At 64.3% G+C, this 137,339-nt stretch overlaps 2 protein-coding genes across 8 annotated transcripts; one reads left to right on the top strand and one right to left on the bottom strand.

The window, feature by feature from the left end:
• Nucleotides 1-21,575: 21,575 nt before the first annotated feature.
• On the bottom strand, nucleotides 21,576-89,417 carry CDHR2 (cadherin related family member 2). Its single transcript, XM_075009543.1, has 32 exons — nucleotides 89,148-89,417; nucleotides 88,437-88,499; nucleotides 87,944-88,009; nucleotides 82,777-82,916; nucleotides 81,926-81,979; nucleotides 79,843-79,932; nucleotides 74,385-74,474; nucleotides 72,112-72,237; nucleotides 70,754-70,897; nucleotides 70,220-70,295; nucleotides 69,407-69,513; nucleotides 63,572-63,802; nucleotides 62,323-62,478; nucleotides 54,633-54,800; nucleotides 54,420-54,481; nucleotides 54,030-54,270; nucleotides 53,502-53,741; nucleotides 48,267-48,336; nucleotides 46,983-47,594; nucleotides 46,057-46,128; nucleotides 45,321-45,370; nucleotides 45,093-45,244; nucleotides 44,578-44,680; nucleotides 44,406-44,494; nucleotides 44,085-44,168; nucleotides 43,560-43,637; nucleotides 41,172-41,232; nucleotides 38,891-39,015; nucleotides 38,623-38,736; nucleotides 22,603-22,683; nucleotides 22,372-22,441; nucleotides 21,576-21,867 (listed from the first exon to the last, which is right to left on the bottom strand). Exons 1-32 carry the CDS (start codon nucleotides 89,227-89,229, stop codon nucleotides 21,727-21,729), a joined length of 4,038 nt encoding a protein of 1,345 aa, XP_074865644.1. The 5' UTR covers nucleotides 89,230-89,417; the 3' UTR covers nucleotides 21,576-21,726.
• A 141-nt stretch (nucleotides 89,418-89,558) lies between these two features.
• RNF44 (ring finger protein 44) lies at nucleotides 89,559-124,077 on the top strand. 7 transcript variants are annotated; one of them, XM_075009509.1, is made up of 11 exons: nucleotides 89,559-89,777; nucleotides 117,380-117,545; nucleotides 118,375-118,594; nucleotides 119,787-119,954; nucleotides 120,127-120,300; nucleotides 120,620-120,781; nucleotides 120,925-121,040; nucleotides 121,190-121,277; nucleotides 121,441-121,562; nucleotides 121,688-121,787; nucleotides 123,290-124,077. In XM_075009509.1, exons 2-11 carry the CDS (start codon nucleotides 117,439-117,441, stop codon nucleotides 123,350-123,352), a joined length of 1,320 nt encoding a protein of 439 aa, XP_074865610.1. In that variant the 5' UTR covers nucleotides 89,559-89,777; nucleotides 117,380-117,438; the 3' UTR covers nucleotides 123,353-124,077. The 7 variants fall into 7 exon arrangements, with proteins under 7 accessions (XP_074865610.1, XP_074865608.1, XP_074865612.1 ...); XM_075009507.1 differs by lacking the exon at nucleotides 89,559-89,777 and adding an exon at nucleotides 94,223-94,278; XM_075009511.1 differs by lacking the exon at nucleotides 89,559-89,777 and adding an exon at nucleotides 102,692-102,794.
• Nucleotides 124,078-137,339: the final 13,262 nt, after the last annotated feature.

The following is a 137,339-nucleotide window of genomic DNA, read 5'->3' as shown; positions in this document are numbered from 1 at the left end:
GAAGCCACCAGAGCCAGCACGCCAGCAGCTGGAGCCGGGGGGGTGAGCCCCGGGGGCGAGGGGCTCTAGTGAGGTGCAGGGAGGAGATGGGCAAACCGCACCAGCCAGGGAAGGCACCTGCCTGCGGTCACACAGCAAGTGACGGGCGTGGGAACCCAGAGTTCTGCTGCTAGCTCAGTGTGTGGGAATCAGCAGGGCGAGGCCCCGGTCCCTGGCCCGTCATGTGGGGTGCGGACTCAGCACAGTGGCGGCCAGGGCAGGGGACCAGCCCAGGGGGTGCTGGGGGGAAGATGGGCGAGATCAGCTGGGAGTGGGTCACGTGACTGGACTTTTCTCTCAGATACGGAAGCCTTTTCACGTGGCCAGGGGATCTCTCGGCCCCAAGCCATGGGCTGGGGGCTGGAGGGGCTAACGAAGCCGAGGACGCCCTGAACCTGTGTGTGCTACTCACCTGTGCCAGGGGTGTACCTAGATTTAGCTCTAGCTGCAGTAGGGATGTTTCGGTGCTACGTCTACCCTGGGAGGGGATCTGCACCCCGCCAGGGCACTTGACCGGGACAAAGGAACATGCACGTTTCAGGGAGATGGGACTGTCTCCTGGGGTTCATCCACTGGCAGCTTGCTGGGGCAGGTGATGCAGGCTCTCCAGGGCCTCGCGGGAAGGAGAAAGGGCTTGGGCCCGACACAAGAAAAAGCCACAGGGTGGACCTAGCAGCGTCCCTCTTAGGGGACAGTCTGTCTTTTGTTCCTGTTCTAGGAATCCATCCAAGAACTGCAGCTGGCCAGATCTCCAATTCTCCAGTAACTCAGACTATGTAACCTGGGATCCTACTCCTCATGGGATGGACTTTCAAGAACTAGTGCAGAACATGGCTGGCTGCATCAGTAGCTGTCAGTGATGCGTGGAAAGTGTCGCTTCAACCATTTTCCTCTCGCACCCCCTTCTTTTGGGCTTTGTAAACAAGTCTTTAGATGCTTAGATGTGAAGGATTTGGGCAAGTGTGTTGTTTTGGGCACGTTGGCTGGGGAACTGCGGCTGGACCCTTTGGGGCTCAGAAGAATCTGTGTGGATTTGGTGAAACAGGCCTAAGAGCCTCCCACCTGAATTTGGAGGTGGTTGGTCTGGGCTGGTGCAGCAGCTGGGCAGTCTGTGGGTTTGCTGGCGTGGCTTCTGGCTGGCCAGTGGGGCTGGCAGAGATGCTGTGGTGGCTGGCTGGATTTGCCATAGGGAGAAGGAAATTCCAGCCTGGGGCTGTAAGTGGCCGGGTTTTAAGCAAAGGTACCTGGACTGACTTCTCTGGCTGTGCCCAGAAAAACCCCATTCCTATTACAACCAGCCCAGGCTTGCTGGGGGAGGGGCGGGGGTCAACCCAGGAGTGTGATGGGGGATCAGCCCAGGACAATCTTTCCAGAAGGGGTGGGGGGGGTGACCCCGTGTGCTGTGCAATTCTGCAGGCCATGCCCCCCCCCCCCCGCAGGCTTTCCCATTCCTTCCCGCTCTGTGCAGGGCTGGTGCCCCCCGTGCTGCCCAGAGGCCCCACTCCGAGCCCTGCAGAGGCACGGCTGCAGCAGGGCTGGGGACGCCCGGGGGCGTGAAGCAATCTGCTGACGGGACTCCTGCGCCCCGGGGCAGGGCGGGAAGGGAGGGAGACGCAGGTGTGGCTCCGCCTGCCTCCCGCTGTGCTGAACGCACGGGCAGGACCAGACAAGGCGGCGCACCTGCTCCCGGGCCTCGGGGATCTCAGCTGGGGCAGCAGCGGCCCATGGCACAGCCTCGCAGGGCGGCATTGGCAGAGCCAGGCGTGGGGCCCCCAGGCTGGGCTCCGAGTTTGCTGCAGCGCCCCACCCCCCCACCTGCAACCCTCTTGCCTGAGCCCGGCCCTGGGCCGCAAGGGGCTCCACTCCAGCTGCTCAGGCCTCCTGCGCCCCTCCTCGCACAGCCGCCTAGCCAGGCGGGTCAGCTGCGGAGAGCGTTGAGTCCAGCCAGCCCAGCTTTGATCTTTGCAGGTTACTGAGTGCTGAACGCCCGCACTGGTGCCAGGGAGAAAGGGGGGCAGGGCGGGAGGCCCAGAGAACATCATCGGGGTCGGCCCTGCGAAGCACGGAGAACCCAGCCTGTCCCTGGCACCAGGCAAGCCTGGCTGTGGGGACAGACAGGCTGCATCGGGTGTCTGCTCCCTACAGAGGGACAGCACGTGCCTAGCCCTGCTCCCTGCCGGAGGGGCCTGGAGTTCTGCCTGGGGGCCCGATTGGTGCCCCACAGCTCCCCAGGAAGCCTGGGGTCTTGGCGCTGCTGAAGCCCCGCAGTGGGAGCCCTGCTGCTGAGCCACCGGCTTCAGAGCAGGGCAGAGGCTTATTGCAAGAAGCCGGGGGACCAGCCCGCCCTGCATTAGGAAGAGCAGTGCAGTCTGCCAAGGACAGAGTGGCCGTGCCGGGCTAGCGGAGACCCCTGCCGCTCACTGCTGTGGGATTCACTCCCATGGCCAGAGCTGGCCCGGCCGGTGAATGGGGCCAGCTGGTGGAAGTGGGGCGCAGACAGTGGATGCTACAATCGATGGGAGCGTGGGGCCCCAGGCAGCCCCCTTGCTTGCCTTGCCCTAAGGCCGAGCCTGCCCATGGCTACCGGAAGCTCCCAGCACGCCCAGGAGCAGGGCTGCGCTCCAGCCGCCATAGTGGAAAACTTGGCTGGGGGGGGGAGGGGGTGCATGTCGAAGGCAGCACGTCCCAGTGCCACGGCTGTGCCAGGCCGCAGGCGAGATGCACAGGGCCCTGGGTGCCTGGTGCCCAGGCCAGAGGCAGGGCAGGGTCACTGTGATGGGCCCTGGCAGCTGCGATCCCTCAGGGGAGCTGCCCACGGCCCCCCAGCAGCACGCAGAGCTAGCCAGAGCTCCTTGTTTTGAGGAGTAAAAGATGGTGCGAATTAGCAACGGGCGGGTGATTCATGCATGACTCAGCCACAGAGCAGAGGTGGCAAGAAGGAAATTACAGGGCACCCAAGCCAGCACCCCCCTCCCCCCATGCCAGCTCTGCTGCAGCTTTCTGTGCCGTACAGAGCCGGGGGCACCCCCCTCCCCCCACCAGGCAGCTGCCAGCCTGGACTGGGCCCAAGGCTGCTGGCGGAGCCACTGGCCCCAGCAGGGAGCTGGCCGGCTGGGCTCCAGGGGTGAGCTGCACCCGCTGGCTGCTTCTCCGTGTGCTTGGTGTTTGCATCCCAGGAGCCTCCCGGGGCCTGGCCGAGGTCACAGCCGTGCGGCGGGCTGGCACCCGGAGCTTGGCGTTACCTGCCGGGGCAGAGCCTGTGGCCAGGCGGCGCACAGGGTGCCCGAGCTCACACCTGTCGAGTCGCTGCAGCCGGGACACAGGGCGGGTCTCTGCCCTGGCCCACAAGGGAGTCCCGGCTGCCAGTGCCGGGGCGTGACAAAGGCATCACCCCCCAGCACCCGCAGCCCTTGGCCTGGCCCTGCAGACGCCCCACTCCAACCCAGTCGGCCTAGGCTGGCTCAGCCTGCCCTGCTGGAGCCACCGCAGGGCGGGGGGGTGTGTGTGTGTCCTGGAGGGCTGAATGAGCCAGTCAAGAGAGAGTGGAGCTGGGCAGGGGGGGAAGGGCCCCCGGGAATGGGGCGGGGGGACAGATGCGGGACAGGCCCCGAGAATGGGGGGGCAGATGAGGGGAAGGGCCCCGGGAATGGCAGGGGGGACAGATGGGGGGAAGGGCCCCGGGAATGGCGGGGGGGGCAGATGGGGGGAAGGTCCCTGGGAAAGGCGGGGGGGGGGAAGGGCCCCAGGAATGGCAGGGGGGAGATGGGGGGAAGGGACCCGGGAATGGCGGGGGGAACGGAAGGGGGGGAAGGGCCCCACCAATGGAAGGGGGTCAGATGCGGGGGAAGGGCCCCGGGAATAGCCGGGGGGGCAGATGGAGGGAAGATGGGGGAAGGGCCCCAGGAATGGTGGGGGGGGCAGGTGGGGGGAAGAGCCCTGGGAAAGGCGCGGGGGCAGAAGGGGGAAGGGACCCGGGAATGGCGGGGGGGGCAGATGGGGGAAGGGCCCCGGGAACGGCGGGGGGGCAAGCAGGGCTCACCCCGCGCTTCCGACCCCGGCCCCGGCCCCGGCGCGTGGCTGCCTTGGGGGCCGGCGCCGCCTCCCGGGTGAGCCCGGCCGGGACCGGCCCTGCAGAGCCCCCGCGATCGGGCTCCGGGCTCCGGGCTCCGGGCCCGGCCCGTGCCAGGCGCTGCCCGCGCCCGCCCCCGCCGCCCCCCCGCACGCATGCTCGCTCCTCGCTGCTCGCTCCAGCCGCCAGCCCGGAGCCGCGGTGCGGGGCGCGTCTCGGCCGGGCTGCCGCAGGTCAGTGCCGCCGGGCCGGGCCGGGCCGGGCCGGGCGGGGCGGGGCGGGGCGGGGCGCCCGCGGGCCGCGCTGGGGCTGGAGTCTGGTCGCTGCGCCTCGCCGCGCCGGCCAGGGGCTCTGCCCACGGGCGCTGCGGGACCGGCCGCTCTGATTGCGGCGCCGGGGGGGGGCTCTGGGAGGAGGCTCGCTCGGTGCGTGTGCACACTTGTGCACGTGTGTGTGCAAGGACCCCGCCGAACGCAGATTCCTAAGGGGGGGGCTCTGGGAGGAAAGCTCGCTCGGTGCGTGTGCACGCCTGTGTGCCAGACCCCACAGAACGCAGATTTCTACGTGCGGGGGCTCTGGGAGGAGGCTCGCTCGGTGCGTGTGCACACTTGTGCACGTGTGTGTGCAAGGACCCTGCCGAACGCAGGCTCCTATGTTGGGGGGTCTGGGAGGAAAGCTCCCTCGATGCGTGTGCAAGGACCCCACTGAACACAGATTGCTATGTGGGAGGCTCTGGGAGGCGGACTCGCTCGGTGTGTGTGCACACTTGTGCACGTGCGTGTGCAAGGACCCCACTGAGTGCAAATTCCTACATTGGGGACCACGGGAGGAGGGCTCGCTTGGTAACCATGCACACTTGTGCACATGTGTATGCAAGGACCCGGCTAAATGCAGATTCCTGTGAGGGGGCTCTGGGAGGAAGGTGTCAGTGTGTGCAGACTTGTGCATGTGTGTGCAAGGACCCCGCTGAATGCAGATTCCTGTGAAGGGGTTCTGGGAGGAGGGTGTCAGTGTGTGCACACTTGTTCATGTGTGTGTGCGAGGACCCCGCTGAATGCAGATTCCTGTGAGGGGGCTCTGGGAGGAGGGTATCAGTGTGTCAGACTTGTGCACGTGTATGTGTGCGAGGACCCCGCTGAATGCAGACTCCTGTGAGGGGGCTCTGGGAGGAGGGTGTCAGTGTGTGCACACTTGTGCACATGTGTGCAAGGATCCCGCTGAACGCAGATTCCTACGCAGGTGGTCGGAGGACTTCCAATGCCCCCAGAATTTTGTGCCCAGCAGCCGGAGCTCTGGAGCCGTGCTTGGCCAGCGATGCCAGGCCAGCCGTGGGCTCCCAGACACAGCTCAGCTCAGCTCAGCCCCTTCCTGTCCCATTCCCCTGCCTGCACCAGCCTGCTTCAGCAGCTGGGAGAGGTGTGCTGAGTGCTCGGCCGTGGCTTGCCCTGGGCCCCAAGGGGTGGAGGTTAGGGACGCGGGCGCTGGGTCAGGGTGGGGGGACAGTTGGAGAGTGCGGGCGCTGAGCACCATTCAAACCCTGCCTGTGCCGGACGCGGTAGCACCCCTCTCCAGCAGCTCTGCCCGGGGTCTTGGGGACATGGCCTTTCCAGCACGAGTGCTGCCTCCCAGCCCGCCATCGCCAAACCCCTCGGGCCTGGGGCAAGCTGAGGCCTGTGCTGGGGCTCCCGGGGGGCTGGGGGCACTTGACAGCCCCAGGGAAGGAGGGAGCCTGGTGCTGAACCCTGGCCGAGGTCGGGAGGGCGAGCACCTGTCTCGCCTGGTGTTCCAGGCCTGGCGGTGGCCCTGCTGGGCTGGGTGTGCGTTAGAGCAGCCTCGGGTCTGCTCCGATGGACACTCAGGAGGCCCCGGGCGATGGAGCGCCGGAGGCGCTGTGCCTGGGCTGGGGGATGCTGCAGTCTGCTGCCTTTGGCTCCTTGGCCCCAGTGGTGTGGCCCTCCGTGAACGGTGGCAGCTGGTCCCTGCAAGGACGGGAGAACTCCTGGACCCGGAGGGGAGGGCCGGGCCCTGCTCGCTTGCCTGGCTGGAGTGAGGCAGCGGAAGGCAGCAGTGGTCTGGGCGGCTGAGCTCCAGCGTGCACGCACGGGGCCTTGTGCTGCTGCTTCAGTGTAGTCAGTGGCCTGTACTGGGACACATCCCTCCCCCCACAGCCTCCACCCCACGGCTCCCTGCATGATCAGCCTCCTCCCTGCGGAGCAGCCCCTGTGCCTGCTCCCCTACCTCCCTGCCGGAGCATGGGAGACAATCCCAGCCTGCCACAGCAACCCAGGTTCTTGCTCTGACAGGACGGGGTTTCTGGGCACAGCCAGAGAAGTCAGTCCAGGCAGCTTGGCTTAAACCCGGCCACTTACAGCCCCAGGCTGGGGTTTCCTTCTCCCTACGGCAAATCCAATCAGCCACCACAGCACCTCTGCCAGCCCCACTGGCCAGCCAGGAGCCACACGAGCAAACCCACAGACTGCCCAGCTGCGGCACCAGCCCAGACCAACAACCCCCAGCTTAAGGTGAGAGGCTTTTACGCCTGTTTCAACAACACTGCACAGATTCTTCCAGACCCCACAGGGCCCAGCCCCAGCCCCAGCCCTGGTCAGTACAGACTTGGATCAGACCCAAAGCACCGCACAAAAGCCAGATCCTTAGATCTCATATCTAGAGATTTATTAACACAGCAGAAAGACCAGGGCTAGAGAGGATCCGTCCTTCACCTCCCCCAGCCAGCGGTGTTACCTAGATTCAGCCATTGGAGCATTGTAGATCTGGCCGCAGGGGCCCACGTGCTGAGACATGGCCCCTGGGAGACCATGAGACAAAAGATCCAAGACAGACACTGCTGTGTCCACAGCATCGTTCTCTCTTCAGTCCTTGAGTTCTGGGCCAAAGCCCCCTCTTCCTCCCACGGTCCCGAGCGGCCACCCCTACCTGGCTCCGGTGGGCTGTTGTGGCAAATGGCCTGTGATGGGGTTCAGGGGTCCCCCTGCACTGCACCCTGTCCACTGGCAGGAGTGACTCTCACTCAGCAGGTACAACAGGAAGTTTATTAGGCAACAGATGCCCAGTTTCTCACAGAAGTGACAGCACAGCAGCCAGAGACAGTCCTTCCAACCCGTCCTGGGGAGAAGACCCCGAGGGAGGCCCCTCTGGGGTGTAGCTTTCCCCCTCCTCAGGCTGGCTGCCTTCCGGCTCTCTCTTCCCCTAGCCTCTAACTGCCGCCCCCGATTCAAAAAAACCAGCTCGGCTCCTCCCTCCTCTTTGTTCAGGGCAGAGGTGTTACCTGCCAGTTGTAGCCCCAGGGTCATCCTTAGCCACTGGGAGCTGCTCTGCTTGTCTCTTACAACCAGCCTGACTCACACATGCACTCCCCCCACTCCGTCACATCTCTACCCGCTTCCAGACCGCACTGAGCGGGGTCACTTAGCCAGTGACCTGGGGAAGTTCGGGGCCCTCCCTGCGTGACAGGGCATCAGCTCTGGTATTCTTGTTCCCCTTCACATGGACCACCTCCATGTCGTAGTCCTGCAGGAGCAGACTCCACCGCAGGAGCTTGGCGTTGGCCCCCTTCATGTGATGCAGCCAGGTCAGGGGTGAGTGATCGGTGTACACGGTGAAACGCCGTCCAAACAGGTACGGCTGCAGCTTCCCCAGCGCCCACACCATGGCCAGACATTCCTTCTCTATGGCCGCGTAGTTCTGCTCCCGGGGCAGCAGCTTCTTACTCAGGTACACGATGGGGTGTTTCTCCCCTTTGTCATTCACTTGCATTAGAACCGCCCCCAGCCCCACGTCTGAGGCATCAGTGAACACCAGGAAGGGTTTGTGGAAGTCTGGATTTGCCAGCACTGGGGCCCTGACCAGAGCCTCCTTCAGCGCGCAGAGGGCCTCTTGGCACTGCTCGGTCCAGACCACCTTGTCAGGCTTTCCCTTTTTACGTAGCTCCGTGAGGGGGGCTGCGATGGAGCTAAAGTGGGGCACAAACCTCCGGTAGTACCCCGCCATCCCAATGAAGGCCTGGACCTGCTTCTTAGTTTGGGGTGTTGGCCAGTCCCTGACAGCCTCCACTTTAGCTGGCTCTGGCTTTAAGCAGCCGCTGCCCACCTTGTGGCCCAGGTGGGTCACCTCAGCCATTCCCACCTTGCACTTCCCTGCCTTGATAGTTAGACCAGCCTTCTGGAGTCGGTCCAGCACCCGCTTGACCTGGGACACATGGTCCTTCCACATCTGGCTGAAGATGCAAACGTCGTCCATGTAAGCCAGGGCAAAGCTCTCCATCCCTTTCAGTAGCTGGTCCACCAGACGCTGGAAGGTAGCGGGTGCCCCCTTGAGGCCGAAGGGCAGGACCAGGAACTCGTAGAGCCCCACAGGGGTGATGAAAGCCGACTTGAGCCGGGCATCTTCGTCTAATGGCACTTGCCAGTACCCCTTGGTGAAGTCTATGGTGGTGAGGTAACGGGCTCCCCCCAGCTAGTCTAAAAGGTCATCAGGCCTGGGCATGGGGTAGGCGTCCGATACAGTGATGGTGTTAAGCTTGTGATAGTCCACACAGAACTGAACAGACCCATCTTTTTTAGGGACTAACACCACGGGAGAGGCCCAGGGGCTGGACGAGGGTTGGATCACCCCCAGAGCCAGCATGTCTTCAACCTCCCGCTCTATGTCCTGAGCCATCCTCCCTGTGGCTCTGAATGGCACACACTTGATAGGGGCGTGGGTGCCTGTCTCTATTCGGTGGACAGCCAGGTCAGTGCGTCCGGGTCTGTCCGAGAACAGCTGTTGGTGTGAATGCAGCACCTCCTTGATCTCCGTCTGCTGGGCAGCGGTCAGCTGGTCTGAGAGGGGAATAGACTCCAGCAAGGAGCTGGCTCCAGCCCTTGTGAGCAAATCCACCAAGGGATCATCCCCCTGCCCCTCCCAGTCTCTGCACACGGCCAGCACCAAGTTCTCTCTGTCCTAGTATGATTTCATCATGTTCACATGATAGACCCGGTGGCTGTGGGCCCGGTTCGACAGTTCCACCACATAGTTCACCTCATTCAGCTGTTTGACGACCTTGAAGGGCCCATCCCAGGCCGCTTGCAGCTTGTTCCGCCGCACAGGTACAAGGACCATCACTTGGTCCCCAGTGGCATAGGCTCGGGCCCGGGCGTTACGGTCATACCAGACCTTTTGTTTCCTTTGGGCCATGTAGAGGTTCTCCCTGGTCAGGCCCATGAGCTCGGTGAGTTTTTCCCGGAAGGACAGTACATACTGTACCACTGACTCCCCTTCAGGAGAGGCCGTCCCCTCCCACTCTTCTCTGAGCAAGTCCAAGGGTCCCCGTACCCTCCTTCTGTACAGCAGCTCAAACGGGGAGAACCCCGTGGATTCCTGCGGCACCTCCCTGTATGCAAACAGCAGGTGGGGTAAGTACTTGTCCCAGTCATGGGGGTATTGATTCATGAAGGTTCTCAGCATCTGCTTGAGAGTCCCATTGAACCTCTCCACCAGCCCATTGGTCTGCGGGTGGTAGGCTGTGGCCCAGGTGTGCCGGACCCCACACTTGTCCCACAAGCTTTGCAGCAGGGCCGACATAAAGTTGGACCCCTGATCCGTGAGGACCTCCTTGGGGAACCCCACTCTGCTGAAAATGGACAGCAGCGCATCCGCCACGGTGTCAGCTTCGATAGAGGTCAAGGCCACTGCTTCTGGGTATCGCGTGGCAAAATCTACCACCACCAAGATATATTTCTTCCCCGAATGCGTTGCCTTGCTGAAGGGTCCCACTATGTCCATAGCCACTTTCTGGAAAGGCTCCTCTATGATGGGCAGTGGCCTCAAGGCAGCTTTCCCCTTGTCCCAGCTCTTCCCCACCCTCTGGCAGGGATCGCAGGACAGGCAATACAGACGGACAGCTGCAAAGATCCCAGGCCAAAAAAAGTTCTGTAACAACCTTCTCCTGGTGCGGTGGATCCCCTGGTGTCCGGCGAGCGGGACATCATGGGCTAGGTACAGCAGCCTGCGCCGGTACTTTTGGGGAACCACCACTTGCCTCTGGACCTTCCATGGCTCCGCTTTGCGTCTGGGAGCCCATTCCCGGTACAGGAATCCCTTTTCCCACAGGAATCTCTCCCTGCAGCCCTCCCCCAGCTGTGGAGCTGGGCTGAGACTGGCCATTTCCCTCAGCTTCTGCAAGGAGGGGTCTCTCTGCTGCTCTGCCTGAAATTTTTCGGCTGGGGCAGGGGCGGATGCTACTTCCCCATCCCTGTCTGGCTCCAGCACCCCTGGCCTGTGAGATCTGGTTTTTGGGGGCCCCCTTTCTCTCAGGGTTGGCCCCTGTGGCTCCTGTGGCTTTGGCTGGGCCTGTACCCCTGAATCTGGGGAGCGCACCCCTCGTTTTCTTTGGCTACGGGTCAGGACCAGGGCACGAGGGCGTTCACCTTGCCAGTTCTCCAGGTCAGCCCCCATCAGTACATCTGCCGGCAAATGGCTGTGCACGCCCACTTCCTTGGGGCCTTCCTTCTTCCCCCATTTCAGGTGCACCCTCGCCATGGGCACCTTGAAAGGGGTCCCATCAATTCCTGTTATCGTCAGGTGGGAATTGGGTATCATGCAGCCCGGTGCCACCACCCCGGGTCGGGAGCGTCACGTCAGCGCCTGTGTCCCAGAACCCCGTGACCTTTTTCCCGTCTACCTCGAGGTGTTTGAGACACTTGCTCCACAGAGGCAGTGCCGCCCCCACTCTGTAAACTGGCCTCTGAGCATTTGGTCCCCCTGAGGAGCTGGTCTGTGGGGCGCACTCGGCCCAATCCGAGTGCCCATTGTCAGCACCACCCGCCTTGGCCGCCAGCCCCTCTGACTTCTGGGACCCCACCCAGTTGACTCCATGACCCCCCGGCCTGCTCAACCTGTCTGGGAGCCTGGGGCACTGGGCTGCTCTATGCCCCTTTCGCCCACAGCGATAAACAGACTGGGTCTTGTTGTGTCCCTCGGGCCGGCTGCTCTGTCCGGGCTCTGCTTGGCTCTCTGGGGGGTAGGTGGCCGGCCCCTCTTTCCTGGGCTTGCCCAAGAGGTGGTCCCCTCTGTCGTACAGTCAGGGACCGGTCTCTCTGAGATTCTCGGTCTCTCCAAGACTCCCTCTCCCTCCGGGACTCCCTCTCTCTCCGGGACTCCCTCTCTTTGTGGGGCTCACTTTCAAACCTGGCCCGGCTGTTTGTGAAGTCATCCGCCAGTTTCCCTGCATTGTGTGAATCCTCTGGCTTCCGGTCCACGAGCCACACCCTCAGGTCAGGTGAGCACATCTCACAGAATCGCTCCACGACCGCCAGCTCGATCAGGTCCTCTACGGACTGAACTCCCATCCCGAACACCCACTTCCGGTAGTATTGCTTCAGGCGGGCGGTTGTATCTACATGGGTTTCCTCTGGCCTCTCCTGCGCCTCCTGGAACTTCTTCTTGTACATCTCCGGAGTCAGCCCGAACTTATGCAGCAGGGCCTGTTTGAACCGTTCATAGTCCCCAGGCTGCAGCCCCTCCAGCTGGCTGAGCACCGCTGCGGCCTTCTGGTCCAGCAAGGGGGTGAGGTGCCGGAGCCACTCGGCTGGGGGAACCTCATGCAACTCACAGGCTCGCTCCAAGGCGGTAAGGAACTCGTCCATGTCCCCTGGGTCCTGACACTGGGCCAGCACACGCGTCTCCAAGTGACTGGCCACCCCGAGCCGTCTGGCCCTCTCCCCGCTTACCGCAGCTGGGGCCTCTTGGTGTCTCACCTCTGCCATGGTTCGCTCATGCTCCTGCTCTCGCTCTCGCTCTCTCTCCTCCCGCTCTCGCTCTCTCTCCTCCCGCTGTGTCTCTTGTAGCTGGCGCTCGTGCTCACGCTCTCTTTCCCGTTCCTGGCACTCATGTTCCCTCTGCCGTTCCTGGGCTTCCAGTTCCTTTAATCTCACCTCGAGCTCCAGCCGTCGCAGCTCTGCGGCAGGGGACTCTGCCCGCGATGGACCACCGCTAGCTGAGCACGACCTGGCAGGCACCGCGTGTGTCTGACGGCGTCGAGCCCCTGCTCCTGTCGGAGAATCCGAAACGCTTCCCGAGGCTGACCAGCCACTTTCTGCCAGGACAGGCTCTGCCCCGCCAGATCGGTCATTCTCTTCCAGCTGGGCAATCAGCTGGGCCTTGGTCGCCTTCCCCACGGTCAGGCCCCTCTCTGGCTACGTCTACACGTGCACCCAACTTCGAAATAGCTTATTTCGATGTTGCGACATCGAAATAGGCTATTTCGATGAATAACGTCTACACGTCCTCCAGGGCTGGCAACGTCGATGTTCAACTTCGACGTTGCTCAGCCCAACATCGAAATAGGCACAGCGAGGGAACGTCTACACACCAAAGTAGCACACATCGAAATAAGGGAGCCAGGCACAGCTGCAGACAGGGTCACGGGGCGGACTCAACAGCAAGTCGCTCCCTTAAAGGGCCCCTCCCAGACACACTTTCATTAAACAGTGCAAGATACACAGAGCCAACAACTAGTTGCAGACCCTGAATATGCAGCACGGACCCCCAGCTGCAGCAGCAGCAGCCAGAAGCCCTGGGCTAAGGGCTGCTGCCCACGGTGACCACAGAGCCCCGCAAGGGCTGGAGAGAGAGTATCTCTCAACCCCCCAGCTGATGGCCGCCATGGAGGACCCCGCTATTTCGATGTTGCGGGACGCGGATCGTCTACACGTCCCTACTTCGATGTTGAACGTCGAAGTAGGGCGCTATTCCCATCCCCTCATGGGGTTAGCGACTTCGACGTCTCGCCGCCTAACGTCGATTTCAACTTCGAAATAGCGCCCAACACGTGTAGACGTGACGGGCGCTATTTCGAAGTTACTGCCGCTACTTCGAAGTAGCGTGCACGTGTAGACGCAGCTTCTCTGCACAGCCCCGCTAGCTCTGCCTTCAGGAGTCGGGTATAATCCATCTCCCCGCTGTCTCCCGGGGTATCCACTCACCAGCAGCAGCTGCAGGAATTGCTCTGTTCCCCCTCCGGCTCTTGTGAGGCTCCTTCCTTCTCTTGTGCTCAGTCAGCCACTGCTGGGAGCTCATCCGTGGGTGCAGCGCATCCCACTCCTGACACCAGTGTGATGGGGTTCAGGAGTCCCCCTGCACTGCACCCCGTTTGCTGGCAGGAGTGACTCTCACTCAGCAGGTACAACAGGAGGTTTATTAGGCAACAGATGCCCAGTTTCTCACAGAAGCGACAGTACAGCAGCCAGAGACAGTCCTTCCAACCCGTCCTGGGGAGAGGACACCGAGGGGTGCCCCTCTGGGGTGTAGCTTCCCCCCCCCTCAGGCTGGCTGCCTTCCAGCTCCCTCTTCCCTCCAGCCTCATCTCGGCTTCTCCCTCCTCTTTGTTCAGGGCAGAGGTGTTACCTGCCAGCCTGGGTTATAGCCCCAGGGTCATCCTTAGCCACTGGGAGCTGCTCTGCTTGTCTCTCACATCCAGCCTGAGTCTCACATTTGCACTCCCCCCACTCCATCACCCCCTGTGCACCCTGCAGCTGTGTCCATGCAGGGGCTGGCCTGGGCTGCGTGCTGGGGAGGTGGCACAACCAGCTCGGTCCCAGTTAGCTCCAGCTGCAGGACCCTCCTGAGCCTGCCCCCCAAAGCAGCAGAATTCCTGCTCCAGGGCTGGGGGTGTAACTCCATCGGCTTCCGTTGTTCTGCCGGGGAGGGCTTGGCTCTGAATGGTCCTGGCTGCCGGGAGCGGCTGAGGGCTGCAGTGGGGCATGGGGAGCAGGGAGCTGCCGCTGGGCTCGGTGGGAGTGGGGGTGAGGCAGGGCTGGGCTGCAGGAGAGGCCTGGAGATGGGGCAGGGCGGCTGGGGGGCTCAGACACATGGCACTGCCCTAAGGTCTGTTCTGCAGCCACCCTGGCCTGGCTTGGCCTGGCCTAGTGCATGTGTGTCGAGCCACCTCCCAGCCACACTTGGGGCAGCCAAATCACCCCCCGCAGCCTGCCAGAAACCCCTTACCAGCTCCCCAGCCGTGCTGCCCCAGCGCAGCCCCCAGCCCCGTGCTGGCCATCCCACAGCCCAGCCCAGTCAGGGTTGTGATGTCCTCGGCGCTGCCGCGGGGCTCAGCTGCGACCTGGGCAGGGGCTGGGCGAGCCAGCAGCCTGAGAGCACGGGGTGGCCCTGGGGCCCTGGGGGAGCAGGGGTGGCTGTGGGGAAGCAGGGGCGGCCCTGGGACCGTGGAAGAGGCTGGGGCGGCCCTGGGGCTGTGGGCAAGGCTGGGTAGGCCCTGGGGCTGTGGGTGAGGCTGGAGTGGCCCTGGGGCCGTGGGGGAGGCTGGGGCGGCCCGGGGGCTGTGGGCGAGGCTGGGGTGGCCCGGGGGCTGTGGGTGAGGCTGGAGTGGCCCTGGGGCCGTGGGGGAGGCTGGGGCGGCCGTGGGGGAGCAGGGGTGGGCCCTGCGGCTGTGGGGGAGGCTGGGGTGGGCCCTGGGGCCGTGGGGGAGGCTGGGGCGGCTCTGGGGCCGTGGAGGAGGCTGAGGCGGCCGTCGGGGAGCAGGGGCGGCCCTGGGGCTGTAGGGGAGGCTGGGGTGGCCCTGGGGCTGTGGGTGAGGCTGGAGCAGCCCTGGGGGCGTGGGGGAGGCTGGGGCGGCTCTGGGGCCGCGGGGGAGGCTGGGGCGGCCCTGGGGCCGTGGGGGAGGCTGGGGCGGCTCTGGGGCCGCGGGGGAGGCTGGGGCGGCGCTGGGGCCGTGGGCGAGGCTGGGGCGGCTCTGGGGCCGTGGGGGAGGCTGGGGCGGCGCTGGGTCCGTGGGCGAGGCTGGGGCGGCTCTGGGGCCGTGGGGGAGGCTGGGGCGGCGCTGGGGCCGTGGGCGAGGCTGGCACGTGCTGGTTTGGGTGCCCGTCACCCGTCCCCCTCTTGCCCTGGGCCCTGGCTCGCCCAGCCCGGTGTGGCCAGCTGCGGCACTGGGAAATGCCTGCGCACACCCTGCCTGGCATTAGAAACGCCCCTCCTGTCCTCGGCCTTTGGGGCACACAGGCCCCGTGTCCCCCTCCATGCGCGGGGCTGGTTTACTGGGAAAGTGCTGGGATTCCCCTCGGGCCTGAGGCTTGGAAGGGCAGCTGGGGAAGTGGGGGGCGCAGCAGCACACTGGGGCCTGGGGGTGGCTGGGGAGCCGGGGGTGCCCGGGGGCTGCAGGCCAGACGCCATGCAGGGGCAGGCCCACGCTGCAGCGTAATGCTCCTGTTCTGTGTTGCAGACCCAGTGCCGGCAGTGGGAGAACATGGGCCAGGCCTGGGCCAGGCCTGGGCAGCACTAAGGAGCTCGAGAGCCTGCAGCTGCTGGCCCCCGAGGTGGGGGCAGAAGACGGGAGCTCCGTGTGCTGCCAGCAGCCCAGCAGCCACCTGCCCGGCTCCTCGGGCACGCTGGCCATGCGGAACTGCTGCAGCACTAAGCCTGCCAGCCCAGGCAGCCGAGAGAGCAGAGCCGAGGTCCCTGCCACGGCCCAGCCATCCTCGCTGGAGCCCGGGGCTGGCAGCCGGGCCCTGGCACTCACGGGCACCGGAGTGGGGCCACCGGAGAAGGGGACAGAGCGAGCGAGTGTGGCCGTGAGCTGCCTGGGACAGGAGGGCCTCCCGAACTCTGGCCCGTTGGCATTGCCCGATGGCGCTGGCATCCCCCTGGGTCCCGCCGTGGGCAGCACGGGGCCAGCGTCTCCACGCCTCCTGCCGGAGCCCTGCCTCAAGGGGCGCAGCAAGGACCCCGGCAGCGCCCCAGCCACCCTGAAACACGTGGCGTTTCTTGACCCCATCGATGCCGCTCCCCAGCTGGAGGGTGCCGGAGCCGCCACTGCCAGCCCCACTCCGGGTCCAGGGCAGCCTGGAGCCTCGCAGGGAGACGTGTCCGTGGGGAGCGTGGGAGCCCCCGGAGCGGCGCCTTTGTCCCCGTGCGGCCTGGGCCCATCTGGGGCAGGAGCTGGCGGGAGGGCACCTGTGTCTCTGGCCGAGCCCAAGGGCCCTCTGGGCTCGGGGGACCCGGCACGTCCTTCTTCTCCAGGAGGTGCCAAGGAGCTGGCCAGAGGCACATCAGGAGCAGAAGCATCATCCAGCCTTGGACCGAGGGGGGATGCAGGACTCACCCCGTTGGGCCGAGCCAAGGAGACAGGTCGCCCTGCCCCCCTCTCCGGCCACAAAGCCGACGCTGCTGGTGCCACTCACGGTGTCCAAGGCCAGGGCCAGCCAGGGAGCCAGGCAGCTGAGGCCAGAGGGGTAACTGGCCCGGCCCAGAAGCTGCCGAGAGCCGTGGGGCCTGGGCTGGGCTCTGGGGAGGAGGCTGCTCCGGAGGCCCGGACTGTGGAGCTGCTGTCCAAGACCTACTCGTTTGAGCTCACGCCTCCCCCGCAGGACGCCGGGACGCAGGACGCCGGGACGCAGGCCGGCAGCCGAGTCTCACTGGTGTCCGTGGCCATCAGCCCCATCAGCCCCCCGGACGGGACCACGGCCTTCGCCTTCCACAGCCGCGGCGCCCTGCAGAGCCCAGGCCCCCAGCTGAAGCCCTCCAAGAAGGATGCGGAGATGCAGGTGTCCATCCCGGTGCAGACCAGGTCTGTGGCCACGGGGCCCATGACGCCGGTGGCCACGTCCCCCCAGACCGCCTACCCAGAGGTGCACGTCAAGGCGGCGCCAGAGGAGCCCCCGGAGCCCATCCGGGAGGTGAGCTGGGATGAGAAGGGAATGACCTGGGAGGTGTACGGCGCCACCATGGAGGTGGAGGTGCTGGGCATGGCCATCCAGAAGCACCTGGAGAAGCAGATTGAGGAGCACAGCCGGCAGCTGGGGATGACGCCCCAGAGCGCCCAGGCCAGCTCCATCAAGGAGGCGCCGTGCAAGGAGGAGGCCAAGCGCCCGCCCAGCATGTTCCGGGCTCTGCTGCAGAGCGTGCGCCGGCCCCGCTGCTGCTCCCGGGCCGGCCCCGCCACGGAGTGAGGCTGCCGGCGGCTGGGCGCGGGGGCGCGGCGCAGGGTTTCTCAGGCACTCCCGCGGGACCAGGCTCAGCGAGCGCACGTGGTCCCTGACCAGCCCGAGTCGGACAGCACAGCCTGAGCCGGGGCAGAGACGCCAGGCCCCAGCTTGCAGTGTCGGCGCCCACTGCGGTGGGCACTGCGTGCTGGGCCATGGCCTGCCTGCCGCAGCCCGGGGAGAGGTGGCAGTGGGTGGGGGGCTGCAGGCCTGCCTGGGCCAACTCCACGCCTTTCCCAGGGCCGTGAGCTGCACTTCTCACGGCACGGCCCAGCCCAGCCTCGCCTCCTGGCCGGGTGCCCCAAGCTGAGCCCTGCCGGGGGGGCGGGGACTCCAGCTGGCCCTTGGCATTGCCCTGCTGTGCTGCAGGCCTCCCCCTCCCCGCGCCCGGCGCTGGGGGGCAGGATCGGACTGCCCTGACAGCAGGCAGGGGCAGGGGCAGGCTGGCCTGGGCTGGCTTTACCTGTGCTCAGGCCTGTGCGTTGCAGAGACAAGCTCCGGCCTCGCTCCATGGCTGGCTGCTTCCACCCCCAGCCTGCCCTGAGCTCGGCGCTCTGCAGGCTGCGGGGAGGCAGGGCTGCTCAGGGGCTCTGCGCAGGCACCTGGAGCCCTTTGCCCCAGCTCGGCTTGCTGTACCCCTGCTGTAGGTCCAGCAGCCCTGGAGCCTCCCTGGCACAGGCACCCTGCTGTCTCCACGAGAGCGCAGACACACCGGGACCCCGAGACTCCATCCCTGCTGCCTGAGCCTGGCCTTTGCAACCCGTGGGCCCAGAGCTGCCTGCCCCTTGGTTGCTGGGCCCTGGCAGCACCTTGGCCTTTGTTCTCGGCAGTGACTGGCCAGGCACGGTCTCTGTGGGTCCCAGCTTCTCACGCTCCTGACCCCGGGGGCTGCACAGAGCAGTGGGGGCCGCAAACCAAGCCCCTTGCCTGAGAAACCCGGCCTGTTCGGCCACGCTCACGTCCTGTCTGGGTGTCCGTGTCTCTGCGTGTGTCCTTGTGTGGGAGTCAGCCAGTGCCTGTGGGGGGGGTGGCCCGGTGTGGGTGGGACCCTGCGCAGGCGTGGCCGTGTCTGGGCGTGTTGGTGGGACCCTGGGTGGGGGGGTGGCCAGGTGTTGGTGGGACCCTGTGCAGGCGTGGCCGTGTCTGGGCGTGTTGGTGGGACCCTGGGGGGGCGTGTCCAGGTGTTGGTGGGACCCTGCGCAGGCGTGGCCGTGTCTGGGCGTGTTGGTGGGACCCTGGGGGGGCGTGTCCAGGTGTTGGTGGGACCCTGCGCAGGCGTGGCCGTGTCTGGGCGTGTTGGTGGGACCCTGGGGGGGCGTGTCCAGGTGTTGGTGGGACCCTGCGCAGGCGTGGCCGTGTCTGGGCGAGTTGGTGGGACCCTGGGGGGGGGTGTCCAGGTGTTGGTGGGACCCTGCGCAGGCGTGGCCGTGTCTGGGCATGTTGGTGGGACCCTGGGTGGGGGGGTGGCCAGGTGTTGGTGGGACCCTGCGCAGGCGTGGCCGTGTCTGGGCATGTTGGTGGGACCCTGGGGGGGCGTGTCCAGGTGTTGGTGGGACCCTGGGGGGGGGGTGTCCAGGTGTTGGTGGGACCCTGCGCAGGCGTGGCCGTGTCTGGGCATGTTGGTGGGACCCTGGGGGGGCGTGTCCAGGTGTTGGTGGGACCCTGGGGGGGGGGTGTCCAGGTGTTGGTGGGACCCTGCGCAGGCGTGGCCGTGTCTGGGCGTGTTGGTGGGACCCTGGGGGGGCGTGTCCAGGTGTTGGTGGGACCCTGCACAGGCGTGGCCGTGTCTGGGCGAGTTGGTGGGACCCTGGGGGGGCGTGTCCAGGTATTGGTGGGACCCTGCGCAGGCGTGGCCGTGTCTGGGCATGTTGGTGGGACCCTGGGGGGGCGTGTCCAGGTGTTGGTGGGACCCTGCGCAGGCGTGGCCGTGTCTGGGCGAGTTGGTGGGACCCTGGGGGGGGGTGTCCAGGTGTTGGTGGGACCCTGCGCAGGCATAGCCAGGTGTGGCTGGGTCCCTCAGGGGCGTGGCCCGATGTGGGGGTGTGGCCGGGTGTCCCCGGACCCCGTTTCTCAGACAGCAGAGGGGCCTGTGGAGGGGTGCGCAGTGGGGGGATTTCACTGGCCCGTTTGGCTTTTGGGGCTCTGACAGACGGGCAGCAGCTGTTGCCTTCCCCCACCCCCACTGACTCCCTTTGTGGGGGTGTTGTGGTTTGTCTCAGGACACAAATGGGCAGCTGAGCCCAGCTGCGCAGCAGGGGTGGGGGAAGTCGCAGCTGCTTGGGTGCAACCGGGGCATCACCTCCCCTGGCTCCCGACATTCACCTGGCACAGCAGGCCCCAGGCCAGAGCCTCCGGGTGGCACCTGTGCCGAGCCCTGGCCGGGTCCCCCAGCATGAGCCATGTGACCCTCTTGCCCCAGCAGAGCTTGGGGGGCAGGAGGAAGCACAGGCGGTGCCAGATCCCAGGGCTGGTGATGGTCATTGCCCTTAGTGCCAGGTGCCCACCCACGCCCACCGAGCTGGCCCCGTCTGCCTGTGTGAAGGGAGCACAGCGGTGCTGGGGACCGGCCCAGGCCAGCGCAAGGCACAGCGTGGGGGGATGGACCTGGGGGCTGGGTGCTCCTCAAACCCCACTAAGCCAGCGGGCCCTGCTGGGTGGGAGTGGGCAGCCACCCCCGCGTGTTCTGGGAGTCCGGCCCTGCAGATGGGCTGCTGCTTTGGGAGGGGGCCTGGCCTTGGGGCCACAGGGCCCAGTTTGCATCCCCCCCGCCCCCGGACACCGGCTGCAGCTGCAGGGTTGCTCGGCTGCTACCCCAGCTGCGAGCTGGCTGTCCTCCCCCAGGGCTCCCTGCCGCGTCCCGCCCAGGCGCCCGCGTCTGCTGCCCCGGCCGTGCAGCAAAGGCAGCCAGTAGCAATCGCGCTATGGGTCAGTCATGACTTCCCGGCCAGGCAGCCCCCTGGCCAGGGAATGGGTGTGTCCCCTGCACACCACAGCCCACCTGGTCCTGTTCGGGGGGGGGCGGTCAGGTGCGCCCAGCCAGCCCATCGCTTTCTAGCCCTCCAGCCAATCACCACCCTGGGATCACTCACTGGGCTAAAGTACAACTTTTCGGCCAATCCGTGTACAGGATTTGCAGGCAAGCGATTGGCCAGCGAGGAAGCACTGGATCCCCACGGACTGGTCCTGATTGGCTGCAGCTGCCACTGGCTGTGGTGCTGGCCCAGGTGGCTGGGCAAGGTGCGCTCCCCCCCCCCGCCCTGGTCAGCCACGGGGCAGCCCGTGGGCCCCGCCTGGCACTGCGCCCATGTGTTAAAGCCTTTGGCTCCCGGCTCAGGGCCACTGCCACGGGAGCAGACAACGTGGCACCTGCTCGGACCCCCCAGCCATCTGGAGGGGCGGTGGAAAGGGGGCACCGGGGTCTTTGCACCCAGTCCCCGGCCAGTCTGGGCCCCTGCTGCTGGCTCTGGCGGAACACCCGCTGCCCGAGTGCCTTGCAGCCATGCAGCCAGGTGTGTGACCAGTGCCTGGCACAACCCGCCCCCGCCAGGGCGAGTGGGGAGGGGGCACGTCTGCTCCAGAGTGTGTGTGTGGGGGGGGGGTCCGCCCTGCCGCGTGGCGCGCTGGTCTCCTCCGGCCCTGGCGTGCCACCGCGCTCGCTGAGCCGGAGCCGGGCCGGGCTGCCTGGGAGTCGCCGCTCACTTTCTTCTTTCCCCTGGTCTTTTTTGGGTAAAACGTGTGAACTTGGAGGTTGGGTAATAAAACCTGGACAACCGGCTGTGGGGCTTCCTTCCCACGGGGGCGTCTGCGCGCCGGCGCCAGGGCAGAGCCTGCTCAGCGGCTGTGCACCGCAGCCCCTGGAGAAGGGCTTCCCATGGGGCTGGTGCTGCCTTGGGCACCTGGGCCGGGCACACTGGAGCACCTCTTAGCCGGGGCTGCAAAGCGCCTGGGACCCATGTGCATCCCCTGCCCAGCCTTGTGCGCCTCACACCCCAGGAGCCTGCCGTGCCCAGCTCTTCCCCACAGAGTGAGGGGTGGAGGGTGGGGTGCCAGGCGTGGGCCAGGGCCTCTGTGCTGCAAATGGCACCTGGGAGCCCAGTGGTTGAGGCAGGGCCAGCTGGAGCCTGGGCTGCAGTGTCGGGGGCCAGGGCACCAGCCAGCTGGAGGCCGCGTAGGCCTGGGCCAGGTATTAGGCTGTGGCCCAGGGTGCCATGGGAAGGGCCTGCCCAGGGCTGCCCCCTCCCCTTCCCAGTCACTGCACGCTGCGCCTGAGCCCAGGAGGGTGCGCTGAGGGGGGGCCAGCAGGCTGCGGTTCCTGGCTGTTGCCTCGTCCTCCCATGCCCCCCACTGTCCCCCAAGGGGCTCTCTGGAGCAGGGAGAGGCAGCTGCACCTACCCAAAGCCATCACCAGCTCCCCATGTCCCTGCCCTGCCCTGCCGAGAGCTGCCAGGCACAGCAGCAAGGGGCCCAGCCGAGAGGGTTCAGACAGTCCCGGGGTGCTGTGGGAGCCCCCCAGGCTGAGCAGGTTTATTGGCAGAGACGTGGCTGTTAGAGGCAGCAGGTAGCTCGGAGCTGCCCGGCGAGTCCTGCTGCACCGTGGTGGCTCATCCCGGCACAGCCGGGCGCTCACAGGTCCGTGGTGTCCAGGCAGGGGTTGCTGAAGGTGAACGTTGGCTTGCTGGGGTCTCCTGGGGGGTGGCCCTGCAGGACGGCCGCCAGGGGCTCCTCGCAGCTGCCCTGTTGTGCCAGCGCTGCTGCCCGGCCCAGCTGGGGGAGGAGAGCGACAAGCAGCGTCTCAGGGCACACAGCCCAGCGCAACTGGGCCCCCGCCGTGGCTACGGCCCTAGCGACGAGCCCGCCTGGTGGCATCTGCTGCAGCGGGGGGAGCTGGGCACGGAGAGCAGGGCAGGGCTGTGCCGGCCCCAGGGCTGCCCCCCGCGTGGCCGCCCTCCGTGAGAGCGGCTCCGTGTCCGACAGCCGCTGGGCTCCGCGAATGACCCCCCGGAGGCTGTTTGCACAGGCAGCCGGCTGCGCCCACCTCCCCATCAGCCTCTGCCCCGATGCGTCAGGCGGACCCACGGCGCAGAGCAACGGCCCCGCCATGCCAAGAAACCACATGGGCACCAAAGGCAGCTCCAGTGCCGAGCCGGGCACCGAGCTGAGCTCTGCCGGCTGAGCAGCAGTAGAGCACGGTGCTGCCGCAGGACCCCCGGGCGTCCCACGGGCACGGCCATGCCCACCCCAGCAGACGGGCTCGGGCTGCTAACTCACCTGCAGCCCCGGGGGAAAGGGGCCTCCCTCGGCTGGGAGCTCCACCATGTTTTCGTCCAGCGAGTTCACGCTGCGGGAGGGAGCAGCAGAGGTGAGCAGGGGTCAGTCGGGCCAGGCCCCCAGGGCAGTGCCCCGCAGGAGCGGGTACGGGCTGGAGTGCCCTGCCTTGTCCTCATGGGGGCTGGGGCAACAGAGACCAACACCCCACAGCAGGGAGAGGGCCCAGCCTACCTGGTGGCCTCGGAGCAGGTGTCCTCATCAAACCCCAGGTCTGTTGGGGTGTCCAGGATGAGATTGAGCACTGGGTTTGCCCTGCGGAGAGAACGGTGTGGGGTGAACATTGCAACAGCGCAGCCAGTCACCACGCCCACAGCCACAGCCACCAAAACCACAGCCGGCACGGCACAGCCACAGCCACCAAAACCACAGTGCAGCCACAGCTGGCACGGCACAGCCCCAGTCACCACACCCACAGCCACAGCCACCAAAACCACAGCGCAGCCACAGCCGGCACGGCACAGCCCCAGTCACCACGCCCACAGCCACAGCCGGCACGGCACAGCCCCAGTCACCACACCCACAGCCACAGCCACCAAAACCACAGCCGGCACGGCACAGCAACAGCCACCAAAACCACAGCGCAGCCACAGCCGGCACGGCACAGCCCCAGTCACCACACCCACAGCCACAGCCACCAAAACCACAGCCGGCACGGCACAGCCACAGCCACCAAAACCACAGCGCAGCCACAGCCGGCACGGCACAGCCCCAGTCACCACGCCCACAGCCACAGCCACCAAAACCACAGCCGGCACGGCACAGCCACAGCCACCAAAACCACAGTGCAGCCACAGCCGGCACGGCACAGCCCCAGTCACCACACCCACAGCCACAGCCACCAAAACCACAGCGCAGCCACAGCCGGCACGGCACAGCCCCAGTCACCACACCCACAGCCACAGCCACCAAAACCACAGCGCAGCCACAGCCGGCACGGCACAGCCCCAGTCACCACGCCCACAGCCACAGCCACCAAAACCACAGCCGGCACGGCACAGCCACAGCCACCAAAACCACAGCGCAGCCACAGCCGGCACGGCACAGCCCCAGTCACCACACCCACAGCCACAGCCACCAAAACCACAGCCGGCACGGCACAGCAACAGCCACCAAAACCACAGCGCAGCCACAGCCGGCACGGCACAGCCCCAGTCACCACACCCACAGCCACAGCCACCAAAACCACAGCACAGCCACAGCCGGCACGGCACAGCCCCAGTCACCACGCCCACAGCCACAGCCGGCACGGCACAGCCCCAGTCACCACACCCACAGCCACAGCCACCAAAACCACAGCCGGCACGGCACAGCAACAGCCACCAAAACCACAGCGCAGCCACAGCCGGCACGGCACAGCCCCAGTCACCACACCCACAGCCACAGCCACCAAAACCACAGCCGGCACGGCACAGCCACAGCCACCAAAACCACAGCGCAGCCCCAGCTGGCACGGCACAGCCCCAGTCACCACACCCACAGCCACAGCCACCAAAACCACACCGCAGCCACAGCCGGCACTGCACAGCCCCAGTCGCCACAGCCACCAAAACCGCACTGCAGCCACAGCCAGCACGGCACAGCCCCAGTCACCACACCCACAGCCACAGCCACCAAAACCGCACTGCAGCCACAGCCAGCACGGCACAGCCCCAGTCACCACACCCACAGCCACAGCCGGCACTGCACAGCCCCAGTCACTACCATGGCACAGCCACCGCCACCAAAACCACAGCGCAGCCACAGCCGGCACTGCACAGCCCCAGTAACGACAACAACGGCACAGCCACCGGCACCAAAACCACAGCGCAGCCACAGCCGGCACTGCACAGCCCCAGTCACGACAACAACGGCACAGCCACAGCCACCAAAACCACAGTGCAGCCACAGCCGGCACTGCACAGCCCCAGTCACTACCATGGCACAGCCACCGCCACCAAAACCACAGCGCAGCCACAGCCGGCACTGCACAGCCCCAGTCACGACAACAACGGCACAGCCACAGCCACCAAAACCACAGCGCAGCCACAGCCGGCACTGCACAGCCCCAGTAACGACAACAACGGCACAGCCACCGGCACCAAAACCACAGCGCAGCCACAGCCAGCACGGCACAGCCCCAGTCACCACACCCACAGCCACAGCCACCAAAACTGCACTGCAGCCACAGCCAGCACGGCACAGCCCCAGTCACGACAACAACGGCACAGCCACCGGCACCAAAACCACAGCGCAGCCTGTGATGGGGTTCAGGGGTCCCCCTCCACTGCACCCCGTCCGCTGGCAGGATTGACTCTCACTTAGCAGGTACAACAGCAGGTTTATTAGGCAACAGATGCCCAGTTTCTCACAGAAGTGACAGCACAGCAGCCAGAGACAGTCCTTCCAACCTGTCCTGGGGAGAAGACCCCGAGGGGCGCCCCTCTGGGGTGTAGCTTCCCCCTCCTCCGGCTGGCTGCCTTCCACCTCCTCTTTCCCCAGCTTCCTAACTGCCGCCCCTGATTCAAAACCCAGCTCGGCTCCTCCCTCCTCTTTGTTCAGGGCAGAGGTGTTACCTGCCAGTTGTAGCCCCAGGGTCATCCTTAGCCACTGGGAGCTGCTGCTTGTCTCGGACATCCAGCCTGACTCACACATGCACTCCCACCACTCCATCACATCTCTCCCCCCTTCCAGACCGAACTGAGCGGGGTCACTTAGCCAGTGACCTGGGGAAGTTCGGGGCCCTCCCTGCGTGACAGGGCATCGGCTGTGGTGTTGTTGTTCCCCTTGACGTGGACCACCTCCATGTCGTAGTCCTGCAGGAGCAGACTCCACCGCAGGAGCTTGGCGTTGGCCCCTTTCATGTGATGCAGCCAGGTCAGGGGTGAGTGATCGGGGTACACGGTGAAACGCCGTCCAAACAGGTATGGCTGCAGCTTCCCCAGCGCCCACACCATGGCCAGACATTCCTTCTCTATGGCCGCGTAGTTCTGCTCCCAGGGCAGCAGCTTCTTACTCAGGTACACGATGGGGTGTTTCTCCCCTTTGTCAGTCACCTGCATTAGCACCGCCCCCAGCCCCACGTCTGAGGCATCGGTGAACACCAGGAAGGGCTTGTTGAAGTCTGGATTTGCCAGCACTGGGGCCCTGACCAGAGCCTCCTTCAGCACACAGAGGGCCTCTTGGCACTGCTCTGTCCAGACCACCTTGTCAGGCTTTCCCTTTTACACAGCTCCGTGAGGGGGGCTGCGATGGAGCTAAAGTGGGGCACAAACCTCCGGTAGTACCCCGCCATCCCAATGAAGGCCTGGACCTGTTTCTTAGTCTGGGGTGTTGGCCAATCCCTGACAGCCTCCACTTTAGCTGGCTCTGGCTTTAAGCAGCCGCTGCCCACCTTGTGGCCCAGGTAGGTCACCTCAGCCATTCCCACCTTGCACTTCCCTGCCTTGATAGTCAGACCAGCCTTCTGGAGTCGGTCCAGCACCTGCTTGAGCTGGGACACATGGTCCTCCCACGTCTGGCTGAAGATGCAAACGTTGTCCATGTAAGCCAGGGCAAAGCTCTCCATCCCTTTCAGTAGCTGGTCCACCAGACGCTGGAAGGTAGCGGGTGCCCCCTTGAGGCCGAAGGGCAGGACCAGGAACTCGTAGAGCCCCACAGGGGTGATGAAAGCCGACTTGAGCCGGGCATCTTGGTCTAATGGCACTTGCCAGTACCCCTTGGTGAGGTCTATGGTGGTGAGGTAACGGGCTCCCCCCAGCTTGTCTAAAAGGTCATCAGGCCTGGGCATGGGGTAGGCGTCCGATACAGTGATGGTGTTAAGCTTGCGATAGTCCACACAAAACCGAACAGACCCATCTTTTTTAGGGACTAACACCACGGGAGAGGCCCAGGGGCTGGACGAGGGTTGGATCACCCCCAGAGCCAGCATGTCTTCAACCTCCCGCTCTATGTCCTGAGCCGTCCTCCCTGTGGCTCTGAATGGCACACACTTGATAGGGGCGTGGGTGCCTGTCTCTATTCGGTGGACAGCCAGGTCAGTGCGTCTGGGTCTGTCCGAGAACAGCTGTTGATGTGAATGCAGCACCTCCTTGATCTCCGTCTGCTGGGCAGGGGTCAGCTGGTCTGAGAGGGGAATAGACTCCAGCAAGGAGCTGGCTCCAGCCCTTGTGAGTAAATTCACCAAGGGATCATCCCCCTGCCCCTCCCAGTGCCTGCACACGGCCGGTACCAAGTTCTCTCTGTCCCAGTAAGGTTTCATCATGTTCACATGATAGACCCGGTGGCTGTGGGCCCGGTTCGACAGTTCCACCACATAATTCACGTCATTTAGCTGTTTGACAACCTTGAAGGGCCCATCCCAGGCCGCTTGCAGCTTGTTCCGCCGCACAGGTACAAGGACCATCACTTGGTCCCCGGTGGCATAGGCTCGGGCCCTGGCGTTACGGTCATACCAGACCTTTTGCTTCCTTTGGGCCATGGAGAGGTTCTCCCCGGCTAGGCCCATGAGCTCGGTGAGTTTTTCCCGGAAGGTCAGTACATACTGTACCACTGACTCCCCTTCAGGAGAGGCCGTCCCCTCCCACTCTTCTCTGAGCAAGTCCAAGGGTCCCCGTACCCTCCTTCCATACAGCAGCTCAAACGGGGAGAACCCCGTGGATTCCTGGGGCACCTCCCTGTATGCAAACAGCAGGTGGGGTAAGTACTTGTCCCAGTCATGGGGGTATTGATTCATGAAGGTTCTCAGCATCTGCTTGAGACTCCCATTGAACCTCTCCACCAGCCCATTGGTCTGTGGGTGGTAGGCTGTGGCCCAGGTGTGCCGGACCCCACACTTGTCCCACAAGCTTTGCAGCAGGGCCGACATAAAGTTGGAACCCTGATCCGTGAGGACCTCCTTGGGGAACCCCACTCTGCTGAAAATGGACAGCAGCGCATCCGCCACGGTGTCAGCGTCGACAGAGGTTAAGGCCACTGCTTCTGGGTATCGCGTGGCAAAATTTACCACCACCAAAATATATTTCTTCCCCGAACGCGTTGCCTTGCTGCAGAGGCCCACTATGTCTATAGCCACTTTCTGGAAAGGCTCCTCTATGATGGGCAGTGGCCTCAGGGCAGCTTTCCCCTTCTCCTGGGTCTTCCCCACCCTCTGGCAGGGATCGCAGGACAGGCAATACAGACGGACAGCTGCAAAGATCCCAGGCCAAAAAAAGTTCTGTAACAAGCTTTCCCTGGTGCGGTGGATCCCCTGGTGTCCTGCGAGCGGGACATCATGGGCTAGGTACAGCAGCCTGCGCCGGTACTTTTGGGGGACCACCAGTTGCCTCTGGACCTTCCATGGCTCCGCTTTGCATCTGGGAGCCCATTCCCGGTACAGGAATCCCTTTTCCCACAGGGATTTCTCCCTGCAGCCCTCCCCCAGCTGTGGAGCTGGGCTGATACTGGCCAGTTCCCTCAGCTGCTGCAAGGAGGGGTCTCTCTGCTGCTCTGCCTGAAACTCTTTGGCTGGGGCAGGGGTGGAAGCCACTTCCCCTTCTCTGCCTGGCTCCAGCACCCCTGGCCTGTGAGACCTGGTTTTTGGGGGCCCCCCTTTCTCTCAGGGTTGGCCCCTGTGGCTTCTGTGGCTTTGGCAGGGCCTGTACTCCTGAATCTGGGGAGCGCACCCCTCATTTTCTTTGGCTACGGGTCAGGACCAGGGCATGAGGGCGTTCACCTGGCCAGTTCTCCAGGTCACCCCCCATCAGTACATCCGCCGGCAAATGGCTGTGCACACGCCCACTTCCTTGGGGCCTTCCTTATCCCCCCATTTCAGGTGCACCCTCGCCATGGGCACCTTGAAAGGGGTCCTGTCAATTCCTGTTACAGTCAGGTGGGAAGTGGGCATCATCCAGCCCGGTGCCACCACCCCAGGCCGGGCCAGCGTCACGTCAGCGCCTGTGTCCCAGAACCCCGTGACCTTTCTCCCATCCACCTCGAGGTGTTTGAGACGCTTGCTCCACAGAGGTAGTGCCGCCCCCACTCTGTAAACTGGCCTCTGAGCATTTGGTCCCCCTGAGGAGCTGGTCTGTGGGGCAGGCTCGGCCCAAGCTGACGACACACTGTCAGCACCACCCGCCTTGGCCGCCAGCCCCTCTGGCTTCTGGGACTCCACCCAGTTGACTCCATGACCCCCCGGCCTGCTCAACCTGTCTGGGAGCCTGGGGCACTGGGCTGTTCTATGCCCCTTCCACCTACAGCGATAACAGCCTGGGTCTTGTTGTGTCCCTCGGGCCGGCTGCTCTGTCCAGGCTCTGCTTGGCTCTCTGGGGGGTGGGTGGCCGGCCCCTCTTTCCTGGGCTTGCCCAAGAGGTGGTCCCCTCTGTCGTACAGTTAGGGACCGGTCTCTCTGAGATTCTCGGTCTCTCCGGGACTCACTTTCAAACCTGGCCCGGCTGTTTGTGAAGTCATCTGCCAGTTTCCCTGCATCGTGTGAATCCCCTGGTGGCTGGTCCACGAGCCACACGCTCAGGTCAGGTGCGCACATCTCGTAGAATCGCTCCAGGACCATCAGCTTGACCAGGTCCTCTATGGACTGGGCTCCCATCCCGAACGCCCACTTCCGGTAGTATTGCCTCAGGCGGGCGGTTGTCTCTACATGGGGTTCCTCTGGCCTCTTCTGCACCTCCTGGAACATCTTGTACATCTCCGGAGTCAGCCTGAACTTGTGCAGCAGGGCCTGTTTGATCCGTTCATAGTCCCCAGGCTGTAGCCCCTCCAGCTGGCTGAGCACCACTGCGGCCTTCTGGTCCAGCAAGGGGGTGAGGTGTTGGAGCCACTTGGCTGAGGGAACCTCATGCAACTCACAGGCTCGCTCAAAGGCGGTAAGGAACTCGTCCATGTTCCCTGGGTCCTGACACTGGGCCAGCACACGCGTCTCCAAGTGACTGGCCACCCCGAGCTGCCTGGCCCTCTCCCCGCTTACGGCAGCTGGGGCCTCTTGGCATCTCACCTCCGGCATGGCCTGCTTGTGTGCCTGCTCTCGCTCTCTCTCCTCCCGTTCTCGCTCTCTCTCCTCCTGCTCTCGCTCTCTCTCCTCCCGCTGTCTCTCTCGTAGCTGGCGCTCGTGCTGACGCTCTCTTTCCCGTTCCTGGCGCTCACGTTCCCTCTGCCGTTCCTGGGCTTCCAGTTCCTTTAATCTCACCTCGAGCTCCAGCCGTCGCAGCTCTGCAGCGGGGGATTCTGCCCGCGATGGACCACCGCTAGTTGAGCACGACCTGGCAGGCACCATGTGCGTCTGACAGCGTCGAGCCCCCGCTCCTGTTGGAGAATCCGAAACGCTTCCCGAGGCTGACCGGCCACTTTCTGCCGGGACAGGCTCTGCCCCCCCGGATCGGTCATTCTCTTCCAGCTGGGCAATCAGCTGGGCCTTGGTCGCCTTCCCCACGGTCAGGCCCCTCTCTCTGCACAGCCCCGCTAGCTCTGCCTTCAGGAGTCGGGTATAATCCATCTCCCCGCTGTCTCCCGGGGTATCCACTCACCAGCAGCAGCTGCAGTAATTGCTCTGCTCCACCTCCGGCTCTTGTGAGGCTCCTTCCTTCTCTGGTGCTCAGTCAGCCACTGCTGGGAGCTCATCCGTGGGTGCAGCGCATCCCACTTCTGACACCAGTGTGATGGGGTTCAGGGGTCCCCCTGCACTGCACCCCGTCCGCTGGCAGGAGTGACTCTCACTCAGCAGGCACAACAGCAGGTTTATTAGGCAACAGATGCCCAGTTTCTCACAGAAGCGACAGTACAGCAGCCAGAGACAGTCATTCCAACCCGTCCTGGGGAGAGGAGCCCGAGGGGTGCCCCTCTGGGGTGTAGCTTCCCCCTCCTCAGGCTGGCTGCCTTCCAGCTCCCTCTTCCCTCCAGCCTCCAACTGCCGCCCCCGATGCAAAAACCAGCTCGGCTCCTCCCTCCTCTTTGTTCAGGGCAGAGGTGTTACCTGCCAGCCTGGGTTATAGCCCCAGGGTCATCCTTAGCCACTGGGAGCGGCTCTGCTTGTCTCCCACATCCTGCCTGACTCACACAGGCACTCCCCCCACTCCATCACACAAGCCACAGTCACCACAGCCACAACTCTACCACAGCCAGCACGGCACCACCACAGCCGGTTCTACACAGCCACAGTTACCACAACCATATTTGGCAGTACACAGTCACAGCCATCACAACCACTGTTCAACCATGGCTGGCACTGCACAACCACATTCACCACAACCACACTTGGCACTACACATCCCCAGGCACCACAACCACAGCTCAACTACATCCAGCACTCCACAGCCACAGTCACCCCAACCATGACACAACCACAGGCAGCACTACACAGCCACAGCTACCGCAACCATGGCTCAATGACAGCCGGCAATACACACCCAAACCTACCACAACCACGACTCAACCACAGCCATCACTACACAGCCACAGTCACCACAACCACAGTTCAACCATAGCTGGAACTACAAAGCTACAGTCACCACAACCATGGCACAACCACAGCCGGCACTGTGCAGCCACTGTTGCCACAACCACAGCACAAGCGGAGGCAGCACTACAGAGCCACAGCCACCACAACCGCAGCAGAAGTAAAGCCCACACTACACATCTCCAGTCACCACAACCACAGCTGGCCCTACACAGCCACAACCACCACAACCACATCTCAAACATAGCTGGCGCTACACCACCACAGTTACCACAACCATATTTGGCACTACACAGCTGCAGCCTCCGCAACCACAGCACAACCACGCTCAGCACTACACAGCCACATACACAACCATGGCTCAAGCACAGCTGGAATTACACAGCCACAACCACCAGCACCACAGGTCAACCACAGCTGACACGAAACAACTACAGTCACCACAACCATGGCACGAGCACAGCCAGCACTACACAGCCACAGCACCACAACCACAGCTCAACCAGAGCCAGCACTACACAGCCAGTCACCACAACCACGGCACCACCACAGCCGTCACTACACAGCCACACTCACCACAACCACGGCACCACCACAGTCGCCACTACACAGCCCGAGTAACCCCAACCACGGCACCACCACAGGCGTCACTACACAGCCACAGTCACCACAACCACAGCACCACCACAGCTGTCACTACACAGCCACAGTCACCACAACCACGGCACCACCACAGCCGTCACTACACAGCCACAGTCACCACAACCACGGCACCACCACAGCCGCCACTACACAGCCACAGTCACCACAACCACGGCACCACCACAGGCATCACTACACAGCCACAGTCACCACAACCACGGCACCACCACAGGCATCACTACACAGCCACAGTCACCACAACCACGGCACCACCACAGCCGCCACTACACAGCCACAGTCACCACAACCACGGCACCACCACAGCCGTCACTACACAGCCACAGTCACCACAACCACGGCACCACCACAGCCGCCACTACACAGCCACAGTCACCACAACCACGGCACCACCACAGCCGTCACTACACAGCCACAGTCACCACAACCACGGCACCACCACAGCCGCCACTACACAGCCACAGTCACCACAACCACGGCACCACCACAGCCGCCACTACACAGCCACAGTCACCACAACCACGGCACCACCACAGCCGCCACTACACAGCCACAGTCACCACAACCACGGCACCACCACAGGCATCACTACACAGCCACAGTCACCACAACCACGGCACCACCACAGCCGCCACTACACAGCCAGTCACCACAACCACGGCACCACCACAGCTGTCACTACACAGCCACAGTCACCACAACCACGGCACCACCACAGGCATCACTACACAGCCAGTCACCACAACCACGGCACCACCACAGCCACCACTACACAGCCACAGTCACCACAACCACGGCACCACCACAGCCGTCACTACACAGCCACACTCACCACAACCACGGCACCACCACAGCCGCCACTACACAGCCACAGTCACCACAACCACGGCACCACCACAGGCATCACTACACAGCCACAGTCACCACAACCACAGCACCACCACAGGCATCACTACACAGCCAGTCACCACAACCACGGCACCACCACAGCCACCACTACACAGCCACAGTCACCACAACCACGGCACCACCACAGCCGTCACTACACAGCCCGAGTCACCCCAACCACGGCACCACCACAGGCGTCACTACACAGCCACAGTCACCCCAACCACGGCACCACCACAGCCGTCACTACACAGCCACACTCACCACAACCACGGCACCACCACAGCCGTCACTACACAGCCACAGTCACCACAACCACGGCACCACCACAGGCATCACTACACAGCCACAGTCACCACAACCACGGCACCACCACAGCCGCCACTACACAGCCACACTCACCACAACCACGGCACCACCACAGCCGTCACTACACAGCCTGAGTCACCCCAACCACGGCACCACCACAGGCGTCGCTACACAGCCACACTCACCACAACCATGGCACCACCACAGCCATCACTACACAGCCACACTCACCACAACCACGGCACCACCACAGGTGTCACTACACAGCCACAGTCACCACAACCACGGCACCACCACAGTCGCCACTACACAGCCCGAGTCACCCCAACCACGGCACCACCACAGCCGCCACTACACAGCCACACTCACCACAACCACAGCACCACCACAGGCGTCACTACACAGCCACAGTCACCACAACCACGGCACCACCACAGGCGTCACTACACAGCCACAGTCACCACAACCACGGCACCACCACAGCCATCACTACACAGCCAGTCACCTCAACCACGGCACCACCACAGCCGCCACTACACAGCCACAGTCACCACAACCACGGCACCACCACAGTCGCCACTACACAGCCCGAGTCACCCCAACCACGGCACCACCACAGGCGTCACTACACAGCCACAGTCACCCCAACCACGGCACCACCACAGCCGTCACTACACAGCCAGTCACCTCAACCACGGCACCACCACAGCCGCCACTACACAGCCCGAGTCACCCCAACCACGGCACCACCACAGGCGTCACTACACAGCCACAGTCACCACAACCACGGCACCACCACAGGCGTCACTACACAGCCACAGTCACCACAACCACGGCACCACCACAGCCATCACTACACAGCCAGTCACCTCAACCACGGCACCACCACAGCCGCCACTACACAGCCACAGTCACCACAACCACGGCACCACCACAGTCGCCACTACACAGCCCGAGTCACCCCAACCACGGCACCACCACAGCCGCCACTACACAGCCACACTCACCACAACCACAGCACCACCACAGGCGTCACTACACAGCCACAGTCACCACAACCACGGCACCACCACAGGCGTCACTACACAGCCACAGTCACCACAACCACGGCACCACCACAGCCATCACTACACAGCCACAGTCACCACAACCACAGCACCACCACAGGCGTCACTACACAGCCACAGTCACCACAACCACGGCACCACCACAGCCGCCACTACACAGCCACACTCACCACAACCACAGCACCACCACAGGCGTCACTACACAGCCACAGTCACCACAACCACGGCACCACCACAGGCATCACTACACAGCCAGTCACCACAACCACAGCACCACCACAGGCGTCACTACACAGCCACAGTCACCTCAACCACGGCACCACCACAGCCATCACTACACAGCCACAGTCACCACAACCACGGCACCACCACAGCCGCCACTACACAGCCACAGTCACCACAACCATGCCTCCACCACAGCTGGAATTACACAGCCACAGCCACCAGAACCACAGGTCACCCACAGCCGGCACTATACAACTACAGTCCCCACAGACGTGATCAGCACAACGCAGGCCTGGCCACCAAAGTCATGGCACAACCCCAGCGACAGGAACCCCAGCTGCAGCTCAGCCACGACCAGCCAAGCACAAAGCCCATCTGCATGTGGGGTAGAGGCAGCACTGGGCCTAGAGCCAGGCACATCACCTCCCTCCACGCCGCCCGGCAACCTCACGGCTGGCACGGTGCGGGGGAAGTCACAGCCGGCTGCTTCTGGGCTGGGTGCCACAGACCTCATGCCAGCGTGGGCAGCTCTGGGAGGCACTCAGTGTGATGGGGTTCTGGGGTCCCCCAAGCTCTGCACCCCGGCCGTAGGCAGGAGAGTCTCTCACTTAGCAGGAGAACAGCGGGTTTATTAGCCGACAGGACACAGCATCGTACAGAGGAGTCAGTGCAGCTGGCAGAGACAGCCAATCCCACCCATGTTGGGGAGAGGAGGCCCCGAGGGGCCCCCAGAGCTGGGGCCTTGCCCCCTCCTTTGTCTTTCTCTCCCTCAGCCCAGACTAACTGCTTTCCAACTCCCAGTTCCAATTCAAACCCCTCAGGCTCCACCTCCTCCTTTGTCTCCAGTACAAAGGTGTTACCTGGTCGTCAGGGTTACCCTCAGCAGGAGCCCCACACCCTCTGTGAGCCACTCACATACACACAGGTATCCCCCACTCCATCACATCTCTCCCCCCTTCCAGACCGAACTGAGCGGGGTCACTCAGCCGGTGACCTGGGGAAGTTCGGGGCCCTCCCCTCGTGATCGGGCATCGGCTGTACCCTCGGTGCTTCCCTTGATGTGCACCACCTCCATGTTATAATCCTGCTGGGGGAGGCTCCAACTCAGGAGCTTGGTATTGGCCCTTTTCATGTGATGCAGCCGGACAAGTCCCTTTAGTTCCCTCAGGTTGGTCGGTCTCCCTGCTTCTGTCTCTGGTCCGTCAGCCACGTTCTCAAGTCGGGCAGGCAGAGCCCATACAGAGGCTGCAGCACCAACAGATCAAATAGTTCTTTTCTGGTCTGGGCCCTGCCCTGTGTGACCACCAGCCCATACAGCTGCTCCGGCACATGTTTGGAATTCAGTTACAGTCCAGTAAAAGAAGGTACAAATGCTTCCATCCTTGGCATTTAGCCAGACCACCAAAATGGTTGTGTGCCTCAGTTTCCCCTTCCATGCCACACAATAGGTTTGGAATGTTCCTCCTCATGTGAGAGGTTGCAAGACTAGTTACAGGGAACAATGGTGACATTTCAGAGTTACAGACTCCTTCAACATACAACTCATGCTTCTACATCAATGTCATCATGTCAAATGGCTCTTTCCAAACATTCAGTACATGGTACAATTCTACAGCTTTTGGGAGCAGCACCCCTTGGTTACAGCAGTCAGCGTGAGTAACAGAACAAACCCATTGCAACTGCACATTTACGTTGCTCTTTGGTAGACCACAACCTTTGTGCAACATCCTTGAGAATCTGGTGTTTTGGGGATAAATGGCTGAGGCCTTTCTTAGCACCATCAAGTTCTAATCTTCTCTCTTGCCCCCTGGGGTGGAAATTTGATCTCTCTGGCTGTGCCCTCCCTTCTAACAAGAGCTGGGCCATTGATGATCTCAGGGAGACGGCCCCCTCCCAGCCAGCCTGGAAATTTGCAAACCAAACTGCTTTCTGAGAGCTGTTTTGTGAGTCCCAGACGCAGAATCCACATGAAGGAATCCCTGTTTATCCCTTACTGGCCCACCAGGCCCAAAGCTCCTTTGTCCTTCCACCTCCAACTACTGCCTCCCCATGGAATCAGAAGTCGAATCCAGTATGAGAATATGAGTGTTTCCACCATCTGGAGATGGGGAATTGCTGGCTCTCTCCTGCATCCTACAGAGATTGGCTGTGCAGCCGTTTTACTTGGTTCTCACAGGGCTGCTCACACTACCTGATAGTTTTCACTTTACTTGCATCAACTTCCAATTCCTGAGAAACTTTTACACTGCCTGCTTTGGACCCTTGCAGAGGACAGCCAGTGGTTTCACACTCAGGCAGGTCCTGGCCATCAGGAGCTGAAACAAACTTCTCCCCAGGCAAAGGGCTGCTCTGGCTCTTACAGACAAGCACCTTTCCTGTTCACTCTCCTTCACCTTACTCCCATTTTCTGCAGTCCCCACAGACGGGTCAGGAAAAGTTTCAGGGAAATTCTCTTCCTCAAGAGCCCCCCCAAACAACAACTCACCCCTGTCTGGCTCCACAGGGGCACTGCTCCCTTGAGCCACAACCAGCTCCTGGGTTTCACCTACACCCAGGATCACTTCTGGCCCATCAGGCAGACTCCCACGTAATCCCCCTCCAGGCAGACAGCCAGTACCACCGGAGAGAAGGTTAGGATCCCTTTCCTCCCTTCTGCTACCAGCTCCTTTATCTTCATCAGTCAGCGTAACTCCATTGCCCGTCTGTTCTTGTGTCCTGGCGAGAGGGTGACTCTGGTAGGACAGAGCCCTCTCACCCCCTCCCAGTAACACCTCAGCATCAGGCAAAGAACAAGTACCAGAATCGTCTGGTCTCTGGGATTCCCTGATGATACTAACTGGATCAGACCAAGTTAAAGCATCATCCCCCCTGAGAGACACAGAGGTAGGCCCACTTCCCATCTGGGCTTCAGCTGCCCTCAGATCCAGCTCTGGGATCTTGGCTCCATCTTGAGCCCCCACAGGCTCAGGCAAAGGATTCACTTCCCCAGAAGCAGAAGCACTTTTCTTGCACCAAGGACCAGTGTCCTTAGCAGGGACACCACTGCCCCATCCCGGAGCCATTCCCTCTGCTCCAGCCCCCATGGCTGGATTCAGAGTCACACCTGGAATGCTTTTTCCTGGTGGTTTCTTCTCCAGCCACCCCAGGCTGGGGAATCTTCCTCAGACAATGGGCTAGTTTCCTCATTGGCACCTTTTCCAAACGCAGGCTCTGCTCTCTGCCCAGGCTGCTGCTGCTGTTCAACACAGACAGACAATGGGAGACACTCTCTCCTTTGTCCCAGCCCCCCGGCTGGTCTCCACACACACACAGAAGGTGGAGCAGCTTCTCTCACAGACAACTTGCCATTCCCAGTGGATCAGCTGCTTTCCTGCACAGACACACAGGCACCTTCCTCGGCCCAGGCCTGGAAAACTCTCCGCAGGTCTGTCTTGGCCACTAGTAGATGATGGGTTGGAATCGCTCCTTCCCTCCTTGAGCTGCGGCAGGCCACTCGGTTCAGAGCTCCAGGCAGTCCAGGGTTTCCTGCCCCGATCTGGGCTCACCTCTGCAGGATTTTCCTTAACCCTCAGCTCTGCCACTGCACATCCACGCTGCCTTGTCCAGCTTCTTTAATCTCGATTCGGTTTCCAGGTGCTGCCACTTCACAGCGGAGTTGCTCAGCGTGGTTGCAGGCTCTCAGGCTGATGCCCTCTGCACCCCACGATTCCTGGAAGAATCCCTTCAGTGTGCCAGGCTTCTTGCGGGTCACAAGCTGCCCGGGGTTAGGCTGTAGGCCCCTCCACCCTCTGGGACCGACTCCAACAGACTCCCAGTGGAACCCCTTCTTCAGTGCGACACCCGCTCTCAGGGACCATGAGCACACTGTCTTGGGAAGAACTCATTCAGCGTCAGCCTCCTCAGGGGTCACTTGTTCCTGGGGGTTGGGCTCTCGGCCCCTCCACCTTCTGGGACCGACTCCAACAGATTCCCAGGAGTAACCCCTCCTCGGGTGTGACACCCCCTCTCGAGGACCACGACCGCAGTTGCTTGGGTTCGGCCGCAGGCCCCTCCGCCTTGGGGAACTGCACCTCACTGCCCTTCAGCACACCTGGGTCTCGCAGGCCCCACTTCTTCCGGGGCCCCGGTCACTTACTGCTGGATGCTCCATCCTCGGGGTGCAGAACATCCCACTCCTGACACCAGTGTGATGGGGTTCTGGGGTCCCCCAAGCTCTGCACCCCGGCCGTAGGCAGGAGAGTCTCTCACTTAGCAGGAGAACAGCGGGTTTATTAGCCGACAGGACACAGCATCGTACAGAGGAGTCAGTGCAGCAGGCAGAGACAGCCAGTCCAATCCATGTTGGGGAGAGGAGGCCCCGAGGGGCCCCCAGAGCTGGGGCCTTGCCCCCTCCTTTGTCTTTCTCTCCCTCAGCCCAGACTAACTGCTTTCCAACTCCCAGTTCCAATTCAAACCCCTCAGGCTCCACCTCCTCCTTTGTCTCCAGTACAAAGGTGTTACCTGGTCGTCAGGGTTACCCTCAGCAGGAGCCCCACACCCTCTGTGAGCCACTCACATACACACAGGTATCCCCCACTCCATCACACTCAGCTGCCCCAGGCCAGCAGGGCCCCTGCTCACCCTTCCGCGTTGTACTTGTTTGTCCCGGGGATGGCCGGTGCCAGGGGCGCTGCGCTGGCACTCAGAGTGGACACCGCCTTGAGAGCTTTCATGGCCTTCACCTTCCTCCTGTAGCTGCACAGGGAAGAGTGGGACGGGGTGAGCAAGCGGCTGGCGCAGGGCAGGCGGGGGCTGGCACTGGGCGGGAGCAGCCCCGGTGGGCAATGGTACTCGACTGGCAGAGGGGCAGCACATAGGGATGGGGTGGAGAAGCCAGAAGCTCTCCTACCTCCTGCTGGTGGCCACCAGGGCCAGCGTCATGACAAGGAGCAGCAGCACCAGACCCGCAGCCAGGCCCGCGATGACGCCGATCAGCTCGTTCTCTTTATTGGGCTCCAGCACAGCCCCGGGGCCCTGGGTGAGAGATGCATCACCCCAGGCCCAGAGCGTACCACCGCCCCAGCGAGAGCCACATGACCCCGGGCCCAGAGCGTACCACTGCCCCAGCGAGAGCCGCATGACCCCGGGCCCAGAGCGTACCACCGCCCCAGCGAGAGCCACATGACCCCGGGCCCAGAGCGTACCACCGCCCCAGCGAGAGCCGCGTCACCCCACACCCAGAGCGTACCACCGCCCCAGCGAGAGCCACATGACCCCGGGCCCAGAGCATACCACCGCCCCAGCAAGAGCCGCGTCACCCGCACCCAGAGCGTACCACCGCCCCAGCGAGAGCCACATGACCCCGGGCCCAGAGCGTACCACCGCCCCAGCGAGAGCCGCGTCACCCGCACCCAGAGCGTACCACCGCCCCAGCGAGAGCCACATGACCCCGGGCCCAGAGCATACCACCGCCCCAGCGAGAGCCGCGTCACCCGCACCCAGAGCGTACCACCGCCCCAGCGAGAGCCACATGACCCCGGGCCCAGAGCATACCACCGCCCCAGCGAGAGCCGCGTCACCCCGCACCCAGAGCGTACCACCGCCCTAGCGAGAGCCGTGTCACCCCGCACCCAGAGCGTACCACCGCTCCAGCGAGAGCCGCGTCACCCTGCACCCAGAGCGTACCACCGCCCCAGCGAGGGATGGGTCACCCCATGCCCAGAGCGTACCACCGCCCCAGCAAGAGCCGTGTCACCCGCACCCAGAGCGTACCACTGCCCCAGCGAGAGCCGCGTCACCCGTGCCCAGAGTGTACCACCGCCCCAGCAAGAGCCGCGTCACCCCGCACCCAGAGCGTACCACCGCCCCAGCGAGAGCCGCGTCACCCCGCACCCAGAGCGTACCACCACCCCAGCGAGAGCCGCGTCACCCGCACCCAGAGCGTACCACTGCCCCAGCGAGAGCCGTGTCACCCGCACCCAGAGTGTACCACCGCCCCAGCGAGAGCCGTGTCACCCGCACCCAGAGCGTACCACCGCCGCAGTCAGAGCCACGTCACCCGCACCCAGAGCGTACAACTGCCCCAGCGAGAGCCGTGTCACCCCGCACCCAGAGCGTACCACCGCCCCAGCGAGAGCCGTGTCACCCACACCCAGAGCGTACCACCGCCGCAGTGAGAGCCACGTCACCCGCACCCAGAGCGTACAACTGCCCCAGCGAGAGCCGTGTCACCCGCACCCAGAGCGTACCACCGCCGCAGTGAGAGCCACGTCACCCGCACCCAGAGCGTACAACAGCCCCAGCGAGAGCCGCGTCACCCGCACCCAGAGAGTACCACCGCCCCAGCGAGAGCCGTGTCACCCGCACCCAGAGCGTACCACAGCCCCAGCGAGAGCCACGTAACCCGCACCCAGAGCGTACCACCGCCCCAGCGAGAGACACGTCACCCCACCCCAGAGCGTACCACCGCCCCAGCGAGAGCTGCGTCACCCCGCACCCAGAGCGTACCACCGCCCCAGCGAGAGACACGTCACCCCACCCAGAGCGTACCACAGCCCCAGCGAGGGATGGGTCACCCCATGCCCAGAGCGTACCACCGCCCCAGCGAGAGCCACGTCACCCGCACCCAGAGCGTACCACCGCCCCAGTGAGAGCCGCGTCACCCGTGCCCAGAGCGTACCACCGTCCCAGCGAGAGCCATGTCACCCGCGCCCAGAGCATACCACCGCCCCAGCGAGAGCCGTGTCACCCGCACCCAGAGCGTACCACCGCCCCAGCGAGAGACACGTCACCCGCACCCAGAGCGTACCACAGCCCCAGCGAGGGATGGGTTACCCCACGCCCAGAGCGTACCACCGCCCCAGCGAGAGACACGTCACCCCATGGAGTATCCCTCAGGCCCAGCTCCATTCCCTGGTGCAGCCTCCCTTGCCATCAGCCCCTTGGGCTCTGCTCCAGCTCTCTGGGGGGGGCGTCAGCTGGCAAAGCTCTCACTGCCCCCTGCCTTCAGCCATCCCTCCTGGGCCCTGGACACTCCAGCTGTTGGCAGGCTCCCTGAGGTACAGGGCCCAGGTGCCCCTGCAATGCTAGCAAGGAGGCAGTGAGGAGCAGCCATGGCCCGAAGGGGAAGGTTCCCACACACCCTGCCCAGCTCCTCCACGCAGTCCTGCCGTCCGCCCTGCCGTACTCACAATGATGGTCAGTCCCAGCTGGAGCAGCTCCGTCAGGGCCTGCTGGTGGCTTTGGACCAGTCTGTTCAGGACACAAAACAGACAGGAAGTCCCCTTGTGCTGCCCCTGATGGCCCCTTCCCTACCCCCTGGCTCACAGTACCCCCAGAGAGCCCCCTGCCTGGCCCCTGGCTCACAGTACCTCCAGAGAGCCCCCTGCCCGGCCCCTGGCTCACAGTACCCCCAGAGAGCCCCCTGCCTGGCCCCTGCCACACAGTACCCCCAGAGCACCCCCTGCCCGGCCCCTGGCTCACAGTACCTCCAAAGAGCCCCCTGCCCGGCCCCTGGCTCACAGTATCCCCAGAGTGCCCCCTGCCCGGCCCCTGGCTCACAGTACCCCCAGAGAGCCCCCTGCCCGGCCCCTGCCACACAGTACCCCCAGAGAGCCCCCTGCCCGGCCCCTGGCTCTCAGTACCTCCAGAGAGCCCCCTGCCCGGCCCCTGGCTCACAGTACCCCCAGAGTGCCCCCTGCCTGGCCCCTGGCTCACAGTACCCCCAGAGAGCCCCCTGCCCGGCCCCTGCCACACAGTACCCCCAGAGCACCCCCTGCCCGGCCCCTGGCTCACAGTACCCCCAGAGCACCCCCTGCCCGGCCCCTGGCTCACAGTACCTCCAAAGAGCCCCCTGCCCGGCCCCTGGCTCACAGTATCCCCAGAGTGCCCCCTGCCCGGCCCCTGGCTCACAGTACCCCCAGAGAGCCCCCTGCCCGGCCCCTGGCTCACAGTATCCCCAGAGTGCCCCCTGCCCGGCCCCTGGCTCACAGTACCCCCAGAGAGCCCCCTGCCCGGCCCCTGGCTCACAGTACCCCCAGAGCACCCCCTGCCCGGCCCCTGGCTCACAGTACCCCCAGAGAGCCCCCTGCCTGGCCCCTGGCTCACAGTACCCCCAGAGAGCCCCCTGCCCGGCCCCTGGCTCACAGTACCCCCAGAGAGCCCCCTGCCCGGCCCCTGGCTCTCAGTACCTCCAGAGAGCCCCCTGCCCGGCCCCTGGCTCACAGTACCCCCAGAGTGCCCCCTGCCTGGCCCCTGGCTCACAGTACCCCCAGAGAGCCCCCTGCCCGGCCCCTGCCACACAGTACCCCCAGAGTGTCCCCTGCCCGGCCCCTGGCTCACAGTACCCCCAGAGTGCCCCCTGCCCGGCCCCTGGCTCACAGTACCCCCTGAGTGCCCCCTGCCCGGCCCCTGGCTCACAGTACCCCCAGAGTGTCCCCTGCCTGGCCCCTGGCTCACAGTACCCCCAGAGAGCCTGTGGTGTTAGTGGGTTTTAAGATGAACGGGCAAAACATTGCAGCCCCTGTCCTAGGTGTGCCCTGAATCTTATGCCAAGGGGACCAAGTGAGGTGTCTCTTGAGAGCTGGCGGTTGGCTGGATCTGTTCATACTGGACACACGTCTGTGTCGTTTTAGATGTGGGGTTACAAGCACTGGCCCCTGGCCTGTATTTCAGACCTTAGTCGCTGGGAGCCTCAACAGGAGGGGTGGCACACCCGGGACAGGGTCCCAGCCGGGGGAGCTGGACCGGGCAGACGAAGGCCTGAGCAGGCGCCAATCAGCACCTGAGGACACCGGCTGCGCCCACGTCACTGAGCAGAGGCAACGGCTGACGCCCAAGAAGGACGGGGACATGTGAGCTGCCCATGGGCCAGGCTCCATCTCGGCCCTGCTCCCGCCCAGGCAGAACAATGGAATTCCCTCCCCGTGGCCCTGAGGGCCCCTCCATCCGTCCTCACCCAGCGCCTCCCCTCCGGGGCATCTCTGCTGGGCAGGGAGCGGGACGGCCGGATGCCCCGGTCCGGCAGAGGCTGCGCTCCAGAGCCCGGCTCCACCTGCTGCAGCCGGCACCAGGCGCGTGGGACGGGCGTGTGGCATTTGATTGCTGCACCAGTGTCACCCCCACCCTCTCCTTTCCTCTGCCTAGTCCGGACCTGCCGTGGGCGATGCTCCCGCCCGGGCCCGGCGCTCTCTGGCTGGGCGCGGGGGGACACGCTGCCCGGGGCCGTGGGACTGGCAGGCCTGCGTGGCTTTGGGGAGACGGGTCCATCACCTCCCCCGGCGCGGAGGGGCCGGGCTGGGGCCCAGGGGAAGCTGGCGGGTGGGAGGGAATTGCCGGGGTGGCTCTGGCAGCGCTCGGTGTGACGGGTTCGGTGCCTGGCGTGGAGGGGCCCAGGCTGGGGCTGGCCGTGGTCTGGCTCTGAGCACTGGGCCCCGGTCTGGCCCCCTCAGCGGTGCCCAGGAGAACCTCCCATATTGCAGTTGCCAGTGCACAGCGCACAGCTCTCCCCGCCTGGCCCCTGCTCACAGTGCCCCCCGACAGGGACCTTGTCCCGCCCCGGCTCCCGGCCCACCACTCACATGCTGAGCTGGTTGGCGCCCAGGGCCGTCCCGTTGCTGTAGACGAAGTACACCTCCATCGCGCACGTGCCCTGTGCCCTGCGGGACGCCAGAGGCCTCCTGTGAGCTGGGAACATGGTGCTTGCCAGCCCCAGAGCCTGGTGCCATCGCACGCCCACGACTCTGGCCCTGGCTTCACGCCGGGGAGCACCTGGCGGTGCCCCAGCCCGGCTCCTGGCATGTCCCACGGCCCAGCTGCCCCCACCCATGAACCAGGCCCCCGCCCCCATGGCACGGACCCTCCGCCCATGCCCCAGGACCCCGCCCCCCAGCCCCGCCCACACCCCAGGACCCCAGCCCCGGCTCCGGCCCCGCCCCACCCCATGACCCTGCCCCCTGGCCCCGCCCCACCCCAGGACCCCGCCCCTGGCCCCGCCCATGCCCCAGGACCCTGCCCTCTGGCCCCGCCCACGCCCCAGGACCCCGCCCCCGACCCTGCCCCACACCCCAGGACCCTGCCCCTGGCTCTGCCCACGCCCCAGGCACCTGGCGGATTTGGCCTGTGGTGTGTCGGTCGTGGACTGGATGGACGCCAGGTAGACCGTTGCCCTGGTCGCCATGGTCAAAGCCCTGCAGTGAGCAGAAGGGGCCGGTCTGTGGGCGGTGCCCGGTGCCCGGTGCCTCACCCCTGCTGGCAGGCCCGATGGGGGGGTGGGGGCCGCCACATGCCGTTCCCGGGCCGGGCTGCCCTCCGAAGCCGGCTGCCGGCAGCTGCACACCGGGGCATGTGGGCCGGGGCAGCGAGCACCGGGCTGGGGAGGGGGTCTCCGGCCTGCGTCTGCGCCCCCCACCGCCCCGGCCCCTTACGCCTTGATGCGCTCGGCGTTGCTCTGCACTTCGCTCACGGAGGCGGAGAAGACCAGCCGCACCCGGTAGCTCTGGTCCACGGTGAAGATCTGCCGCGGGGAGAGCGCGCAGGGTGAGCCGGGCTGGCGGGGCCGGCGCAGGGCTCAGCACCGGCAGGGGGGGCCGTACTCACCAGCACCACCGCCGAGCTGTGCCGCGACGGGCTCCCGCCGTCCCTCGCCTCCACCGCCACCTGGTACCGGCCCTTCAGAGACCCGTCCAGGCTGCTCGCCACCCTGCCGGGGGGCTGTATCAGGCACTCGCCCTACGGCCGCCCCCTGCCCCCCAAGGCCGCCCCCTGCCCTGCCCTGACCCCCTGCGTCCCACCACCCCGCCCAGCCCTACCCTGCTGTGCCCCCCCGTGCCCCACCGCCATCTCCAGCCCTGCCCTGTCCCCCCTGCACCCCACGGCTGCCCCCAGCCCTGCCCTGCCCCCGGTGGCCCACGGCCACCCCCAGCCCTGCCCTGCCCTGTCCCTCCCTGTGCCCCACAGCCCCCCCGTGCCCCACCACCGCTCCCAGCCCTGCTCTGCCCTGCCCTGCCCTCCCCGTGCCCCACCACTGTTCCCAGCCCTGCCCTGCCCCCACCCTACTCTCCCCCACTCCCACCCCAGCCCTCCCCCCGGCGCCCGGCGCTGCCCGAGGTTACTGGATGCTGCCGATGAAGACGTTCCCCTCGGCCGCTGTTGCCACCTTGAAGATGCTGTTGAGGGTGTGGTTGGGGCCGTTGTCCGGCAGGAACGTGACCCCGGTGATGGCGAAGGTGACGGCTCCCCGGATCTCTGAGTCGGCGTCTGTGGCCTGGGCAGGAGAGAGGGGCAGTCAGGGCCCAGCAGCCTGGCCCAGAGCAGGACCCCCCGACTCACCACCTGCTCACCTTGACCACCGCCACTGGCAGATCCACGGGGGCGACCTCAGGGACCACCACTGCGAGGGAGAGAGGGAGCCGGCTCAGCTCACCGGGCAGGCTGGCAGCTGGAGCCCTGGCGCTGCCGCCGACTGCCCGGCTAGCCGCCAGCAGGGCAGGACCTGTGGGCCTGCAGCGCACCAGTGCCGGCGTCTGGGCCTGGGCCTAGTCACACCGCTAGGCAGCACTGCCCGGCCGCGACCAAGTCAGCGCTGTGGGCACTTGGCTGGCCTGTGTGTGCGCCGGGCATGTCTCAGTTCCCAGGGTGCCGCACTGGTCCCTTGCGGAGGTGCGGGGTGCCCTCACCTAGGCTACAGCGGTGGGGAGTGTGAGTGTGAGTCTGTGTGTGTGTGTGAGTGTGTCTGTATGTGTGACGCTTTTGCCCAGGAGGAAGCGCAAAGGGCAGAGGCAGGCTAGGCCTGGGGGTCGGTCTCTGGTAGTGGTGGGGCAGGGAGGGGGCAAGGCTCTGGGTACTGAGGGCCCCTGGCTTCTGTGCTGCCCAGCCTGCCCCACGCTGTCCCCTCCCTCTGACGGCCCCACGGCTCTCCTGGCCCACTGGGGCACGCCTGCTGCAGAGGGGCTGCGTGCCAGGGACCCCCACACTTTGGTGCCACTGGGCACCTGGGGGCAGGCAGCTCTTGGCCGTGCCCCCGCTCAGGGACCCCACGCCCCGCCTGGCCGCCCAGCCCCGGGCCCCACGTCTCACCGAAGGTGTCGTTGGTGGGCAGGAACTCCGGGCTGTTGTCGTTCACATCCTCGATCAGGATCCGCAGCGTCCCTGCAACGCAGCGTCACAGAGCGCGGGGCTCGGCAGCCAGAGCCCCCCGGGCCTGCAAAGCGTTCGGCCGCCAGGTGCGCGCTGCAGGGCCAGCACCAGGGCAGATGGGACCCCCCCCCGCCAGGGCCAACTAGCCGGGAACCCACTCAGCCAGCCCCCGCCCCCCGCCCCCAGCGCCCCCTGCAGGACAGACCAGGAACCCCCCCTGCCAGGGCACCGTGCCCCCCCCCAGCGCCCCCTGCAGGAGAGACCAGGACCCCACCCCCGCCAGGGCACCACGCCCCCCCAGCGCCCCCTGCAGGAGAGACCAGGACACCCCCCTGGGCACCGCATCCCCCCCCAGCGCCCCCTGCAGGAGAGACCAGGAACCCCCCACCAGGGCACCGCCCCCCCGCAGCACCCCCTGCAGGAGAGACCAGGATCCCCCCCGCCAGGGCACCGCATCCCCCCCCCCAGCGCCCCCTGCAGGAGAGACCAGGATCCCCCCCGCCAGGGCACCGCATCCCCCCCCCGCGCCCCCTGCAGGAGAGACCAGGATCCCCCCTGCCAGGGCACTGCATCCCCCCCCCCCCGCGCCCCCTGCAGGAGAGACCAGGAACCCCCCACCAGGGCACCGCGCCCCCCCCAGCGCCCCCTGCAGGAGAGACCAGGAACCCCCCACCAGGGCACCGTGCCCCGCCCCCAGTGCCCCCTGCAGGAGAGACCAGGACCCCCCGCTGCCAGGGCACCATGCCCCCACAGCGCCCCCTGCAGGAGAGACTGGGAGTCCTCCAGTCAGTGCCCCCCCCAGCGCCCCCTGCAGGAGAGACCGGGAGCCCCCCCCGCCAGCGCCCTGCCCCCCGCCAGGAGCCCACCATTGGCGCTGTAGGGCTCGCCCTCCTCGGTGCGCGTGTCCTCCGCCCGCAGGGTGATGGTGGCCGCGTCGCAGGCCTCGTAGTCCAGGTGGGGGCTGGTCACGAAGATGGAGCCGTTGGGCGCCAGCTCGAACCAGCCCCAGCACACCTGGCCGGCGGGCTCCGCCCCCTTGTGGCAGGCCGTGGCCAGCGCCTCGAAGCGTAGCGCGTGGCCGGCGTCCGGGTCGGAGGCCCGCACGGTGGTGAGGAGCCCGGGGGCACTGCCCTCGGCCACGCTCACGTCCCGCAGCGAGGCCGGCACCAGGGCGGGGGCTTCGTCGTTCACGTCCAGCACCTGCACCTGCACCGTGGCGGCCACGGCGTCGAGCTCGTCGCCGGTGCCCGTGTTCTCCGCCTGCACCGTCAGGGCGAAGTGCGGCGGGCTGAGCTGCTCGTAGTCCAGCGCCACGCCCGGGTCCAGGGACAGGTTGCCCTGGTAGTGCCCCGGGCCCAGGCGCGCCGAGCGCAGCAGGAAGCCGCCCGAGCCGCCGCCGCTCACCAGCTGGAAGGAGATGCGGTGGTGGACCTCGGTCTGGTCCCCGTCCGTCGCCTCCACGCTGCCCACGAGGGCGCCTGCGGGAGGGGAGAGCCGTTGGCGCCTGCCCCCGCCCTGCCCTGCCCTGCTCCCCCCATCTGCCTCCCTGCCCCCTGCCCGCCCCGCCCTGCCCCCATCTGCGCCTCCACCTCTCCTGCCACTGCACTGCCCTGCCCTGCCCCCCCCATCTGCCTCCCTGCCCCCTGCCCGCCCCGCCCTGCCCCCATCTGCACCTCCACCTCTCCTGCCACTGCACTGCCCTGCCCTGCTCCCCCCATCTGCCTCCCTGCCCCCTGCCCGCCCCGCCCTGCCCCCATCTGCGCCTCCACCTCTCCTGCCACTGCACTGCCCCCACGATCCCTGTCTGCCTCTGCTGCCCCCTGCCTGTCCCAGCACTGCCACCGCCCTGCCCCCATCTGCCCCGTACTCCCCCCACTCAGTGCCCACACCCACGCCGACCCCCTGCAAGCCAAGCGCTTGAGCCGCTGCCAGGCGAGATTCGGGTGCTGCTCAGCTCGCTAGCAGAGCGCCCCCAGCCGGCCAGGGGTGTTTCCACTGGTGGTGCTGCTAAACTGACAATGCCCCACGCTGCCCCTGCCCCCCACTTCTCCCACCTTGCCCCTGGACTGACACTGTCCCAGGCCTCTCCCTGCATCAGCCCTGTCCTCACCCGCTGGCCTGCACTGCCCGGCGCCAGGCAGCCCCCCTACCTGCCAGGCCCTCCCGCACCGAGAAGGCGTAGGGCTCATTGAGGAACACGGGTGCGTTGTCGTTCACGTCCTGTAGTGAGAAGTACAGGCCACTAGGACAGGCCCCACACGGGGCCCCGCCAGGCGAGGAGCAGACATGGAGGGGGTAGATGTGGTGGGGGTGGTCATGGTGAGGGCAGATATAGGAGAGGTGAATGTGGTGGGGAGGACGTGGCAGGGGCAGACGTAGCGGGAGCGGATGTGGTGGGGAGGACGTGGTGGGGTGGACGTGGCAGGGGCAGACGTAGTGGGAGCAGATGTGGTGGGGTGGACGTGGTGGGGGCACATGTAGCGGGAGCAGATGTGGCGGGGAGGACGTGGTGGGGGCAGACGTAGTGGGAGCGGACATGGTGGGAGCGGACATGGTGGGGGCAGACATAGTGGGAGCGGATGTGGTGGGGAGGATGTGGTGGGGAGGACGTGGCGGGGAGGACGTAGTGGGAGCAGATGTGGCGGGGAGGACGTGGCGGGGTGGACGTAGCAGGGGCAGACATAGTGGGAGCGGATGTGGTGGGGAGGACGTGGTGGGGTGGACGTGGTGGGGAGGATGTGGTGGGGTGGACGTGGCAGGGGCAGACGTAGTGGGAGTGGATGTGGTGGGGAGGACGTGGCAGGGAGGACATGGCAGGGGCAGACGTAGTGGGAGCGGACGTGCTGGGGAGGACGTGGTGGGGTGGACGTGGTGAGGACAGATATAGCAGGGGTGGATGTGGTGGGGTAGGACATGGTAGGGGTGGATGTGGCAGGAAAGGATGTGGTGGGGGAGGATGTGGCAGGGTGGACGTGGCGGGGAGGACGTGGCGGGGTGGACGTAGCAGGGGCAGACATAGTGGGAGCGGATGTGGTGGGGAGGACGTGGTGGGGTGGACGTGGCAGGGGCAGACGTAGTGGGAGTGGATGTGGTGGGGAGGACATGGTAGGGGTGGATGTGGCAGGAAAGGATGTGGTGGGGGAGGATGTGGCAGGGTGGACGTGGCGGGGAGGACGTGGTGGGGTGGACGTGGCAGGGGCAGACATAGTGAGAGCGGATGTGCTGGGGAGGACGTGGCGGGGTGGACGTGGTGAGGACAGATATAGCAGGGGTGGATGTGGCGGGGAGGACGTGGTGGGCTGGACGTGGCAGGGGCAGACGTAGTGAGAGCGGATGTGCTGGGGAGGACGTGGCGGGGTGGACGTGGTGAGGACAGATATAGCAGGGGTGGATGTGGCAGGGAGGACGTGGTGGGGTGGACGTGGCAGGGGCAGACGTAGTGGGAGCAGATGTGGTGGGGAGGACGTGGTGGGTTGGACGTGGCAGGGGCAGATGTGGGGGGTAGGATGTGGCGGGGCAGATGTAGCGGGGTGAATGTGGGGGGTAGGATGTGGCGGGGCAGATGTGGCGGGGTGAATGTGGGAGGTAGGACGTGGCAGGGGCAGATGTGGCGAGGTAAATGTGGGGGTGTAGGATGTGGTGAGGGCAGATGTGGCGGGGTGAATGTGGGGGGTAGGACGTGGCGGGGCAGATGTGGCGGGGTGAATGTGGGAGGTAGGACGTGGTGGGGGCAGATGTGGCGAGGTGAATGTGGGGGGGTAGGACGTGGCGGGAGCAGATGTGGCGGGGTGAATGTGGGGGGTAGGACGTGGCGGGGCAGATGTGGCGGTGTCAATGTGGGAGGTAGGATGTGGCGGGGGCAGATGTGGCGAGGTGAATGTGGGGGGGTAGGACGTGGCGGGAGCAGATGTGGCGAGGTGAATGTGGGGGGGTAGGACGTGGCGGGAGCAGATGTGGCGGGGTGAATGTGGGAGGTAGGACGTGGCGGGGGCAGATGTGGCGAGGTGAATGTGGGGGGGTAGGACGTGGCGGGAGCAGATGTGGCGGGGTGAATGTGGGGGGTAGGACGTGGCGGGGCAGATGTGGCGGTGTCAATGTGGGAGGTAGGATGTGGCGGGGGCAGATGTGGCGAGGTGAATGTGGGGGGGTAGGACGTGGCGGGAGCAGATGTGGCGAGGTGAATGTGGGGGGGTAGGACGTGGCGGGAGCAGATGTGGCGGGGTGAATGTGGGAGGTAGGACGTGGCGGGGGCAGATGTGGCGAGGTGAATGTGGGGGGGTAGGACGTGGCGGGAGCAGATGTGGCGGGGTGAATGTGGGGGGTAGGACGTGGCGGGGCAGATGTGGCGGTGTCAATGTGGGAGGTAGGATGTGGCGGGGGCAGATGTGGCGAGGTGAATGTGGGGGGGTAGGACGTGGCGGGAGCAGATGTGGCGGGGTGAATGTGGGAGGTAGGACGTGGCGGGGCAGATGTGGCGGTGTCAATGTGGGAGGTAGGATGTGGCGGGGGCAGATGTGGCGAGGTGAATGTGGGGGGGTAGGACGTGGCGGGAGCAGATGTGGCGGGGTGAATGTGGGGGGTAGGACGTGGCGGGGGCAGATGTAGCGAAGTGAATGTGGGGGGGTAGGATGTGGTGAGGGCAGACACGCCTACCCTCAACCCTGGGGCGAGGAAAGGGGAGCCTCTCCTGCCCCCAAAGAAGGGTCAGGAGCCCCCTGAATCCCACCCCAGCTGCCCTCACTCCCACTCAGCACACCCGCCCCCGCCAGCACGGCCAGGAGCCCCACCCATGATGTGCCGCAGTGGGGGTGCTGTCCACCCTGGTGGCCCTGGAACCCCTCTAGTTGTGCATTCGCTGGTTGCTGAGTCGCGCGGTGTCACGTGAAGGGTTTTTACACCGGGGCTGGAGGCCATTGGAATGCCCCGTGTGGCTGTTGGCCCCAGTCATTGTGCCGGGGCCGTGTGCGGCGTCCCGTAAGCCGAGGATGCCCTGACTGTGCGTGTGCGCTCACGTCTGCGCCATGCACGGAGATCGGTTACAGCTTTTAGCGCTGTGGCTGTGTTAGAAAAGGTTGCAGTGCTCAGCTCCCCAGTGGGAGGTGTGAGCTCAGCCCCAGCCGGGACTACGAACAAAGGCTCAGACGTCGGTCGCATCCACATCCCAGAGGCTCGGGAGGTGTCAGGGGGTGCAGCCTGCAGGTCAGGTGGCCCAGGCTGAGCAAATAAACCGAAATGAAATGCCCAGGCATAGATTCCAGCTGCCGTGCAAATGACTGGTGCATGCTGGGAAACCCAGCGACTAATGGCAGTTTGCCCCAGCCACACACGTGGCCAGGTGACTTTTGATCCTCGAGGGCCTGGCGGGCAGAAGACAGGGCTTTGCCCCTGGACACAAGGGAGAACCGTGAGGTGGCCTTAGCAGTGTCCATCCCGCATCTTTTGTCTTTTGGTACCCGGGCCTGTCTCCAGGGGCCCATGGCCCAGGGGCTGGAGATACAACGCTCCTTTCACTAAAACCACGTGAGCCGAAATGGACTCGTAGAGAGTTTTGAGAAGCAGCAGGTAAGACGGCTGATGCATGTGAAGTGTCGCTGTCCCAATTCTTCTCTCTAACCCGGCTCTTTCTTTTTTGTTAAGAAACCTTCAGGTATTTAGAAGTAAGATTCGCACAGGCGCGGTGTTCCGGGTGAGATCCAAGTATATATTGACCGGGGCTGGGCCCTGTGGGGCCCAGAAGTATCTGTGCGGTGTTGGTGAACTGGGCCGAAGAGCCTCTCACCTGAGTTGGGGTTGTTGGTCTGGGCTGGTGCCGCAGCTGGTCAGTCTGTGGGTTTGCTGGCGTGGCTTCTGGCCGGCCAGTGGGGCTGGCAGAGGTGCTGTGGTGGCTGGTTGGATTTGCCGTAGGGAGAAGGAAACCCCAGCCTGGGGCTGTGAGTGGCCTGGATTTTCAGCAAAGGTACCTGGACTGACTTCTCTGGCTGTGCCCAGAAACCCCGTCCTGTCGCAGGCTGTGTGAGATCCCTGGCTGCCCTCAGCCGCTGTGCAGAGACTCCGTGTGTGGCTGCACACAGCACCCAGCGGGCCTGGCCCTGCTGCCCGGCACCTTGGCTTGGTGGAGGTGACCTGAACAAAGCCGGGGCGCGGCCGCCTGGGGCCGAGGGACCAGTGGCGAGGAGTGCGGGTTAGTGTCGGCTGGGGACCGGAGACAGGGAGCAGGAAAGGGCAGTTTGTGGCCCGGGATCCCTTCCCCCCGTAGCAACCCTGACTAGGCAGGTATATCGGAACAGAGCGTTGCATTGCTGGGTGCCTTGGTACCCCTCTATCGCCCTGCACCTTTCAACAGGCCACAGACTTTGTCTTCCTCTGCAGCTCTGCCATTTCACACGCTGCCCTCTGCCTTTGTGTTACCCGTCTCTTGGTGGTGCTCTGCTCACAAGACGCTCTGTACCGGCCTCCATATTGTGCCTAAAGCTCCATTTTACTCCTGTGCTGGCTGTGAGAACGGGGGCGGCGAGAGCCACCTGGCAGTGCGGATGTGGACGCTTGGAGCATTTCCTCTGGAGCCGCCCGTCTGGACAACAAGGACTTGGCGGCTGTAGGACAATGAGAACTGGACTCACGGCAGTGACCCACCCGGAGAGGAAGATGAAGTCCCATCTGCAGGTGATGAGTCACACAGAAACCTGGGCCGTGGGAAAGGATGAGGCCCATCTGCCACCGACCGGTGACTCCTGGTGCCTGGGGCCGTGGGACAGGACCAGGACCAGGACCGTGGACTAAGAGCTATAACAGACGTGTGCCCCACTGCAGGGCTGGGCTCCTCTTCTCGTCTTGTCAACATCGGAGCCTTGATCCGGATCAGCACAACCTGGCTCCACGCTCACCTCTAAGCCAGCTGGCCAATGGATTAGACTGAGCAACCGTTGGTCACTATAAGCAACCACAAGACGAGTGTGTGCGCGTACGTGCGTGCACGTGTGCGTGTGTGTGTGTGTAAACTCTGTCTATTACATGTATATAATACGACGGTGCTGTATTCTCAACAGACGCGGCGTTCTTCCCTCGTCCCTCTAAAAAGATCCCAGGTGCTTGTGATAACGCCAGCCGAGGAGCAAGGCTGCCTCCCTGCCCCTGTGCTGACGTGCAGCCTACGCTACCTGTGAAGCAACGAAACCTCCTGCTCTATGGGCTGGCTGACAGTCACATGTGGCTGCGGACTGGGGTGCAGGGTCGGGGGCTCCCTGACGTGCCGTCACACACCCCAACTGCCCTCATCTTCCCAGCCTGGCCAGGGCCCCACCCACCCATGCACAGCCCGGAGCTCAGCCCCCCGGCCCCGCTTGGCCCCTCCAGCCCGGCAAGGGGCCCTGGCCGAGGCCGCTTACCTCCACCGTGATGGTGACATTGACGAAGGAGTTCTGCTGTGGGACGCCCAGGTCGTGCACGCGCACGGTCACCCCCAGCTTGCCCTGCAGCGCCAGGCTGATGGCCTCGCGGTCCAGCACCTCCCGGCTGCACAGCACCCCCGTGTCCGGGGCAATGGTGAAGTTGGCGCTGTAGGGCCCGGGCTCCAGCTGGAAGCGCAGGCGGCTGTTGTTGGTGCCCGGCTCGTCATTGTCGAAGGCCTGGGAAGAAGCCGCCAGAGGGTCAGGGCTGGACTCTGGACCCCGTGAGGGCATGGGGCTCCCCGCGTCCCGCAAGCCCAGCCAGCCCAGGGGCAGTGACGGCTCTCCATGGTGAGCTCGCCGGCCAGGCTTCTGGGCAGTGCCCAGGAGCTCCTGGCGCTGGGGACCCTGCCCCTGCTCTGCCCGCGCTCGGAGCCCTCGGCAGCCAGTGCCTCCAGAGAGCAGGCAGTGCCGCAGGCGGGAGGGGCCAGTGGGCGGCTGCGCCCTGGGGAAGTGGGCTGTGGCTACCTGGATCTGCACGCTGGCGTTCTGCCCCTCGCTGACAAAGACGTTGTAGGAGCCACTGATGATGGGGGCGTTGTCGTTGGAGTCCTCCAGCGTGATCTCCAGCAGGGTGGAGCCGGTCATGTTCCCCCCGTCCACGGCCTGCAGGGTGGCGTAATAGACCGAGCGGGTCTCGCGGTCCAGCAAGCTGCCATTCCGCACCTGCACCTCCCCACTGCTGGCGTTCACCGTGAAGACATCCAGGCTGCGGGACAGATGGACATCCAGCTACTGACCCGCAGGCAGGCAGGGCCTGGGGACCACCCAGCACAGTCCCCGCAGCCCTCCAGACCCAGCCAGGACCACCCCCCCCACGGTCGGGCAGGGGCAGCCGGGCTGGCGGGGGGCACACACATGCTCTCAGGAAGCAGCCTGTAGGTGATCCTGCCGAAGTCCTCGCTGTCCGGGTCAGTGGCCTGCAAAAGCCAGAGGAGCCTGTTAGCCCCAGCAGCGGTGGGGCCCAGCCCCTGGGGGGCAGCAGGAGGGCTGGGCCCCAGACAGGGCCCTCAGTGCCGGACCCAGCCCCGTCCCCCCCAGGACCATCAGCCTGGCCCGGGGCTTGCTCACCGTGATGTTGTGGGAGACAACGGTGCCTGGCGGGCTGTTTTCTAGCACCTGCAGCCGGTAGACGCTCTGCTCAAAGGTGGGGCTGTGGTCGTTGATGTCTAGCACCCGGATGGTCACCGTGGCGATGGAGCAGCAATTCCTGGGGTTCCCGGTGTCGTTGGCAACGATCTGCAGGACAAGGAAGGGACCACGTCAGCCCCGATGAGCCCCTCCCCTGGGGGACGGACCACGTCACCCCCAACCCCACCAAGCCCCCTGTACTTGGGGGAAGGGACCATGCCACCCCCAAATCTGCTGACCCCCCGTATTTGGGAGAAGGGGCTGCCTCTGCCCCATCGCTGCCCATCCCCCTGCTGACCCAGGCGCCACCCTTGGGGCTGCCGGTCGCTGAGCCCAGGGACGCGAGGCTGAGCAGCCCAGCCCAAGCAGCAGGACTGAATGGTGCCGGTGCGAAGGAGGATCTTTGGGCAGCCCTGAGAGACCAGGGAGGCAGCCCCACTGACCTCTCGATACGGGGCAGTGGCCCTGGGGCCTGGCCATGCCAAAGGGCCCCGGGCTCCCAGCCACCACTGCTGAGTGCTACAGCAGGAGCAGCCTCAGAAGGAGCCCCTGACACTGGAGCATGGCACGGTGTGGCTGGGCAGCTCTGGGGGCTGCCTGGGGGCGGAGGGGTTGTGGCATGCTCCTGGTGGTGCTGAGGGCTGGGGTGGGGGTGCTGTGCACTCTGGGAGGTGCTGAGGGCTGGTGTGGGGGTGCTGTGCAGTCCGGCTGGTACTGAGGGCTGGTGTGGGGGTGTTGTGCAGTCCGGGCGGGGCTGAGGGCTGGTGTGGGGGTGCTGTGCAGTCCGGGGGGAAGGGATGAGGGCTGGTGCGGGGTGCTGTGCGGTCCGGGTGGTGCTGAGGGCTGGTGAGGGGGTGCTGTGCAGTCTGGGCAGGGCTGAGGGCTGGTGCGGGGGTGCTGTGCAGTCCGGGCAGGGCTGAGGGCTGGTGCGGGGGTGCTGTGCAGTCCGGGCGGGGCTGAGGGCTGCTGCGGGGGTGCTGTGCAGTCCGGGTGGTGCTGAGGGCTGGGGTGGGGGTGCTGTGCAGTCTGGCTGGTGCTGAGGGCTGGTGCGGGGGTGCTGTGCAGTCCGGCTGGTGCTGAGGGCTGGTGCGGGGGTGCTGTGCAGTCCGGGCGGGGCTGAGGGCTGGTGCGGGGGTGCTGTGCAGTCCGGCTGGTGCTGAGGGCTGGTGTGGGGGTGCTGTGCAGTCCGGGCGGGGCTGAGGGCTGGTGTGGGGGTGCTGTGCACTCTGAGAGGTGCTGAGGGCTGGTGTGGGGGTGCTGTGCAGTCCGGGCGGGGCTGAGGGCTGGTGCGGGGGTGCTGTGCAGTCCGGGCGGGGCTGAGGGCTGGTGCGGGGGTGCTGTGCAGTCCGGGCGGGGCTGAGGGCTGCTGCGGGGGTGCTGTGCAGTCCGGGTGGTGCTGAGGGCTGGGGTGGGGGTGCTGTGCAGTCTGGCTGGTGCTGAGGGCTGGTGCGGGGGTGCTGTGCAGTCCGGGCGGGGCTGAGGGCTGGTGCGGGGGTGCTGTGCAGTCCGGCTGGTGCTGAGGGCTGGTGCGGGGGTGCTGTGCAGTCCGGGCGGGGCTGAGGGCTGGTGTGGGGGTGCTGTGCAGTCTGGGCGGGGCTGAGGGCTGGGGCGGGGGTGCTGTGCAGTCCGGGCGGGGCTCAGGGCTGGGGCAGGGGTGCTGTGCAGTCTGGGCGGGGCTCAGGGCTGGGGCGGGGGTGCTGTGCAGTCCGGGCGGGGCTGAGGGCTGGTGCGGGGGTGCTGTGCACTCTGGGAGGTGCTCAGGGCTGGTGTGGGGGTGCTGTGCAGTCCGGGCGGGGCTGAGGGCTGGTGCGGGGGTGCTGTGCAGTCCGGGCGGGGCTGAGGGCTGGTGCGGGGATGCTGTGCAGTCCGGGCAGGGCTGAGGGCTGGGGCGGGGGTGCTGTGCAGTCCGGGCGGGGCTGAGGGCTGGGGCGGGGGTGCTGTGCAGTCCGGGCGGGGCTGAGGGCTGCTGCGGGGGTGCTGTGCAGTCCGGGTGGTGCTGAGGGCTGGGGTGGGGGTGCTGTGCAGTCTGGCTGGTGCTGAGGGCTGGTGCGGGGGTGCTGTGCAGTCCGGCTGGTGCTGAGGGCTGGTGCGGGGGTGCTGTGCAGTCCGGGCGGGGCTGAGGGCTGGTGCGGGGGTGCTGTGCAGTCCGGCTGGTGCTGAGGGCTGGTGTGGGGGTGCTGTGCAGTCCGGGCGGGGCTGAGGGCTGGTGTGGGGGTGCTGTGCACTCTGGGAGGTGCTGAGGGCTGGTGTGGGGGTGCTGTGCAGTCCGGGCGGGGCTGAGGGCTGGTGCGGGGGTGCTGTGCAGTCCGGGCGGGGCTGAGGGCTGGTGCGGGGGTGCTGTGCAGTCCGGGTGGGGCTGAGGGCTGCTGCGGGGGTGCTGTGCAGTCCGGGTGGTGCTGAGGGCTGGGGTGGGGGTGCTGTGCAGTCTGGCTGGTGCTGAGGGCTGGTGCGGGGGTGCTGTGCAGTCCGGGCGGGGCTGAGGGCTGGTGCGGGGGTGCTGTGCAGTCCGGCTGGTGCTGAGAGCTGGTGTGGGGGTGCTGTGCAGTCCGGGCGGGGCTGAGGGCTGGTGTGGGGGTGCTGTGCACTCTGGGAGGTGCTCAGGGCTGGTGTGGGGGTGCTGTGCAGTCCGGGCGGGGCTGAGGGCTGGGGCGGGGGTGCTGTGCAGTCCGGGCGGGGCTCAGGGCTGGGGCAGGGGTGCTGTGCAGTCCGGGCGGGGCTCAGGGCTGGGGCGGGGGTGCTGTGCAGTCCGGGCGGGGCTGAGGGCTGGTGCGGGGGTGCTGTGCAGTCCGGGCGGGGCTGAGGGCTGGTGTGGGGGTGCTGTGCACTCTGGGAGGTGCTCAGGGCTGGTGTGGGGGTGCTGTGCAGTCCGGGCGGGGCTGAGGGCTGGTGCGGGGGTGCTGTGCAGTCCGGGCGGGGCTGAGGGCTGGTGCGGGGATGCTGTGCAGTCCGGGCGGGGCTGAGGGCTGGGGCGGGGGTGCTGTGCAGTCCGGGCGGGGCTGAGGGCTGGGGCGGGGGTGCTGTGCAGTCCGGGTGGTGCTGAGGGCTGGGGTGGGGGTGCTGTGCAGTCTGGCTGGTGCTGAGGGCTGGTGCGGGGGTGCTGTGCAGTCCGGGCGGGGCTGAGGGCTGGTGCGGGGGTGCTGTGCAGTCTGGCTGGTGCTGAGGGCTGGTGCGGGGGTGCTGTGCAGTCCGGGCGGGGCTGAGGGCTGGTGCGGGGGTGCTGTGCAGTCCAGCTGGTGCTGAGGGCTGGTGTGGGGGTGCTGTGCAGTCCGGGCGGGGCTGAGGGCTGGTGTGGGGGTGCTGTGCACTCTCGGAGGTGCTCAGGGCTGGTGCGGGGGTGCTGTGCAGTCCGGGCGGGGCTGAGGGCTGGTGCGGGGGTGCTGTGCAGTCCGGGCGGGGCTGAGGGCTGGTGCGGGGGTGCTGTGCAGTCCGGGCGGGGCTGAGGGCTGGGGCGGGGGTGCTGTGCAGTCCGGGCGGGGCTGAGGGCTGGTGCGGGGGTGCTGTGCAGTCCGGGCGGGGCTCAGGGCTGGTGCGGGGGTGCTGTGCAGTCCGGGCGGGGCTGAGGGCTGGTGCGGGGATGCTGTGCAGTCCGGGCGGGGCTGAGGGCTGGGGCGGGGGTGCTGTGCAGTCCGGGCGGGGCTGAGGGCTGCTGCGGGGGTGCTGTGCAGTCCGGGTGGTGCTGAGGGCTGGGGTGGGGGTGCTGTGCAGTCTGGCTGGTGCTGAGGGCTGGTGCGGGGGTGCTGTGCAGTCCGGGCGGGGCTGAGGGCTGGTGCGGGGGTGCTGTGCAGTCTGGCTGGTGCTGAGGGCTGGTGCGGGGGTGCTGTGCAGTCCAGGCGGGGCTGAGGGCTGGTGCGGGGGTGCTGTGCAGTCCGGCTGGTGCTGAGGGCTGGTGCGGGGGTGCTGTGCAGTCCGGGCGGGGCTGAGGGCTGGTGCGGGGGTGCTGTGCAGTCCGGCTGGTGCTGAGGGCTGGTGTGGGGGTGCTGTGCAGTCCGGGCGGGGCTGAGGGCTGGTGTGGGGGTGCTGTGCACTCTCGGAGGTGCTCAGGGCTGGTGCGGGGGTGCTGTGCAGTCCGGGCGGGGCTGAGGGCTGGTGCGGGGGTGCTGTGCAGTCCGGGCGGGGCTGAGGGCTGGTGCGGGGGTGCTGTGCAGTCCGGGCGGGGCTGAGGGCTGGTGCGGGGGTGCTGTGCAGTCCGGGCGGGGCTGAGGGCTGGGGCAGGGGTGCTGTGCAGTCCGGGCGGGGCTGAGGGCTGGTGCGGGGGTGCTGTGCAGTCCGGGCGGGGCTGAGGGCTGGGGCGGGGGTGCTGTGCAGTCCGGGCGGGGCTGAGGGCTGGGGCGGGGGTGCTGTGCAGTCCGGGCGGGGCTGAGGGCTGGTGCGGGGGTGCTGTGCAGTCCGGGCGGGGCTGAGGGCTAGGGTGGGGGTGCTGTGCAGTCCGGGCGGGGCTGAGGGCTGGGGCGGGGGTGCTGTGCAGTCCGGGCGGGGCTGAGGGCTGGTGCAGGGGTGCTGTGCAGTCCGGGCGGGGCTGAGGGCTGGGGCGGGGGTGCTGTGCAGTCCGGGCGGGGCTGAGGGCTGGTGCGGGGGCTGCCACGCGACTGGAGTGTTATAGTGGCTCGGGAAGCCATTCTGGGTTTGCACGGTGTCTCTTGGCCGCGGGCAGCCTGCCGGGGGCCGTGTCAGGTGGCTAACGGCAGCCCGGGGTGCGCCGAATCGGGGTGTGCCGCTTACCTGCCTGCGCCAGGAGTTCAGGCTCTTACAGATTTAGCTCTGTAGCCGTGTCCGGAACATTCAGAGCCAGAAGCGCACAAGGGGGGTGTGACGGCCGCCCCAGCCAGGGGACTTGACTGAGACAAAAGGACAATAAGCACCTAAGGAATTGAGATTGTCTCAGTGAGACGGGCCGGGGGGCGGAACCTGCACACCTGATGGGCAGAAGACAGGGCCGTGTCCCCGGACACAAGGGGGGACCGTGATGTGGACCTAGCAGTGTCCAGCTTGGATCTTTTTGTCTCTCGGTACCTGGGCCTGTCTCCAAGGGTCCGTGGCCCCGCACGGGGGCCCCAGGGGCCGGATCTACAACGCTCCAGTGACTAAAACTGTGTGAGCTGAAATGGACTTGCAGAGACTTTCAACAATCAGCAAATAACACCGCTGGCCACATCAGTAGCTGTAACGGACGGATGTGAACTATCGCCTGAACAATTCTTCTCGCTCACCCTGTTCTTTCTTTTTTATCAATAAGCCTTTAGATATTAGCTGTGAAGGATTCGGGCAGGCCTGGCGATTTGGGTAAGATCCAAGTGTGCATTGACCAGGGCTGTGGCTGGACCCTTTGGAGCCCAGAAGAATCGGTGTAGAGTTGATGAAATAGGTAGAAGAACCACTGACCTGAGTTTGGGGGTTGCTGATCGGGGCTGACAGAGCAGCTGGGAGGTCTGTGGGTTTGCTGGTGTGGCTTCTGGCTGGCCAGTGGGGCTGGCAGAGGTGCTGTGGTGGCTGGTTGGATTTTCCGTAGTGAGAAGGAAATCCCAGCCTGGGGCTGTAAGTGGCCGGGTTTTAAGCAAAAATACCCTGGGTTGATCCCTCTGACTGTGCCCAGAAGCCGCATCCTGTCGCAGCCGTGTTCAGCAGTTCTGTGTCTGGAGTTCGGAGTATCAGCCGCACACCTGTGTGTCAAACGTTTGCTTCCAGGAGACACAGGCCAGCTTGGCCTAGCGTGAAAGGGCAACCAGACAAGCCAATAGCTGCACTTCACGGCCAGCGGCCCGGCGTGCTCCCAACCCACCGTGGAGCAGCTTTGCTGTGAACGTCCTGACCAGCACGAGGCCACGGCCTCCGCCTGCAAAGAGCAGTCAGGCCTCGACAGGGACTGGCCCGTGTGACTCCAGACACCATTTTTGGCACAGACTCTTCCACAGCGAGAACAACAGGCACCGAGGACAGACAGAGGGCCCTGGAGAGTCTTCCAGTTTGTCTTCCATCTGGCTTCTCGCCTCTGGGGGACCTTTGCTATGGAACAAAGGATGGAAGGCCCATCCCAGATGCAGATGTAGTCCAGAGGCGTGGGGAAGTCAAGGGATGTGATCCACCTTTAGAGTCTCCCACAACATTCTTGCCCCTAAGTTAAGGCAGTGTGGATTGGATCCATGGACTGTAAGATGGAGAGAAAGCTGGCTAGATGGTCAGGCCCAATGGGTAGTGGTCAATGGCTCTGTGTCTGGTTGGAGGTTGGTTTCAAGTGGAGTGCCCCAAGGATCAGTTCTGAGGCCAGCATTTTTCAATATCTTTATTAGTGATCTGGATGAGGGGATGGATTGCAAATTTGCAGACGACACTAAGCTAGGGGGTCAGGTAGATACATTGGAGGGTAGGGGTAGGGTCCAGAGTGACCTAGAGAAATTGGAGGATTGAGCCAAAAGAAACCTGATGAGGTTCAGCTAGGAGAAGTGCAGAGTCCTGCACTTGTGATGGACAAATCTCAGGCACTGTTACAGGCTGGGGACCAACTGGCTAAGTAGCAGTGCAGCAAAAAAGGTCCTGGGGATTACAGTGGATGAGAGGCTGGATAGGAGTCAGCAGTGTGCGCTTGTAGCCAGGAAGGCTGATGGCATATTGGGGTGCATTAGGAGCAGCGTTTCCAGCAGATCTACAGAAGCGGTTTTTCCTCTCTACTTGGCACTGGTGAGGCCCCATCTGGAGTATTGTGTCCAGTTCTGGGCCCCCCAGGATAGAAAAGATGTGGATGCATTTGGAGCAGGTCCAGCAGAGGGCAATGAAAATGATTAGGGGGCTGGAGCACATGACTTATGAGGAGAGGCTGAGGGATTTGGGCTTGTTTAGTTTGCAGAAGAGAAGACTGAGGGGTGATTTGACAACAGCCTTCAACTTCTTTAAGGGGAGCTGTACAGAGGGTGGAGAGAGGCTGCTCCCGGTGGTGTCAGACGGCAGAACAAGGAGCAATGGGCTGAAGTTACAGAGGGGGAGGTGCTGGTTAGATATTAGGAAAAACTACTTCCCCAGGCGGGCGGGTGGTGAAGCACCGGAATGTGTTGCCTAGAGAGGTGGTGGATTCTCCATCCGCAGAGGTTTTTATGTCCCGGCTGGACAAGGTCCTGGCTGGGATGACTTAGTGGGGGCTGATCCTGCTTTGGGCAGGGGCTGGACAAGACGACCTCCTGAGGTCCCTTCCGGCGCTGGGATTCTAGGAGAGCTAAGAGAGCGGATTGTTCCGCAACTGTTGCAACCCTGACCAAGTGCTTTGCAGTCGGTGTGTGTGTTTCTTTCCTGGCACGCCATGTTTTTTGGGTGGATGCTGAGGTACACGTGACCTGGGGAGGCGGCTGCTCCTTTGGGAGGAGCAGAACTTTCAGCTGAATGCGGCTGGTTTTCACAACCTCCCTCTCTGCCGTATTAGGAGCGGGGCTGGTGGTGGCACAGGAGACCCGGGGTGTGTGAGGGGAAGGCTCGTCTGGCTTCCTGCTGGCCAGGTTTGAAGAGATGCGCTTGGGCCTGGTTTGGGGCCTTACATCGGAGGACCCCACCCTTGTCTCAGCAATTCAGCCCAAACTGATGCTGTCAGGATTGTGCCCCAGAAACCCCCTATTACTCCGCTCTCCCCTGCACGCTTCAGGGATCTCACCTCCACTGTCATCACACGCAACCGCTCGTAATCCACAGTGCTGGGGTCCTTCACCAGGACCTGAACCTCCCCCGTGCCTGTGAGCCTCGTCGGCGAGACGGAGAAAGAGGCAGCGTCCGGGCCCTGCAGCCGCAGCTCGAAGGTGCCATTGGAGCCCTGCCCAGGAGCGAGGAGGGTGAGAAACCTGGGAGCCAGACCCCACGGAGGAGCAACTGCATCAGGCACTGGCCCCGATCCTGCCCCCGACTCCTGCCACCCCAGCCTGGTGATGGTCCCGATCCTGACCCCCACCCTCGCCACCCCAGCCTGGCCAATGGTCCTGATCCTGACCCCCACCCTTGTCACCCCAGCCCGGCCAATGGCCCCGATCCTGGTACCCACCCTCGCTGCCCCAGCCCGGCCAATGGCCCCGATCCTGGTACCCACCCTCGCTGCCCCAGCCCAGCCGATGGCTCCGATCCTGGTACCCACCCTCACTGCCCCAGCCCGGCCAATGGCCCTGATCCTGGTACCCACCCTCACTGCCCCAGCCCGGCCAATGGCCCCGATCCTGGTACCCACCCTCGCTGCCCCAGCCCGGCCGATGGCTCCGATCCTGGTACCCACCCTCACTGCCCCAGCCCGGCCAATGGCCCCGATCCTGGTACCCACCCTCGCTGCCCCAGCCCGGCCAATGGCCCCGATCCTGGTACCCACCCTCGCTGCCCCAGCCCGGCCGATGGCCCCCATCCTGGTACCCACCCTCGCTGCCCCAGCCCGGCCGATGGCCCCCATCCTGGTACCCACCCTCACTGCCCCAGCCCGGCCAATGGCCCCGATCCTGGTACCCACCCTCACTGCCCCAGCCCGGCCAATGGCCCCGATCCTGGTACCCACCCTCGCTGCCCCAGCCCGGCCGATGGCCCCCATCCTGGTACCCACCCTCGCTGCCCCAGCCCGGCCGATGGCCCCCATCCTGGTACCCACCCTCGCTGCCCCAGCCCGGCCGATGGCCCCCATCCTGGTACCCACCCTCACTGCCCCAGCCCGGCTGATGGCCCCGATCCTGCCCCTGCTACCCTAGCCCAACCCATGGCCCTGCTCATGACACCCAGCCCTGCTGATGGCCCCGATCCTGACCCCAGCCCAGCCAGTGGTCCTGATTCTAGCTCCACGTCGCTCTCCCAGTCTGGCTGGTGCCCTGGCTCCTGCCTCCCCGAGGGCTGGGCGCCAGCCACGGGGATAGGGCAGCCCAGCAGCACTCACTCACCTTGTCAGCGTCATGGGCCACAATGTGGAGGCCTCCCACGGGCCCCCGGGCAGAGGAGTGCTCCTCGATGGAGCCGGAGAAGCTGCTCTGGGGGCCAGCGGCGAAGTCGCAGGGGAGGAGCTCGCACTGGTAGAACTGGGGCGTGTTGTCATTGACGTCAGTCACCTGGATGGTCACCGTGGCGCTGGCTTGTGCCACCTGCGAGTAGATGTCCAGCTTCTCCTCTTGGGCCTGGGGCCGAGAGAACAGGCCAGGTCAGGCGGGGCGGGGCGGAGCGTGGGAGGGGACAGGCCAGGTGGGAGGCCACGGCACTGGGGGTCAGGCGTGGGGCTGGGGCACTGGGCAGCGGGGGAGGGGCAGGCCATGAAGACGGGTGGCAGTGTTTCAAAGGGACGTTATTAAACGAGTCCAGGGCGCGGACAAACAAGAAGCGCGGCTGGATTCCACGCTGGCCAAACGCGGCGACCCGGAACGCTCTGAAAATCCAAACGGCGTCGGCCACGCTCCCCAGGACGGCCAGACACGCACAGCACAAGTGAGCAGGGGCAAAATGAGAAAGGCCGAGGCCCGGAACCAGCTCAAACGAAGGGTAGCAGGGAAAATTTCTGCACGCGTATTAGAAGCAAGAGGGAGATAAAGAACGGGGTTGGCCCCTTGCTCAAAACCAAACGGGAATAAGGGGCTTTCTACATTGAGTCTGTTTCGAAAGGCCCCCTGACTACATGGGTGGCAGGTGTGATGGAGGGGGCGGGGTGCGCGTGTGAGACTCAGGCTGGATGTGCGTGTGACAGGCAGAGCAGCTCCCGGGCTAAGGATGACCCCTGGGGCTGTACCCTAAGCTGGCAGGTAACACCTCTGCCCTGAACGCAGAGCAGGGAGGAGCCCAGCTGGGTTTGAATCCGGAGGTGGCGGTTGGAAGCTGAGACAGAGAGAGAGGGAAGGCAGCCAGCCTGGGCTGAGGGGAAGCTACACCCCAGAGGGGCGCCCCTCGGGCTCCTCTCCCCAGGACGGGTTGGAATGACTGTCTCTGCCGGCTGCACTGACACCTCTGTGCTGAGCGGGGCCTCAGTCGCCTCAGACTCCCTGTTCTACCTGCTGAGTGAGAGTCACTGCTGCCTGCGGCCGGGGTGCAGAGCTTGGGGACCCCCGAACCCTGTTACAGAGTGTGTTTCGAAACCTGCAGTTTTGAAGCATGAGCGCCCACCATTATGCTAATGAGGCACTGCATATTCATAGCAGCACCTCATTAGCATATCCCGAAGTGCCACATTACCATAGCCCCTCCAAAAGAAGGGGCTCGTGTGGCCACAGCCATAGTGAACTGGAGAAAAGGAGGTAGAGGCAGAAGTTAAAACAGGAAAAGAACAAGTTAAAGATTACTTAGATAAGGTAGATGTTTTGAAATGACCAGGGCTTGATAAATTGCATTGTGGAATACTGAGGGAGCTGATTTAGGAGGCATCTGAGCCTTTGGCCATCATCTCTGAAAAGTCTTGGAAGTCAGGAGAGATTCCAGAAGACTAGGAAAGGGCAAACGTAGTACCCACCTGTAAAAAGGGATAAAAGAACAACCCAGGAAGCTACAGACCAGCCAGTTCTGTGCTGGGAAAGATAATGGAGTAAATTATTCAGGAATTCAACTGAAAGCATCTCCTAGAAGACGTTTGCAGGTGAATTCCTTAATTATTTGCTCCATGAAGGTGATCACTAGCAGTCTGCATGGCGTTGTAAAGAGGAATCATATCAGACCAACCTGACAGCTTTCTTTGGTAGCATAACAAGCCTTGTGGCTAAGGAGGAAGCAGCAGACCTGGTAAACCTAGACTTTAGTAAAGCTTTTGAAACGGTCTTGCATGACCTTCTCCTTAACAAACTAGAGAAATACAACCCCGACATAGCTACGATAAGGTGGGTGCATAACTGGCTGGATAACCATGTGCAGAGAGCAGTCATCGATGGCTCGCAGTCACGCTGGAAGGGCAGAACAAGTGGGGTTCCGCAGGGGTCTGTATTGGGACCGGTTCTATTCAATATCTTCATCAGCAATTTAGGCATTGGCACAGAGAGTGCGCTTGCTAAGTTTGCAGGTGATACCAAGCTGGGAGGGGTTGCAACTGCTTTGGAGAAAAGGGTCAGAATTCAAAATGATCTGGACAAACTGGAGAAATGGTCTGAGGTGAACAGGATGAAGCTCAGTAAACACCAGTACAGCAGCACACAGACAACCCAGGAAGTTTTTGGAGACTGTTGGGGATAACTTCCTGGTACAAGTGCTGAAGGAACCAACCAGGGGCCGTGCACAGCTTGACCTGCTGCTCACAAATAGGGAAGAGCTGGAAGGAGAAGTAGAAGTGGGTGGAAACCTGGGCTGTAGCGACCACGGATGGTAGATTTCTGGATCCTGACAAAGGGAAGAAAGGTGAGCAGTAACATATAGACCCTTGATTTCAGAAGAGCAGAGTTCGACTCCCTGAGAGAACAGACGAGCAGGATCCCCTGGGAAACAAAGATGAAGGGGAAAAGAGATCAGGAGAACTGGCAGTATTTTAAAGAAGTCTTACTGAAGGCCCAGGAACAAACCATCCCGCTGCATAGCAAGAAATGCAAACAGGGTAGGCAACCAGCTTGGCATAACAGGGAAATCCTCAGTCAGCTTAAACTCAGAAAGGATGCACACAAGAAATGGAAACGTGGACAGTTGACTAAGGAGGAGTGTAACTATACAGCTGGAGAATGCCGGGCAGTAATCAGGAAAGCGAAAGCTCAATGGGAACTGCAGCTGGCAAAGGATGTTAAGGGGAACAAGAAGGTTTCTACAGGCATGTTAACAATCAGAGGGTTATTGGGGAAGGTGTGGGGCCGTTACTGGATGAGAAAGGTAAACTAGTGACAGATGATGTAGGAAAAGCTGAAGTGCTCAATGCTTTTTTTGCCTCAGTCTTCACGGACAAGGACAGCTCCCACACTGCGGTGCGAGACAATGCAGTATGGGAAGGTGGAGGGCAGCCCTCAGTGGGGAAGGAACAAGATCTGAGCTGTCTAGCTATCTAGGTGTACACAAATCCGTGGGTCTGGATTCAATGCACCCAAGGGTACGGAGGGAATTGGCAGATGTCACTGCCGAGCCTTTGGCCATTATCTTTGAAGACTCTTGGAGATGGGGTGAGATCCCAGATGAGTGGAAAAAGGGAAACGCAGTGTTCATCTTTAAATAAGGAAAGAAGGACAATCCAGGGAAGTGTAGACTGGTCAGCCTTACCTCAATCCCTGGGAAAATGATGCAGGGGATCCTCAAGGAATCCATTTTGGAGCACTTGGAGGCGGGGAAAGTGATCAAAAGTAGCCAACATGGATTCACCAAAGGCAAGTCCTGCCTCACCACTCTAATTAATTTCTATGATGAGGTAACAGGCTCCGTGGACATGGGGAAGTCAGTGGATGTGCTATACCTTGACTTCAGCAAGGCTTTTGATACGGTCTCCCACAACATGGATTGGATCCTTGGACTATAAGATGGATAGAAAGCTGGCTTGATGGTTGGGCCCAACGGGTAGTGGTCAGTGGCTCAATATCTGAATGGTGGTCAGTTTCAAGCAGAGCGCCACAAGGCTCGGTTCTGGGGTCGGTGTTGTTCAACATCTTTATTAACGACCTAGACGAGGGACTGGGTTGCACCCTGTGATGGAGTGGGGGATACCTGTGTGTGTGTGTGAGTGGCTCACAGAGGGTGTGGGGCTCCTGCTGAGGGTAACCTTGACGACCAGGTAACACCTTTGTACTGCAGACAAAGGAGGAGGTGGAGCCTGAGGGGTTTGAATTGGAACTGGGAGTTGGAAGCAGTTAGTCTGGGCTGAGGGAGAGAAAGACAAAGGAGGGGGCAAGGCCCCAGCTCTGGGGGCCCCTCGGGGCCTCCTCTCCCCAACATGGATGGGACTGGCTGTCTCTGCCTGCTGCACTGACTCCTCTGTACGATGCTGTGTCCTGTCGGCTAATAAACCCGCTGTTCTCCTGCTAAGTGAGAGACTCTCCTGCCTACGGCCGGGGTGCAGAGCTTGAGGGAACCCAGAACCCCATCACACACCCTCAGCGAGTCTGCGGATGACACAAAGCTAGGGGGAGAGGTAGACACATTGGAGGGTAGAGAGAGAATCCAGAGGGACCTGGATAAATGGGAGGACTGGGCCAAAAGAAATCTGATGAGGTTCAACAAGGACAAGTGCAGAGTCCTGCACCTGGGGCGGAAGAATCCCAAGCACTGTTACAGGCTGGGGACCGACTGGCTCAGCAGCAGTACAATGGAAAGGGAACTAGGGGTTATGGTGAATGAAAGGCTGGATATGAGTAAACAGTGGGCCCTTGTAGCCAAGAAGGCTAACGGCACACTGGGGTGCATTAGGAGGAGCATTTGGAGCAGATCTAGAGAAGTGGTTGTTCCCCTCTATTCAGCACTGGTGAGGCCATATCTGGAATATTGTGTCCAGTTTTGGGCCCCCCAGTATAAAAAGGATGTGGATTTGCTGGAGCAGGTTCAGCAGAGGGCAACAAAAATGATTAAGGGGCTGGAGCACAAGACCTATGAGGAGAGGCTGAGGGATTTGGGCTTGTTTAGTTTACAGAAGAGAAGACTGAGGGGTGATTTAATAGCAGCCTTCAACTTCCTGAAGGGGAGCTCTAAAGAGGAGGGTGAGAAGCTCTTCTCAGTGGTGTCAGATGGCAGAACAAGGAGCAATGGTCTGAAGTTACAGAGGGAGAGGTGTAGGTTGGATATTAGGAAAAACTCTTTCCCCAGGCGGGTGGTGAAGCACTGGAATGTGTTGCCTGGAGAGGTGGTGGATTCTCCATCCCTAGAGGTTTTTAACTCCCGGCTTGACAAGGTCCTGGCTGGGATGACTTAGTTGGGGTTGATGCTGCTTGAAGCAGGGGGCTGGACTCAATGACCTCCTGAGGTCCCTTCCAGCCCTGGGATTCTCTGATTCTATGATAAATGCAAAGCACTCCACTTAGGGAGGACCAATCAGTTTCACGTGTACCGAAAGTAAAGTGACTCCCTAAGAAGGAGCAGTTCAGAGAGGGGCCTGGGGGTCACAGTGGAGCACGAGCTAAATATGAGTTCAACAGTGTGACACTTTTGAAAAAAAAAAAAAAAAAGCAAAAGTGATTCTGGGATGCATTAACAGGCGTGTTGAGAGCAAGACCTGGGAAGTCGTTCTTCCGCTCTGCTCCACGCTCATTAGGCCTCAACGGGAGCATTGGGTCCGGTTCTCGGCACCACAATTCAGGGAAGATGTGGACACCACGGAGAAGGTCCAGAGAAGTCCGTAAAAATTATTAAAGGTCTAGAGAAATACGGCCGGTGAGGGAAGGTTGCAAGAACTGGATTTGTTCAGTCTGGAAAAGAGAATGAGCCGGTACACGACAGCAGTTTTCAAGTACACTACCTGAAAGGTTATTACAAGGAGGAAGAGAAAAAAATGACCCTTAACCTCCAAGGGTAGGACAAGGAGCAACGAGCTTAAATTACAAGGAGGGAGGTTTAGGCTGGACTAGGAAAATCTTCCTAATTGCCAGGGTGGTCAAACAGTGGAAGAAATTGCCTGGGGAGGGTGTGGAATCTCCATCGCTGGAGATGTGAAGAGCAGGTCAGACACACCTGTCGGGGCTGGGCTAGAATGGCGTCTGCTCCTGCCCTGAGTGCTGGGGCTGGACTGGATGACCTCTGGAGATTCCTTCCAGGCCTGAGAGTCACTGGTTCTGCATGGGGGGCCCGGGGCACTGGAGGGGGATGGGGGAGAATGGATGGGGGGCCCAGGGCTCGCAGGGCAGCTTCCTACTCACCAGCACCTCCAGCAAGACCTCCTCGCTGGGCAGCTGCTCTCTGTCCAGGGCACTGTGCACGGTGATGGTGCCCGTGGTGAGGTTGATGGCAAACAGGCTGCTGGCACCTGGGGACAAGGGTGAGGAGCCTGCTGCCCCTGCTAGCTGGGGCACGGGGAAGGGCTGGCAGGAGAGCGCTGGGGGGCATCGTTGTCTGGGACTGCCCACAGCCCCTTGGGAAACGTGGCCCCGAGGTCCGTCCTCGGGGAGACATCGGCCGTGTCCGCCCTCGCCCCGCAGCCCTGATCCTGGCCCGTCGCAGGGGCGGGCGGCGCTCCCTCCCCGGGGCTGTGACCTAGGATGGGACGCTGCACGCCTGCGCTGGGCGGCAAGGCCCAGAGTGGGGACCCGGGCCCAGGCAGTGCCTCCAGGCCTCCCACCGCCCCGGCCCAGGCTGGGACACTGGTGTGGGGGCTGGTTTTCCACCCCCGGGGCCCTGGTCTCTGAGTGCAGCTGATGTCAGGAGACCAGGCCCAGCCCCACGGAGTTCCCTCCAGCTCGGGAGCCCCCTGCCCTGGCCCGGAGACCACCTGCCCCCAAGACTCGGCCTCTGGGTAACTGCCCAGCCTCCCCAACCCCCGCACTCCTCCCACCGAGCCTCTGGGTAACTGCCCCCTTCCCCCATCCACCAACTCAGCCTCTGGGAACTGCCCAGCCCCCTCCTCTGTCCCCAGCTCCCCGTGCACCCCAAAGCCCCACTCGCACCAGCCCCCTGCTCCGAGTGGGGGGAGCCCCCAGAGGGAGCTGCAGGAAGTCCCGGGCCCCCTCACTCACTGATGAGGCTGTAGTTGATGGCGTAGTTCACACCCTTGTCTCTGTCGATGGCAGACACAGTCAGCACTGAGGTCCCCTGGAATGAGGAGCTGATGGGGGCCTGGACCGTCACCCAGCTGGAGGTCTCCACCCCCTCCTTTGCCCCCCACAGCCCAGCCCCCTCCCAAGCACAGCCTGGGGGAAGGGGTCCCAGCGCATCGAATGGGGTGTCTGGGGGTCCAGCCCAGCAGGAGCGCCCCAAGAGTCCCCAGGCTCCTGAGCCCCGAGCGAGATGGGACAGAGACTGGCTGAAGAACCAGGGCCCATCCCCGGCCTGGCCCTGCCCAAGGCATGCCGGGAGCTGTGGTCTCTGTGGGCAGGGCCAGGCTGGGGCAGAGGGGAGCAGCTGACCCCTGCCCATCCAGGGCAGACCCCCAGATCTCTGGCGCACCCACTTCCAGCCGGGGGATCCCGGCCTGCTCCAGGGCAAGAGGCCGTGATGTCACGCCCCAGGCTCTGGCGGGAGGGAGGGCACTGGGCGGGCGGTGCCCTTACCAGCGGGCAGTTCTCGGGCACCGATGCCACGTAGGGCTCGTTGAGGAACTGCGGGGCCAGGTCGGGCTTATCCTCCACGTCGACTGACAGGTACGCGGCCGAGCTCTGGTAGACGATCTCGTTGTGCAGCAAGCCCCCACCGTCCTGGGGAGCAGAGACCCCTGAGATCCCAGTGCCAGCAGCCACCCCCTGCTGCCGGGCGCCCCCGTGCCCTCCAGCCAACCCCCCGCCCCCCTGCCACCGGGCACCCCGTCAGTGCACTCCCCCAGTGCCCCCGACTGCCGCCGGGCGTCCCCCGTGCCCTCCAGCCAGCCCCCCGCCCCCCTGCCACCGGGCACCCCGTCAGTGCGCTCCCCCAGTGCCCCCGACTGCTGCCGGGCGCCCCTGTGCCCTCCAGTCAGCCCCCCGCCCCCCTGCCACCGGGCACCCCGTCAGTGCGCTCCCCCAGTGCCCCCGACTGCCGCCGGGCGTCCCCCGTGCCCTCCAGCCAGCCCCCCGCCCCCCTGCCACTGGGCACCCCGTCAGTGCGCTCCCCCAGTGCCCCCGACTGCCGCCGGGCGTCCCCCGTGCCCTCCAGCCAGCCCCCCGCCCCCCTGCCACCGGGCACCCCGTCAGTGTGCTCCCCCAGTGCCCCCGACTGCCGCCGGGCGCCCCCGTGCCCTCCAGCCAGCCCCCCGCCCCCCTGCCACCGGGCACCCCGTCAGTGCGCTCCCCCAGTGCCCCCGACTGCCACTGGGCGCCCCCGTGCCCTCCAGCCAGCCCCCTGCCCCCCTGCCACCGGGCACCCCGTCAGTGCGCTCCCCCAGTGCCCCCGACTGCCGCCGGGCGTCCCCCGTGCCCTCCAGCCAGCCCCCTGCCCCCCTGCCACCGGGCACCCCGTCAGTGCGCTCCCCCAGTGCCCCCGACTGCCGCCGGGCATCCCCCGTGCCCTCCAGCCAGCCCCCCGCCCCCCTGCCACCGGGCACCCCGTCAGTGCGCTCCCCCAGTGCCCCCGACTGCCGCCGGGCATCCCCCGTGCCCTCCAGCCAGCCCCCCGCCCCCCTGCCACCGGGCACCCCGTCAGTGCGCTCCCCCAGTGCCCCCGACTGCCGCCGGGCATCCCCCGTGCCCTCCAGCCAGCCCCCCGCCCCCCTGCCACCGGGCACCCCGTCAGTGCGCTCCCCCAGTGCCCCCGACTGCTGCCGGGCGCCCCTGTGCCCTCCAGCCAGCCCCCTGCCCCCCTGCCACCGGGCACCCCGTCAGTGCGCTCCCCCAATGCCCCCCACTGCCACCAGGCACCTCCTGCCCCATGGCACCACACAGCACCCTCCTCCAGCCCCCTACCACCTGTCAGCTCCCGCCCCCAGCCGCGAGCGCACCGTGGCGCTGAGCCGCAGCTGGTACGAGGTGCTCCGGTTGTTGTAGCTGAGGGAGCCGTTCAGCACCACGGTCCCATTCTGCAGCAGGTAGAACAGCCGCTGGGCAAAGGCCTCAGTAGGGGTCACCTGCGGGAGAGGGGCCGTGAGCCCTGGGGGGCAGCCCCAGCGCCAGCCCCAGCCCCAGCCCCCGCACAGCGCCCCCGCGGCTCGCCAGGGAGGGACGGGGATCAGGCGCCTGGCGGGGGAGTAGCTCCCTGCCCCCCAAGAGCCCCAGGCCCTGGCGTGGCCACGGGGAGGGCCCCCAGGAGCAGCTGGCCAGGCCCCCATGCCCGTGCTGTTCTCAGCTGCTGCCTGGCCCCCCCAAGCCCTGCCAGCAGCCCCTGCCAGGTGGTGAGTGGCACCCACCTGCCCTGCCTGGGGGGAAGGGCCACCTGCCCCCCACTGGCACTTTCCAGGGTGCAGCACAGCTCCTCAGTGGGTGCTCTGCCCCCCAGCCCCTCCAGCCACGGGGCCCTTCCCCACAGCCCCACCTCCAGCCATGGGCCCCCCAGCCCCTCCAGCCACGGGGCCCTTCCCCCCAGCCCCACCTCCAGCCATGGGCCCCCCAGCACCTCCAGCCACGGGGCCCTTCCTCACAGCCCCACAGCCCCACCTCCAGCCATGGGCCCCCCAGTCCCTCCAGCCACGGGGCCCTTCCCCACAGCCCCACCTCCAGCCATGGGCCCCCCAGCCCCTCCAGCCACGGGGCCCTTCCCCCCAGCCCCACCTCCAGCCATGGGCCCCCCAGCACCTCCAGCCACGGGGCCCTTCCTCACAGCCCCCCAGACCCACCTCCAGCCATGGGCCCCCCAGCCCCTCCAGCCACAGGGCCCTTCCCCCCAGACCCACCTCCAGCCATGGGCCCCCCCAGCCCTTCCAGCCACGGGGCCCTTCCTCACAGCCCCCCAGACCCACCTCCAGCCATGGGCCCCCCCAGCCCCTCCAGCCACGGGGCCCTTCCTCACAGCCCCACCTCCAGCCATGGGCCCCCCAGTCCCTCCAGCCACAGGGCCCTTCCCCACAGCCCCACCTCCAGCCATGGGCCCCCCAGTCCCTCCAGCCATGGGGCCCTTCCCCACAGCCCCACCTCCAGCCATGGGCCCCCCAGCCCCTCCAGCCACAGGGCCCTTCCCCACAGCCCCACCTCCAGCCATGGGCCCCCCAGCACCTCCAGCCACGGGGCCCTTCCTCACAGCCCCCCAGACCCACCTCCAGCCATGGGCCCCCCAGCCCCTCCAGCCACAGGGCCCTTCCCCCCAGACTCACCTCCAGCCATGGGCCCCCCCAGCCCTTCCAGCCACGGGGCCCTTCCTCACAGCCCCCCAGACCCACCTCCAGCCATGGGCCCCCCCAGCCCCTCCAGCCACGGGGCCCTTCCTCACAGCCCCCCAGACCCGCCTCCAGCCATGGGCCCCCCCAGCCCCTCCAGCCACGGGGCCCTTCCCCACAGCCCCACCTCCAGCCATGGGCCCCCCAGTCCCTCCAGCCACAGGGCCCTTCCCCACAGCCCCACCTCCAGCCATGGGCCCCCCAGTCCCTCCAGCCACGGGACCCTTCCCCCCCAGCCCCCCAGCCCCACCTCCAGCCATGGGCCCCCCAGCCCTGTCCCCCTGTGCCTGCCATAGCCCAGAACCCCCAGACAGCTGCCCCCCCATGCCCCACTTGTGCCCTCCCCCAGGCCACCTGCCCTCAAGCAGCAGCTGCCCGTCAGCGTCCCCCAGCCCCGAGTGGGGGGCATGGGGAGGCGGCTGGGAGCCAGGGTGGCGCGGTGCTGCTCTCTAGTGGCTGCCAGTGGTGCTGGCCGTGCCCGCTGGGGAGGCGTTGGCAGGAGCAGCTTGGGGCTGGCAGGACTGGGCTGCGTGTGGGGCGGGGGTGCCAGGCCCCCTGCAGGGCTAGAGACAGGAGCAAGGCTGGTCACACCCGGGGGGCAGCACCCCCCACACTCAGGGCCAGAGCCTCAGTCCTCCCCAAGGCCGGGATCCTGGGCACCCGCCCCACACCGGGCACCACAAGCAGGGCCCCCGCCCCCGTGCCCTCCCTCCCCGCCAGAGCTGCCATTGTCCTCAGCCCGGGGCCGGGGGCTCGCACTCCAGCTCTCGGGGGACCCCTGCCGGGTCCAGGAGCCTGGGCGCCCCCTCAGGCCCACGCCCGGTGAGCTCTCAGCCACCAGCCAGGCGGGCCCCGGGCAGCACAACCGGCCCCGGCTCCGCCCGCGCCCGCTGCGCACCACTCACCGAGGTGATCTCATATTGCACCCGGGAGGCGTTGCCCTCGTCGGCGTCCTTGGCCAGCACTGTGTAGATGGAGCTGCCTATGGGACAGGTCTGGAACACAGCGCAAGCGTCAGCCTGGCCTGGGACGTGCCAGGGCAGCACCGGGCAGCCGGGAAGTCAGCTGACAAGCCCGGGGCATCCCGTGGGCCCTGCCCAGAGCAGCCCCTGCATGGCCCCCCAAGGGCAGAGTGGGGTCCCTCCCTGGAGCCGGAGGCACTGCCTGCGGGGCCAGGGTGTTGAGCCCCAAAGGGGCTGGCGTGCGGGGGGGACGCCGAGGCACGTTAGCTGATGAAAGTGGTACTGTGCAGATGACTGTGGCAACCCCGGTTCTAGGGCTGCAAGAAACCTGGCCCTGCCCGTGGGGCGGCGGGCGTCTGAAGAGGCGCGTCCCCCCCACACGCCGTGTAGCCGGGGTGCTGAGTACTGGCTCTGCACCCGATTGCAAATGTTTGAGCCTGGGGTAAGGGCCACAAAGGGCTTAGCCAGCATGCTGGGGAGGGACACGCACGGGGAAGCGCTCATCAGTAAACACTCAGTTACCATGGGCCATGGGCCCTTGCCGGGGAACGGTCCCACTGGAACACGAGGAACCGCTGCTGCGGTGACTGGGCACAAGTGTACACACTCGTGTGACTCCAAGCTCCAGCATGTGCCTGGAATTCCCTCCACATGGCGGGCGGGAGAGGCAGGCCTGGACCATCTCCACTTCCCCTCTCTCCTGCCTCAGCTTCTCCACTGCTCTGGACCCGACTCGCAGCCGAGTGAGCGAGGGCCTGCCAATGGCTTGGACGTAACCCGAAACTTGACTTCAGCCAGCACTTTGCCAAGACTTTAAGTAAAGATCCCCTGGACTGATTTCCCCAGCTGTGCCCAGAAGCCCTGTCCTATCACCCCTAGCATGGCCACTCTGATTCCAAGCATTCACTTCCTTTCTCTGCAATGGCCTTGTCGTCTTTGAGCGCCCCCCGAGCAGCACAGTCCCCCACTGGTTGTTTAGCCGGTGTCTTCAAAAACATTTTGCTCTTACTCCTTGAGTTTTTGGCTAGCTGTTCTTCAAACTCCTTTTCGGCTCTTCTTGGTCTGTTTTTACGCGTGCTAGAGTTTAATGCTCCTTTCTGTTTTCCTCACTGGGATCCAACCCCCCACTTTTAAAACAAAGCCTTTGTAATCTCACTGCTTCTTTGACCTGGTTGTTAAGCCACGGTGGCACTTTTTCGGGACTCTGACTGTGGTTTTTAATTTGGGGTATACATTGAAGTTGGGCCTTCGTCATGGTGTCTTTGAAAAGTTTCCGGCCAGCTTGCAGGGATTTTACCTTTGGCACTGAACCTTTTCAGTTCTGTTTCACTAACTCCCTCATTTTTGTGTGGTTCCCCTTTCTGAAAAAAGTGCCACTGGGCTGGGCTGCTGAAATGTTCTTCCCACCACAGGGAGGTTACATTTTATTACATTATGGTCACTAGTTCCAAGAGGTCCAGTTACAGTCACCCCTTGGCTCACAGCCTGTGCTCCACTTAGGACTAAATCAAGAGTTGCCTCTTCGCTTGTGGGCTCCAGAACCAGCTGCTCCAAGAAGCATCATTTAAGGAATCAAGAAATTTTATCTCCGCATCCTGTCCCGAGGTGACGCGTGCCCAGTCGGTACGGGGAGAGCGGAAATCCCCCGTTAGTATGGAGGTTTTATGTTGATAGCCTCTCTGATCTCCCTTCGCATTTCACAGTCACTATCCCCATCCTGGTCAGGTGGTCAATAATACATCCCTACTGCTATATTTTTATCAGAAGAGCTCGGAGTTACTCTCCGCAGAGATCCTGGGGAACAGTTTAGCACATTTAAGATTTTTACTGCCTTTGATTTTACATTATCTTTCACGTTTCGTTCCACTCTCCCAGCAGCACGACCTAGTCTGCCCTCCCGCTATGCGCGGACCCTGTGCGTCACGTGACTGGGTTCTTATATTGGGCCTCGAAGCCATGTTATGTGCCCAGTGCATCTCTTGGCCCCAGATATTGCGTGGGGGCCGTGGGAGGTGTCTCCTGAAAGCTGGTGCCGCCCTGAAGCTACGGATGCTGCTCGCGCGTCTGCGTCATGCGCGCAGGTAAAGTTTTAGCTCTGCAGGTGTGTTAGCAAGGCTGCAGTGCCGAGCTTCGCAAGGGGAGGTGTGATTGCCACTCCAGCCACAATGGACTCAGATGCTGAATCCACATTTCAGACGCTTGGGACACGTCAATGGATGCAGCCCGCTGGTCAGGAGACCTGGGCTGAGACAAAGGAACAGGCCCAGCTCCGAAACGTGAGCCTGTCTGCTGGGAGTCACCCAATGGCCGTTTGCCACAACAGCCCACCGGAGCCAGGTGGGGGCGGCCGCTCACGGGAAGGAGAAAGGGCTTTGTCTGAGAACACTAAAGAGACAACACAAGAGAGAACAATGGTGTGGACTGAGCAGTGTCCACCTTGGATCCTTTGTCTTTTGGTCTCCAAGGTCATGTGCCAGCAAAGAATCATAGAATCACAGAGCTGGAAGGGACCTCAAGAGATGACCCAGTCCAGCCTCCTGCCCCAAGCCAGATCTACAATGCTTTGAGACCTGAATCTCTGCGACCTGAAACGCACCTTCAGGGACTTTCAAAAATCAGCAAGTAACACCGCTGGCTACATCAGCAGCTGTGACTGATGGAGGTGAAGTACGGCATTACCAGTTCTCCTCTCTAGCCCAGGTCTTTCTGTTGTATTAATGAATCTTTAGATATTAGGTCTACTGGTGAGCGTGTTGTTTGGGTAAGATCCAAGTATACGTTGACCAGGGTCTGGGGCTGGGCCCTTTGGGGTCTGGAAGAATCTGTGTGGTTTTGGGTGAAACAGGCTTAAGAGCCTCTCACCTGAATTTGGGGGCTGTCGGGCTGGGCTGGTGCAGCAGCTGGGCAGTCTGTGGGTTTGCTCGTGTGGCTTCCGGCTGCCCCGTGGGGCTGGCAGAGGTGCTGTGGTGGCTGGTTGGATTTGCCTTAAGGAGAAGGAAATCCCAGCCTGGGGCTGTGAGTAGCCTGGTGTTAAGCCAAGTTACCCTGGACTGAGTTCTCCAGCTGTGCCCCTAAACCCCGTCCTATTACACTGTGCCCCATTGATTGTCCTCATTCCACCAAGTTTCTGTGATGTCGATTATATCAATATCCTCCTTCAATAGGAGGCTCCCTAGTTCACCCATCTTACTATTTAGACTTCTAGCATTCGTGCAGAAGCACCTTACGAACGTGTCACGATTTATCTGTGCTGACGTGTTACGTTCCCCTTCCGTTTGATTGTCTCCCCTCTGATCTGACCCACCTTTTATCCTCTTCCACCCTCTCCTCCTTACTAGAACATAGAGAATCCCCATTATTAGGCCCTCCCCTCAGAGCTGTCTCTGTCCGATCCAGGTGCTCCTGTGCACCCACCAGCTCTCCCCCAGACCTTCGTTTAAAAGCTGCTCTACGACCTTTGTGTTGTTAAGTGCCAGCAGCCTGGTTCCAGTGGGGCTCAGGTGGAGCTCGTCCTTCCTCCCTTTCCCAAAAGCTTCCCCAGTTCCCAATGAATCTAACCCCTCCTCCCCACACCATCGTCTCAGCCAGGCATTGAGCCTCTGAAGTTCTGCCTGCCTGGCCCTGTGCGTGGAACCGGACGCATTTCAGGGACTGCTACCAGAGAGATCCTAGATTTCAATCTCTCTCCTAGCAGCCTGAATGTGGCCTCCAGAGCCTCTCTCCTACCCTCCCTGTGTCACTGGTACCTACTTGTACCACGACCACCAGCTCCTCCCCAGCACTACACACAAGTCTATCTAGAGGTCTCGAGAGAGACGCAACCTTCACACCAGGCAGGCAAGTCACCATGGGGTTCTCCCAGTCATCACAAACCCAGCTGTCTGCCTTTCCAATGACCGAAACCCCCGTGACTAACACCTGCCTTTGCCAAATGACTGGAGTTCCCTCGGGGCCAGGGGTGCCACACCATCATCTGGAAGGAAGGTCCCAACTACCGGGTGGTTTCCCCTCTGCTTGCATTGACTGTTCTCCTTCCCTGGCATTTTCACCCTCCTCAGCAGCACAGGGGCTGTCTGACTGGAGGGGGGACAGTTCTAGAGGGTCCTGGAAACCTCATCTGCGTACCGCTCTACCTCCCTCAGCTCCACCAGTTCAGCCACCCTGGCCTCCAATGCGCGCACTCAATCTCTGAGGGCCAGGAGCTGCTGGCATCGAATGCACACACAGGCCACCCGTCCAAAGGCCGGTCCAGTAATCCCCCGAGACAGGTGCATGCAGAACGTGTATCTCTCATGTTTACGTAAGGGGGGAGCAGTGCCATGTGGGGGGCAGAGAAACCTGCAGTCCCAGGGCTGGAAGCAGAGCCAGCTCAGGAGTCCCCGAACAGGGGCAAGGGTCCCCTGCCACCCCATGGCTGGGACATGGCTGGGGTCCCAGCCCAACCCCCAGCCGCTTGGTTCCCCTCCCCTCTTTGCTTGTGGGACCCGGGAAACTGAGCAGCTCATGGCTCCTGGCCCCCCTGCGCTGGCAGGACCCAGGAAACTGACCAGTCGCGAGCTGGCAGGTTCCTGGGCGCCGCAAGTCTGCCCTCTGCTTCCCAGCTCGCCGCCACCCTGGCAGCCAGGTGGGCTGGTCAGGTTCCCGGCTCCTGCAAGCTGCCCCCGACTAGCGCGGAAATGTGAGCTACGCGGGGGCTGCAGGAACCTGCAACTTGGGGGTTGACTGGGCCCATATATGCTGCGTGGGGGCAACACACAGGAGAGCCCCCCCGGTGCTGGGCTCCTGCCTGCGTCGCCTGCGACAGAGAGCTGGACTCTTGCCGGGGGTGATTTGCCTCAGGAAGTTGGGAGTTGAGTTTACTTTACTTTAGAGAACTAGGCCCCCGAAACTCCCCCATGGAACCCCCTGGTAGCTGCCCCTACCAGGGAGCTCCAGTCACTCACGAGGCCTTACGCCGCCCTGGCCCTCCTGTCCCCCCGCCTGCCTGCCCCGGCGCAGGCCTGGCCCGGCTGCTAGGAGCCCGTCAGACGCTTCAGGCCCAGCTTCAGCCCTCCCTCGGCTTCCGGGGCAGCGCGGGACTGCGGGGCAGACCCAACGGAGCTGGGGACACCGGCTGCTCCCTGGGGGCAGGGAGACGCTGTGATGAGACGGGCCCGGGGCCAGTGCCACCCCTGCGCCCGGGAGCAGCGCTCCCGCGGGCGACGCAGCGAAGGGGCGCGGCCGGGGGAGGCTCCGGTGGGGCGGGGCGGGGCGGGGCGGGGTGCTGCGGCCAGGCACACGGCGCTCTCCCGGGCCGCGTTTCTCAGCCCGCCCCCCCCACGCTGGGTCCTTGCAGGGGGGCAGCGGAGCCCCGCCGCAGGGCCGCAGGGGGAGTGTGGGGGCAGCCTGGCAGGGCGCTCACCTCCGGGACGCTGACGCTGTAGGGCTGGGCCTGGAAAATGGGTGGGTTGTCGTTCCGATCCACCACGATGATGGGGAGCTTCCGCGAGACCTGCAGAGCCGAGGCCCAGGATCAGGGACAGGCGCACCTCCAGCACGCCTGGCTCCAGGCGCCAGCCCCGGCACGGAGCCGCCAGCCCCCAGCCCCTTCCCTACGCCCCCGGCGCGGAGCCGCCAGCCCCCGGCCCCTTCCCAACGCCCCCGGCGCGCAGCCGCCAGCCCCCAGCCCCTTCCCGACACCCCCGGCGCGGAGCCGCCAGCCCCCGGCCCCTTCCCGACGCCCCCGGCGCGCAGCCGCCAGCCCCCGGCCCCTTCCCGACGCCCCCGGCGCGCAGCCGCCAGCCCCGGCCCCGCCAGCCCCCAGCCCCTTCCCAACGCCCCCGGCGCGGAGCCGCCAGCCCCCGGCCCCTTCCCTACGCCCCCGGCGCGGAGCCGCCAGCCCCCGGCCCCTTCCCTACGCCCCCGGCGCGGAGCCGCCAGCCCCCGGCCCCTTCCCTACGCCCCCGGCGCGGAGCCGCCAGCCCCCGGCCCCTTCCCGACGCCCCCGGCGCGGAGCCGCCAGCCCCTGGCCCCTTCCCGACGCCCCCGGCGCGCAGCTGCCAGTCCCCGGCCCCTTCCCGACGCCCCCGGCGCGGAGCCGCCAGCCCCCGGCCCCTTCCCGACGCCCCCGGCGTGCAGCCGCCAGCCCCCGGCCCCTTCTCGACGCCCCCGGCGCGGAGCCGCCAGCCCCCGGCCCCTTCCCGACGCCCCCGGCGCGCAGCCGCCAGCCCCCCGGCCCCTTCCCGACGCCCCCGGCGCGGAGCCGCCAGCCCCCGGCCCCTTCCCGATGCCCCCGGTGCGCAGCCGCCAGCCCCCGGCCCCTTCCCGACGCCCCCGGCGCGGAGCCGCCAGCCCCGGCCACTTCCCGATGCCCCCGGCCCGGCCCCACCAGCTCCTGGCCCCTTTCCAATGCCCCTGGCATGGCCCGGCCAGCCCCGGCCCCTTCCCGATGCCCCTGGCCCAGGACCGCCAGCCCCCGGCCCCTTCCCGACGCCCCCGGCCCGGCCCCACCAGCCCCCAGCCCCTTCCCAATGCCCCTGGCACGGCCCCGCCAGCCCCTGGCCCCTTCCCGATGCCCCCAGCCCGGCCCCGCCAGCCCCGGCCACTTCCCGATGCCCCCGGCCCGGCCCCACCAGCTCCTGGCCCCTTCCCAATGCCCCTGGCACGGCCCCGCCAGCCCCTGGCCCCTTCCCGATGCCCCCAGCCCGGCCCCGCCAGCCCCAGCCCCTTCCCAATGCCCCCAGCCCCGCCCTGCCAGCCCCGGCCACTTCCCGATGCCCCCGACCCGGCCCTGCCAGCCCCCGGCCCCTTCCCGACGCGGATCCGCCAGCCCCGGCCCCTTCCCGATGCCCCCGGCCCAGGCCCGCCAGCCCCCGGCCCCTTCCCGACGCCCCCGGCGCGGAGCCGCCAGCCCTGGCCCCTTCCCGATGCCCCCGGCGTGGAGCCGCCAGCCCCCCAGTCCCTTCCCGACGCCCCCGGCGCAGAGCCACCAGCCCCCGGCCCCTTCCCGATGCCCCCAGCGCGGAGCCGCCAGCCCCCGGCCCCTTCCCGATGCCCCCGGCACAACCCCACCAGCCCCCAGCCCCTTCCCAATGCCCCCGGCACAACCCCACCAGCCCCCGGCCCCTTCCCATTGCCCCCGGCATGGCCCCGCCAGCCCCCGGCCCCTTCCCAATGCCCCCGGCACAACCCCGCCAGCCCCCAACCCCTTCCCATTGCCCCCGGCACAACCCCGCCAGCCCCCAGCCCCTTCCCAATGCTCCGGCACAACACCGCCAGCCCCCAGCCCCTTCCCAATGCCCCCGGCACAACCCTGCCAGCCCCCAGCCCCTTCCCAATGCTCCGGCACAACACCGCCAGCCCCCAGCCCCTTCCCAATGCCCCCGGCACGGCCCTGCCAGCCCCCGGCCCCTTCCCAATACCCCCGGCACAACCCCGCCAGCCCCCAGCCCCTTCCCAACGCCCCCAGCCCTCCTCTGCCCCCCAGCCCTGCCCCGCTTCCTCACCGGGGTGTTGACCTGGTCTGTCACGGTGATGGTGACGATGAGCTTGGGGTTCGCCTGGGGGGAAGCACAAAGGATGATTTTCCCGCCCCTCCCGCTGACTCACTTTCCTGCCTCACGGCTCCACAAGCCCCCAGCCCCTTCCCACCACCCCAGCATGGCCCTGCCAGCCCCCAGCCCCTTCCCAACGCCCCTGGCATGGGACCGCCAGCCTCCGGCCCCTTCCCAATGCCCCCGGCACAACCCTGCCACCCTCCGGCCCCTTCCCAACGCCCCCGGCACGGCCCTGCCAGCCCCCAGCCCCTTCCCAACGCCCCTGGCACGGCCCCGCCACCCTCCAGCCCCTTCCCAACACCCCCGGCATGGCCCTGCCAGCCTCCGGCCCCTTCCCAACGCCCCCGGCATGGCCCTGCCAGCCTCCGGCCCCTTCCCAACGCCCCCGGCACGGGCCCGCCAGCCTCCGGCCCCTTCCCAATGCCCCCGGCACGACCCCGCCAGCCTCCAGCCCCTTCCCAATACCCCTGGCACGGCCCCGCCAGCCTCCAGCCCCTTCCCAATACCCCTGGCATGGCCCCGCCAGCCTCTGGCCCCTTCCCAACGCCCCCAGGCACGGCCCCACCAGCCCCTGCTCACTGCCCCATGCACTGGGAAGGGGCTGGGAGCTGGCGGGGCCTGGCACTCTCGGATTGGGGGTAAGGGTGGGAGTCCTAAGGGTGCTGCCCGGCACTGGCCAGGGGAGGGGCTGCCCCCAGGCGGCAGGAGGGCCAGCGTGGCGGTGAGTGCCCTGATCTAGGCCTGTGGTCTGTGGCCGCTCTCGCCACGGAGCCCAGCAGCGCGGCCGCCCCAGCCCTCACCTCTCGGTCCAGCGCAGCGGCCAGCCGCACCTGGCCCGTGGTGCTGCTGACGGTGAAGTAGTAGGCATCCTGCCCACTCATGCTGTAGTACAAACTGTCGCCGTCAGCGTCCACAGCTGTCAGCTGAAAGGCCACGTCTCCTGCGGGGCGAAGGGGGGCCGTCACGGCTGGGGCAGCCCCAGCTCCCCCCCGAGGCTCAGCGCAGCAGGAGTGGGGAGAAACCCCAACCCAAAGGGCCCCTGGGCGCAGCGCAGCGCAGGCAGGTCAGGTGCGAGCTGGGCCTGGGAACTGAAGCCAGACAAAGTGGGAACGTTGGGCCGTGTTTCGTGAGCCCCGTGTGTGCCTCGGTTTCCCCTGCATCGTGCCTGGCTCCGGGGCAGGCTGGGGGTGAGGAAGGGGGGCAGACCTGCCCGTCTGAGCCAGCGGGGCTCTGGGAAAAGACTGGCTGTGTCCCGCTCCACCTTGGCGGCCAGTCCACAGAGACAGCGGCAGAGCCCAACGCTGCAGCCTGGCCCGGAGCCCTGTGCGCCGGGAGATGGGCACAGCTGGAGAACTCGCTGCGGGGGGAGCCGGGGTCCGACCCAGCAGCTCAGACAGACACAGCTGCTGACCTGGGCTGCACCCGCCGCCTGCCCAGCCCTGCCCTGCCCCGCTCCCAGCTGCGCCCACGCTGGGGGGTGCTGCTGCCAGCGCCGGGCGAGGGGACGCATCCCCCACTGGCTGGGCAGAGCTCCCGGGGGGTGGGCTGGAGCCCAGCGGCTCGGCCCAAGCAGAGGGTGCGGCCGTGGGGCCCAGGCTGGAGGAGGCGTGCGCAGCGTTCGCTCTGTGCTGCGCACTTGGGCGGCTGCCCTGGAGAGATTTGGGAGCTGTGCGGCATCCCCAGCCGCACGCGGCCGCAGCCTGTCTGGGGGGCACAGAACCAAGCACGTTGCGCCCCGGGGGGGATCTGGCGACTCGCCTGGGCCGCCACAAGCCGGGCGCAGCTCCCTCCTCCAGCCCCCCGGCTGCTTCCAGGAGAAATAAGGCAGCTCCCCCACGGGCAGGGTCGGCTCCCCACCTCCCAGCACCAGGCAGCAGGCTGGGCCCCATCCAGGCGGGGCGGGGCGGGGCGGCCTGAGCTATCCAGGAGCTCGGTGAGACCCCTGAGTGGAGGTCACCGTGCCCCGGCCTGGCCCTGCTGCCTCCACCGTGCTGGGCTGTTCCTGGAGCTTTGCAACAAACAGAAAACCATTTCTGTGACCCCTGGATTAAGTGTGCGCCGGATCCTGCGCCAGGCAGCCAAGGCAGGTGTCTAGTGACAGCCGGTGAGCCGCTGACCCTGGTTATGCTACTTCTACGGCTGTGCCAGGTGCAGTGACGGCGCAGACGCTGGCGCTGTACTGTTGGGACACACAATGGGAGGTGTGATCGGCTCCCAAGCCGGCGACGTGGGTGAACACGGGAACAGAGACGCAGACTTCAAATCCACATTGCAGGGATCTGGCTGAGACGTGCAGGCTGACCGTGCGGCCAATGGCAGAATGCCCCGCCAGGTATCCCGACCACCTGAGCCACATGGAGAACGTCCCTCCACCTGGCACGTCCCCAAACGTGAGCCTGGCTGTGGCCGGCTTCGTCTTTCAGTCTTCAGACCTCTGCTCGCAGCCAGCCCGTGGGGAGCAGTTTGCTTCAACCTCTCTGCTACGAGCTAAGCCTGGGCAGACTGGGGAGCCGTCCCCCAGGGGTTGTGTTTTCAGAGCCTTTCAAGACAGCAGCATGTCCCATCGGCTGTGACCTGCCTCAGGAGCTGTGACTGATGGATGGGATTTACCCCATTGCTCAGTTTTCTTCTCTCACCTCTTTTCTTTCAAAACAAACCAGCAGTCCTGTAGCACTTTAAAGACTAACAAAATAGTTTATTAGGTGATGAGCTTTGGTGGGACAGACCCACTGCTTCAGACCAAAGCCAGACCAGCACAGACTCAATGTATAAAGCACAGAGGTCCAAAAATGGTTATCAGTGTTGGCAAATCAGAAGAGTAGGGGGGCAGCGGGTGTGCGGTGTGAGGTGAGGAAGTTGAGAGTCAAATACAACGTGGAAGTATGTGAAAGAGGCCTTCTAATGGGTCAGGAAATTGCTCTCCCTGTTCAAACCACGTGTTAACGTGTCCAGTTTGAATACGAATGTTAGTTCTCAGTATCCCCTCTGTAGACGGTTGTTAAAGTCCTTTCTGAGCAGAACACAAACTCTCAGGTCATAACACAATGGCGCACTCCATTAAAGTGCTGCCTGACAGGTTTGTGTAGTTGGAGATTTTTGATGTCTGTTCTATGTCCGTTCATTCTGTGTCGAAGAGTGTTTGCAGTCTGTCCTGTATACGTGGTTGTGGGCATTGTTGGCACGTGATGGCCTATATGATGTTAGCTGAGGAACAGGAGAATGTGCCCATGATTCTCAAATTAACATGGTTGGGTCCAGTGATGGTATCTCCAGAAGAGATATGCTGACAAAGTTGGCAATGGGGCTTGTTGCAAGGAAAAGTTCCCGGATTGGTATTATTCTGGTACAGCCTGTGGTTGCTGGTGAGAATCCCCATAAGGTTGGGAGGTTGCCTGTAGGAGAAAACAGGCCTGTCACCTCGGGCCTTCTGGAGTGTGGCATCCTGATTCAGGATAGGTTATAGGTCTTTAATGATATGTTGCAGGGGTTTGAGTTGGGGGCTGTAGGTAATGACCAGTGGTGTTCTGTTCTTGACCTTCTTGGGCCTATCTTGGAGTAGCTGGTCTCTGGGTATGCGTCTGGCCCTGTCGATTTGTTTTTTTACTTCTCCTGGTGGGTAATTCAGGTTTATGAATATTTGGTAAAGATCTTGTAGTTTTCTGTCTCTGTCAGTAGGATCAGAGCAACTGCGATTGTACCTAAGGGCTTGACTATGAAGGATGGATCTTGTTGTGTGTGCAGATGGAAGCTAGAAGCATGTAGGTAAGTGTAGTGATCAGTGGGTTTCTGGTAGAGTGTGGTACTGATCAGGCCATCAGTGACTTGTACGTTAGTGTCCAGGAAATGGATCTCTCATGTGGAATGGTCAAGGCCTAAGTTGATGGTGGGGTGCAGATTTTTAAAGTCTCTGTGGAATTCTTCTAGGGTCTCCGTACCATGGGTCCAAATGATAACGATGTCATCGACGTATCGTAAGTAGAGGAGGGGTAATAGGGGATGAGAGCTGAGGAATCGTTCCAGGTCAGCCGTAAATATATTAGCATATTGTGGGGCCATGCGGGTGCCCACAGCAGTTCCACTAATCTGGAGGTATAAATTGTCCCCAAATCGGAAATAATTGTGGGTGAGAACAAAGTTACAGAGGTCAGACACCAGACTGGCTGCGGTGACGTCAGGGATGGTGTTCCTGATTGCTTGTAATCCGTCTCCATGTGGAATATTAGTGTACAGAGCCTCTACATCCACGGTGGCAAGGATGGCGTTGTCAGGAAGTTTTCTGATGTCATCTTTATGATTTGGACCCATGGTGTAGAGACTCTAGAAGAATTCCACAGAGACTTTAACAATCTGCACCCCAAGTTATGCCTCGACCACTCCACGCGACAGACACGTTTCCTGGACACTGCAGTACAAATCACTGATGGCCTGATCAATACCATTCTCTACCAGAAAACCATTGACCACTACACTTACCTACACGCTCCTAGCTTCCATCCTGCACACACAACTAGATCCATTGTTCACAGTCAAGCCCTGAGATACAATAACATCTGCTCTGATCCTACTGACAGAGACTGAAAACTACAAGATCTTTACCAAACATTTATAAACCCAAATTACCCACTAAGAGAAGTAAAAAAACAAATCAACAGGGCCAGACGAATACGCAGAGACCAGCTACTCCAAGATAGGCCCAAGAAGGTCAAGAACAGAACACCACTGGTCATTACCTACAGCCCCCAACTCAAACCCCTGCAACATATCATTAAAGACCTATAACCTATCCTGAATCAGGATGCCACACTCCAGAAGGCCCGAGGTGACAGGCCTGTTCTCTCCTACAGGCAACCTCCCAACCTTATGGGGATTCTCACCAGCAACCACAGGCTGTACCAGAATAATACCAATCCGGGAACTTTTCCTTGCAACAAGCCCCATTGCCAACTTTGTCAGCATATCTCTTCTGGAGATACCATCACTGGACCCAACCATGTTAATTTGAGAATCACGGGCACATTCTCCTGTTCCTCAGCTAACATCATATACGCCATCACGTGCCAACAATGCCCACAACCATGTACATAGGACAGACTGCAAACACTCTTTGACACAGAATGAACGGACATAGAACAGACATCAAAGATGTCCAACTACACAAACCTGTCAGGCAGCACGTTAACGGAGTGGGCCATTGTGTTAAAGACCCAAGAGTTTGTGTTCTACTGAGGAAGGACTTTAACTACCGTCTACAGAGGGGATGCTCAGAACTAACATTTGTATTCAAACTGGATACATTAACACGCGGTTTGAACAGGGAGAGCAATTACCTGGCCCATTAGAAGGACTCTTTCACATACTTCCGCGTTGTATCTGACTGTCAACTTCCTCACCACACCCTACACCCGCCACCCTTTGCTCTTCTGATTTGCCAACCTTGATAACAATTTTTGGACCTCTGTGCCTTATACATTAAGTCTGTGCTGGTTTGGCTTTGGTCTGAAGCAGTGGGTCTGTCCCACCACAGCCCATCACCTAATAAGTTATTCTGTTAGTCTTTGAAGTCCTACTGGACGGCCGGTTTGTTTTGGCCGAACACCGACTAACACGGCTCTCTCTGTCCCTGTTTTCTTTCTTTCTCAATTGCCCTTTAGATGTTCGATTGCAGAGGGTGGGCCCAGCGCGTGATCTAAGTATACAGTGACCTGGGGAGGTGGCTGGTCCCTCTGGGGGCCGGAAGGGCCTGTGTGGATTTGGTGGACTAGTCTCTCGTAGCCCCCAGCCTGAGTTCAGGAGGGTTACTAGTCTGGGCGTTAGGAGCAGCTGGGTTCTGGTGTAACTTGGGGCTGGCAGAGGCTGTGGAGTGGCTGGCTGGGTTTGCCTCCCTGAGGAGCGGACCCCAGGCTGGCCCAGCTGTAAGCGATTTGCTGGCTGTGCTCAGAACCGCTTGGAATATAACAGCGCACTCACCCACGGGCAGGTCCTCGGCCACGTAGACGATGGTCATGTTGAAGCTCGGGGCTGTGTTCCCTGAAACTGCGAGGGAAATGTTTCCCCAGCATTACAGCCTGTGCTGAGCTGCCCCGAGCCCCCCGACCCCTGCCCCAGGGCTGCCGCCCCAGCTCCCCAGGCCACTGGTGTCCGTGGGAGCCAGCGGGCGACCAGATTTCAGGGACAGGGGTATTTGGAGCAGGCAGGCTGAGGTCCTGGGGGTCACAGCTTGGCCCCCTGCCAAGAGGGCTGAGCTTGGCTCCCAAAGCTGCCAGCTGCTGCAGCTCCCCCAGATTGCCTGCCCTGGGGTGCCCGTCTCTCTGCGCCTCGTCCCGGGGGGCACCCTCAGCACCCACTGGTGCAGGCAGGCCCCGCACATGGGCGGTGTCCCGGGGAACGGGCTCTGCTGCCCCCGCCCGCGCTGCCCTGGCCTCACCGTGCCCCCTCCTGCCAGCCCGTGCCTACACCTTACCTGCCCCCAGCAGCAACTGCAGCAGCAGCAGCAGCAGCGACGCCCAAGCCATCCTGCCGGCACCTGTGGGGCAGAGCATCAGCGAGTGCACCCCACCCCCACCTTCCCGCTGCGTGCCCCTCCCCCCAACAGCTTCTCCGGCCCGCAAGGGCCAGCCCCCCACTGCTGGGACATGACTCCCCCTGCCCAGCCAGGCCCCCCACAGCCCCATAAGGGGCAGGTTAGCAGGGCGCCAGGGTGCCCCAGATGCTGGCTCCCCAGTGGCCAGCACAGTGGCAGCCCTGGCCCTGCGGGTGACCCTTGCGGCACTGGGGTAAGCAGGCTGGTCCCCAGGTGGGCAGACAGGGGCCCGATCCTGCCCTCACTCCCAGCGGAGGAGGCGGGTGAGAGGCCCACTTCCCCCCCAGCTCTGAGCCCTCAGCTCCACTCGGCGGCCAAGCAGGAGGCCGCCATGCCCAGCCCCCGGCCAGCTCTGTCCATGGGGCTGGGATGCCAGGGAAGAGGCAACCCCCGGAGGAGCCCTCGGGAAGGGGGGTGCCCATCAAACAGGCCCTGCAGAGTGCCCGGCAGGGAGCAGTTGTATCCCCGGCCCTCCTGCTCCATATGGGGCGTCACCAGGCCAGGCTCCCCCCCCAGGCACGAGCCCACCGCTGGCAGGGTCCCAGGCAGGTCAGGCCGGGAGCCAGCGAGAGCCCTGCCCTGTGCCCTTACCTGCGCCACTCGCTGCTTGGCACCTCCGCTCTGAGACCACAGCAGACCTTTGGCTCCTGCTCACATTGGGCAGATCAATCATTAACTGCAATTAGTGGGTCAGAAATCATTTCGCGCCTGCTGCTTCCCGGAGCCCCTCCTCCCCATTGCGCCCGCCGGGCAGGTGCCAGTCACTGGCGGCCCTGGCAGGATGCTCAGTGCAGGGCCCAGTGCTCCCGCTGCTCCCCACGCTGGGCTTGGGGCATCTGCCCCCTGGCTCAGCCATGCTGGCCCTCCGCTTCCCGGTCCCTAGCTCCTCCCACTCCGCAGCACCCCCCTGCTCTGCCCTCCCTCCTGGGCAGCGGGCAGCGCCAGGGCTGGTGACACCGTGGCCAATCAGGCCCTGCCCACTCGGGGACGGTGACCCGGCACTCCCAAGGCGCTGGCAGGAAACGTCTCACCAGATGGCTGGACTGCGCTGAGCCCAGAACCCAGGAGTCCGGCTGGGCGGGGGCCTGGGAGCCACAGACAGGACCTCATGCTCCCTGCTGGCCTGGACCTCTAGGAAAGATGGTGCAGCAGCTCGAGCGTAGGCGTGGGGCCCGGACGCCTGGGTCCTCGTCCCAGCTCTGACTCGCTGCCAAGTCTTGGGTGAGTCTCTGCCACTTCGTCCTCATCTGCAGCGTGGGGCCGTTACCCTGTCGCACCCGGGGCGAACTGGTTCCCTGGCAGGCACAGCTACGCGGGGCAGAGCCCCAGGGGCGCCTGCTGGCCTTCCCAAGGGGGTGCTGGAGGCAGCTGACGGCTGCTGCTTCCACCCCCAGCTCCGTGTCCTTCCCCAGGATCCTGGCCTGCCCGCGTTCACGTCCGGGTGTGTGGGAGCCCTGCATCCTGCCCCCGCCCCGGTGCAGCAGGGCCCCTGGCTTACCCCACACCACAGCACTGCAGGGACAGGGGACTCAGTGACCTACTTCCAGGTCCAGGGACAAGGGGCGATTGTGCAGCTCCTGTCAAGCAGAAGATGGGCCGGAGTGAAGGCAAGCGGGAGCGAGGGGCCCTGGAAACGGGGCCAGCCACTGGCCAGGCCGAGTGCTGATGGGGCCCAGCGAGCACACAGGCAGCCCAGGGCCCCGCCCGCCTGGCCAGGAACGGGGCATCCAGACAGGCGGGAGTGAGAGAAGCCAGGAGCAGGAGCTCCGGAGCCGGCCCGCTCCACCGAGCCCTTCCACCCATGCCGGCGGGAGGCAGTGCTGGGCAGCCAGGCTCCCTGGCATACGCCCTGTTCCTGGGCTACGTAGCTCCGCTCAGAGCCCAGCGATGTCCCGTTGCTGCCCCGGGTGGCGGGGCAGAGAACCTTCCAGCCTGGGGGCCAGCTGAGAGAGAAAGGAGCTGCCTCCTTCACCGCACCAGGAGGTTCACTCTGAACCCTAACGATGACCCCCTCTGGCAATGGCTGCCTATTGCATCCCTTATGCTCCCAGCAGGTTGCCTCCCCAGTGCCCCGGCCCCACCTCCCTGGCAGCCCCTTGCCCAGTGCCAGAGCCTCGGATGCCCTGGCAGCTTTGAGGCCTGCAAGTGACGCTTTGCAGCGCTCAGGCAGGGGAAGAGCCCGCTGGACCCCAGGGGTGCGTGACCCCGGAGCTGCAGCAGGTCTGGGGGAGTGCTACTGACTGCACCCCAGCCCAGCCACCTCATGCAGGGCCTTGGCAGTAACCCCTGGGGAGGGGAGGTGGGCGGTGGGGGGATGGAAGGGCACCTGGGAGCCCATTGCCTCCTGGGGCCCCCCAGCTTCCAGCAGCCTGTGTGCAACACTCCAGGGCACCCCCAGGCCCTGCTACCCCCTCAGCCCCAGCTGCCCTGCTCGGCTCCCCGCCTCCCTCCTGCGCCCAGCCCCATGGAGCCAGCCAGCCCCCATCTCCCTTGCGCTGCAGCCGGGGACCCGCTTCCCAGGCAGGAGCTCCCTGGACTTCCCCCAGGCAGGAGCAGGCCAGGAGCTCCCTGGACTTCCCCCAGGCAGGAGCAGGCCAGGAGCTCCCTGGACTTCCCCCAGGCAGGAGCAGGCCGTGCTCTCCGGAGGAGCGCTGGAGGGCTGCACCCCCTGCCCCAGAAAGCAGGGTCTGGCCCACCCCCACTCCCTTCCTCCCGCCCTGGGCTCTGGCCTGTGGGATGGTTGGCACTGCCCCGCTCTGCTCCCCGGTGACTAGCCCAAAGGCTGCCAGAGGCGAGGGAACTGGCGCCGGCGCCAGGGGGAACGGCCCACAGGGTGTCTGGGGCCAGGTTCCCAAGGCCCCCGCTCCACATGGCCACCCGGTGCCCAGCTCTGCTGTGACGCTAGGGGAGGCGCTGAGGGTGTCACGCACGGGCCCTGGGCCTCCTGCCAGGCTCTGCGCCGAGGCATGCGCTCTGCCCCCCCCGCGCCAGCTGCTGACGTTCGCACGCCCGTGCAGCATCGTGGAAACCAACGGGCGCCGCCCAGCCGCTGAACAGCTGCGGGGAGGCCGCCAGGCGGCCAAAGGGCACCGGGAGGGATCCCCACCCTGGCACAGGCTGCCCCAGGGCGGCTGACAGAGCCTGCCTGCCTGTTCAGCTCCTCAGCCGCTCTGACTCACGCAGGGCCCCGGGGTACCACGGCCAGGCCGTGCTCCTGGGGCCTTGCAGCCTGTTGAGCAGCCACCCTGGTGCCAACGAGAGCATCTCTCTGGCCCCGGTGCTGCCAGGGGCACCTGCCAGCATGCACCAGTGCCACGGGGCCGCCTGGCGGCTCTGCGGGGGGTGCCTGCGGGATTTGGTGCTGGGGGCCCTGCCCGGATGGAGAGATGCCGAAGGGCGGGGCTGGAGCCAAGAGCACATGCCACAGCGACCACGCCAGCCCCACACCTTGCAGCTGTTGCTTTCCGGACAGCTGGCTGCCCCGCTGTCGGGGTGCGCCGGCAGCCACAGCCAGTTACGCACCGCACCCCACCCCGTGAACAGCCCTCCTCCCCCCAGGGAAATGACTCGCCCAGCACCTTGCATGCCTGGCTGCATCCCTCCAGCCTCACAGCAGGGCCCAGCCTGGCGACTGCAGGCTCCTCCTGGCTGGGGAGCTGCCTGGAGCCTCACGTACCTTGGGGAGGTCATGTCCATGTGCCGGGGGCTGGGCTATGGCCTGGAGTCCAGGGTCTGCCAGAGGCAGGACGGCCCCTGCGGAAGCAGTCAGGGACGTTGGGTGCCAAGGGGGGTCCCCGGGGTGGGGAGCAGGGACGTGGGCTGAGGTTTCGGCCTTTCGGCTCCACCTGCGAGCCGAGCCGTGGGGTTCATTCAAACCAGAGAGTGTCTGGGAGGAAGCTTGTGGCCAGGCCCGTCCCGAGGCCCAGGGAGGCTGGGGCCACTTCCAGCTTTCAAGGCCCCGGCCATAATCCAAGGCAAACCGGCGATCCATGAACACCGAATCAGGCACCAAGGGAGCGAGACAGACGGACGGTCTGCGTTTAGCGAACGCTTTTCCAGCCTGGGTCTGTGCTGATGCGCCAGTGCACAGGGGACGCGCCGGAACACCAGCTCATCCAGCGCCAAACAATTAACATTCGAGACCCCTGTGAGCTTGAGGCCAAGGCCAAATGCCCCCCTTCCCTGCCCCCTCTGTCATTGCCCTGGGGCAGCCCTTTGCCGCTGGCACTGCAGGGGGCTGTGCAGGCCATGGGTTAACATACATGGGCTGAAACACTGGGGCTGGGAAGTGCTTCCTGTCACCGCCAGCCCCTGGGCACCCCCTGCCCTGGCAGCACCCCTGCTGGGGATGGCAGGGCACTGCCCTGAAATCAGGGAAGAGTTACAGCAGGGCTGCTCTCTGGGACTGGGGCGGCTGAGAACCTGGGTCCCTTCTAGCCTGGGGCAGTTCCCTGGCTGACGCCGTACATGGGGGCCAACTAGATAATCCCACAGGTCCCTTGGGAATCTGGGGGTCGCAGCAGGGTGGAGGGTGCTGCCCCTCTGTGCTGGCAGCACCTGTGAGCGACCTCCAGGGAGCAGCTCCTCCACCCGTCGCCCAGCCGGGTGCCTGGTGCCCCAGCTAGGCTGCAGGAGGGCCAGGACTCTCCCAGGGCTGTGTTGGGCGAGAGGCTCCCAGCCTACAAATCCCTGTGCTCTGGCTCAGCTCTCCGAGGGATTTCGTTGGTATCGTGGGGAGGGCAGCGCGGTGCAGTGGTCGGGGGGTGAGTGCCTGAGAATCAGCCCTTCAGCAGGGCTCCCTGCTGACCTGCCACAGAGCTCATGCCTCTCTCCAGGCCTCAGCTTCTCCAGCTGGGGCCACGGCTCCTGGCCAGCCGAGACTCTGGCGGGGCGGCAGTAACGGGCCACGTTTTGCCCCACCAGTGAAGACAGCTCGGTGCAGAAGGCATTCTCCTGCAGCCCAGGGGCCCTTTGCTGACCGGGCTCAGGCCAGGTCCTGCTGGCCGTGCCAGGTGTCCCCAGGCTGCTGCAGTGCTGCGGTGGGCAGCCTCCCCCTGGCACAGCCTGGCTGCCGGCGGGGGTGGGGGGGCAGTTTGGTGGGTTCAGCCTGTGCCCTCTTGCACTTGGCCGCTGCAAGCTGTGCCTCCTTGGCGGGGCAGTGGGTGCCCAGGAGCGCCGTGCGGGCACCTAGCGACCCCCGCAAAGCTGCTTGCAGCACGTGGACGGATCGCGGCCCCTACTTCGGTTGGGGGGTCTGCAGCTTTTACCCCCCCATCCCCCGCGTCTGTGCTTCACCCCTGCGCCCGCTCCAGGGCACCGCGCCTGGATGCATTCGGCCCCTGCTCTGCCCGGACCCTACCCCGCAAGCGGGGGCCCGAAGGGCGCAGGCTGGGGGTACAGCCCAGGGCCCAGCCGAGCAGGATTTGGGGGCGCAGCCTTTAGACATGTCACGGCCCCGGCCCGGGGCGCTTCGGTCGCGCAGCCTTTAGGTGCACTACGGCCCCGCCTGGCTTGGCCGGAGCCCTGCGAAGGCGGAGCGGGCCGCGGACCGGCCCATTCACGCCGCGGGGAGAGGCCGCTGCTGCGTGCGGCGCGGCCGATTCCATCGGGCGGCCGGGGGGGAGAGGAGCGGTAGCGTGGGGCGGGGCTGAGCGCTGGGCCGAGCAGCCAGCGCCAGGCAGCTGCACCGCGCCCGCGGGCTGAGCCCGGCCGGCGGCGGCAGGTAGGGCCCGGGCGAGGCGGTGCAAGGGGGGAGGTGCAGGCAGCGCCCGGGGCAGGAGATGGGTCGGGGGGAGGTGCAGGCAGAGCTGGGGCAGGTGGGTGGGTGGGTCGGGGGGGAGGTGCAGGCAGAGCCGTGGGGGGTTGGGGGGGAGGTGCAGGCACAGCCTAGGGCAGGTGGGTGGGTCGGGGGGGAGGTGCAGGCAGAGCCTAGGGCAGGTGGGTGGGTCGGGGGGAGGTGCAAGCAGAGCCTAGGGCAGGTGGGTGGGTCGGGGGGGAGGTGCAGGCACAGCCTAGGGGCAGGTGGGTGGGTCGGGGGGAGGTGCAGGCACAGCCTGGGGCAGGTGGGTGGGTCGGGGGGAGGTGCAGGCACAGCCTAGGGCAGGTGGGTGGGTCGGGGGGAGGTGCAGGCAGAGCCTAGGGCAGGTGGGTGGGTGGGTCGGGGGGAGGTGCAGGCACAGCCTAGGGCAGGTGTGTGGGTCGGGGGGAGGTGCAGGCACAGCCTAGGGCAGGTGGGTGGGTCGGGGGGAGGTGCAGGCAGAGCCTAGGGCAGGTGGGTGGGTCGGGGGGAGGTGCAGGCACAGCCTAGGGCAGGTGGGTGGGTCGGGGGGAGGTGCAGGCAGAGCCTAGGGCAGGTGGGTGGGTCGGGGGGAGGTGCAGGCACAGCCTAGGGCAGGTGGGTGGGTCGGGGGGGAGGTGCAGGCACAGCCTAGGGCAGGTGGGTGGGTCGGGGGGGAGGTGCAGGCACAGCCTGGGGCAGGTGGGTGGGTCGGGGGGGAGGTGCAGGCACAGCCTAGGACAGGTGGGTGGGTCGGGGGGAGGTGCAGGCACAGCCTAGGGCAGGTGGGTGGGTCGGGGGGAGGTGCAGGCAGAGCCTAGGGCAGGTGGGTGGGTCGGGGGGAGGTGCAGGCACAGCCTAGGGCAGGTGGGTGGGTCGGGGGGGAGGTGCAGGCACAGCCTAGGGCAGGTGGGTGGGTCGGGGGGGAGGTGCAGGCACAGCCTGGGGCAGGTGGGTGGGTCGGGGGGGAGGTGCAGGCACAGCCTGGGGCAGGTGGGTGGGTCGGGGGGGAGGTGCAGGCACAGCCTGGGGCAGGTGGGTGGGTCGGGGGGGAGGTGCAGGCACAGCCTAGGACAGGTGGGTGGGTCGGGGGGAGGTGCAGGCACAGCCTAGGGCAGGTGGGTGGGTCGGGGGGAGGTGCAGGCAGAGCCTAGGGCAGGTGGGTGGGTCAGGGGGAGGTGCAGGCAGAGCCTAGGGCAGGTGGGTGGGTCGGGGGGGAGGTGCAGGCAGAGCCTAGGGCAGGTGGGTGGGTCGGGGGGAGGTGCAGGCAGAGCCTAGGGCAGGTGGGTGGGTCGGGGGGGGGGGAGGTGCAGGTACAGCCTAGGGCAGGTGGGTGGGTCGGGGGGAGGTGCAGGCAGAGCCTAGGGCAGGTGGGTGGGTCGGGGGGAGGTGCAGGCACAGCCTAGGGCAGGTGGGTGGGTCGGGGGGGAGGTGCAGGCAGAGCCTAGGGCAGGTGGGTGGGTCGGGGGGAGGTGCAGGCAGAGCCTAGGGCAGGTGGGTGGGTCGGGGGGGGGGAGGTGCAGGTACAGCCTAGGGCAGGTGGGTGGGTCGGGGGGAGGTGCAGGCAGAGCCTAGGGCAGGTGGGTGGGTCGGGGGGAGGTGCAGGCGAGTCAGGGGGAGCCCAGGGCAGTGGGTGCACAGGGCACGAAGCAGATAGGTGTGATAGGGAGAGCTGGGCGGTGGGTCGGCGTTAGCGGGTTTACCTTGCGTCTGCTCTCTGGGGTGCAGGGAAATGTGCTCCCCGGCAGGGCTCCTTGCGCCTGGTGCTGGCATTGCAGGGACCCGCCGGGCTGTGTGTGCAGGGCGGGGAGGTGGTGCTGGGCAGCCTTTGCCTGGGGCGGGGGGCTGCACTGAGGTTGCTCTGTCTCGCCCTGGGGGGTGTGAGAGGCAGTCACCGGGCGCGTGGCAGGCTGTGCTAGCGTGTGGCTCTCTGGATGACCTGCTCCCGCCCGGCTGCAGGCTGGGGGACCAGGCTGCGAGGAGGTGGCTGCTGGTGAGCCTGGAGCTGGAGCATAGGGACTGAAGGAAGTGGACTGGGTTTGCACGGTGGTGCCCTAAAGGGCCTGACCGGATGTGGCCCTGGTGAGGCACGAGCGTGGGCCCTTGCCTTACGTTGCCAGCCTGGCAGCAGGGGCCCCACAGCCCCTTTCCCCTGGCATGGTGCTTGGTCTCTGAGTTTCTCTTGCTGAAACGGAGCTGTCTTCCGCTGCAGGGTGGAGGCCCCAGGGGCGGAGCCTGGCCCCCCGAGGCCTGGCGGGCATCTCCATAGGCCCCTTGCACTTGGGGATGGGTCCCAGCACAGGGCAGCTCTGCACTGTAGACCTGAGCTGGGCTTGATTCCTAAGCTGTGCTCTGGGGAAGGGCTCTCCAGTGTTACAAGCAGCCCCTGTGCTAGGACAGGCTGCGGTGGCCGCTCTCAGCCCAAGAGCCCGGTGGGATCCATCCGGCTCCTGGACGGTGGAGCCTAGGCCGGGGGGTGCACGGAGCTGTCAGTGCCGGTAGCGCCTGTGGGGGGCGGGGGGTGTTTCTGGTCCCAGATCTGCTCCGAGCCGCAGCTGTGCTGCCCAGCCAGGCTGTGGTTGGCTCCCCTTGAAAAGGCCCAGCCATGGGCGCGTCTTTGCGGGGTGACGGGACTCCCTCCTGCAGCGCGCCCCTCGAGGCAGAGGGTGGCAGGCTGGCTGCCGTGTCATTCCCCCTTGGGCTCCTTTTCTTGTCTGCTGGAGGGTCTCCAGCCTTTGAACCCCCCAGTCTCCCGGGTTCTTCTGTCCCGGCGGAGCCCACAGGACGCTTTGCTTGGCTCTCCCCCGCCGCAGAGCTCCTGCCCGGAGCGTGGGGACCCGGCGTCCCACTGGCCTGGCTCGTCTTCAGCTCCACTCTGCTGCTTAGCCCAGCGATCCTGGAGGGACGGCGGCAGGAGGGCGGCTCTGAGCGCCTGAACAGCATCACTCGCAGCTCAGGCAAGGGAAGCCACAGAACTGCCAGTGGCGGCTCTGCAGCTTGCAGGGCATAGACCCGCGCTCAGCTGCGCCACGGAGTCCCTGGTTACCTGTGAGCCGGGCCGGTGCGCGGAGAGACGTGGGGCGCTGGCATGGGAGTCCGGCATCTGGCCCAGCCGCTGTGCAGAGTGGCGGCTCGCTGGCACCCTCTCGCCGGGGCGCTGCAGCTGGCCACGCGTGAGCTCGGCCGCGTCCGGGGCGAAGCGCCCTGGGGTTCCCACCGACCGCTCCGGCCTGCCCCTGCTCCGCCCCCGCCCAGAAACCTCCACCTCCCTCTGTGCCGGCTCTGCCCTGCCACCCGCCTGCTGTGGCTGCTGCTTCCTCAGGCTCGCTCAGCCCCTTCGACCCATCACGTCGATTGCCAGCCGCTCAGCCGCACCTCCTGGGCCATCTCCCGCACCTGCCTGGTGCCTCTGCCAGGCTGCCCCTGGGTGGGGCGTCCCTCCCCACCCGCCCTGCACACCGACGCCCCAGGGGTGGCCCACACGCCCTACGCTGGAGGTCAAACAGCTGCTCTGGGAGCCGCCCCGGGGGGCCCAGCTGGAGGGTGGTACCTTGCGCCAGGGAGCGGTGCAGCCTCGCTGCCCTTGGTTGGTGGGATTCACACAGCTCTGTGCCCCCTGGTTCCCTGGCCCAGCCTACCCAGAGGAGATACAGGCCTGGCCTCATCCGGGGGAGAGCAAGCTGGTTTCCGCAGTGCTTTGTGGGTAATTATGCACATTGCAATGAAGATAATGAGGCCAGCTCTGTAGCAGTGCCTAACAATGCGAGCGGTGCGGTGAGCTGGTGGAGGTGCCTTTGGGTGTCACCTTTGGGGGTTTGCAGCCAGCCTGGCCGGGGGACGGCCCTCTGTGGGGCTGAGGCTGGGGCTGGGGCCGGGCTTCGGGGTTCTGACGAATGCGCGTCTCTTTGAATCCCCCTTCGCAGGGGGAGGGCCTGCAGCCCTCAGCGCTGCTCGGAGCAGGATGGGTGTGGGACTCTGAGGGAGAGTCTGGGAAAATGCCGGGGGGGGGGCCTGTTTCCCGCCTGGGGCAGTGGGGATGGGGAAGGGGCCCCAGGCAGCAGTGACCGGCGGTGAGCCCTGTGTGTTCTGGGAGGGAGTAGGGGCTGGGTATTCCCCTGGCACAAGCAGCTGCCAGGCCTGGCTCTGACCCCTGCGGCAGGGGTGGCCTGGCCTGGGTGCAGCTCTTTGGGCTTGGGGGGCTGGTGCCTGGCATTTGCTGTTTGACTTAATGGTCTCTCCGAGGCGCCTGGTCCCACCCCGCAGCCACGTGCTGCATCTGGCCAGAGCAAAGGCAGGCCCCCGGGGCGTGGAACTAGAAACCCCCGGCCCTGCCAGGCCTGGCAACCCCGTGGCTCTCGGCACCGCCCCGAAGCCTGCAGCCCGCCTCTGAGCAGGGCCGGGGCGTCGCCCTGTGGCGTGGTGGTGTGGCTGGGATGAGTGTGGCCACAGGCGGCTGTGGGGGTCAGGGTAGCAGAGGCGTGGGCCTGTGGCTGAGCCCCTCTGGGCCCTGGGGCTGCTGGTGGTGGTTGGGCCGGGCAGCGGGGGGCGAGACGGCAGGGCTTCCCTCGGGCTCTCTTCTCGGTCGGGGGAGCTGTGGGACTCGGGGCGAGGGGCTCCCTGCTGCCCCTGAGAAGAGGAGGTGGCGCCCGGCGTGGGGAGAGGCGATGCCTCCTCCTCTGCTGGCGCAGCTGTGCCGGGTCCCCAGGAGGTGGCCAGGCACAGCCTGGAGGGGCAGCTGACTTGGCCGGTGCGCTTCCTCCAGGCCTGCTCTGACCCACAGTGGCGGCCCCAGGGGGGCGTGAGCTGGCTGAGCTCGAGTGAGGGAGCTGCAGCCTTGGCCTCCCGGCTGCTTCCACCACGGTTCTGCTCCACAGGCTGCCGGCCCCTGTGGCCGCCAGCCGTAGTCCGGGGAAGATTTCCAGGGAGGCCTGCGTGCCACGCGGAGCCCTGGCTGGTGTGGTGGTGGCAGCGGCAGGCTCGCCCGGGGAGAGGCCGGGGCAGCGCTCCGGGGACCAGCAGGAAGTGGTGCAGCCGTGTGCTAAGGTCTGCAAGCGGAGCACCTTCCGCCTTTTGCACGCAGCTTGCGGCAGCTGAGGCAGCAGCCGCCTCGGGGTGTGCCAGCCGCCCGGGCCAGCTGGTGGGGAAAGCTTTCCCGGCAGCACCCATCAGCACAGCGCGCCCAGGCTGTCACCCCGCGCTGGAGCCTGTGAGGTGTGGGAAGGACTCCTGGCAGTTACCTTGGACTTGGAAAGCTGGGCATGGCGTGGCGTGGCATGGCGCAGTGTGGCTGGGTGGGGCGGGGCACGGCACGGCGGGGTGGGGTTGGGCTGGGTGGGGTGTGGCGTGGGGTGGTGCGGCGCAGGTCCCTAGAGCAGCAGGACTGGCCGCCTCCTCCTGACGTGCTTCATGGCTCCCGTTCCCGGTGCACCCAGAACAACCGCAGGGGCGAGAGGCGTAGGTTGGCGCGGCGTCAGTTGCCCCTTGGGTGCGGCCGTGGGGTGTGGCTCTGCCCCTGCCTGCCCAGGCTCTGGCAGGGGCATTGATCGGGCTGGGAGCCCAGACCCAGCTAGTGAAATAGAGACTGTGGGTGGTTGTTCGAAACGGGCGCGAGTTTAGGGGAGATGTTGTTACCCTGTTCCCTGGCCCTGGGAGAGGCCCACGGCAGAGATTCCCAGGTAGGGCTCAGGGGCTGCCCGTGTCCTGCGGGGGCCTGGCACAGGGCAGAGGTGGAGTTGTGGGAGCAGCTCCGAGGAACCGTGTGTTCGCTGGGCGTGTGCCTGGTTCGGGTGGCAGGATCGTGGCCCAGGGCAGCGAGGTGAGCCGGGCTCTAGGAGAGGGGAGCTCTGACCGCCCTGATAAAGGGGCCTCTGAAACCTGCGTTTCGGCCCCGCCGCGCTGGCTGGGTTCAGGTCCAAACGCTGCCACTGGGTGCTGACGGCGGGGCCCCCGCACTTTGGGCTGGCTGGGCCCTCTCCCTGCCCTCCGGGGCCTGGCTCACCCCCGGCTGGCCTTAGGAGCGCCTGGCCAGGCCAAACTAGCATGGCACCGGTCATCCTGGCTCCTCTGGCGGGCGTGGCAGGATCCGGCCGTCCCGCCCAGCCCTCAGCCATGCCCACTGTACACCCTGTGGCATGGGGCGTGTCTTGGCAGAGAGGCACGTGTTGGGAGCCCTTCAGCTGCAATGTAGACATGGGCTCAGGGACCTCGCGAGAGCCCCAGGGCCTGAACAGCTGCACTACAGGAAAGCAGCCCCTTCGCCCCAGCCCCCAGTGAGGAGGTGTGGGGTTAAGTGCAGGGTTAGACACACCTGGAAGGGCTGGGGCTTGGAGCTGACTGCTTTGTTTGCTTTCTGGGTGGGAAGACCCTGGCTTCGGGGCCCTGAGGGTCTCCCCCCCGCCCCCCGCCCGGCTCTGCTTCTGGAGAAGACACCAAAATGAGCCTGAGCAAAAATGGTTAGCGGCTTGGAGGCCTGGGAGCGGATCAGGGAGGAGAATTCATAAGGGGAGATGCAGTGAGCTGCCTCAAACCCGCCCGATCTGATCCTGCTACAGACCTGACCTGTATCTGGGTCATGGGAGGCAGCACATGTCTGCAGCAGCAGCTGGTGTCTTCGGGAGGGTTGGATTTAGGCGACCAGGGAGCGGATGGGCGGTGTGTTTACTCATGCTGCAAAGCAGCCGATGAGCGCTTGTAACGTCTCCTTGGAGGAAGCGTTGGCATGCACAGCCGCGGCAGCGTGGTAAAAGTTGCGTGGTGAGCTTCCCCCCAGCCTGGGGGACTGGTGGGTCTTGAGGCGAGGCAGATTTACAAGCTGGTGTGATCAGACTGAGGAAGGAAGGGGAAGGAGACCAGGGCCCTGGGGATTGGTGCTGGAATTTCTCCTATCCCAGCGAGTGCTGTTGAAAAGCGGCTGCTCTCTGGTCCCCTGCTGGGGCTGAGGACCCCGCTACAGGTCGTCACAGCTCACAGCTACTGGCACTCATGGGCAGCCTGGGCACAGAGGTCAAGGGCGGCTGGGAGCATGGAAGCTGAGCTGCCTTGGCGCTAGGGCAGGGTGCAGCGTCTTGGTGAAGGTGGGTGAAGTTTGCACGCCTGCTGCCCACACCTTTCGTCTACGGCTGCCACCAGCACTAAGCTCACTGCCGGAGCGACGCTCCCCTGGGAGCGGTGGGAAGTTAAGTTCTTTAGCAAGGATGTCCCCAGCACCGTCTGTCAGCGAGTGAGGGCAGTGGCTTCTCGGAAGGCTTCCAGCCCAAGCTGGTGGGGAACGCGGCAGTGCCTCCCGAAACCATTGCGGGTGAGCCCTCTGCCCTGTCCAGCTGTCGTCCTGAGGAAGCAGAGAGCTGGCTCGGACTGAGGACAGCCTGGGCAGTGCAAGTCAGCGGGGAGGACGCCCATCCCCTGGGGGGGAAGCAGAACGCAGGTTTCGCTGCTTGGTTCCAGCAGAACCTGGAGACCTCATTCAGACCTAGGTCCCTCGTTTTGCCAGTCTGTACAACCCTTTACGGAGACCTGGCTTCTGCCCCAGGGAACGGGCAGGCTGAGGTGAGAGGGAGCCAACAGCCGGGGAGAAGGAGACTCCTGTTTGTCTATGCAGCAAGGTCTCCCCCTTCACAAATGCAGTCATTCGCCAGCGGTTGCTGCTGTGGGGCAGGGGACTCTGGCGGCTGCCGCTGCACCGTACTGGCAAAATTCAGCCTTGGTGAGGGTTTTCAACACCGAACCCTTGCAAATGCCGCCACCCTGCTGTACATATAACTACATGCTACACTGATTGCACAAACCTCCTCTTCTCCTCCACCCCAGGGCCTGAACCAGCCAGCGTGTGAGGTTCATGTGGCTGGAGGACGCCCAGACGGAAACTGCTGATTGGATGGTAGCCTGGCTGGCAGGGGGCAACTTTCTGCATGTTTGTGGCCGGTGCCCGTCCCAAGAGTGATGGTTAAATCTTGCTCCAGTTCTCCTGATCTCCTTACCACTGGGTACTTGCACTGTCCTCTTCCCGGCCCTGCCCGTGTCCCTCAGGAATGCTCTTTGCTGGGGCCAGTTTGGGGCGACTGGCACACGTGGATGGCAGGGTGAGGAGCGGAGGCTGAACAATGAGGCCACAGGCTGTGGTTTAGTTTGGACCCAGCCTCTGGCTTTTGGTTTGGTACTTAACTGTTTACCTGGTGTGACTTGCACAGAGCAGCCGGGTGAGTTTCCGAAGGGTCAGGCCGTGGCGCCTTTTGGCGTGGTGCCCTGGGCTCACAGCACAAGTGACGTGGCTCCCTCTGGCCTGTACGGTCTTAGCAGCTGGTGCCCTCGGACTGTCCCGCTGTAAAGCCACAAGCCTGTCCGGAAGCTAGTTGGACTTTTCTGTTGCTAACCGTGTATGTGGTTGGTGTTCAAGCAATGGCGGCCGCTCGCACGCTTCTCTCTGCATCTGTGATTCGTGCCAAGTGACACCGAGAGATGAGAGAGTAGGTGGGGCTGGGGGGGATGTATCTGATTTCTTGTACGATTTGCGTCCTGTGTGTTTCACGGCACTTGGGGTGTGAGGAGGTTCATTGCACGCTGGCTCCCTGTTGTGGCATTTCACAGAACTCAGAGGGAAAAAGAAAGTTGGTGGAGCTGTGACTTGGCGGGGGCCTGGGCCGGGTGACTGGCCCCCCAGCTGGGGGGACTCCTTGTTTTCAGTGCCTGGGTTCCCAGAGACTGGCGGCCGCGTCACACGACCCGGGCTCCAGAGAATGGCAGCGGAAGCCACGGCTGCGTGGCCGCACTCGCGCCGCACGAGGAAAGGGCCGTGGTGTGGCGCGTGCGAGGAGCGCGGGCCTGGGCCTGTGGCCGCCGGTGCCCCCCGGGCAGGGCCTGGCGCTGGGTTGGTGGGGGAGGAAAGCGCCGGCGGCGGGGGGCCCTAGTGAGCCCCTCGCCGCACGGCGGCCCGCGGGGTCACTAGTGAGTGTGCCGCTCTTGTGCGAGAGGGGTCACGCGGGGACACTGGCGGGTCGCTGGGCTGCGGGCGGGGCTCTGCGCAGCGGGGAGGAGCCTGAGGTCGGGGGGCGGGGCTCTGCGGCGTGAGCCGTGGGCCCCGCCCCGCCCCGCCCCCGTCGTTGCTAGGATACCCGGTCCCCTGGCTACTCCGAGCCGGGGCGCCGCGTGGGGAGGGGGGGAGCTCGGCCCCCGGCCTGCAAGATGGCGGCGGAGTGTGACGCGACCGGTCACGTGTCCCAGCCGGGAGCGCGCCCCAGCCCGCCGCGCGCGCGCGCGACCGGCCCCGAATGTTGTGAGTCAAACGCCCCGGCCGCCGCTCCCCGCCGGGTCTTAAAGGGCCAGAGGCCGGGGCGGCCCGCGGGGCGCCGGGCCGGGAGGGGAGCGGAGGGGAGCCCGCCCCCGGAGCGCCGCGGGCGGCCGCGTCAGGCCGCAGGTAGGGCCGGGGCGGGGGCCACCTGCTGCGCGCCCCCGCCGGCCGCTCTCCGCCCCGCGCGCTGCTGGCCCCGGGGCGCCGCCACGTGCCGCTCCCCGCCGCGGTGCTTTGTGGGCGTGTGCGGGGCTGCAGCGGGCGCGGCGTCGCGGCTGCAGGATCGGGCCCCGCGCGTGCCTGGGGGGGGGCGGTCGCGGCTGCAGGATCGGGCCCCGCGCGTGGCTGCAGAGGGGCGGTCGCGGCTGCAGGATCGGGCCCCGCGCGTGGCTGCGGGGGGGCGGTCGCGGCTGCAGGATCGGGCCCCGCGCGTGGCTGGGGGGGGGCGGTCGTGGCTGCAGAATCGGGCCCCGCGCGTGCCTGGGGGGGCGGTCGCGGCTGCAGCATCGGGCCCCGGGGGGGCGGCAGGCGGGGCCCGGGGCGGCCTCCGCTCCCTTTGTTATTGCTTTTGTTTGGCAGCGAGCACATGGCCTGGGCTTGGGCGGCTCTTAAAGTCACAGCGCCCCCGCCCCGGCCGCTCGGGGCCGCCAGCTGCGGGAGGTGGTCCAGCCCGAGCGCAAGGGCCGAGATCCCGGGGTGCAGTGGGGCTGCCCCACGGCTGCCCTGCCTTGTGAGCCCCGGTCCTGGGAGGGGGACTGCTGAGGTAGCTCGGTGCAGGGGAGCTGCGGGGGGCTGGGTGCAAGGGGAGCTGTGGGGGCTGGATGCAGGGGGGCCGCAGGGTTTTGAGGGGGGCTGCGGGGCTCTGAGGGGGGCTGGGTGCAGGGTTGCTGTGGGGGCTGGGTGCAGGGGTTTTGAGGGGGGGCTGGGTGCAGGGGGGCCGCGGGGCTCTGAGGGGAGCTGAGTGCAGGGGGGCTGCAGGGGTTTTGACAGGGGCTGGGTGCAGGGTTGCTGTGGAGGCTGGGTGCAGGGAGGCTGCAGGGTTTTGACGGGGGCTGGGTGCAGGGGTGCTGTGGAGGCTGGGTGCAGGGAGGCTGCAGGGTTTTGACGGGGGCTGGGTGCAGGGGTGCTGTGGAGGCTGGGTGCAGGGAGGCTGCAGGGTTTTGACGGGGGCTGGGTGCAGGGGTGCTGTGGAGGCTGGGTGCAGGGAGGCTGCAGGGTTTTGACGGGGGCTGGGTGCAGGGGTGCCGTGGTGGGAGGTGGTGAAGCGCCACCTCTAGTGACCTCCCCTCTTGATGTGACTTTGGTGGCGCTGCCTCCTCCGTGGTGGGGGCTGGCCGGGGTAGGGCCGCCTGCTCTTGCTCCCTGCTGCGATGGCTGGGGGTGCGATCTCCCCGGGGCTCCGGCCTACCGCCAGGCAGCATGTTGCCTGGGATATCTGGCGCTCCTGCAGTGCGGGTCTCTTTGGCCCTGATGGGTGCTGTGTGCCCTCCCAGCCCCCCTGTGCTCCAGGGCCGGATGTGCCAGCATCTGCCCAGGAGCAACTGCAGAGCCGCAGCCCTGCGAGTGCCTGGTTTTAACCCTCTCCTCCTGGAGCAGTGGCACAGGCTGGACCCTTTGTGTCCCGTCTCTCCTGCGAGCAGAGCAGCACCCACCAGTGTCCATGGGGCAGGGAGCCAGAGGTTACAGCTGCCAGTTGCAAACAGAGGGAGCTGAGCAAATAAGCCGGCGGGAGGCAGCTACAGATGGTGGGAGTGGCGGGGAAGGAAGGTCCTTGGAACAACAACCTTGGGACTGGGAGAGCTGGAGGCGGTCAGCGGGGCGGCTGGCAATAGGGCCGATAAGATAGGTGAGAACGGGGCAGCGGAGATGGGGGTGGGGAGCTGGGGTGGGGCTGGGCCCCAGGGGCTGGCCAAAGGGCCTGTGCTGGAAGAGGCTGCCCTGAGCCGCCTTCCAGGTACAGCTGTCAGCAGAGCAGCGCTGCCTGGGGCGGGTGGGCTCAGGCTGCAGGAGATGTGCTGGGTGGAAGTCCTGCCCTCGCTGGGCTTGCAGCTGCCCCAGGGAGGTGCTGGGCCCGGGGCAGCTGGGGCGGTATAAACAGGCTGTGGCCCGGGGAAGAGCCCGGACCTGTGGGCTGGGCTGCCCGGGCGGGAGTGGCCCTGGAGCTACCCAGGCAGGAGGAGGAAGGGGACAGCCTGCCCTGGGCCGAATGTGAGGGCGTATAGGTCCCCTCAGTGCCCTGCTCCCTGCAGCTCCTTGGTGAGTGGGGATCCCCCAAGCCGGGCACACCGCCAGCCTCCTGTGGCCTGCAGGCAAAGGCTGGCAGCCCCACGGGCACCGCTTGTGGGTCGCACCAATTTCGCCCCAGCCCCAGCTCTTGGCCCGGCCCGGCCCGGCCCCCCAGCTCAGCGCACTCGGGGTCGAGTTCATGGGTTATCCCAAGGCTGCTGGAAGGGGCATGGGGGGAGCAGGGCAGTGACTGTTCCCAGCTCCCCAGATGCTGCTGCAAACAAGGGGGAAGCTACCTTAGACCAGACCAGATCTTCGTCCTCCTCTGCCCTGCCACTGCTTCGGCCAGTGGGAGAGCCCTGGCCCCTGCTCACAGCCCCATCTCGCCTCTCCTCGGGGCTGGCCCTGGCTGCTCTGCGGGGTGCCTGCGCGGTGCAGCTAGTTCCCTTTGGGGGGGTCTCCCGGCAGCCACTCCCTGCGTTGCTGCTGGGAGCCGGGGCTGAGGTTTGGCACACGGCCTGCGGAGCTGCAGGAGCCCGGCGCTGAGCCGGGTGCTTGGGCTTTCTCCTCTGCTTGGGCTCTGTGCTGCTGGGGTGGGGCCGTGGCCTGAGCTGAGAGGCAGACGGAGGCCGGCAAATACAAATGTTAGGTAAATTGGCAGCTTGTAGCAGAGCTTACCTGGGGCTTCTGGCCTCCCTGCGCCAGGCGGGCTGGGCTACTGGCACGTCTCCGAGTTAACGGCCGTTGACTAGCACATGTGCCCCGACCTTCCGGGGAGATGCCAGGCTGCTGCTCGTGGGCGCTGAGTGCCGGGACGCCTGCAGGGTGCTGCTGGGGGTACGACAGCTGCCCTGGGGAGCAGCCAGGGCCAGCCACTCGGGAGAGGCAGAGCGGGGAACCGGCCCCGTCGCATAGGGCAGCACTGCTGCATGGCCAGGCGCTGGCGAGACGGAGCTGGCGGGGTGCGGACGGTTCCCAGTGGAGTGGGCGACCCCGAGGACCAACAGCACGGGCGAGGGTGGGAGTTTAATCGCGCGGGGGGCAGGGTCACGCTCCGGGGCTAGTACTGGGGGATGGCGTGTGGGCCGGTGACGGCAAGCTGGCAGTGCGGTGGGGCTGTGAGCAGGCATGTGCTGGCCAGGACTGTTGGGCGAGGTGTTTCTGGGGAACAGGGAGCATTACTGCCGTGGTACGGGCTCACGCCCTGTTGGCGTCGCCCGGGCAGGATGCACTGGCACAGGATGTGCCACAGGGGTGGCTGGGGCCTGGCACCTGGCCGTGAGACCGGGAGGAGGGCTCGGCGTGCTTAGCCCGGCCTGGCCTGGCCCGGCAGGGCAGGGCAGGGCAGAGCAGGCGGCTGATCGCTGGCCCGTCAGTCGCGCCCGCAGGGGGCTGAGAGCTGATGGCAGTAGAGGTCTGCGCTGGCCCCCGGGCAGGTGGAAAGTGGCCCAGCTAGAGGCGAAGGTCTGGCCCGCAGAGGGGAGCACATCACTAGCTTTACTTGAGCCGGGGGGTCCCTTCCACGTGGGCTTCAGCTGTTTCAGACTGGCTGGGGCCTTGGGGGGCTCTGCCTTCCCTGCAGCGTGGGGCTCAGGTCACTTGCTGGGATCTCGGGCGCTGGTGCAGCTCGGCTCCTCTGCTGGCGGCGGGCAGCAGTTCGGTCTCCGTGGGGCTGGGCGGAGCGTGGAGGTGGCCTGGGATGTAGAGGTCGGCTGGGCAGTGGGGTCCTGGCTGGTCGGGAGCTCTGTGACTTGCACGGTGGAACGGGAAACCGTTGATGGAGCAGGGACCCGAACCTGGGTCCCACTAGGCAGGCCTGTCTGCATTGCTGACATTGGCACCGGGGCTCTTTGGGAGCACGGCGTGAGGAGCCTTAGGCCAGCGTCCCGGGGTGGGGCCCCTCCTCAGGCGTGCTGCCGTGGCCTGTGCTGGGATCGCCGTGGCCAGGCCGGGGCAGTGCCAGGCCCCCCAGTGCAGCTGGCCGCACGCCAGGCTCTGCTGTTAGTTTCTCGCCCATCGAAAAGCGAGCCCGTTCCAATCACAGCGCACCCGTGTCCTGTCTGTTTCCTCAGCTGCCTCTGTGGGGGGGACTGGGTGTGCCGGGCTGGGCTTGAAGGCTGTGATGGGGTTCTGGGGTCCCCCAAGCTCTGCACCCTGTCCGCAGGCAGGAGAGTCTCTCACTCAGCAGGAAAACAGCAGGTTTATTAGCCGACAGGACACAGCATCGTACAGAGGAGTCACTACAGCAGGCCGAGACAGCCAGTCCAATCCATGTTGGGGAGAGGAGGCCCCGAGGGGCCCCCAGAGCCGGGGCCTGGCCCCCTCCTTTGTCTCTCTCTCCCTCAGCCCAGACTAACCGCTTCCCAACTCCCAGTTCCAGTTCAAACCCCTCAGGCTCCACCTCCTCCTTTGTCTGCAGTACAAAGGTGTTACCTGGTCATCAAGGTTACCCTCAGCAGGAGCCTCACACCCTCTGTGAGTCACTCACATACACACAGGTATCCCCCACTCCATCACAAAGGCGCTCTGTAATTGGGGGTATGTAGGAAGCTTTACAGCAAAGTGAGACACACCCCTGGCTTGAGTGGCAGCAGGGCTCTTACCTTGGTGGCTTCGCTCTGCCTAGGTGTCCGGTGCTGTCTCCCTCCTTTCCAGTGGGCTTTGGTCAGCAGCCGGAGAGTCGAGACTGACACTTACATCACCATCATTAGGCTCCAGAGTGAACAGCCGGCTGCGCTGAACATGCAGGTCTTGGTTCCCCGAGCTCCTGCTCGGTGCTGTCGGCGGGCTCAGCCAGCCCTCCCGGCGGGGCGCGCGGCAGCCCGGAGTGAAGGGAATCGGCGCCCGGCGGGGCTCTTGGGAGCGGGTGCTGCCCTCGCTGGGGTGCTGCCCTGGGGGCCTGGAGGTCCCCTTGCGCTGTTGGGGAGGTTGCCCTGTGGCAGGGGTCTGTGCCCGCCCAATGGTTGCGCCCTGGCGGGTCGCTGCCTGGGCCAGTTTAGGACTTCTCGCACCTGAGGCTTGGGCTGCCCTGGCGGGGGCGTGCGCTGGCAGTACCAGGCGCTTGTGCGGCCCACGGCGGCAATGCTGACGCAGGTGTGAGCGGCGGGCAGGGGTGTCCGGCTGGCTGCAGCCCCCGGGGAGCAGGGTGCGCAGCGCTGCTCCCGCTTCCCTGCCTGCACCCTGGTGCCCTGGGTAGGAACACATGGGGAAGGCGGCTCCCTGGGTCCTGGCGCCCCCCAGCACAGGGAGGTCAGCCGGGGCCGGGGCCGGGGCACAGCCTGGCTCTGAGCCCCAAGCTCTGTGGGAGGAACATGTGCCCGGTGCCCAGTCCCTCCTGTGCTCTTCCCGGGGGAGCTGCGGGGCGCGTTGCCCTGGGTGGGAGGGCCCAGCTGAGCGGCGGGGTGCAGGCCCCTGGTGAGGGGAGCTGGTGGTGCTGGCAGGCCGGAGGGAGCGAGGGCCCTGGGATGCTGCTGGGGCAGAGCTGAGGGCAGCCGCTGGAGATGGCAGGGGCTGGCTGAGCTCGCTTCTCCCTCTGCCTGGGCCCTGCGCTGGGCTTGCAGCAGGCTGAGGCTTTGCTGTGGGGCGTGGGCCAGGCGGGGAGCTGAGCATGGGGAGCCAGGCCTGAGCCCCAGCCAGTGGAGCTGCTGGCTGGCCGGTCCTGCAGCCAGGCGAGGGCTGGCCCGGGAGCAGGGAGCTGAGCGCGTTCTCATCCTGCTCTGGCTGCGTGGGTCGTTCGGCCCGGCCTGGCCCCCGGTGCAGGCACTGCTGCGCCCCTTGCCTACACTGCGTCTCTGCGGCTAGGCCAGGCTGAAGCTGCCCGGCCTGCGCTCGTGCCTCCCGCCAGCCCGGGTCACCGCGAAGCTGCCCGCTGCAGGCCAGGCCCTGGGCGGCTAAGGCCCCGGGCTGGAAGTCAGGAGATCTGTGGGTGCTGTGCCCTCCCTTGGCTGGCCCCGGCCCCGCTGTGGGGGGGCTCACGGGCCCAGGGCTGTTCCAGACGCCTCTCAGAGGTTTGCAGGGGGAAGCACTGAGCCCTGTGCTGCCCAGCCCAGCGTGTGGCCGAACTCAGCTCTGTCCTTGCCGGCAGCTCCTGGCTGCGAAGGCGCCTTCTCTGGCCTCCTTGTGGCTGGAGCTGTGCGTGTGGGGAACGGGGCTCACTTCCTCGGGGCGTCTGCCCTTCCCCCAGCTCAGGGCCCCCGGACTCCTGCCGGCAGTGGGGGGGCGTTGCAAAGGAGGGGCACTCGGTCACTCTGCAGGGATCTGGTCAGGAGCCCCAGGCAGGCAGCTCTTCCGCAGGCTGGGTAGTGGGGTTCAGGGGCCAGGCTGTTCTCCCTGCTGCACCAGGTGAGGTGCTGTCAGGATGAGATGGCAGCAGGATCACCTTCCCCATGCAGTGCTGGCGGGCTCGGGGGCAGAGTGGTTCTTGGGGGCAGGGGGACGTGCACTGGTGTGTCCCTCCATGGCATGGGGTGGGGTGAGTGCCAGCGGAGGTCTTGGCTGGTGGGGGGCACACCAGCCTGGCCCTCGGTGGGGGGTGTGGCAGCACTCCGGCGTGGCGCTCGGTGGGGGGGGGGTGCGGCACTCCGGCCTGGCCCTCGGTGGGGGGGGGTGGCGGCACTCTGGCGTGGCGCTCAGTGGGGGGGTGGCACTCCGGCGTGGCGGCACTCCGGCGTAGCGCTCGGTGGGGGGTTGGCACACCGGCCTGGCCCTCGGTGGGGGGGTGGCACTCCGGCGTGGCGGCACTCTGGCATGGCGCTCGGTGGGGGGGTGGCACACCGGCCTGGCCCTCGGTGGGTGGGGTGGCGGCACTCCGGCATGGCGCTCGGTGGGGGGGTGGCACACCGGCGTGGCGCTCGGTGGGGGGGCTGGCGGCACTCCGGCGTGGCACTCGGTGGGGGGGGGTGCGGCACTCCGGTGTGGCGCTCAGTGGGGGGTTGGCGGCACTCCGGCGTGGCGCTCAGTGGGGGGGTGGCACACTGGCCTGGCCCTCGGTGGGGGGGGTGGCGGCACTCCGGCGTGGCGCTCGGTGGGGGGTTGGCACACCGGCCTGGCCCTCGGTGGGGGGGGGTTGGCACTCTGGCATGGCGCTCGGTGGGGGGGGTGGCACACCGGCCTGGCCCTCGGTGGGTGGGGTGGCGGCACTCCGGCGTGGCGCTCGGTGGGGGGGTGGCACACCGGCGTGGCGCTCGGTGGGGGGGTGGCGGCACTCCGGCGTGGCTCTCGGTGGGGGGTTGGCACTCCGGCGTGGCTTGGGGGCGGGCACACTGGCGTGGCTCTCAGGAGCGCCACTCACGTCCGGGTGCTCAGAGTGGCTGGGCTGGCCTCCCATGAGCCCAGCCCTCTTTGCCGAGTCCTTGCGCTTGCTTGGCTGCGAGCGCCTGAGAGCCCATGGTGGGCTGGTGCCCCTAGAGTCTGGCAGGCCCACTTCTGGGCTGGATCAGAACCTGCGAGCCCCGGTTCAGGCTCCTGGCGGTGGCTGCAGCGAGGTGATCGCAGCTGGCCCCCAGGCTCTCTCTGTTGTCTGGCCGTGCGGCAGCGGGAGGAGGTCTGTGGCTGGGGGTGCACAATCCCATGCTGCCGGCCCCTGCGAGCTCCCGAGCAGGTAGGCCTGCTGTGTGGTGCTGAAAACCCAGTGCCGCTGCGGGGAGAGACAGCTGCCTGGGCTGTGGTGCAGTGAAGTGGTGCCTGGGGTAGCAGGGCCGGTGGCTGTGGGGTGTGGTGCAGGGAGAAGCAATGGATGTGGTACACCTAGACTGTAATGAGGCATTCGATACAATGTTGCAGAATCTTCTTATCAATAAACTAAGCAAATAGAACTTCGAGGGGGCCACTGCAAGGGGGTGCATAACTGGCTGGATAACCATTCACAGAGAGTAGTTAGTAGTAGTTCACAGTCAGGCTGGGAGGGCAGAACAAGTGGGGTTCTGCAGGGCTCTGTTTTGTGACCAGTTCTGTTCAATACCTTCGTCAACGATTTAGACATTGGCACAGAGGGCGCTTATCAAGTTTGCAGATGATACCAAGCTGGGAGGGGTTGCAACTGGTTTGGAGGAAAGGGTCAGAATTCAAACGGATCTGAACAAACTGGAGAAATGGTCTGAAGTGAACAGGGTGAAGTTTAATAAGGACAAATGCAAAGTGCTCTGCTTCGGACGGAACAATCAGCTTCATACGTACAGAGTGGGGAGCAACGGTCGAGGAAGGAGAAAAGGATTTAGGAGTCCTACTGGACCACAAGCTAAATATGAGTCAACAGGGTGATGCTGTTGCAAGAAAAGCAAACGTGACTCTGGGATGGGTTGACTGGAGTGTTGGGAGCAAGACATGAGAAGTCATTCTCCTGCTCCACTCTGCGCTGGTTAGGCCTCGGCTGGAGTATTGTGTCCAGTTCCGGGCACCACATTTCAAGAAAGATGTGGAGAAATTGGAGAAGGTCCAGAGAGGAGCAACAGGCGTGATTAAAGGTCTAGAGAACATGAGCTCTGAGGGATGACTGAAAGAACTGGGCTTGTTTAGTTTAGAAAAGAGAAGATTTAGTGGAGACGTGATAGCGGTTTTCAACAGGGTTACAAGGAAGAGGGAGAAAAATTGTCCCCTTGGCCTCTGAGGATAGAACAAGAGGCAATGAGCTTAAACTGCAGCAGGGGAGGTTTAGGTTGGACATTAGGAAAAAGTTCCTAACTGTCAGGGGGGTCAAACAGTGGAATAAGTTGCCAAGGGAGGTTGTGGAATCTCCATCGCTGGAGATATTTAAGAACAGGTTCGACAGGTGTCTGTCGGGGATGGTTTAGACAGTACTTGGTCCTGCCATTGGAGCAGGGGGCTGGACTCGATGGCCTCTCAAGGTCCCTTCCAGTCCTAGTGTTCTGTGATTGCAGCTGGTGGGGGGGGTAGGACCATTGGGGCCGGCGCCAGGTGTGATGGGGTTCAGGGGTCCCCCTGCACTGCACCCCGTCCGCTGGCAGGAGAGACTCTCACTCAGCAGGTACAACAGCAGGTTTATTAGGCAACAGATGTCCAGTTTCTCACAGAAGCAACAGCCTAGCAGCCAGAGACAGTCCTTCCAACCTGTCCTGGGGGGAAGACCCCGAGGGGTGCCCCTCTGGGGTGTAGCTTTCCCCTCCTCAGGCTGGCTGCCTTCCAGCTCTCCCTTTTCCTAGCCTCTAACTGCCGCCCCCGATTCAAAACCCCAGCTCAGCTCTTCCCTGCTCTTTGTTCAGGCAGAGGTGTCACCTGCCAGTTGTAGCCCCAGGGTCATCCTTAGCCACTGGGAGCTGCTGCTTGCCTCGGACATCCAGCCTGACTCACACATACACCCCCCACTCCATCACATCTCTCCCCCCTTCCAGACCGAACTGAGCGGGGTCACTTAGCCAGTGACCTGGGGAAGTTCGGGGCCCTCCCTGCGTGACAGGGCATCGGCTATGGTGTTGTTGTTCCCCTTGACGTGGACCACCTCCATGTCGTAGTCCTGCAGGAGCAGACTCCACCGCAGGAGCTTGGCGTTGGCCCCTCTCGTGTGATGCAGCCAGGTCAGGGGTGAGTGATCGGTGTACACGGTGAAACGCCGTCCGAACAGGTACGGCTGCAGCTTCCCCAGCGCCCACACCATGGCCAGACATTCCTTCTCTATGGCCGCGTAGCTCTGCTCCCGGGGCAGCAGCTTCTTACTCAGGTACACGATGGGGTGTTTCTCCCCTTTGTCATTCACCTGCATTAGCACCGCCCCCAGCCCCACGTCTGAGGCATCGGTGAACACCAGGAAGGGCTTGTTGAAGTCTGGATTTGCCAGCACTGGGGCCCTGACCAGAGCCTCCTTGAGCGCGCAGAGGGCCTCTTGGCACTGCTCGGTCCAGACCACCTTGTCAGGCTTTCCAGGTCAGCCCCCATCAGTACATCTGCCGGCAAATGGCTGTGCACGCCCACTTCCTTGGGGCCTTCCTTCTTCCCCCATTTCAGGTGCACCCTCGCCATGGGCACCTTGAAAGGGGTCCCATCAATTCCTGTTATCGTCAGGTGGGAATCGGGTATCATGCAGCCCGGTGCCACCACCCCGGGTCGGGCCAGCGTCACGTCAGCGCCTGTGTCCCAGAACCCCGTGACCTTTTTCCCGTCTACCTCGAGGTGTTTGAGACACTTGCTCCACAGAGGCAGTGCTGCCCCCACTCTGTAAACTGGCCTCTGAGCATTTGGTCCCCCTGAGGAGCTGGTCTGTGGGGCGGATTCGGCCCAAGCCGAGTGCCCATTGTCAGCACCACCCGCCTTGGCCGCCAGCCCCTCTGGCTTCTGGGACCCCACCCAGTTGACTCCATGACCCCCCGGCCTGCTCAACCTGTCTGGGAGCTTGGGGCACTGGGCTGCTCTATGCCCCTTTCGCCCACAGCGGTAACAGCCTGGGTCTGGTTGTGTCCCTCGGGCCGGCTGCTCTGTCCGGGCTCTGCTTGGCTCTCTGGGGGGTGGGTGGCTGGCCCCTCTTTCCTGGGCTTGCCCAAGAGGTGGTCCCCTCTGTCGTACAGTTAGGGACCGGTCTCTCTGAGATTCTCGGTTTCTCCAGGACTCCCTCTCCCTCCGGGACTCCCTCTCTCTCCGAGACTCCCTCTCTTTGTGGGGCTCACTTTCAAACCTGGCCCGGCTGTTTGTGAAGTCATCTGCCAGTTTCCCTGCATCATGTGCGTCCCCTGGCTTCCGGTCCACGAGCCACACCCTCAGGTCAGGTGCGCACATCTCGTAGAATCGCTCCACGACCGCCAGCTCGATCAGGTCCTCTACGGACTGGACTCCCATTCCGAACGCCCACTTCTGGTCGTATTGCTTCAGGCGGGCGGTTGTATCTACATGGGTTTCCTCTGGCCTCTTCTGCGCCTCCTGGAACTTCTTTTTGTACATCTCTGGAGTCAGCCCGAACTTATGCAGCAGGGCCTGTTTGAACCGTTCATCGTCCCCAGGCTGCAGCCCCACCAGCTGGCTGAGCACCGCTGTGCCCTTCTGGCCCAGCAAGGGGGTGAGGTGCCGGAGCCACTCATCTGGGGGAACCTCATGCAACTCACAGGCTCGCTCAAAGGCGGTAATGAACTCGTCCATGTCCCCTGTGTCCTGACACTGGGCCAGCACACGCGTCTCCAAGTGACTGGCCACCCCGATCCGTCTGGCCCTCTCCCCGCTTACCGCAGCTGGGGTCTCTTGGCGTCTCACCTCTGCCATGGTTCGCTCATGCTCCCGCTCTCGCTCTCTCTCCTCACGCTCTCTTTCTCGTTCCTGGCGCTCGTGCTCACGCTCTCTCTCCCGTTCCTGGTGCTCCAGTTCCCTTAATTTCACTTCGAGCTCCAGCCGTCGCAGCCCTGCGGCAGGGGACTCTGCCCGCGATGGACCACCGCTAGCTGAGCGCGACCTGGCGGGCACCGCGTCTGTCTGACGGCGTCGAGCCCCTGCTCCTGTCGGAGAGTCCGAAACGCTTCCCGAGGTGGACCGGCCACTTTCTGTCGGGACAGGCTCTGCCCCCCCGGATCGGTCATTCTCTTCCAGCTGTGCCATCAGCTGGGCCTTGGTCGCCTTCCCCACGGTCAGGCCCCTCTCTCTGCACAGCCCCACTAGCTCTGCCTTCAGGAGTCGGGTATAATCCATCTCCCCGCTATCTCCCGGGTTATCCACTCACCAGCAGCAGCTGCAGGAATGGCTCTGTTCCCCCTCTGGCTCTTGTGAGACTCCTTCCTTCTCTGGTGCTCAGTCAGCCACTGCTGGGAGCTCATCCGTGGGTGCAGTGCATCCCACTTCTGACACCAGTGTGATGGGGTTCAGGGGTCCCCCTGCACTGCACCCCGTCCGCTGGCAGGAGAGACTCTCACTCAGCAGGTACAACAGCAGGTTTATTAGGCAACAGATGTCCAGTTTCTCACAGAAGCAACAGCATAGCAGCCAGAGACAGTCCTTCCAACCTGTCCTGGGGAGAAGACCCCGAGGGGTGCCCCTCTGGGGTGTAGCTTTCCCCCTCCTCAGGCTGGCTGCCTTCCAGCTCTCCCTTTTCCTCGCCTCCAACTGCCGCCCCCGATTCAAAACCCAGCTCAGCTCCTCCCTGCTCTTTGTTTAGGCAGAGGTGTTACCTGCCAGTTGTAGCCCCAGGGTCATCCTTAGCCACTGGGAGCTGCTGCTTGCCTCAGACATCCAGCCTGACTCACACATACACCCCCCACTCCATCACATCAGGCCATCTGCAGGGTCTCCCGGCTTTCCATAGGCCTGTGGGCGCCTGGAGTCTTGCGCCGGGCAGGGAGGAGAGTGGCTGGGAGTAGCAGTGGGGAAGGGACCCGGGGGCACTGGCACGCTGTGAGCTGTGCGCTCTGTGCTGGTAGCTTGTACCACGCGGGTTCCCAGGAAACGGTGGCACAGCCCGGCCCCTGGCGCAAGCAGCAGCCCAGCCCAGCCCAGCCCAGCCAGGTGGTGTCCAGCCCAGCAGCCTGGAGGAATGGGCTCACCCCTGCGGCTCAGAGCCCCCCTCAGTGGGCACCGCCCTGCCTGCAGCTCACCCGGGTAAATTAATACCTGTCTCACGGAGCTGGATGGGACCTCGGGAGGTCACTGAGTCTAGCCCCCTGCCCCCCGGCAGGACCAAGCACCCGCCCTGACAAGTTTTCTTTTAAATCTGTCTGCCCCAGACCCCTAAACGGCCCCCAAGGACTGAGCTCGCAGCCCCGGGTTTAGCAGGCCAGAGCTCTAACCCCTGAGCTCTCCTACCCGCCGGTGGGAGTCCTGGTGGGGTGCCCATCGCAGCCCTGCTTGTGTCGTCCGCTGCTCGCGACTGGTAGACCTCCAGGCGCTGCCCGCAGCCACGCACAGCTTTGTGCCGCCATTTCCTGGGAGCCTGCGTGGCACAAGCTACCGGCCCGGAGCGCACGCCTGCAGGTGCCCAGGTGCTGGCCCTGCGTGGCAGGGCCCCTGCACGAGCCTGTGGCGCTGGCACTGTGTGGGCACTATGGGGACCGGGAACGTGGGGCTGGCCTGGCCAGGCCCTGGGCCTTTGGGAAAACATGACACAAATGTTAACCCCGGGGGTTAGGTGTTGGCATGGCGTGAGCTCTGCCCGGCCCTGGCCGGAGGCGTCGGGCTCATAGCCGGGGCCACCTGTGGTGCTGGGCCAGATCCAATCTGCCTCATCGCTCTGGTGGGGGTGCCCTGGCGGGGGAAGCAGGCCGGGGTCAGCCCCCTCCCCTGGTTCTCCCGCCCTTCTGGCCCGGCAGGCCAGTGCCTGTCTCTCCCGCCGGTGGGGCGTGGGGGTGGGACTTCTGGTGGGGCGTGGCGTCCGCTTGCCCAGCGTGCACAGCCTCTGCCCAGCAGCCCCCGGGGCTGGTCACTTGCACTGCAGCACTGGGGGGCAGGCGCTGGGCAGGGACCAGGGCCCCGGACAGGGTGGGCACAGGCAGGTGGCCCGTGAGCAGGCAGGGGTGCGAAGTCACTGCTCCTGGCAGGACAGGGGCCCTGGGCTGGGGCCTACGGGTGGGCACCAGGCTGCCCAGGGGCGGCGGGCTCATGGCTTTCTCCTTTCGGCAGGTTCTCATCCTCCCGGCGCCTGAGGCCCAGCACATCCGTCTGCCACCCTGACGTCACCAATGCGACCATGGGAACTGGCAGTCAATAGGCGGCCTCCCTCTTTCCCCTGCAACCTGCAGCGCTTCTCGGGGGGACCCTGCGGCAGTCCCGAGCACCTCAGGCGAAGGTACCTCCCCTGCCCGGCCCTGGCGGAGCAGCCGCAAGGAGCCAGCCCCGTACCCGGGTGCAGCGTGGCCTGGGGGCTGCAGTGTCTTATCGGGCCAGGCTGTGCTGAGCCCAGGGGCCGTCTCAGCTCTGCAGGGCAGCAACCCACACGGGCCGGCCCCACCTGCTCACTGTCCCCAGAGAAGGGCTTTTTCTTTGGCCTTTTCCATGGGCTGCACCAGGCTGGGGCGGCTGCAGGGTTGCTGGGGGGCCCTGGGCTAGGTGGCTCGTGGTGGCAGCACATGGCCCTTGGCTGGGGCAGCTGCAGGCTTGCGGGGGCAGCCCTGGCTCCTTGGAATGAGTGGAAGAGGATCTTCCGCCCTTGCCAGCCAGCAGCAAGTTGGTGTGTGGGGGGATTGATTTGTAAGTTACAAGTGCCCCTTGGCTGCTGGGTGTGAACAGCTCAGCTGGTTCCCCCGGAGGCTGGCTGGGCAGACGGCAGAGCACCCTGAACATGGAGCTGCCTCTCCGGGGCGACACTTGGGGGCTCGGCCCATCCCACCTGCTGGGGCAAAGCCGCCTGCACAGGGCTGGCCATGGCAGCCTGTCTCCAGCTGCGTGTGGGGGTCCAGCCACGCGGGCGAGGCTCTCCCTGCCCGGGGTCGGGCCAGAGGCGGGTCGGTCAGAGCTTGGCACCCTCAGGCAGACTCACTGCCGGGCCCGCCAGAGCCCTGCCTGTGAGGCGGCTCTGAGCACTGTGGTGTGGGGGCCAGGCACGGGCAGTGTCCTGTCTGTGCCAGCTGCATGGCCCAGGGTCATCCCCGCTCTGTTTCTTCCGCGATGGCCCCCAGCCCCACTTCCCGGCGCCCGTGGGGACGACGCGACCGACCTCTGCAGAGCCCACTGGCCCAGGATGAGCCCGCCCCGCACCCTGCCTTCCCCCCGCAGCAGCCGCACCTCCCGGTAGATGAGCCCAGGGCGTTCGGTCTCGCCAGCTCGCCACCCCGAATGCTTCACCCAGCCGCTCACCCTCCCCACCAGAGCCCCTTCATGGTGGATCTCCACGAGCAGGTAGGGCCGGAGGCGGGGGCGCAGCCTGGGTGGGGGTGGAGGGAGGGCTGGAGGCGGGGGCCTGGCCCGGGGTGGGGGTGGCGCAGGGAGTGGTGCCCCTCGGGGCCCGTGTCCCAGAGCTGCTTTGCTCAGCCATGGGCTGGTGGCTGGGCGCCTGCTGGCTACCATGGGCACGGCGGGGCTGAGTCCCGGTGCCGAGCCGCCGGCTGTGACTGCTAATGGCTCACGTCCCTACACCCTCCCCACGGCCCCGCTGCGCTCCCCAGCCTGGCCAGCAGCAGCCCCACAGGGGTGGGCGTTGCTGCTCCCATGGCTGCAGCGTCTGCGTCATGGGCCTTCGCTGGCCCAGCTTGGCCAGATGGTGTGCAGTGCCCCCAAAGGCAGCGAGTGCCCTGGCTCCTGGGCTGTGCTCCCCGACGCAGATGTCCCTGTGGCAGAGCCTGACTCTCACCTGGCGCGCTGGGGGGGGGTTCAGGCTCGGCCGGCCCAGGAGCACAGGGCCTGGCGCGCTGGGGGGGGGTTCAGGCTCGGCCAGCTCAGGAGCGCAGGGCCTGGCGCGCTGGGGGGGGTTCAGGCTCGGCCAGCTCAGGAGCGCAGGGCCTGGCGCGCTGGGGGGGGTTCAGGCTCGGCCAGCCCAGGAGCGCAGGGCCTGGTGCGCTGGGGGCGGTTCAGGCTCGGCCAGCCCAGGAGCGCAGGGCCTGGTGCGTTGGGGGGGGTTCAGGCTCGGCCAGCCCAGGAGCGCAGGGCCTGGTGCGCTGGGGGCGGTTCAGGCTCGGCCAGCCCAGGAGCGCAGGGCCTGGTGCGTTGGGGGGGGTTCAGGCTCGGCCAGCCCAGGAGCGCAGGGCCTGGCGCGCTGGGGGGGGTTCAGGCTCGGCCGGCCCAGGAGCGCAGGGCCTGGTGCGTTGGGGGGGGTTCAGGCTTGGCCAGCCCAGGAGCGCAGGGCCTGGTGCGTTGGGGGGGGTTCAGGCTCGGCCAGCCCAGGAGCGCAGGGCCTGGTGCGTTGGGGGGGGTTCAGGCTCGGCCAGCCCAGGAGCGCAGGGCCTGGCGCGCTGGGGGGGGTTCAGGCTCCGCCGGCCCAGGAGCGCAGGGCCTGGCGCGCTGGGGGGGGTTCAGGCTCCGCCGGCCCAGGAGCGCAGGGCCTGGCGCGCTGGGGGAGCCCTGTCCCACGGTGCTGTTTGTCTCTCGTGCGCAGGTGCACCAGGGCCCGGTCCCCCTCTCCTACACGGTAACCACGGTGACGACGCAGGGCTTCCCTCTCCACGCAGGCCAGCACATCCCCGGCTGCAGCACCCAGCAGCTCCCAGCATGCTCCGTGATGTTCAGCGGGCAGCATTACCCACTCTGCTGCCTCCCGCCCCCGGTGAGTGCCAGGGCCGGGGAGCGAAGGGCTGTCCCCGCTGGTCAGGGCAGCTGGCCTGGCGCATGCAGATGGCCTGGGAGCAGGGACCTCAGCCAGCCCCCAAGCCCTGTGGCTCTTGGCCGTGGGGCGTGTGGGGCTCAGGGGCCTGACCGTGTGCTGCTTCCTTCCCCAGCTCATCCAGGCATGTGCCATGCAGCAGCTGCCCGTCTCCTACCAGACCTTCCCGCCCATCCTCTCCAGCGACCACTACATCCTGCACCCGCCCCCGCCGGTGCCGCCCCACCAGCCGCCGCACATGGGCCCCCTCGGCCAGTTCGTGCCACTGCAGACCCAGCACCCGCGCATGGTGAGTGGGGCGGGGCCGGGCCGGGCTCCTGGCCTCGGGAGCGCAGTGAGTCTCGCTCGCTGAGGTCCCTGCCAGGCCTGGGCCCAGCCGGCTGTCTGGGAGGGTGGGCTCAAGGCTTGCCTTGCCTTGCCTTGCCCGCTACAGGCAGGGAGGAGGGGCGGTCCCCGGCGCCCAGGGTTCCCACAGGGCCGTGTCCGCGTGAGCTGTCAGCGCTGCAGGGCCTTGGGGGGTTCACGGGCCGGGCAGGGCAGGGCAGGGCAGAGCCCCGCCCAGCGTGCCCAGCAGGGACCCTGCACCTCAGCTGTGTGTCTCTCCCCAGCCTCTGCAGCGGCTGGACAATGAAGTGGACCTGCGAGGGGAGCAGCACCCCATGGGGGGCTTTGCCTACCCACCCTCCCCCCACGCCCCGGCATTGTCCCCCTCTGTCCCGCTGCATTACCTCCACCACGACCCGCTGCACCAGGACCTGCCCTTCGGCGTGGTAAGTCCCTGCCTGGGGCGGGGGTGACCCAGGGCCCTGAGCAGGCGGATGTGGCCTTGCTGGGATGGGAGCGTTCCCCGGTCTGAGCTGCACCCCTGTGGCTCCCTGGGGCCCTGACCCGGCCCTGCGCTCTCTCCCTGCAGCCGTACCCCCCGTTGCTGCCCCGGCGACTGAATCCACAGCGGTACCGACTGCAGCAGCCACTGCCGCCCCCCCCGCCGCCGCCCCCCTACTACCCAAGCTTCCTGCCCTACTTCCTGTGAGTACCGGGGCGGGGGCCGCCCAGAGGCAGGCTCCATTGGTGGGGCTGGCTCCTCTGTCCCGTCAGAGCTGAGGGGGGGAGGGGTCTTAGAAATACCACCCCCTGGGCTGCGCTGCCCGTGGGTAACCCCCGCCCCTCTCTCCCAGCTCCATGCTCCCCGTGTCGCCAACGGCCGTGGGGCCCACGCTCAGCCTGGACCTGGACGTGGACGACGTGGAGATGGAGAACTACGAGGTGCGCTGGGCCCTCCTTGGGGCAGGCAGGGCTTGGGGGCTGGGCTCTGGGCAGGGGCCGTGGGGCAGAGCCCTGCTGGGCCCCTGGGGGCTGTGCTGCTGGCGGGGGCTTGGGGGCCTGGCTGTGACGTTCCCAGAGGCCCTGAGCCCCGTCCTGCCTGCAGGCGCTGCTGAACCTGGCAGAGCGACTGGGCGAGGCCAAACCCCGGGGCCTCACCAAGGCCGACATCGAGCACCTGCCGTCGTACCGCTTCAACCCCGAGAGCCACCAGTCGGAGCAGAGCCTGTGAGTGAGGCCAGCGCCGGGTCAGGCTGGGGGTGTGGCAAGGGGTGATGGGTTGGGGGTGCTGCACGGGCGCCCTGGGCCCTGCGGGGGCTGCTGGCCTCCGAGTGATGGTTTCCTTCCCCCAGGTGTGTCGTGTGCTTTAGCGATTTCGAGGCAAGGCAGCTTCTCCGGGTCCTGCCCTGCAACCACGAGTTCCACGCCAAGTGTGTTGACAAGTGGCTGAAGGTACTGGTGCTGGGGCAGGCTCGAGTGGCCGGGGGGCAGCGTTCGGTAACTCCCTCGGCCAGGCGAGGCACAAGGGGCAGGTGGCGCTGCCTGCTGGGGCCGTGCGAGGCACAAGCGGCAGGTGGTTCTGCCTGCTGGGGCCGTGCGAGGCACAAGGGGCGGGTGGTTCTGCCTGCTGGGGCCGTGCCAGGCACAAGGGGCAGGTGGTTCTGCCTGCTGGGCTGTGTGAAGCACAAGGGGCAGGTGGCGGTGCCTGCTGGGGCCGTGCGAGGCACAAGAGGCGGGTGGTTCTGCCTGCTGGGGCCGTGCGAGGCACAAGGGGCGGGTGGCGCTGCCTGCTGGGGCCGTGCGAGGCACAAGGGGCGGGTGGTGCTGCCCGCTGGGGCTGTGCGAGGCACAAGGGGTGGGTGGCGCTGCCCTTTCTCCATGCTTGCTGCTGCCCGTGTCAGTGAGATGGAACCTGGCCTGTGTGCAACCCCTTCGTTCTGGCAAAACGTCTTCAGAGCCTGCCAGAGCCGTCAGCCTGGACTGGTGCAATCTGGGCCACTCAGATGGCCTTTCCCCTGCCCCCAGGGCTCCGTGTCCTGGCAGGCCCGGACCCTGTGGGCTCCCCGCCCTGTGGGACTGGCCCACGCCAGCAGGCCACAGTGGAAAGGAGTACCCCCTTGCTAGGGCACGAGCAGCAGGAGACGGCACAGCTGGCAGGGGACGAGGGTGCTGGGGGTGGGGGCCATGGGGGGCTGCATTTCTGCAGAAAAGCCCCTGAGCTCGCAGAGAAGCACACGGCCTCCTGGGCTGGGGGAACACCCCAGGTGCACTGATCCCAGCTGCGCCTGTGGCACCCGCCCCCCAAGCCCGGCCCTGCGGCATATCAAGGCCCCCGCTGGCAGCCGGGGCACCGAGCACCCAGCATGACCGTGCTGCCCAGCACAGGTATCCCCTCCCAAGTCGTGCTCTCGGCTCTGCCAAGGGGCTGTGGGCTTTGTCAGCAGATCCCACTGCCCCCAGCCCTGGCGTGCTGGGGATACCTGTGACGTGGGTTGCCAGGCCCCCTGTGATGGGCACCTGACTGCCAGGAGCTGGCCCCGGCCCCTTGCCGGAGGGTCTCGCTGCGCCTGGGAGGCAGGGCAGACGAGGAAGGGGTAGCAGCCCCACTAGAGATGAGACGAGGCGGGCCGCTGCCCCACCTGTGCCCGGCCTGGCCTGGCAGGCAGAGGCTGGGACCATGGTGTGTTTCCACAGAGCCTTGGGCTGCAGGGGCTTTCAGCTGGGAAGGAGGCCACTGGCTGCCATGGGGCATCGCGGGTGCAGCCCTGGCTGTTTAAACGCCCCGGTGGGCTGGCTCCCACCCGGCTGCAGCATCCCGAGGAGGGACCAGCTGTGCTGGCACCGGATGTGGCCGTCCGTGGGGAAGTGCAGCTTCTGGCGGGTGCCGTGCCGTGCCAGGTGCCGTGCCGCGCCGCGCCGCGCCGCTGGGCTCACACGGCTCTCCTCCCACCCAGGCGAACCGCACGTGCCCCATCTGCCGGGCGGATGCGTCCGAGGTGCACCGGGAGGCCGAGTGAGGCGCTCAGACTCTGCCGCACAATCTCCTGGAGGAAGAGGACATTGGGCGAGGGGCCTGGGCCCCCGGCCGTGCGCTTGCCTCCGGCTCCCCTCGGCTGTGGTGAGAACAGAAGCAATCTCGGATGCCCGGCCCGGGGGCGCACGCCGAAGATGCCGGCCTGGCGCTGTCGCGCTCAGCTCTTCATCTCTCGGGGGTTCGCGGCTGCATGGCCAGCCTGGGCGGGACACACGGAGGAAGCCCCCCGCCAGCTGCCCGAGACGGACTGGGCCCTGCTGGGCAGCGAAGGGATTGCTCAGTGTCGGGCTGGGCACAGCAACCCAAGGCATCGCCAGGAGCCAGGCCGCCCTCTCCCCCAGCCAGCGGGCAGGGCCCGGCCTGGCACTGCCCCACGTCCCATGTTGCCCTTCCCTGCCCCAGGCAACCGGTGGGCCCCAGTCCGCAGCCTGCCCCCAGGGAGGACCCCGCCTGCGCGTGCTCGGGGGCACCTGTCTGTCTCCACGGCTCGTGAGGTGCAGCCTCTGGTGAGGAGCGGATCAGAGCGCGGCCCAGCCTGTTGGGCTGGCAGCCCCAGCAGCTTGGGAGTCGCGTTACCTTTCCTGCCCTGTAGCCCCCCCCAGGGCTGCTCTGTGCTCACCCCGTAACCCCCCCAACCCCCCCAGGGCTGCTCTGCACCCCCCAATAACCCAACCCCACCCCCAGGGCTGCTCTGTGCTCACCCCGTAACCCCCCAACTCCCCCCCAGGGCTGCTCTGCGCCCACCCCCTGTAACCCCCCCCAACTTCCCCCCAGGGCTGCTCTGTGCCCCCCCCATAACCCCCGCAGGGCTGCTCTGCGCCCACCCCCCGTAACTCCCCAACCCCCCAGGGCTGCTCTGCGCCCCCCCCGTAACGCCAACCCCCCCCAGGGCTGCTTTGCACCCCCCCCGTAGCCCCCCCAGGGCTGCTCTGTGCTCACCCCATAACACCCCCAACCCCCCCCAGGGTTGGTCTGCGTCTACCCCCTGTAACCCCCCCCAACTCCCCCCCAGGGCTGCTCTGCACCCCCCCATAACCCCAACCCCCCCCGGTCTGCTCTGTGCCCACCCCCCCAAGGCTGCTCTGCCCTCACCCCCTGTAATCCCCCAACACCCCCCCCAGGGCTGTTCTGCCCCCACCATCTGTAACCCCCCACAGCCTCCCCCCAGGGCTGCTCTGCCCCCACCCTCTGTAAGCCCCTAACCCCCCAGGGCTGCTCTGTGCCCACCCCGTAGCCCCCCAACTCCCCCAGGGCAGCTCTGTGTCCCCCCATAACCCCCCAGCCTGCCCAGGGCTGCTCTGCCCCAACCCGCAGTAACCCCCCGAACCCCCCCCAGGGCTGCTCTACACCCACTCTGTGGTGCTGTCTCAGCAGGGTCCTGTGCTGGCTGCCGGGTGGGCCTCGGTTTCCGCCTCTGCCTGTCCCAGCTGTGCCACGGAGAAGCCCAGCGGCCGCTGCCGGGCTGGCCCCTTGGAGCAGGGCGCTGTACGCGGCCTGGCTGCAACAGCCGCTGCTCGACCTCTCCTCCAGGTGTGGGGGCTGCTGCCCCCCCCACCCCGGTAATGCTGTGCGGGGTCTCCCCCTCGCGCCCAGGCCCCTGGGGCTGCCTGGCCCCCTCCCAGGCTAGCCAGGCAGCGGCAGCCGCCGGCCGGCCTCGTGGCTATGTTGCATGCCGTATGGCGCAGGCGCCGGCCCTTGTAGATATGCATGTGTGTGCGCCTGGGCGGGGGCTGCGTGGCCGGCGCCTCAGGACGACCGTAAGACTTCCAGGACTTTCCCCTTTCCCCAAGGTAAACTGAGTCAGAAGCAGCCTGGGGAGGAGGGAGCCAGCCTAGCCAATCAGAGCTGGGGGGCATCAGATGGAGCAGATCCCCCCCTCCATTTCCCTGCATGTGGGCTCAGCCCTGGTGCTCAGCGCCCCACCGCCTGGCCAGAGGATGTACCCTCCCGGCAGTGGGGGGGACCGGGCCGCCGCAGGGGCTGCTGGGAAGCATTGGGCAGGAAGGGGGTGGGGGGGCGTGTGGCGTGTGCTGCTCAGCTGCAGTCCTGTCTGTGGCGGGGGAGTCCCAGGTGGCCAGGGCTCGCAGGCGTGCTGGGGGTGGCCGGTGGGAGCCGGCTGCCCACTGGAGTTCCTGCCTGGCGGTTCGGGGCTGGGGGAGCCTAGGGGAACGTGGTCCCCTCCCCCCAGCTCCAGGCAGAGGGGGCTGGACTGTGACTGGCAGACGTGCAGGGCCCTTCCTGCCCTCTCGGCCAGCAGGATGGCAGCATTCTCCAGCCGGGTCCCAGCTGCTCCATCAGGGAGCCTTCTCGCGGGGCCCCGGGGCAGCTCCTGCTCCCAGGGGTGGCCAGTGGCCAGGCGGGCAAACCACAGACACCAGCAGCCCCCAGCGTGCAGCCCCCCTGCCCCCTCCTCGCCTGGCTTTTAACCCCATCCCTTCCCTTCCCTTCCGGACACGGATAACCAAAGGTCTTTTCTGTACATAGCCGCAGGTGAGTCGTTCACGTACAGCCGCTGGGAGCAGCCCCGGCGCTCGCCTGTTCTAAAGCCCCCTCCGTGCCCCCCCATGCCCGTGAAAAGCCTTACGGTTCTTTTGATGGTGACTCGCACGCTCACAGCTCGTCTGCCGCAGAAGCGATTCCAGCGAGCCGCTGACGGCTCCTCGGAAACCAGCCCCCTGCATCCGGGTGTTCGTGATTGCTGATTGCGCTGTACATACCACTGTTACCAATGAGTTCCTGTGGTGGGGTAGTGGACTGTTTACTGTTCTCTTATTCCAGTCCCCGGGCCCTCCAGAGGGAAAGCTCAGCTCCTCCCCCGCAGCGAGGCGCCCCCCCTGGAAGGTGCTAGGACGTGTGTTCTGTGTTAGAAAGTTTTATATATATATATATAAATATATATATAATTTTTTTTGCTCTGTTACTTGCACATTTTACAGTTACCTCATTTCCCCCATGTATGGATTTGAAAAAAGGCTAATATATAGAGAGAGAAAAAGGTCCTTAAAGCTCTAAAAGTGTTTGTTTTCGCCATTCCATTGGACTCCGATTGGTTTGTAGCATCGACCACCCCTAGAATGTTGTATTATATAAATGTGTATTATACGGATTGAAATTTTTAACAGATTTGTACTTTTTTTAAAATGAAAGTTGCTAGTTGGGCTTGATCAAGTAGTGCAATTGTTATTTTTTTTAATGTTGTGGCTGATTTTGAGAGGGATATTCACTAATAAATGTATGATGTATACCAACCGGCCGCCCCCAGCCTCTCTCTCTGTGCTGCCTTGGGGCAGGGCTGGCTGGGAGGGCTGGGTTGTTTGCCCTGCTCTGTGGGGGTAGGCTGAGCATTGGCTCCCCGACTGCTGCTGACCCCGTCAGCTTCCTGGGAGCCCGGAGCCTACAAGTCCCAGTGTGCAATGCTCTGGCTCCAGGGTCTCAAACTTGATTGCACCTATAATACATGGAGGTTCTTTGGGCACAGCTGAAAGAGCCAAAGCTGGGCAAATTGCGTAAACCCAGGCCACTTCCACCCCAGACTGAGGTCTGTCGCTGTAAGGCACCAAACCTGTCCCAGAGCCACTCTGCCACCCTCCTGGCCAGCCCGGTGACACGCAAGCAAATCTCTCAGGCTCTCCACCTTCCGTGGGGCCCCGTCACTAACCCCCTTACACAGAGGAGCCGTTACGAAAACCAATCTCATCAAATCCACGCAGGTCCTTCCAGCCCTGTGCCCAGGGCTCGCCCAGCCCAGCACACGGCGCCAGCCCTTCCGAATCTCAAGGGGGAAAGTGAAATCGTTAGCAATCCTTTCCATACGCCCATGACAAAGCCCCTGGTGCCGGCTGCAGCAGATGGGGCAGGCTGCTGTCTGGAGTGCGTCCTGTGTCAGGGTGGGGCAGCAGGTCATTCAGTCTCAGTTCAGAGCAGAGAAGTGGTTCTTCGTGTGCCCCGCTGGAGGTGCTGGGCTCGTCCGGCGCCGCAGATCGGAGACTCTTCAAAGCTGTATCTGCCTGGTCTGCACATGCACGGCCGCGTCTCTTCACCCTCTTTTGATCACGTGCGCTGACCATTCCTCTCAACCGCCCCCAGGCTGCGGACGGAGCTATCTGCCTCTCCTCAGCTTGACCTCCTGAGACTCAAAAACTCTCTGTTTTCTATAAATAGTTTTTCTTCCTTATGTTCCTCAGCTGTTGTTCATTAGTTGTTTCCTTAAAAAAAAAAAAAGTTACTGTTCGAGGTTTTCTCCGTTTGTTTGTTTTGCATAAACCGATGAAGTTATGTTTTGTTACAGACTCAAGTTAGAAGTTTAAGTTTGGACATCAGTTTCCTACTGTTTATTGTTTGCCGATTACAAAACTGCTCCGAAAAACCAGGCTGCACTGAACTTCCTCACCAGGCCTGGCTCACGGGGTTTTAAGAAATGTGAACAGTGCCATGAGGCGATGCCTCCTCCCGTGGACACTCCGAGTGCATAAGTCGTCGGGGAGGGGGTCACATCCCTCAGAAATGTCCACATTGCATGAAACTAACAGCCAGAGCTCGGTGCGCTCCAGAAATGCGCCTAAAAATGATTTTATTTGACAAGGCTCTTCAGCCTTCTACTAAAGACACCACGAGGGTCCTGGAGCGGCCTGCAGGGCCCCCTCTTCAACCACCGTTCCCTCCACTAAATCTAAAACCTCACCGACCAGGTCGTTGCCTGCTATATCACAGAGGAATCCTGTAGTCACGGTAAAGCCTGGCACCTCCGGCACTGCCTCCTTAAGTTCTAAGGTGGCTCTGAGCAGGAAAAAGGCAAAGTCTGTGGCACCGACACCAAAGTCTTTGGGCACAAAACCATCGGAACCAAGAACACAGATGTCTTCCTCCAAGCGCCTGGTTCCCAGCACGTCAGCACCAACAACATCCTCGGCACCGACCATCGCTAGGGCTGTGACACCAGCACCACCGGCATCGACTTCTCCGCACCGATCTCTGGCACCATCGGTACTGGAAGCCCCTTGAGATGCTGCGCCGAGGAAGGCACTAGCTAAGTCATAGCACTGGAGCCCTTGTCTGCACTCGCCGTCACCAACTTTTTCCGAGACGCTTTCTCCATCTCCAGTGGTGCTGGTGCTGAGATCGCCTCCTGTGCGATCTGGAAGGCTAGAGAGACATAGTGCACAATGGTACGAGCTACACAGACTGCCCTCCCCTTTCCAGACCCCTGCACATGATAAGTGTCCCGCCCTCATCTGTCACCTTCGCCATCTCCATCTTCCAGGATGCCCTGCAGGTCCTCCTCGTTGCGTCGCAGGGATCTCTCCTGGGCCTGGCGTAGACACTCTTAGGAGTCGGTGCTCTCCCGCCACTCCAGCAGCTGCTGCTATCACAACCGCCACCATTACTCTCCTTGGCGACACTGCCCTGGACAGGAAGCCTCTGACAGGTCTCGATCGTGGGGTTGCGCTATGGCGGGCTGTGTCACTCCTCGACTGATGCCTGTTTTGGCCCCATCTCCACTGCCGCAGTCTCCACCACCCCAGCAGTTGGAAGCAAAAGCAGCACTTGCATCGGACACAGAGGAGCAGAAGCCTGCTGCATCTCCCGCTGGCCAGTCACCCTCGTCACCTGACGAGGACGTCATTCTGGGGGACGTTTTGCTCCTAGATAACATAAAGCAATTTAATGATTTCTTCAAAAGGGTGTTGATTAGCTAGGATGGACCACTTGGAGACGTACAGGAGAAACGGCGCCAACTTTTGAGGAACCTACAGCCAGAGTAGCCATACCCATGGAAGAGGACGTTATAGAGATGTCTGATGACATATGGGTGATCAAATGACAGGAAGTCCAAGAACATGAATGGAAAGCGACTGTCTAGGAAGGAGTACGGCAGAAAGGGATCTAGGGGTTATAGCGAACCACAACTTAAATATGAGTCAACAGGGTGATGCTGTTGTAAAAAAAAGCAAACATGATTCTGGGATGCATGAACAGGTGTGCTGTGAACAAGACACGAGAAGTCATTCTTCCGCTCTATTCTGCGCTGGTTAGGCCTCAGCTGGAGTATTGTGTCCAGTTCTGGGCACCGCAGTTCAAGAGAGATGTGGAGAAATTGGAAAAGGTCCCGAAAAGAGCAACAAGAATGATCAACGGTCTAGAGAACATGACCTACAAAGAAAGGCTGCAAGAATTGGGCTCGTTTAGTTTGGAAAAGAGAAGATTGAGGGGGGACATGATAGCAGATTTTCAGGTATCTAAAAGTGTGTTGTAAGAAGGAGGGAGAAAACTTGTTCTCCTTGGCCTCTGAGGATAGAACAAGAGGCAAGGGGCTTAAACTGCAGCAAGGGAGGTTTAGAATGGACATTAGAGAAAAGTTCCTAACTGTCAGGGTGGTCAAACAGTGGAACGAATTGCCAAGGGAGGTTGTGGAATCTCCATTGCTGGAGATATTTAAGAACAGGTTAGATAGAAGTCTATCAGGGATGGTCTAGACAGTACTTGGTCCTGCCATGAGGGCAGGGGACTGGACTTGATGACCTCTCGAGGTCCCTTCCAGTCCAGGCACTCTATGATTCTGTGATAGATGTGATTTTGATAAAAAGAAGATGGATAACATCAGTACAGCAGTGCTGGACTTTCCAAGGAGCAGACACACTCGAACCACAGTCTAGTGATCGCAAACACCAAGGTAAAAATCAGTAGAAAATGTACAACACAGTTTAAGAAGAGAAGAGACGTGGCGAGGGTAGGTGAGGAAGAAATAGGGAGTGCGTACAGAGCAGTGCTCAAAGATAAGATTAGCAGTGCAGCTACAGAGAAGGGCCTAGATAAGAGAGTCGCAGGGTTAGCCATGGCGATAGAAGAGGCAGTTTAGCAGACTGTCCTGCAAAAAGAAACAATCAATAAGAAGTGGATTACTCAGGAGACACTGAAGTTGGTCCGAGAGAAGAGAGCGTTGAAGATCAGAAGGGATGTTTCCGAGAGGGCGGAACAGCAGTGTAGGGTGAAATGCAACGAGGTGAGGAAAGTGGCCAGAAAGGATAAAGCGAAATGGTTAGAGGAGCAGTGGGCAGATATAGAGAGGTATTACGGTGAATGCAAGACCAGGGAGGTGTACAATATGATTCAGAATATTAATAGGAAGTGGCAGCCAAAGCAGATGGTAATCAAAGATGAGAACGAAGAGGTGCTCATGAACAAGGAGAAGGTTCTGCAGCAATGGACTAGATACTGCACCGATCTGTACAAAGCACAATTGGACCAACGTGTCCCAGAGACTGATCGAAGAACTGAAGGGGACATCTCCCTTGAGCATTGACAGCAAGACCTATATTTCAAAGGAGGAATTAGAAAGAGCAATGAAATGACAAAAGAACAAGAAGAGCCCTGGAAATGATAAGATCATGGGAGAGATGATCAAATATGGAGGAGAAAGTCTGATTCAGGAAATACACCAACTATGTAATAGGGCATGGAAAGAAGGGAAGGCACCTGAGGAACGGACGAGATCCGTGCTAGTGATAATACACAAGAAAGGAAGTGCATTGGAGTGCAAGAACTACAGAACGATTGCCCGAATGAGTCACCTAGGGCAAGGTGCTGATGACGATACTGACAGAGATGATCACGGATAGAAGAACATCTAGCGGATGACCAAGCGGGGTTGAGGACAGATAGAAGTACCATGAAGCAGATATCGGCACTTAGATTGATAGCGGAGAAAGCTCAAGAAAAGAACAAGAACATCTACACTCGCTTCGTTGATTTTCAGAAGGCATTGGACAGTATAGATCAGAGAGTGACTTGGGAGGTGTTGGAGTCGTACGGAGTGGGTAGCAGACTGATACGGTTGTTGAAAGATATCAGTGATAACGTGGAGGCAGCGGTAAGAATGTGTGGAGAGATGGGAAGTTGGTTTAGAATGCACAGAGGTGGAGGTATGAGACAAGAAGCTCTGATGTCACCGAGCTTCTTCATTATGCATCTAGAGAGAGCGACGGACGAGATCAAGGTAGAGGTGGAAGGGATATCTGTGCATGGTATAAGAATTAACAACCTGAGGTTCACGGATGATATAGTTATCACTGAGGAAGATGAGGAGAAGCTAGCAAAAACAGTGCAGGTGCTAAAGGAGGAAGGGAAGTGGTATGGGCTGATTATGAACATAATACAACAAAAACAACAGTATTTGGAGTTAAGGAAATAGGAAGATCAGTGTATATGGGATTGAACTAGAGAATGTAGAGAATTTGTATATCTGGGGAGCAACATGACATACGATCTAGACTGTAAGAAGGAAATAGCGGGTAGAATAGTAAAAGCAAGAGCTAGTTTGAAGGCGATGGATAAGATCTGGAAAAGCAAAAGGTTAGCTTAGGAACGAAGCTGAGCATCTTGAAAACGTGCGTATTCAGCAGCGTGTTGTATGGATGTGAGACATGAGTAATAATGAAAGATTCGAAGAGAAGGATATTGACATTTGAGAGGAGGTGTTACGGAAAGATCCTGAGAATAGGATGGATGCAGAAGGTCACCAATGAGGAATTATATAGAAAGACACAGACGAAAGAGAAGCTACTGAAGAAGGTTGTACAATGGAAGTTGCACCTATTTGGGCAGATTTGTAGGATGGACGAATGAAAAGATCAAGACCCTGGTATTCGGCATAATGGACGGTTCCAATAGGAGAGGCAGACCCCTGGGTAGATGATGTAGTAGATTGGTGCAGAGTTAGTCTGCAGAAACTAAGGCACTCCACACTGGACAGGGAAAGATGGAAAGGAATAGTGAGAGAGGTGTCAGACGCCGATGGGCGCGGAGCACGTGGTGGTGGTTGATGATGATGATGACATATGGCAAAGCCCTGCTTCGGAACCTCCTGCTAACAAGAAGCTCAATAAGAAACACTTCATTCCTCCAAAAGGGGTGGAATTCTTAGTCACACATTTACTGCCAAACTCACCGGTATAGACGCTGCGCTGCATAAGTCACGCACGCCGCAGTTCAGGGGAGCGTCAACAGACAAGGAAGCCAAACAACTCAACGTCTTCGGTGGGAAGCTGTATTCTTCAGCTACTCTCCTGCTCCACTTAGCGAGGTATGCGGCTCTCCTCCGTTCATCTCCGTCCCACCTTTGACACCACCCATCACAGCCCTCTTCAGGGACCTCTCTCCCAAGACCACAACTTCGACAACTCTGGCAAAGTGATAATGCTTCTGGACTGCTTACTGGAGTCCGAGACCAATCCTCAAGTCGGTGGCTGGGGGGCGGGGGCGCTGTACCGCAGCCAGGACAGCTGTTCAGCTGACCTTGGATGTAGCAGATACAGTGGCAAGAGCCACAACCACTGCAGTCATAATGCGTTGTGCCTCATGCCTACAAGATTTCGCCAACCTAAGGAGCTGCAGGCAAAAGTCAAAGACCAGCCCTTTGATGAAATTATTTGCAGAGGATGCCAATGCAGTCCTTCACTGTAGTAAGGACTCTCAAAGGACACTGAGGGCTTGGGGAACGTATACCCCTCCCTACAGGAGGTGGCACTGCCACCCCTACCAGAGGAGTTACAAAGCCAGTTTTTTTTTTTGTTTTTTTTTTCCACAGACTGCAACCTTATCAGCCTTACAACCAACCCTGTTCTCAACAAAGGCCGTGAAGGTGTAGAAACCAAGGTGGATGTAACCAGCCTCCCCAGTCAGACAGCAAGTTGGACTTGTTGGACGAGAGCGGCAATGTCGTCAACATCACCTCCCAACCCTCCAGTGTGTTTCGCCACCGGCTGAGGCCCTTCTTCCACCAGTGGACCTCCATCACCACCGGCAGGGGTTTTCTGGAGATAGTAAGGTCAGGCTACACCATTCTGTTCATCTCCATCCCACCTTCCACACCTCCCATCTCATCCCTCTTAAGAGACCCCCCCCTTGCGAGACTCCACTGCGCCAGGAGGTGGGACCATCTCCTATCCATAGGAGCAGTGGAACAAGTTCCCAATGAATTCAGGAGCAAAGGCTTCTGCTCCCACTACTTCCTCACGCAGGAGAAGAGCGATGGTTGGATACCAGTATTGGACTTGTGTGTGCTGAACCGATATGTGCAAAAGCAGCAGTTCAACAGTGTGACCTCGGCCTCGATAATTCCAATCCTAGACCTCAACGACTGGTTTGCGGCTCTCGACCTCCGAGTCGCCTACTTTCACATCGCTATTCATCCAGCTCACAGACGATTCCTACGATTCACCCTAGGGATGGATCACTTCCAATACAGGGTCCTTCCATTCGTGTCTCAACAGCCCCCAGAGCGTTCTCCAAAACTCTGGCAGTAGTGGCAGCTTACCCGCATTGACACAGGATCCTGATATTCCCCTACCCAGACAACTGCCTGTTATGAGGACCGTCACCTCCAGAGGTGCACACTACGAAGTCGGGTTTTCACTCTCTGGGACTTCTCATCAACGAGAAAAAAATCAACCCCCAACCTGTGCTGGCTCCAGAGTTCACTGGGGCTTGACTTGATGCAACTTCAGCAAGAGCTTCCTTGCCCTTGCACAGGTTCCAGGCCATTCAGGGCCCTGTAGACATCCTCCTGCGCAGTCCCAAAGTCCAAGTAGTGGTATACCTCAGACCCATGGGCCACAGGGCAGCGACAACGTTTGTGGTGCAGAATGCCAGACTTCATTTTCACTCGCTGCAACATTGGGTGACCTTTATTTACAACAGCACACGCCGCAGCCTTCACCGCTCGGTGGGACGTCCACCTCATGTACTTATGTCTCTTCCATGGTGGCAGAGCAGGAAAAGCTTCCTGCCCACGGTCCTTCCATCCCAGGCAACCTTCCCGACATATTACCACGGATGCCTCCATACTAGGGTGGGAGCCCACATGGACACCCTCTCCGTTCAGGGGCGATGGTGCCCGCAAGAACTCCTACTTCACAGCAACCTGTTGGAACTCAGGGCTCTTCTCAGAGCCCAGGCAGTACTATCTGGCGGTACGTTCAGGGTACTACAGTAAGAATACTCACAATGTGGTGACAACGTACTGTATCGATCGCCGGAGAGGGGCCTGTTCACGCTCCCTCTGTGTGGAGTCAATCCGACTGTGGAATTGGTGCGTTTGGATTGACATCGCACTTGTGGGCTCGACAATTCTGGGGCAGATTCGGTGAGCAGATGCTTCGCACCGGATCACACGTGGGAACTCCACAGTGGAGTTGTCAGCTCCCTGGTCCAACGTTGGGCCTCTCCTATCATCGACCTCTTCACCGCCTATTGCAACAAGAAGTGTCACCATTCCTGCACCGGAGCTGGAGTGGGGCACAGGTCACTAGGCAACGCATTCTTAAGGACACAGAAGAGCCCTCTCTTTTATGCCTTTCTCCCCATGGTACTCATCCCCAGAGTACTTCTCAGAGCCAGCGTGTATGAGACCACCATGATAGTAGTGGCCCCGGCATGGGCTCAGCAACACCGGTTTCCCCTCCTGCAGGGAATGGCACGTTACCCTCCATATCCTGTGCCCCTTCCACCAGCTCTTATAACGCAGAACCAGGGAATCCTACAACATCCTCAGATGCGCAGGCTATGCGTTATGGCTTGGGTCTTGTAGGAATGAGAGGCTTGGTCTAAAGTGAAAGCCCTCGAGCCTGAACAACAGGAGGTTAAAGCAAAAACTGGGCTAGGTAGATTCTGCCCACGGGAATGCAGCAGAGAGAGAGATGATAAGTCACAGGGCTTAAAAGCTCCCAGAGTAAGGCACTTAGTGATACACACAAACACCTCCTGCTTACTGCTATGCACTCCCCATTCCCTCCCCATAGATAACACTCAGCACCACGTACGTTCCCACCCACGTTCAGGAACCGGTCATAATGACAGCAGGATGGATGGTGTTAGTTTGATGGTACCACCATTATCCCCCAAGTTAATGGGTAGATCTAGTTACATTAAGGGGTGTCAGTGTATTACAACGAGGGGGTTGTACCTGGATACGTAACTTGTTTATACCTGTGTATAAAAGTGCGTGTAACAGGAGCTGTGTCACGCGACCTAGGGGATGACAGAGCCCCCTTGCCATCAGCTGAGTCGCATCCATTGTCACAGCGTGTGCATGTACCAATGTAAACTGTTGAGTCATATTGGAGACTCATGAGGGTGTCGGAGACCAGACGTCAACAATGATAAACCTGGCTCCAGGGCCGTCGTACCTCGCTTGATTTGTGGTTCTCGGGGGCTGTTGGAGGACGGCAGTCTTGGGTAACCGGGAGTCTACACTTCTGTCCAAAGAGCGCACATGCACGTGGCCAAGGTGATTAAAGTCAAAGGGAGCAGATTGGACGTCCAAGCACCGTTCCGGTAGAGACGCCCGACTACAGTTCTTAGTTGGTTCAATGAATCTGAATTCTGCTCAACACAGGTCAGGGAGAGCTTAGAGCACAGCCGGAAGCAAACTCCTAGGACCACTTACCTTTCCAAGGGGCGCAGGTTTGTGACCTGGTGCTCAGTACAGCACGTGGAACCGCTTATGTCTCCCCTTCGTGCTATTTTGGACTACAAAATGCACCCAAAAGATTTGGGATCGGCACTGACCTCCCTAAGAGTGCATCTCGCCACGACTACAGCATTCAGAGGGCCCACAGACCGGTTCTCAGTGTTTGCCCACTCAGCCACCTAAGAGGGTTCTCAAAGGGCTCAAAAACATGTACCCTGCACGCAGACCAACTCCTCCCCCTTGAAGCCTTGACTTAGTACTTCGGGCATTGATGAGACCGCTGTTTGAAGCCCTGGCTACTATCCGTCTCTCCATGAAGTAACCTTTCTTCTCGCCATAGCATCTGCCCATAGAGTCAGTGAAACATTAGCCCTTATGGCGGGGCCTCCGTACACGATCTTCACTAAGGACGGAGTAACCCTCAGACATCACCTGGCCTCAGTCCAAAATTTGTTTGGATTTTCACATTAACAAACCAATCGTCTTACCTGCGTTTTTATCCTCAGCTGCATTCGTCACTGCAGCAAACAGCGCTGCGTACTCTAGACGCGTGCTGGGCACTTGCTTTCTATATAGACTGGACAAAAACGTTCCGGAAAGCAGACCACCGTCTGGTTTCGTCGGTGGAGCTCTCCAGGGTGAACCCCTTTCGTCCCAGTGGATAGCTCATATCACTACTGCGTGCATCTTCCAGTGCTACTCTTCCAGCCAGATGCCTCTCCCGATGCAACCACAGGCTTGTTCCACGAGAGCAGTGGAGGCTTCGACGGCTTTTCTGAAGAGCGTTCCCCTTTGAGACATCTGCAGAGCAGCCGCCTGGTCATCGCACGACTCCTTCCTGAGGCACTGCGCTGTCCAGAACCGATGGGCTATGGACATTTCGCTAGCCGCTGTGGCCCTCTCCACTTCAATTCCCCGGTGACTCCTCCCTCCCCCTGTTGTTGGGGAACTTCTGGGCAGCCACCCACAGTGGGGCACCCGTCTTGCTGCTGCAGGAGTGACCGGGAGCCGTTGGCAGAAACGGCCCAGGGCTACGGACTGGACCACGCACCCAGTGCAGCTCAGGCGCTTTAGCTGGGGCTTGTCCCACCTTTCAGCATGACTGGCAGGCGGCTGCACGTCTGCCCTCACCTCCCATCGGCCAGCAGGCTCTTGGCTTTGCTCCGCTGCAGCCCAGCTTGTCTCCCGAAAAGCAGGAGTGGCCCCCAGCATCCTGGGTCTGCCCCGGCAGGGCCCTGCTTGAGCAGCCAAGTTTTGGCTTTTGCTGGGGGCATGGGGTGGGCTTAGCTCAGCCATGGGAACCTCAACTAGTGTGTGGGTTGGGAGAGGGGCCCTCCTCCAGCTTGGGGCCCTGACAGCCTCAGAGCAGCCGCTGTCCCCGTTCTGCTCCGTGCGCTGGCAGGGCTGGAAGTTGGGGGGGGCAGGGTGAACAGCGGCAGAGGTGGCGCTATGGGCAGGCAGCACCCCCTCACCCCACGCGCTCCTGCCCTACTCGTGCAGCCCT

Source organism: Carettochelys insculpta, chromosome 15, assembly GCF_033958435.1.
Source record: "Carettochelys insculpta isolate YL-2023 chromosome 15, ASM3395843v1, whole genome shotgun sequence".
Classification (NCBI taxonomy): Eukaryota; Metazoa; Chordata; order Testudines; family Carettochelyidae; genus Carettochelys; species Carettochelys insculpta.
Note: the sequence above shows the minus strand (reverse complement) of the source record. Positions and strands in the feature narration are given on the sequence as shown.

Excerpts from the sequence above, each read along its gene's own strand:
- CDHR2 (XM_075009543.1), bottom strand. The coding sequence starts at position 89,229 with ATGATTGATCTGCCCAATGTGAGCAGGAGCCAAAGGTCTGCTGTGGTC. Across the intron at positions 70,296-70,753 it reads TGCCCGAGAACTGCCCGCTG|GGGACCTCAGTGCTGACTGT; the intron begins GTAAGGGCACCG and ends TCCTCATTCCAG. Across the intron at positions 47,595-48,266 it reads GGTGCGGGAGGGCCTGGCAG|GCGCCCTCGTGGGCAGCGTG; the intron begins GTAGGGGGGCTG and ends CCCCTCCCGCAG.
- RNF44 (XM_075009509.1), top strand. The coding sequence starts at position 117,439 with ATGCGACCATGGGAACTGGCAGTCAATAGGCGGCCTCCCTCTTTCCCC. Across the intron at positions 119,955-120,126 it reads TCTGCTGCCTCCCGCCCCCG|CTCATCCAGGCATGTGCCAT; the intron begins GTGAGTGCCAGG and ends TTCCTTCCCCAG. Across the intron at positions 121,563-121,687 it reads CACCAGTCGGAGCAGAGCCT|GTGTGTCGTGTGCTTTAGCG; the intron begins GTGAGTGAGGCC and ends TCCTTCCCCCAG.